This window comes from Aythya marila, assembly GCF_965140915.1.
Source record: "Aythya marila genome assembly, chromosome: 5".
Lineage (NCBI taxonomy): Eukaryota > Metazoa > Chordata > Aves > Anseriformes > Anatidae > Aythya > Aythya marila.
In genome coordinates this window covers 15045103-15189281 of record NC_139046.1, presented here as the reverse complement: position 1 = coordinate 15189281, position 144179 = coordinate 15045103, and the positions used below count along the sequence as shown (strand labels likewise).

Here is a 144179-nt window from a genome sequence, read left to right as displayed (position 1 = left end):
CATCAAAATCTGATGAAAACTGAACGTTACCCAGGGATGACTTTTTGGGTGCTTTCCATTCATAGTTCGAATCAGTGGTTGAAAAGTGAGAGAGAGAAATTTTCTTCACAAAAGCCCCTGATCCCATTAACATATTATCGATGAATTTGATATGCTCCTGATCGTACTCCAAAAAATCATCTTCAAAGTCTGGTTCTTCCTTGGGTAACCTCCACATTAGGTCTTCATCCTCTTCATCATCATCATAATCCTCAAGTTTACCATTGGCCAACAAATTCTCCTTTGTCTGTGAAAGAACACCAAAAATATGGTACTGAGGAGGAAAATGAGAAGCTCTTATTCCAGAAGTGTCATAAGAATATGACTTGAGTAGTATCTGCTAATAATAAGCCTGACTTTTTTTTTTTGGTTAATATTCTTAATGACATTGTCTAATCAGATACACAATACAATACAATCTCAATTAATACTAGCATTCTAAGACTGGAGCAATTGTCTTGGAACACACCATTACAGGTTAAGTTATAAAGGTTTTGTATGTTTTATGTACAACACATGTACTATGTTTCATAGGAACTTATGCTTATACCTATATCCAATGCACACACAACTACTCAAAAACTACTAAACCATGCCTACATGCATGCCAAAGAAAACTAAAGAAAAAATTTTAGTAAATTAACAAGTTTAGAGACTTAAAAAAGGAACAGATTTGGGCATATCCTTCTTTCTGGCTACTACGAAAGGCTACTGCAAATGTTTCAGCAACGTAATTTTGAAGATTCTTTCTACATCCTTCTATGCCAAGTAGAAAGGGGCTCATAGGGTTCACTACAGTCATAATCACCATAATCTCAGTTTGGGGACAAATAAGCTGAAAACACATTCAATGAAACACTGTAAGAACCAACTTGACCCTTGTGCTTCAATAATCATCACCTGAAGTAGCAAAATATATTTATCTATCTCACATACAGTTAGTTGCAAATGATCTGCAGTGTACTCAGCAAGCTAATAGAAAGTAAGATTAGTGAATCAGTGTAGGTGATTTATATATTACAGATCAAAAATAGGAGCCTAATACCAGTTGGCAAGAATTAAATGCTTGTGTGGGAGACTGTCTTGATTGCATGCATCAGGGATTGAGTAAGTGATCTTACTGCTTACAGAACCAAAATACAAGTTAATAATTTATGATTTTAACAAATATGAAATCTCTCCAGTTTGTCATATGTTTTATATTACCAGGATTTCAGCAGAGAACCTCTGGAAAAGCAGATAAATGGCACACGTATACAATATAAGTTTTTGTTTTGTACTGAAATCAACATAAACATTAAATCATGAAGTAAGATTACAATGCAATGTAAAGGCAACAGGCAACTAGTATTAATCCTAACCTTTAAACAACTACTTTTTTTTTTTCAAGGCTATGCTTTCAGCCTTACTTACTTAAAAGAAAAGTTACATTTGTCACCAATTTTTTAATACATAAATTCATATCCACAACAGTAGAAGTACGATATCTCATATCTCTTCCCTCCTCATATGGAGCAAATTGGTATGGACTGAAGTAAATGATAAATTGAACACAGATATGCCCAAGCTATACAATGCTGTACAATTTGCTATGGCCCCAATCCAGGAGAGCACTTAAACATATCAGCTAAATGCACAAGTAGTCTTCCTTACATCAAAAGGACTATTCACAGGCTCAACCCAGCATCATTGATGTCAATGGGAATTCTGCCACTGAATTTGATAGGAGCAAGATCAGATTCAAAGTGCTTTTCTGGATTGGGTCCTGAAAGCCAACACCATTTTGAATCAAGTGAAACAGCCTCTATCTGCCCTCAATCTATGTATGCTATACCAAAATCTCAGCTATCTAATCTTGTGAATCTGTGAACCAGATGGGGACACCTCCCTTTGGGCCAAACACACCATTCCTTAGAGGGGTGGATGGGTAGCAGCCGTAAGGTGCACTAGCAGCACTTGAACCCACACGTTGATCAAATGGATGGTGACCTTCGTCGCTACGGAGCAGGCTGTCAGGTTTAGTAAAGACTGAGAGGAAAAATGTTTCCTGTAGAAATTGATAGTTCAGATACATTTGCCAAAAAATTCTGCTGCTGTAACTACCCGTTTCACACACACAAAGCAGGGATTTCAGTAACTTTAATTGTTCAGTACCAAACTACAAAGTTTGATTCAAGTAGTTATTTTGGACACCAGTAGCAGCAAAACATTCAAGACAAGTTTATTTAACCAGTCCCAACTTGAGCTAGTGCTGAGTTTTTTTCTCTTCTTATTATCCACCACCTGTCCCATCTGTCACTAAAATAAAAATACATTCCCTGAATGAGACGTGCTAATTTGGAAGAATCCACTGACTGTTTTTGCAAAGATTTAAAAATTGATAAATTACTACATTTTCATTCACAAGTTAATTACAATTAATTTTTAAGAAAAGGGACATCTAAGTAACCCACTCTAACATTGTCTGCACATCGTTTCTAGTATTAAAAAGATATGAAAATGAAATGGTGAGAATGCTCAGCAGCTAAACGAGCCTGGAAACAATTCTGAGAGTTGAGTTTTTTCATAATTAAACAGCATTTCAAGTAATAATCCAAAATTAACTCCAGAGGAGATGAGTTTTTCTTAAAGATCATGTTTAATTTTGAAGAAGTTATGTCCACTTGCAAGCTGAAGATAATTACATCATGTGTTTTTTCATGCTTTTTGGAAATGAGGTATTTGATAAAATGAATAGGCCAATCTAGGACAGGGAAGATCTTAATGCTTGATAACACAAAAATACTAACATTTGACTAGGACGCTTTAGTAATAATCTGTTATAATGATAGGATATTTCTAGCTCCAGTCATAGACCACGACTCCATGGATAAAGAATGAAATTTAAATCTGAGGTTGCAACATATCTAGTTGCCACTTGGCACAGAAAAAAAAAACAACAAGCTGTTGCTTAGTTACATCACCAAATTTTGGTCTGAAATTTGCATATTTTATTTACAAATAAACAGTGACTAACTAGCAAAGAGGAAAATGCCACTAAAAGTTACGGAGAAGTGAAAGGTTTTAAAAGTAATGATTAGCGCCTGTCCCACATGTACTATTTTATTTTGAGAAAGGTAGAACAGTAAGTCTCTTTGAAATGAAATCTTGGCACAATACTGAACCACAATAATCAGGTTGTTTTATTCTGCAATAAACATTTATTTGCACAGCACAACTACCTATCAGCCCTCTCATGTGCCCTCTGGTGGTTCTATAATCTGAGCATGGTTTTCGAATGGGAGAAAGGAGCAAATCTCCCCACTTCCCCTAACCTATAAACTATTCTCAAACATTTAAACTTACTCACTGCTGTAATCAGTAATATTTCTTAAACACCCACTTTCAATCTCAGCATACAGAGATTGTAGTAAGAAAATAATTGTCATAGTTCCTGATTAAGATTTGCCATTCCAAAGCTTTTGGTGATGGACAGTAAGGGTGTCTACCTCAGCGTTTTATTTTGGAGAAGTAGCTCTTGATCATCCCTGCTTTCTGGCTAACAGCAACCAATATTTTTTCAAGCCAGCTGCAAACTTTATTCTGCCAAAGCACTACGAAAAATGCCAACTCCTTTCTCCTTTTCATACATTCTGTAAAGGTAAACTCATCATTTATCAAAAAGCAGACAGACATAAAAGGTCTTCTATATAAATAATACAGCAAAAACAATAATGATAATTCAATTTAAAATTTCCAAGAGAAATTACAGACCTGGCAAACTCATGACAGCATGTTACATGGAAAAAAGTTTGTCTTTCCCGCTTTTCTGTTAATATACACATTCGTTATTGGATGACGTTCAACCAATTTCCTGAATTTGGGTTCTAATTGGGATCAGTCCGTTCCTCATTTTCCTTAAGTTATGAAGTTTTTGACAGAAATGAAACAAAGGTACTGATTTTATTTATTTGAAAATGTAGCAAAATATCTGACGGACTGGAAGATGTAGGAGCGAAAGAATATATACCAGTCATTACATTATTCTGATGCATAAAGATGGTTATTTTTCAACATAGTTAAAGAAAGTCTTACCACATCATCTTTCTCCCATTTATCAGTGTTGCTCTTGTCCTGATTCACTATGTAACCAGGAGGAAGCCAATTGACAGGGGGATCAAATATCGACACCACCATACGACTAGGCAGTCCTTTCTTTTTTCCAAGGCGATACAAGTTACAGTTGCTGACCTTCAGGAAAAATATTCTGATAAATCTCTGGACATGCATTTATAAGAGAAAATGATAAAATATAAAAGAAAAACAATTTTACGTGGTCAAGCCAGATTTTATATCATTAGGCACTTCCTCTAGTTCTCTAAAGGGTGTTCAGCTTTCTTAACCAATTTACAGCACAGCAAATATTATTCATTTAAGGACAAATATATTAGGTGCAACTATTTCAGTTAAAGAAATCTGACAGTTTAAATTCTCTTTACTGCTAATTTTAAAATAATAGTAAATATGACACAGACAACTATCATTAATTACCAGTATTAAAAATCAGCATTTAACCTAGATTTGGAATGAAAAATGATTACTATTGTGAATAGATTGACTTAAACCTTGGCAATAGAAAGTGTTAACATGGTTCTGTAAAACAAATCTTATTAAGTCATACTCCAGATGTTATTTTTGAAAGATTCAGATTCTTTTAAATAATATAAATAGAAGGGAAAAAGCCCACTCACATACACAAATATCTTTTCCTTTTGAACTACCAACTTCTGGTCTTCATTTCTCATTTTAAACACACTTTCCATATTTCTTTTTAAAGTCTTGAAATTTGAACATGAATATTCAATCACTTTTATTTGAACTGTGCAAATTATTTAGCCTTCTATACTTTCCAAGACTAAACTACATTTAAACATTTAATCCTCTGTGAAGCCTTTTATTAGTAGACAATCAAATACTTAGCATTTAATTCAAATTATCATGTTACGAGGGAAAAAAAGCATTTTTACAATCTATTATTCCAAAATTCTAAAACAGCAATAGTAGAAGTGAAGACTGCTCACTACTGTTTACATTTACATCAGAATACTGCTATAAGTTTTGATTTAACAGTTCTGTAAGATTTGTTTTTGTTTAATTTTACGTATTCTTGTAAGATTATACAGAAAGCTTTCTTGGAAAGTAACTTAATGAAGAAACAAAGAGAAAAAGGTCAATAAAGCTACAACCAGATGCTCTGTGCTCTTGATCCTTCTTAATTCAAGTACTCCCATTAAGAGTTTCTACTCAAAGCAACTCTAATGTTTGGTCCACCAAATGTGTTCTAACTAACCCAGAACTTTTGGTTTGATTCAGTCCTTTCTTAGGCTGGTAACCAGCTGGTTTAGATTTAGAAATGAACCATAAAAAACAGTTTCAATCAATTACAGCTATGGTAACATTAATTCCTTCATCCTGCATTCATACACACAAATATAGATACACACGCACAGAAACACACACACATATACTTTATATATATATATAAATTTAATATTATATATACTATATATAATATAAATATACATGCCTTCTATGTAATATCATTGGATTGTTACTACTTACTTTTTTGCTTCTCATGTATGACAGCCGTCCCTCATGTGCATCAGGATAAGTGCAAAACAAGTATGTAGTGATGGCATGCTTTAAAAATGAATCACCAAGCATTTCTAGCCGCTCCAGATTAAATCCATCACTAGCATTTGAAAGAGTCAAAGCTTGAAGAATGAGACCAGGATTAGGACCAAGAGTTTTTGAGGAGTACCCACTAGAAGGGTTCTTTTCAGAATCCACTCTGTCTTTTGAAAGATGAAGAGCTGTTGAAGTACTGGTGGTCACTGCCATTTTGGGGCATCCATCTGAGGTAGATCTGTTAGCATTTCCATCAAGGTATTTATTACTCAGTAGAGTACATTCATTGCTGGGCTTGGGCTGGTTCTCACTGCTGTATAAATTCTGAATGGGATATGAGGTAGTTGGTTGTACAGGAATTGCCTGCCTGCAGTAATTCAGCTGATTTCCTTGGCAAAAGTCTCTGTTAACTAAATCACAATTGCCATTGGCAAGGTTTTTATTATAAGAAACACCATTAATTGCTGCAAGTTCTGCCGAGACATCAATTTGGAGTTTACTGGGTGACTCATCGAGCAGTGTTCTGTAATTCACAGACATTTGGTCATGTTTTTCTGCAGAAGAGGTTCTATTAGCACCTTGATGTGCAGCATTTTCAGGGACTACAATTGTGCTGTGCTTACAGTAATTTTCATTCTCTACCAAAGAGGAGCTAGGTATAGAGATGAAGGATTTGCTGTCAATAGACTTTTTCCATCCGAAGTCCAAGTTAGGGTATCTGTAAAAATAACATGCTAGCTTTATTCAGAAAAAAATATTATGACAAGATGACTCTATGCACATTTTTAAGAAAGCAATGTTTTTCTGCAAAAAAGTGCCTGCAGCATTTAACTTCACCATTTGCAACCAAGTCGTTTTTTAACTATCATTTTGACTGAAAAGTGACATGAATAAAACAAAGGGTATCAGTTCTAAATTCTCATAATAACCAAGTTTTCACCTTGTTTTCTGTGAGGTCAAATATTAAACGTATTGAAAAAATACATACCTGAAATCTGCAGGAAGTGATTTAACCCCTACACCAGCATCAGTGGCTGTTTGAGCTCTTAGTTCCTCTGCTGTCAAAAGGCAGTGCAGGCGATAAAGTATGCTGGGGAGGCAAACTGCTTTTCTCCACAGTGATGCTGGAATAGGATGTATAGCACAGAGCTCTGGAACCAGTATCTGGGGAAGCAAGAAGAAAATAATTTTACTTGTAAAATTAGGTATCAAACTACTGTTGAGAGGCAACTTTAATTAAATATTTGTATTTTACCTGCTTATTCTGCAGACTTTCCCATTTTGCTTTCCTCTTCTCAGCACTGCTCAGTGGAAGTGCTTTTCCCTTCTGATTCAAATGGCGAGGAGTCAAAAGATTAAGTCTAAAATACACGTGAAAACAGTTTAATACAAGCATATAATTAATGAATAGAACTTACTAGCCTAAACTTTCCAAAGTGATAACTTATTCAGTATGCACCATTATTGCACTGTGAAGTGACAGCACAGCCACTTCTGGAAAAAAGAGATGGATTCAAGTTACAGTTGGTATAACATAAGCTAGGTACCCCTCAGGAAAAAAAAAAATACTTTGGAAAACACAAGCCCTTAGCAATATCACATGGAGAGGAAAAAAAACGGTACTTTGTTCTCAAACTACAAACATCAAACAGAAATATGGCTGTTGTTACCTTGAAGATGTGTGGTCCACATCCAGCAGCGGCTGGTTGAGATTGGTCAGGTCAAGATTATATTTTGTTTTATAATATTCAGCAAAAGTTTCATATTCAGGGGAAGGGAATTTACTGAGTGGAGTAAGATCAGTGTATACATCAGCTACATAGAATCGATGAGGCTGATCAAAATTTCGATACCTGAAAGAAAAATTCAATACATATTATAGATAAACTATTAAATAACTTACTTGAAAGCCTCCCCACCCCTAAAAAAAAAAAAACAACACCACCACTAGTTTAGCTCAATCGAATATTAAATAAGAAGAATAAATAAAGATATTATAGATTTGCTTTATTCTTAATTTCCTCTGCATAAATGTTTAAATTAAATGAGGGATTTACATCTTCAAAACCCAATATATAGATAACAATCTCAAAAGTAATACTACAAATTGTAATTTCTTAATTCCAAATACCTACTAATTGAACTTGATAATTTGGCTTTTTAAATCTGATCTCCCGTTTGTGCTAAATCAGTAGAAATGGATTTCTACCTCATACAAATATTGTACTACCTCACACCTATACCGGTATTTTAACTAAGTCATCCTCCAACTAAAATTAATATGCAAAAATTCAAATACTTAATATGGTAAATTCACGAGCCTTCCAAGTACAGTGTGGCTCTTTTAACAGAAGTAAGATATTAGAAAACTAAAGCCAGAATTCTGCAACACATTTGTTAGATTTAGTGATGCTATGGATACTATGTGATAAACACATACAAGAAAATAGTAATTAAAGGTTTAAAAAACAGCAAATCTAATTAAATCCTGACATCAGAAATTCAGAGTTTTTAAAGGAGCCTTTACATATCGGGTTTCCTAGGTATCCTCAGAAGGACCTGACTGCAGTTTACTTACTATGCTTACCTACAAATCTATACTGCCTTAAGTCTGTGGATAAAGGCTTCTCTTAACCCTGAGGCTCTGAAGAAATATCACTTTTCTATCCTTTTAAACATGGCTGGGTCAGTTTAAGCTGTTGCTTAAACTAGTAACCCATAACTGTTCTTTTAAAGTACTGGAACAGTCCTAAGTAGAGACTATACAGGGCAGTGCCTAGTTAGTATGTGTAATGATAACAAAATGTCTCTTTAACTTTGTAATTTGTAGACTGGTATAGCACTTGATCTGTGTTCAAGAAGAAATTTTCTCCAAATGAAAATCAGGAAGGGACCAAATAACATAGAACACTTTGAAATAACCGTACAAGATACAGTGTATGTTTAGGTTTGCTTATTAGCTTTTTTTGTGCTTTGATGTACTTCATCTATCACTAAGCTTCTATTCATATACATAGATTGTCATCTCTAATTAAAATTAATATACTGTCAATGAGTCTTTTTTAGCTTTCTTCCAAACAGAAATTCAATAAAACCTTATCCCCAGGCTTTCCGAAATTCTTCAGTGAAGAAAATGCCAGTTAAGGAAGCCTTTAGGAAATCTTTTTTCCTTATCCTATTTACAATCATGCCTATTTGAAGAATGTCCAAATAAGAGAAATACTTAATACTCACCGTGGAATGATAACTGCATCCTGGTAATCTTCTAACTTGAAAATGAAAGGCATTTCTTTTGTATATTGTGTACTGGGAATGCCTGTACGCGCTTCAGACTTTTCAATGTCTTCCATAAACTTAAAGTCAATGTCCAAAGTGCTGGAGTCATCAACTTCAAAAAGGAAAATGCATAATTCAGTTATTCAGGGGAGAGTTTTCCAGGAGGAATTTGTCTGGCAAGTTGTGAATTACACCTTTTTTTCTTACTCTGTACACATATTTGATTATTTTTCATTTTATTTATCTATCCCCAAGAGATTTCAAAGGAGACATATATATGATTTTAGACCCTTACAGAGTCAGCTGAAATCTTCTATAAATTAAGTCACATCATTAAGTTAAAACTAATTTGAATTGTGAAATAATAAAAATTATAACTTAATAAAATTCCATACTACCACATGTGGTATTATTTCTACAGCTAACCCCTGAAATTTAACAAACATTAACAAGTGTGTTAAAGAATTAAAAGTGAATATTAAAAAACACCCACTCAATTCTTACCAACATTAAGAGGTAGAACACAATAGGCTGAATCAGCTTCTGTGGGTTTGAACTCTAGTGCAGGTTTCTCAAGACGAAGAATATGTGAAAAAATGTACTGGTGGAGTCGTGTTATCAGCTCAAGCATTTGCAGAGACAGAGTAAAACCAGATTTCTTAAGCTCAATAGATATTGTAACCTCTCCAGAGCGAGTATACACAGGAAAGTGAGGAATCTAAATATGAAACAAGAAAAAAAACAAAAGACAGAAAAATTCAGAATAGGATTCCTCTACAAAGTACCAGTTCTTTAGTTTAGATAATGGTAATTATGCAAAGAATGGTACTAACATCTTGCTAATAAAAATAATACTGAAATCCATTTAAGTGTTTAAAAAAATAAAGCCTCTCAGCTGTTTGAAACAAGTCATATTTCAAACACTTGTGCTAACTCATGCCCCTTTCAAGGCTGGGGGCAGACTACACACTAAATCAGCTAATGTCCTAGGCTTCTCAAAGAGTAGGAATTTACTCCAGAGGTTCTCTATAAGCTGGCATTCTCCTGCCAGTTTCCTACCTTAACATTTGTGTAAGAAGTAGTACTTGCAACAAACTCACCCTGCTGTAGGAAAAGAAAACACAGAAACCACCAATCAGCAGATTCTACAATGAACTTCTTTCATAGCTGAAACTGATCGCCATTCTCCATATCTGACAAAAACCATGCAGGATCGCTGTATTAGGTAATTTAGACTTGGATGTTGACTAGCCAAGGAAGCCCTCACAGATCTGCTAATCCAGCAGAACTGTGCAAGGCTGGGAGAGTGAAACAAAGTACTTCAGCTATCACATGAACCACCCTGACAGTCTAAATACTTTAAAATACCTCGCAGTTTGGAACCACGTATAACATTATTCTTCAGTCACAACTCAACTGCCAAACAGAAGCAGCAGGGCAAACCTTCAAAGGAACACCATTGCTGAATCTTATTATGAAGTAGCTAGTATAGATCAAACAGCAGGACATCTGACATGACTACATTCCATGACTACTACATGTTTCTGAGGACTGTATGTTTTTCTTTAACATATGCCTCAAAGCAGTTGAAGTAAAGTGAAAGTAGGTGTAAAAGGAAATACTGGAAATCTGTGGTATTTCAAAATAAGCACCCAATGTGAAAAACAATTGTTTTGATATGCTGTTGTTTGTTTGTTTGTTTTAATTTATTTTGTATATGATATCCAGGCAAATGTGCAAAAATCACCTAATTATGCACTGAAGTATGTTGTTTCCATCTCCTTAGGAAGTTTCACACAATGATATCACAGGTCTGTATGAGTCTTTAAGTGAACACTACTTATTTTTGATCAACAGATTAATGATTCTCTGGCTTAAAAAAAAAAAAAAAAAAACACGCACTTTTTACTTCCAAAAAGCCAATTGATATAAAATGTTTTCATTATCTGCCAGAATATGAAAGCTACCAATTCCTTCATCTCAATTTTGATTAAAATATAAATTACAAAGTTACTGTGTGTGTGTGTTAAGTATTATCATATTTCTTAGAATTCAGGTGAAGATGTGATCAGAAGGCACTTTTGATGTGGATTTGTATGATCATGTAGTCCCTCCATGCTGAACATTTTTAGAACTACACTCTTTTTAGGCCTCTTTTCAAAACTTTGCTCCTAGGCTTTCCAATCCATAAGACCAATAGTACTTTTCCTGCAGAACTTTGATGGTAGGAACCGCTAATGGAGCATGCTGGTTTTAGCAGTGATAGTTAAGTAAACTTCAGTACTCACTTCTATTATGTTTCCTTTAAAAGATTCTCGTATTTAATCACAGGAATACCATTCACATGCTTGGATTAAAACCTCTGTAGAAAGGTCTACAACATGGTTTTCCTGTGACTAATCCGCTAGGAGTTTGTTACCCTTGTCACAAAAGATATTTTTAAGCTAAGATGGAAAGTGAGAGTATTCATTTTAGGCAAGGGCACAGTCACTGAATTATTTCATTTGCATTTTCACCACACAATTCCTCCCAGATGTAACTATCATTTAGGGCTTTGTGCCAATTTCTATTAACACAGCCTACTTTTTCTGCTGTAGCAGACTGTGAATGCTGAAAGGACTTGTTATCATAGCTTTCCTCTAGATAAGTTAGTGCTGCAGGCCATCTCTCTAGCTGAAACTCCATTCCTATCATACTTCATACAAAAAAGGAGGAACATTTTGAATTTGCTACTGGAAAATAATAAAAAATAAAATTGTAAAATGAAAGTGGCTGCAATAGAACAGCTTGTTCTATTAATAAAGTGGTGACTGGAGTAGATATATTACTGCTTATTTTCCAGAGGTTGCTTGATACAAGCAGCAGTTATAAAACAGAACAGTTGGAAGGGACCCACACAGATCATCAAGTCTGAGTGCCTAACCACTTTAGGGCTAACCAAAAGTTAAAGCATATTATTAATGGCATTATCCAGATGCCTCTTGCCTCTCATGGTCATTTCCAACTCTTCAGTCTGGAAAATGAGGGGTTGTGAAGCATGTAGTTGAAGGAAAGGAGCTAGATTCATTACCTGAGGTATAGGTTTGGCTGTCAATATGCCAAAACATCTTGTCGTATCCTCAGGAGGATATAGCTTTCGTCTCCTGAAGTTGAGCTCATCAGGCAATGGAGTAGTTAACACCATTCCTATCACATAAAGGTAACAGGGCTGATCGGGTTTGGGATAACTATCTCTCAAACATTCTGGAATCTAAAAATCAAAAAAGAAAACAATATTAACATGATTAAGTTAGGAAAATTCACCTAAACATTATTCTTTGAACAACCTTTGCGCACGTAATTGGAAAAAGTATTGCTAAAAATGAGTAATAAGAAAATTAATTAAGACTTTTGCTTTGTTAAGCAATGACATTTGGTCACCAGATTGACCTGGGAGTCACGAACTCCTGCAGTGTTCCACCAGTTCTTCCTGTTTGGTAAGGCAAATTCTATTACATGCCTAACTTTTCACTGTAACCACCCTGTGTTAGAAACACAAGTCTAATTTTAGAACACAGTCTTAACTTCACTATTAATAAAATTGATGTTTTGATGCCAATTACCATGTTTAGACAGTATCTCCTTATGTTTCGGACACCCTTTATGTCCTAGATCTTTGGACAAATAAAACAAATGAAAAACCCTACACTCCAGTAGTTCAGTTTTTATACAAGCTTGGCTGACTTTACAGTTTTATAACACAGATTATTTTCCCGAGAAAAACAGTTTCAAAATGTCATTTTTCCCCCACTAGGGATAAACACAAACAAAATTATATACATTGCCCCTGTTGCCCAGGCAGGCATTACATTATAAAAGTTTTCCAGTACCAATTCTAGCTTGTAGATTTGAATACTTTCTACAGCCAGAAGCATTTTTAACTCTGCTGTTCATATTTCTCATAGACCCTAAGAAACCATGCTTTATGTTTGGTAGGAGTTCACTACTTTATAGGTCTCAGAAAATGATCCTTCTGTTTATCTAAAAATAAACTGCAATACATGTAGTCGTGAATTTTAAAGTTATACTGCAGCAAAACTACAGCTTTGGCTTAATGGAAAATTACTCATAAGTTTAATAACTATATTAAGCCCAAGAGGACCTTGTAGACCTTAAACATTTGCCAAAGCTTCTTTTCCAGATGTGAAAAGCTGGGACAAAAGCAAGGGAAAATATTCTTGGATTTTGTATTAAAAAATAACCGAGAAAGAATGATGCATCACTTGACAAATCAGCTCCTCCAAACGAATGACAGTATCATGCATTTTACAAGTAGCTCCAATTCAAAAAATGAAGGTAAGAGGACTTGAAAGTGGCACAAGAAGCACCACAAAACACACCACAAAGATCCAAGCTGGTAAGTTTGACGAGTCTTACAAGAAAAAGTTTTTCTCATCTGACTTTCCCTCCATGATACTCTTTATGATGCTGCAGTATCCTTTCCTTGCCCTTCCTAATAACTAATTATTTAAGCTACTAATAAAATTGGAGCATGTGGAGGATGCCAAGAATGGAATTCCTTAAGGGGTATCACCGTAACTGAGGCTGTACATGAACACAGCACTGTACCCTACCACTCTGAGTATACATACAGATATCCCCAGATGTGACCAAAAGCTACAGGCTTCTTCATGAAATGCAAAGATTATCAACAATCTATTCTCAATGTTTTTTTCTGAACAAGTTACAAGTTAATTCAAAGGACCTTAGAAAGAACCCATAACAACTGCAGGGGAAGAAGGAAAGTTCCTGAGCAGTCACAAAACTTCTTTCTTATATTTCCTCTTATTATTACAAAAATAAATAAATAAATCTCCACAAATAACATCTAATAAGTCCAATTTTACAACCTTATATGGCTGAAACTTGTTGTAAAAGATCTAAGGATAAACTACTTAATGAAACAATTTTCAGTTATCTTAGGTAACCCTTTCATTATAATAAGTTTAACATGTAAAGCTTCTGTTTTTTAAATTAAAATATTAGAAGTATATTATTTGACACTCTAAGTTAAACAAAAAATTATCGAATTTCTTGCTCAACCACAAAAGTCACCAAACCAAGCATCTAAAAAAAACACAGTGTGTAAAGGAGCAATTTCTGCATTTAATTAGTGCCTTGCAGATAACTTCGAATGCCTAGCAAATATATTTTGGCCTCCTGGACAACTCCATCCATCTTAAATTATCTTTTCCAGAAAGGCAATAATTATTCCATTGCTCTAACACAGTTACCAAAGAATTTAAATTTTTACAATTTATCAATGCAAGGTAATTCTATAATTTTATCTCCCGGTTATCACTATGCTAGGAAAATACAGTCAACTAACTTTACAGAAAATGTACATTCTTTCAGTTACAGGCATGCTTCCATAGCATACTCTCCCATAAGTTCTTTTGTAATAATAAGGTATTAGTGCAAGTTTCCATACAGTTAAAGCTCCAAAATGTTTCAAGATTAAATTGAATTGTAAAAGATTCCTATCAGGTAAGCATTGTGAGTTAGCAATTTTGTCTTCTTATCAGTACATAACATATTAGATTGGAGATGTGGACAGCACTGAGTGTACTAACAGCTTTAGGGTAGCACTGTCTTCTTTTTGTAGAGCCTGGCCTTCCTGGAACACTGGTTTCTTCTTCATCATGTAAATCAAGCTCTTCCTCATATTTAACCGTTTCTTTCCCAACTGGCATCAAATGATCATCCAGTTCACCTAAGTATTGTGAAAGATTACAAAGAAATAGCATTAAGAACAATCAAGCCTTGGTCTCTTCAAGTACTATGCAAATGTGGTTGCTCAGGAAAACACCTCAACTAAATTTTTTAAATACACTAATGCAAGGCTCCAAAAGTCTATCTCTGGGGAAGGAGTGAAAAATGTTAAATTATTAAGTACTTATTTATAGTAACATTTTATGAATTTAAAATACTTACAGTTATCAGAAATTTTAATTCACATGGAGTTATGCTAAGAAAGAGAGAACATTTATGTTCCTGTATCATTCTAAAAAGGGAAATACTACTGTTGACGGCATGCCCTCAATACTGAGTTTAGCCATCAAAATGTCATTCTTGGACAAATTTATTGCTTTGAATTCAGTGATCAAAAGGTGTAACTCATCAGATGGACAACATCCAAAAGCCAAACTTGTTTAAATGAAATATAAATATTTCTGTATTGCATTCAAAGCACTAATAACATGGAATTCTCTTTGAAACATTCTGTAAGAATATGCTTCATTGCCAGAGACAAGACAACTAAAATAATCCTGCAATGTCTTATTTCTGGACAATGACTTACAATGCAGTAAATACAATAAATTTTGGGCTCTGTATTTTAAATATTTCTTTGTTAAGATTCACTTTAAAAAACATGAAATTATTTTTTGGCCGTGGTATGTAGTTCCTGATCTATAACCAACACCTTCTAGGGAATAAGATTATTTTCCCCTTTACGTTAAGTATATTCAATGTAAAAATTTGTTTGTCTCTTATTAATATTGCATTTGCAATAGAATATGTTAAATAAGAAAATTTCCCTGGAAAATGACTTAGGCTTAAACGGTGTATGCTAAATTATTAACTACATGATGACATCACAAAGCAAGGCAAGAGAAAGAAAGTTACAGTAGATATATACATCAGAAATCCATATATATGCATAAGTCACACCTTCTTCAATCTTTAATTATGAAAAAACTCTTTACCAATGAGACATTGCTTTTCAAATTCTTACCAATTTTGTGCAGTTTTTCACAGCAAATAAGAGCTACAACTCTCTCAGCCAATCTTGCACAACTCATTGGAGGACCCTAGTAACATATAAATATTTCTTAAATACTTCAGTTGATTAGCATGTTATTTATTATATGTTATTTATTATATGTTAGAAACAATTAGTTTAATTTAACATAAAAATATTAGGCAAGCAATACTTAATAAAATATTGCAGCAATGAAAGTTTCATGAAGATACTTACACTCATTTTCCATGGAAACCAAAATTACAAGCTTTCAAACTGAAAACTATTATTGATCAAAAACAATAAAGCACATGTTCCTTTGACCAATATCTAAACATGAAAAAAAAAAAAAAAAAACCACAACATTGGGAAGGATATCTAAGTATTTTTGCCCATGGAAAAAACAGCAACTGCTCGAAAACAGGTAACAGAAATAGACACATTTAAATGCAGTTACAGAGCACAATACAGGAAGAGGGAAATCATGTGATTTTCATTTACAACATTGAATATAATCTGAAAGCGGTGCGCACACACCTACACCAACATATTCGCTTATTTCCATGCTTTTCCTTCCCCAGATACCTACAACAATTGAAGCTCGAAGAGGTGAGTTGATTGGCAGGTAGAGAGTAGAGTAAAATGTATGATCAGGTAGTTCTCGGGTTTTACACTTGGGAGCTAGGTGTGTAAATGGATCGCTTGGTAATCTAGCGCAGTACCTAAATTGACAAGAGATTTTTCAAATAATCAGAACTTGCAAGTTAAAACCTAAAGACATTTCAATGGACTCTTGCCTTACTGCCGTAAACACTACGTAAGATCATTTCATGATATACTGAGCACTGCAAGGGGACATGCACAATTAATGTTCAACTAACTGCCAAATAGGAGACCACCTAGGGTTGGTCTCTAGGGTTTACTGGCGTCCTATTTCTCCAATTTGTCAAGTTTCCCCTCCAAATGGTAGCCCTTCCTCTACAGGTGTCGAAGGCAAACGTGTTGAGGACACACTCTATACTACTAGGTCAATGAATTAAACTGCATCGGATCTGCTAATGGCCCATGAATAATGACACACACAACCAGACACAAGCTAGCCTTTGAGTCATCTACCACTAACTACACTCTGTGAACCTGACTGCTTTGGCACATTTTATTTGCCAGGCCGTCCCACCCAAATGGTCTGCATTTCACAAATATAGCTACTGGTGTGCTACGGCAATTGCACCAAAAGCTTTACTTAAGTGAAGTAAATTACATGTGCTGCTTGTCCCTTGTTCACAGAGTGAAACATTTCAACACACAGAAGACAACAGGGTCAGTTCAAGGGCAAAAACTGCCCTTGATGCCACTGTGGGCCAACCACAAAGGCAAACCACCTTTTCTTTACACATCTAGGAACACATTCTATAAGGACTTGATCCATATGACTATGGGAAAGTTGAGCAGTCTGTACCTCTCTGGCTCGTCGTCTTTGCCTTTTTGGAAGAGGGTCACAACATTCACCTTTTCCTGTCTCTGAGGACCTTCTCTAACTGCCATGACTTTACAAAGATGGAATCAGCTCGTTCCCTTGGAAGCATATTATCCTGTCTTGTGGAATGGTATTATGTTCAGCTTACTATGTTTTTGTTTTTGAATACAACAACAAAAACAACAGCAACACATTGATCTGGCAAATGTGAATATCAGAACTGGAAGATTTTACTACAGTTTTAATGTGCTACTTACCTATTTTTAAATCTAGCTTGGTAAGAGGGGGGAAAAAAGGACCTTACTATCTAGTTTGAAATTAAGTTTTCAGGACAGCCTTAAATTACAGAATGGTTTTAATTACAAAGGAATCTATTATTACATTTATTATATCAGAGCTAGAACCTCTGTATGATAAAGAGACAGAAAGCAAACTATACCTTCAAACCAGCGCAATCACTTTCTCTCGATGAGAAGACCCTGTTCAAGACTCCCACGATGAAATATGCACCATGCCCCAGCCTATGCTCCCATGTTCCAAGACAAACTTACAAGCTTTTTATTCACAAAGTAGAAGGGAACATGCCTCCTACCTATTTATGTGTCCAATTGCAGTGTTAATAGTAACTCTTGGACTGTTCTCATCTGGCCTCAACACATAGGGTGGAAATACATCATCATCATCAACAATGGGTTCAGTTTCGGTTTCACCAGCATCAACAGATTTTGAGCATTTGTTTCTCAGGATCTTAACATTTCAAGAACAGAATATGATGAGAGATGTTTCATTTAAAACATACTATGATAAATTTAACAAAAACAGGCACATTCCTCTGACCACATACCTTCTCAATTGCTTTGTATGTCTTAAGATCTTCTTCAAAACTTTTAATTTTGTCTGTATCTGCTAACATTATGTAATTGGAAATTGGTGCTCTAGCTCTTCCTTTTGACTGAACATAAGAACGGTATTCTGTGGGCAAATCAAAACGCACCACCAAGTTGCATTTTGGTATGTCAACACCCTCTTCTACAATACTAGTAGCAATAAGTAGGTTGGTCTCATGTGCTCGAAATTTTCTAAGAACCTGCAGAAGGAATGAAGATGAATTTGAGAGATTAATCTGACACTTGACTGTGTCACCCACTTCCTCAAAAGCTAGTACAAAGAGAATTGATCAGACATTCAAAAAATTTGTCTAAGTATGCAGATACAAAGCCACCATAAGAAGTATTTTCAGAACCACAGCAAGACCATTTTGTCACAATAGTCAGATTTCTAGGAATCATATCTAATATATATCTGAAATTAAGCAAGTCTAATGAGATACTGCAGACACTAGCAACAGAGAAGAAACCACCTTTTTTTTGGTGTTGTTTTTTTAATTAGAGCATAACAAAATGCTGCTTTCAGGAGAGCATTTTTTTTCAATCAATTATTTCTGAGGTTGAAACATCCACTTCGGAGGCAAAAAAAACACATTCTAGAGTTGTTACTTCTCATATTTACATTGTTTAGTAAACATTAAGGATTTTTGTTTTGAGGTGGAAAAAAGAAGGATCAGAAAAAGCATAAAAAATATTTTCCAGAACACTACCAGTTGTGTTGTTACATTAGAAATTCTAGAAAGGAAACAAATATTTTAAGAAAACTAAAGAGCAAAATATGATTGTACCATGTTAATAAAGATCCCCAAAAATGAAAAGTTTATGTTCTAAATTTGTTATTGAATAGGTGCCAACAATATTCACTGATTTTAAAGTTTTGTACATGTGGCATATGATCAGCTAACCTTCATTAGTGGATTAAACCCATACATTATGACATTTTTAAAGGCTTTATGTTCTGGGTGACAGATGTGTCTTTTTGCACCCCTTTCATGCATGTAGGTTTACTTTTATATATATATGTATGTGTATGCGTGTTTGTTTTTAATCAGATCTATTAGGCATGATTAGCTTCATTACTTATATGACACATTTTTTTCTTTTAAATACATTCACTATTCAACTCCTGATCTACTACACTTCAGGAGTTTTACTACATTAAGTTTGTTTTTTTGTTGTTTTTTTTTTTTCTTTTTTTAAACTGTGCATTTCAGAAGGCTACTAGATGACAGTATCATCACAAAAGCTAGAAAGATGACAAGCCAGCTGGGGTATGAGGGAAGAACGTATTTGTCTTCGAAATATTTCACATGCATGTCAGGACAAAATCATGGAGTTCTACATGTATGTAATTTAGAGATTTACAAAACTCACGTTTAGCAAAAATAAACATAAAAGCAACTTAATAATTGTTAAAAATGCCAGGAACCTTGACTTTCTGTACAGTATTACTGTACCACTATTAACCCAACGGAGAACAATTAGATGACTGATGATCTCACAAGACGGGAGCATAATTTTACATGAAGTTTTAATTTGTTTGTACGATGTGACACAGCAATTTATCTAAACATCTGTTATTTTTATGAAAAACATCTGTATTTCAAATTAGTATGCATATTTGTTACACCATGGGTATTCCCTGAACTTCCAGTGACTGTGCCCAGACTCTGTCTGTTAAAAAAAAAAAAAAAGTTCTGAAGGTACTGCTAGTTTCAATTATTTTTCTTGAAGTTACCTCTTCCTGTTTTCTGAATTCTACTTCCATCTGCTTGTTACGAGGCTGATTCTTGCCAATGCCATGTCCAGTTATAAAATTGCTACTGATGTAAGCCAGTTCTGGATCTTGTTTACCAGCTTCTTTTATCAACCTAAAAATATTACATGTGTTTTTAGAAGTCACAAACCAAAAAATGGAAGACAATCTTTTGTTTACAATAACTATGTTAAAAAATAGAAGTGGAAACATGAAAAGTATGCATCTTGCTAGCACATAAACTAGCCTTAGATTTCTTTAAAAAGACTGATTTCTAGTGAAAACCTCTACAATAATAGTAAGACAGACCACGTACAAAGCATGCGACTGCATGCATCACATACATTTTAGACTTATCATGGTAAAACCTGTTGTTAAAAACTGGTATTTTTAAACCAAGCTACTACGCTAAAGCTTCCTGTTGTTACTAAACCCTATTCATTACATTTTAGTGAATTTCATTCTCTGTAAATGACTAACTGTAGCAGAAAGACCTTTAACTGCTCCCTCAAAAAGTGTGTTTCCTCAACATAAGGTGTTCATTCAGCTTATTCCCCTACATCTTTCTTTAGCTTATAAAAGCAGAAAAAGCTGACTAAGGCAATGCTTTGATTTCACAGACAAGCTAGAAGATTGCTTGTATAAATAAAGTACTGAATCTAGAATGAGGCATTTGTGGATTTAAGAGCATAATTACCTTGTGCAATCAAAGTAATTGCTTATGCTGTAGCATCCTTAGTTGATCTGTTTTCAGCATGGACAGAATCTGGGATTTCTCAACCATAGCAGACTTATGAGCAGCAGAGCCAATAGAATCAAGGGGTCATATACAAAAAATTACACCTCTCGCATGTTTCACTAGAGCCATCCCAGTACCAGTTTTCTCATATCACATCCATCTGTCCATCACCTGGTCCTCCTCACGTGTAAGGACAACCTGCCTTCATACACCTCCAACAGCAATCCAACTTCCTCACACTTACACCTTGAGCAGCTCTCACAGAAGAGGCTGGGTGTTGTGCTAGGCCCCTGCTACATACCTAGCACATGCCCAGCTAGCTGCCATCAAACCAGACAGAAAATAGCAAAGTTCTCCTGTTTTCTCTCTCCCACTGGAATACTGCTCAAGTCACCAATTTTAATGAAGTTTATATGAACATAAAGCATTTTGGAGGCTTCCTTCCTTTGTACTCTGTTCAAACTGGAACGGTCAGGGAGAATAAGCAAGAAAATGGAAAAGCAGCAAATAGTTTGCTATCCTTATAGAAACAGACAGCACAAGGACATGGGTGTATTAGACTGAGTCCAGAGGAAGGCCACAAGGATGAGCAACGGGTTGGAGCATCTCTCCAACAGGCTGAGGGAGTTGGGGTTATTCAGCCTGGAGAAGAGAAGGCTCTGGGGCGACCTTACAGCGTTCTCCTAGTAATGTAGAGCCCCCTTTAGGGGGCTGCAGGAGAGCTGAGGAAGTACTCATTGTCAGGTAGTGCAGTAATAGGACAGGGTAGAATGGCTTTAAACTAAAAGAGGGAAGGTTTAGATTAGCTATTAGGAAGAAATTCTTCACTGAGAAGGTGGTGAGGCAATAGCACAGGTTGCCTAGAGAAGCTGTGGATGCCCCGTCCCTGCAGGTGTTCAAGGCCAGGCTGGATGGGGCATGGGGTACAGCAGGGGATTGGAATGAGATGATCTTTAAGGTCCCTTCCAACCCAAACTATTCTGTGATTCTCTTGTACTAGACTAAATGCTCTTTTAGCTGAACAGATTCCCATTTCTATATGCAGCCTAGGCTCTAGAGAGAGGCATTCTAAGAAATTAAGAGTTATAATGGGAACAAAGCCTTATTTTTGTTTTATTTCTCTATGTGGCATTTCTGCCAATCTGTATAGCTTCAATTTGAGCATCTATCTAGTAAGCATTCCAAACATTCCTACTGTGTCTCACTCATTACAGAAATGGACAAAAATTAAAAGCAACTGAATAAACATGTCACTGTGCACAGCTTTGGAAAGTTCTTGAGAAACATTTAACACTTTAACATTGTGGTCAAAAAGAAAATTAAGTAGTGATAGCTAGTAGGTATTGTTTTCCAAACAGACCCAAATTTCTGCTTTCAGACCCTTCTCTAGGGAAGTTGTGAGCCACTGCAATGAAAACAGACGGACATGGGGCCTCAAAAAATGATTTCAGCTTCCTCTAAGCTCCATTTCAGATCAGGAATGAACTGTATAGACCAAACAAAACAGTAAATGAGCCACTTCATCAGTTGTGTATAGTAATAACCAAAAAAAAAAGTTGTTTGGGGGCAGGACATGGGTTGGTTTTGTTTGCTTTTGTTTTTCCCCTGTCTCTAGTCTGTAGCATTTACAACATGAGCAGTGGCTGCTGCTAAAGATCTCTAAAGAAAGATTAGCCCTAATTACTGTGTCAGAGGAAAATCCTACCCCTTTCTTCCACAAAGTCCAACACAGGCTACAAGTGTTGCCTTTCCCCATTCATCATGAACTATGGACTTTATAAACCAGGATTATAGTCTTGAAGTTTTACTGTAGAGATTTAAAAAAAATAATGATACTACTACTTTAAGTTATTTCTGATCCCCAGTGGATTATTGGAAGCCTGAGTGACTTTAATATACTAATTCAAAAGTTTGTGACTTCCTTATTCAGGAAACAGTATTTCTACCTCTATGTACAGTATCAACATAGCTGCAATAAGCTCAAGGGTGCTGATCTTCCAGGAATTTTTGAGATCAGGTGTACATGAGGTACAGGAGCATTTTGAAGTTATGTTAGCTAACTTTCTGGATAAAACTAACTGGATAAAAAGATGCATACAGTTTGATTTTTTGCTGCCCATAGCCTATATTAAAAGAGGCTTAAAGATGGCAGAAATTGGTTACCTATTGAGTCTAGATAGTCTCTGTTGGTTTCAATAGTAGTTAGCATATAGTATAGTACGTAAGTCACAGTCTACAAGAACAGACAGCACAAAAAAAGTATTTCGACCTCATTCATAATTTAAAAGAAAAATAAAATTTCACATTTCCATTCACTCCCTGTAGGGTAGTGAAATACTCATTCCAACTCAACAAAAAAAGTGATCAGGATCTATTAAAGTTATTTGTTCAAGAGTTAATAACAGAACACTGTCATTTCTCTGAATGGCTTAATTTGCATTATATAGCATATTTACGTAAACGTATTTAAGAGTGCAGAAAAGCAAACAAAAGAGATGAAGTTCACAAAAAACACATAGGCAAGTCTGCAGATCAAAGACTATATTATATAATACAAACTATTCAGTCAGGCAAAAGGTAACAACAGAAGGGTCAGATTCAGAGGTATCCAGAACTTAATAAACAGATTGCACAGGACATTTAGCACACTATTACCGCCCCCCTCCCCACCAAAATCAAGATGCAAATAAATCAGATGTCACTCAGTTTGTGGCAAATGGCATTTAAGAATTTTAAATGTTATGTGTAACTATCATGGATCACATTCAGGAATAAGAACTGATAAGGAACGAGAGTACTGCAAAGTGTATCTTGGCAAATATTCCACGGTTCATATTTTAGTTATTGCATACTGTAAGAAAGTACTTAGTGTTTTACTGAATAGGCGTTTTTATAAACACCAACTGTTAAAGTAGTACTGGTAAATCTTAAGATATATTTGTGTAAGGGCAAATTTGATTTCTGCAGACTGGATCATATAATAATGTGATTTAGTAAGGTAATGGTAAAATTTCCAGAACTATTGCACTCAGTAGGCTAGAGGAATTTCCAGCATCCATTGCAAATACAAATTAGAAGACCTATTAGTGCAAGTCAGTATATGTCTATTTTGCAGTTAAGGTACAGTGTTTCACCTTCTAAACAAATCAAATTACAAACCCAGATCCAAAATGAGCCCTTGGGTATAATTTTCAAAAACATGTGGGCCCTTCCCATCCACCCCATATACACAACCTGTTTTTTTTTTTGTTGTTGTTTTGTTATTCTTTCTTTACATAGATCCAGTATTGTTTCCTAAACCAACTTTAAATGAAGTTCTAAAAATACAAGATATACAATATCCTACATATTCACAATACTAACATCCATGCGCTGGCAGCTGAGTGTGTTTTTTTAATTATTTTTTTTTTTTTTTAAATAAAGAAGATTTACCTATTTAGAACAACTGCTGTGTATCTTCTTTCCACAAAAATAATTCCACATAAAATATTAGTAAAAGGAGATGGGAAATTAGTCTCTGGCTTCTCTTTCTCCTCAATTTCTTCATCCTCATCATCATCTTCAGAATCACTCCAAGACACATAATTATCCTGATTCCTATTGTTATACCATTCAACGCTTTCAAACTGCTGCCGTTCATATGGTTTGTATTTGCGCAAGATTTCAAGCAGCTTTATTACTTTTGGGGTTACAAATTTCAGGTCAAGTGAGGCAGGTGAGAAGTGCTCTTCACAGAGTGCATGTATTTTCCTTAGGAAAGTGTCTGTAAACAATAAAAATTTCCTGTGCAGCTCCTCTTGTTCATGTTTGATATACTTCTGTAGCTCTCTCACCATCATCCCAGCTACCTTATCTGCACACCAGGGTCCCAGAACAACCAACACAGCTCGACAGTCTGACAATATCTACAACAAATGAATTCAAATATCAGTTTAAAGAATACATTCATGAATTATTGATGTAAGACTGGGATCTTGTTTCTCATATAGCACAATCTTTGTAAGGATTATTATACCTATTCTATCACAAAAATATTTAAAATTGGTTTCTGTCATTTAGACAACCTTGGGAACTTTGGTTCTAAGTCACAACTAAACTTTCAAATTCTGACATTTCTGAATCCCAAAAATAGTTTAAATAATATTTTGCAATTTGGTGAAATTGTTATTTGAAATTTACCATAAGATAATTATGTTAAAAAGGAGAATACTTCTTGAGACACCTCAATAAACAAAGCAGAAAGAATTATCCCTTATGTTAAACATTGAACTAATAACAAAGTAAATGTTTTAGTAGGCTTTTTTTTTTTTTTATTTCATTAGTGATACTTCCTAAGCTTTCAAAAGTATCTGAGCAGGAAGTTGCATTAGGTTAATCTTACTAAGTCTCACCTCTCAAAGGAAAAAATTAGGGGTATGTACATGGGGGCCCAATAGGAAAAACAGAGGGAACTCTACACTACTCAGAGAAAAAAGCATGGACTCTTAAGTACCATCAACATCTTATATGATGGCAAGGTTATTCCTCCCACAGAGTCAAGTGATCAAACACTAAACAAGGAAATACAGAAATGAGTTACAAACAATACTAATGATATACACGTCCTGTTACAACAGAAACATCTCAAAATAGTCACGATAGTAGTTTTCAGTTGTTCTTTCTTAATCCCTCTTCCTTAATTCTGTGGAGAAATATAGAGCAAGATTTCTTTACACTATCTTCCCTAACATTTGTTAGCTGTGGGACTTGAAGGCATTTTTTTTTCTAAACAAATTGCAACTGCATACAGAGAGACTTGATTCTCCCCACAACCAAGACAAAAGGACATCACAGGTGAAAAACATTTCTTTTTCTTAATATTGGTGCCTCCATCTTCTTGTAGAGATGCTGGATCAGCAAACAAGCACAGAGGGCTACATGCACCAGAAGCATAGCAGTTAATCCACTCCTCTGGACTACGTAAATCCTTGGGATCACACCCAGCTGCCAGTATTCCTTATGCATTTTACCCCACTGCATTTTAAGTTTAGCACAAAAGTAACCAGGACTTCCTCACACAATTGTGACAGACTGAAAAGTAGAAATATAGACTGTCTTACTTATCATCCTTCTCTCTGGCACAAATAATCTTTTTTAACTGGACACTGACAGAGTGCTGGTTCTCTAGAAATGTTTAAGGAAACTCTCTTCATCCCAAAGTATTTCAGAAATACAATTGTCAACTTCCTCATGGATTGATATAGAAATACAACTCACTTCTAACTTCTTGTCATATAAAGAGACTTAAGTACTTACACAGTTGTACCTCAGGAGGCAATTTCAAAGCCAAAGGAAAAAAAGGGTGCTTCAACCTCAGACCTAAAGTGTGACAAGTCCCTGCTCAACATATGCTCACCATGCCTTCTGTATTCTACTCTGCCATCCTGCATGACCACACATGGGCAAACACGTAGAAAGGTAGGGGCAAGTTTCAGGTTGAAATTCCATTCCACTAATACAACACTGTTCTAAAATAAATTGTGGAAATTGTAGGGCTATGGTTGGAATTTTTGCCTCTACTCTTACTTTATTATCTTGTAATACACACAGCTTTTCCTAATATTCCCTGAGGCATTACTTCCTCTTCTGTACTGAATTATTCAAAGGTTATTGGAGATCATAAAGATGTCAAATTCTTGACTTCAGAAATAGGGGTGCAGAATATTTTTCTGCCTTAAGCTAATTCGCATACAAGGTTCTCAAACTAGATGAAGTTCTGATCTAGGAATTGATGATTGACATTTAAGCCCCAATCATTACCTGCACTGGAATACAAAAATAACAAGTCTTTTTGCTTAGATACGCTAGGCTGACTTAGGAAGTTTCAGTTAGCTTAGAAAGTTTCAGTAACATAACATATACTGCAAAGAAAAACGGTAGTATGATTTCAGTTCCCAGTCTACCACACAAGTTATGTCCTTACCTGTTTTGAAATTAATGTAGAATCTCTTTCCTTTGAATGCACAGATATGTTGCAGTCATTTAGAAAATGAAGCGCTTCATCCAATTCCTTTAATAATCTTCCATACAACCCACTTTTGTCAGTATATGGTCCACAGTCTACAACAATCTCACATGGCTGAGAAGTATATCTTAATTGAGGGCAAAGATCAAGTTATTTCAGCCTGTTAAGGTTACATGGCAAATAGCAAGGGCAATATATAGTATAGTCAAGAGTATACTACAATGACTAGAGTCAATGACTCAATGACTAGAGTTGCACAGTTAAATATATACAAAAGTATAATTATAAAAAGTAAAAAAAACACCACCACAAATACTAAACTACTTTGTTCTGAAATAGCATTCTTTCTCATATACTACTTAAAAAAAAAAAAAAAGGATAATATCACTATCTACACTTCAAATATCTGAAAATTTATGGCAAAGCAAATTGAATCTACTTGATCACCATCTTCACTTCTAGTATTCCAAAGCGTACTCTTTTGATATACCAAACAAATAAAATACACGTAGCATAGATTTAGGTCTGTATGCAGTTACACAAGTAAAGTATTTACTCTTCGTGAATGTCACAAAAACAAGTGAGAAATTCATAAAAGCAAATGGTTCACACCAATTCAGAAAAATACATTCAAGAAAAACAAAGAAGAACACAAAGCAACTGTTCCAGAACATCTTTTTGATATTATCTGAAACTCAGTTCATACGAAACAGTACAGCTGCTGCAAGAAAATGTGTAATTTATTAATTGTTTCACATTAACTTTCCTCCACAGCAAACAATCACATTATCACTACCTTATTTAAAAAAAGAAAATTCACATCATTTTATAGTCTGTAAAAAACACAGTGGAAAACACTCACTTGCTTTACTATTCCAGTAGTGTTTTTACTGTTTTCCTCTTATCTCCCTCTGGCTTTCATTACCATCTAAACCCAGAGTAGTCATTTAAAACAACCAAAAAAATCCACGCAACTTCTCTGGCATCTTGTATTGTGGATGTTGCAACTTTTTTCTCAATGAAATAGCAACATTACAGCATATGCTGAACATAAACCAGCAACTCCAAACATAAGACAGCGAGTTTTACAACGAAAAGTGTTATGGAATGATTTTTTGTCTTTTTTTTTTCCCCAACATAATATGTCGGAACATTAAAGCAAAGCACTCTTCGTACTTAACCTTAAAGAAAGATGTACTTCAAGACTGGTTACTCAAAAAGCCATTTTACATGTTTATCTTCTTGTCCATATCCCATATGGACGTAATGGCACCAGATACACACACCTTTCTTAAGGTTTCAACTAGAAAATAACTCTACTGATTTATTCCTTATTAAATGAAAATGCAGTTGTGAATTAAACAGCTATAATTGTACAGCAACATACCTGTCTAAGACCACCAAATCAGTTGCAGTTTCAGCATTGCTCTTTAGTATTTTCTCCAGTTTCTGGATCTTCTCCTCTAACTCAGCAGGATCACATTTCCCATTTAAAATGGAAGCTGTTAATCCCAGGATTCGAGGACATGATGGGTAATTCTCACAGATCTGTAAATTAAACCAGAATGAAATACCTTTGGACAGTTGTTTCCACCATCCTGCAAGCCTGCTATCAAACTACCAGTCAAGAAGCTTAATAGGAAATTAGTATTTGAATAACGAGTATTGGACAGGGAAACAAACACCCAACAGATATTTTCTACTCTATTGCCTGGAATTTAACCTATAGAACTAAAGAATATTTAACAGCTATCACATTTAAAGATAAATATTTACTTGGTGGAAATATATAGAGAAATAGACTGTTAGCATTGCACAGGATATCCCTGCCACATTTACAACAGACATGCACATCATAATACTTACACACCATGAAAAAACTTAAGTATTATCTAAGAAATAAAGTACACATGGTTTGTGGTCAAACTTGAAGAAAGATCTGGAAAGACATCTGTTATAAAGGTTAACCATATTATATAAACCAAATACCACACAGAGACAGCAATATTCCAAAAAAGCTCTACAAACCTATTCAGAAATCAGTATTTTAAAAATAAACTTATTAGTACAGCCCATTTCCAAACACTCCCCCTCAAATATTTTAACCAATTAATTTAGAAAATGTATTTAATTCCATACTTTTTTTATGTTAATGCCAGGTTTTTCTTTAATCACCGCTATAAAATATCATAAACACACTATTTTTGTCTCATAACATCACTGAAGTGTTAATTCATTACAGTAAATTTACAATTCCACAACATGCTAAAATATGGTTCCATTGATAAAATGGAACCATAAAATATGTTTCCTTCAATAGCAAAAGCTGGCTTAAATGTTTCCCACTTCTCCAACTCTTCCACCACACTCATTCTCCTCAACAAAACATTAGAATGTTCATGCAGGGGAAACCGACCTTCATAATTTCACGGTATGGGTGGTCCTGGATTGCAAGATGGCACTCATCAAACACCAGAAGATTAATATTTGACAGGGATAAATATTCATTTCTCAGAACAGTCAAAGCAACATGACATGTCATAACCAGAACCTACATAAAAGGGGGAAAAAGTTTTAGTAAAAATAAATAAATAAATAAAGTAGTAAAAAAAAAAAAAAAAAAAAAAAAAAGACTCTGAGGTCAAAGTGAAATGGAAAAGCTCTTCTGCAGGTCTTGCTATACAGTATTACCAAATGTGAATGCCATTTATTCATCTACCTATATCCTCTTAGTGCATGGGAGAAGAAAACATTATGTACTTGAGAAAGTAATCTATTTAAAGGTTTTATACACATCTCCAGTCACATGCCTAGAAAGAAACAATTACATTAAATAAATAATATTAACACCAGCAAGACTACACAGAACAAATGTCACTGAATTTAGTGTCCCTAATCTGCCCCATCCTCATGTCGACTTTTCCCTAAACTGATAACCACATGCTCATGCAGCAAAAATTAACAAAATTTCAGGGAAAATGTCACGGAAGTGGTAAAGACTGCTGTGGGATTAATGACAGCAACAGAAGATCTTTAGAAGGCCAACCTTAAATGCAAAATTATCATTCAAAAGTAAATCTAAACACTTTAAAACTTGCATCCTGCCCTCTAGCACGAAGACTACTGTAGAAAGTTAGAAAGATTATTTACAATTTAAAGAGGGCATCATTTAGGCATCACAGTTAAGTAAGTTTTAACAGCACAGAGGGTTCTGTTAGGTCAAAAAACAGAGGCAGGGCTTATATATATGTTGCATACAAATTAAGACTAATTAATCTTTTTTCTCATACTCTGGAGTTCTGAACTCATTATTTGACAATGTCTCTGCCAATACAAGTACTACAATTAGGCCCTAATAACAAATCCTATTATTGAGTACTGGAGTAATTGGTAAGAAAATTTATCAAATGAGCTAACAGAATAATTTTAGCTCTTCTGAAGAACTTCAAGTTTATTTTAGATTTCTTAAAAAAACTCATTTAACTAAAACTGTTGGAGTTAGAAAATAGTAAGAGTTCTTCCAAGTAGTGTAGAAGACTACTGGATAATTCATTGCTGCTACATTTTCATGCTATAATCAGCAAGAACTGTCCAGTAGAGTATCTCAAATTTCTCAGTTTAGGCTTCATGGATTTTATTAGCAGTAAACACATATTAAGACCATCTCTTAGTTTCAAGACTTAGGTTACAGAAATCAGCATACAATTATAGCAAATAATATTTGAGTTTCTTGATAAAATTATGTACTATTTTTATGCTAACATTGAACCACCTACAAAAATATTACTATATTACTACTAAACGTAATGATTTTCCATCTAAAAAGAGAACTATACAGAAACCCAAAAAGAAAGAAGTAAAAAGCATGACAAAAAGATAAATGCTCCAATCCCTGATGACCATTCAATTTTAATATCTTTATTACTTAATATTTATACATATTTTAATGGCATTTAAAGTACAACCTGCACATTAAAAATTTCTTCCGCAATCATCATCGTGAACCACCAGGTAGGGAGACTGGAAACAAAGGATTAAGAGGACAGGTTTTTAAAACAACCTGACTACCTTCTTTATATGTTTTGCCTTAAAATTGATATACAAATCTCACCAACATGTTAAATTTCTTTTAGAATCATTAACGTATAATTGGAAAGAGACCATCAATTCTCATCAAGCCTAACTTATTGTAGACTCTGCTTATATTTGTAGTTTATACTTAATACATTACCTGATGCTTAGAGAATTCCTGACTCCATTTCTCTTTTGTCCATGATTCAGTTACCTCTAAACTTGAATACTCTCCCACTTTAAGATCTGAATGTGTCCTGACAGCTGACACTTGTTGAGCAACTTGATTTGCTTAAAAGAAAGAGACAAAAAACCCTCAGTCACATAAAAATTAATGTATGAAAAAACCTTTAAGATGTTTGCTCTATTACTAGCACCATATTTCATAATGTGATCTTTGTTAGGCCAAACCAGGCTAGCTGCATGGCAACTACCTCCATGTAAAACTACAGTAAGGAAACAAATTGCTAATTAAACTGCACTTCAGATTTTATGCCTTGATTTTAAACCAGAAAACAGGAGATGTAAAAGATAAAGAGTTGGTATCAAGAGTACGATAGGCAACAAGTGGAAGGTATCAATCACATTCTTTAGTCAGCATCCTTACTGCTAAGGACTTCATGAAAAAGTTTCTCCCAACACTGCTTTCACACAGCTTCCCTTAAGGAGTATCCCCTGACAGTAACATTAGCACATTTGGGAACTTTGTATACTTCTCTTCTTACCTGAGTTGACCAAGAACACAGTTCTTCTTCCATTTTTGTTGAAATCTCCCCTGATCTGATAGGACAGCTCTTTAGTGAGTAGTACTGCAATAAAAGTCTTCCCTGAGCCAGTGTTTAAACAGACTATTGTATTATGATCCAAAGCTGCTTCAAGCAGTTCAACCTAGATTAAAAAATAATATTATTTGCAGCAATGCAGTGAAAAGGCTGACAAAAAACAACACAGGTGGTAAATAAACTACAGACAGGCCAATGTTACCTCTTAGAGCCCTTTCTCCCAGTGCCACAGAATTAAGAGTGTCCTCATTAGTGACAAAGCCCTGCTTCTAAAACTAAATTCCTCTAGTATCATTATATATTCATGTTCTAAATATCTTTCTAACTATAGCTTTTTAAGAGATGACTATGTTACTAGATATACTGTCTGAAACAACAAGCTAGTGCTTTTAAATCTAATTATATACATCAATTAAGTCAAATATGCAAGTATGTTAGCTCACTGTGATATAACCTTTTCAGTAATACTAGCCAAATGCTAGCTTTCAGGCACCTCTGCAGGGCACAAAGACAACTGAAATTCCAGAAACCAGAAATAGCTTTCTGTAGCAAACTGAAAATCAGAGTGCCCTGACAGCATTTCTGACGTTACTGAAGTGTTTTGATACATATGTGAATCAAAATCTGTATTTACTATGGAGAAGACAGAAGGAGACATGACTTTATGCATATAATCACAGTGTACAATCTTGTGCATCTTGCAGAGAGCAGAGCAGGAGAATATTCAGCTTAAAAGTCTGGTTTATTAGAGCAAACTGGTAAGAGGGAACAGGATTATTACAAAAGCAGAATGCAGCCAAGGTAAGGAAACAGAGACACAATTAGCTCCCAATAGGTGGAGCTGTAAGAGATGTATGCCTAGGCTGTGTCCAACACTACTTTCTCCAGCTGCTCTAGTTCCTTCTCTATTGAATTGATGGATTTAATTTTACTAATATATTAACGTCAGAAAAAAACAAAGTATTATCACTAGTACCTGATATTTTCTTGGCGTGTAAATGTTATCATGAATTGCTTCTTGTTGCCATGGTAGTCCAAAAAAAGGACCCATTGGGGAGGAAGCAGGGGTCATGAGCTGCAGTCCCGCCATGCTGAGGGATTGCAAAGCAGGGCTTTTCATTCATTCATCCAGTGTTTCTTTCATTGCATTTTTGTTCCAGCACAGCCTACTATGAGAAGAAAGAGAAACAATATTAGATAATGACAATATAAAGCAAAACCAAAACAAAATCTAAAAAATAATATAAAACTTTATTCTTATTTCACTTCCAGTAAGCAGTAAGTCTCGTTATTTTCAGCAGAACATTTCAATTTCAAACTTGGAGACTTTCTTCATTTAAAGATGTGTATTTATCAAAGAAATTCAAAAGGAGCTGCACTTCATGGGTCGAAGTTCATTCTAGTCACTTGGATTTGTACCTTTCTGAATGAAGTTCTATTTGTGTTCTGACAAACCCCCCCTTTTAAAATTTATTGATTAAAAAAGAAATAAAGCTGTTCTAGCTTTGCTTCATGAAAGAAAATAAATAGATTTTCGATACCGTAGGTACTAAGTCAGTCTACCACATTTTCCATTTTTCTTTCTGTGCAAGAAGTCCTATGACCAGTCAAAACTTTACATACACATACATGCACGCAACATGGACTTCATTTTAATCAAAGGAAAATGAACAGAAGCTTCAAAAGAACCTCTGTTTTCAGTTAACCTAACCAGAATCTGTTGAAGAGCTGATGGCAATTTAACAAATGATTGCTGATGATGCTGATAAGAACTTGATAAGAACTAATGGATAATGGGTCCCTTGTCAGGTTAACCATAAGTTTCCAGAAAAATACTCTAATTGATAGACAATCCATTCACAACTACACACCAGAAAATACTACCCCTAGTAAAGGGAAACCCTTCATCACTGAAGGCTTTTAGGAACGTTTGATAAAACTACCCCGGCTTCAAATTTAAGACTTAAAAACATATGAGAAAAAGCTAATTACCACCCTATCGTATAGAAATGTCCTTGCTATTCTGTACAACAGGAAAAATAATTTTTGCAACTGTTGCACTAGGAAAGAATATTTGTAATTCTGAGACAAGTGTGATATGGTATGTAACAGAAAACACTGACCTCTGAAGGTTATGAGAAATAATTACTTTGAAAGACTATAAATAAAGCAGTCCAAGTAAGAAGAAAAGTATTCATTTCTCTTTGTATTAAGACAAAGTTTTCTTTTATTTACAACAGAGTGTAAGCTCTTCATTGTATATTCATATTTCCAAGTTAAATATTACAATTTAGACCATGTCTAGACAGTGACTTGTACATGTATTCTAATGTAACTAACATTAAGTAACTATGAGAAGCTCTGATGAGATCAGACTGATTCAGTCTAGGTTCCATCTCCTGTGTATCTTGTAAGACAAAAGAAGGCATTACATTGAATTGTATGATTATTCCTCTTGGACATTTATGCAGAAGTAATGCCCCTTTACAAAAAATAGTCAGAGACAAAGCTTTGTTTCAATTTATTTTTTTTCCAAAGGGGCAGGAGAAGCCTGAAGGGCAGTGTGGTTAAGTTGAAGTAACACTGCTGCACTCCATTATAAAGAACTATTTCTGTTTTAAAGGCAGCCAGAAAGAAATGCTTAGTGAAAAAGAGGGTGAACTCAACTTTAGTCTTTGGCTCGGGAATCAATGCACTTCCCTCTCTATCAGGAAAGTATTTCTTTACTAAAAGGAGAGTGCTACTATTCCAGGAATCTAGTCTGATATTTTAATTTGAGCTTCACAGAAACTGTCAGGGTTAGAAGATACCAGAAATAAAAGATGAAAAAAATAAAATCAAAGAAAAAAGAAAAAAGAAATCAAGGGCTTAAGGGGAAAAAAAAGTAATGTATTATTTTAAAGGATGTACTAGAATGTCAAGAGCATTCTCTAACTGATTTTTCCAGTTGCTTTTGAATGAATCTCTGAACTCAATCAAATCTTGTGATTACTTCTCATTTACTTTTTCAGTCCCATAACCTAAGTTATGTTTTCAGCCTGGGTCTTTCACATTCTCTAAATGGAAAAGAACAGATCAATACAATATTGCTTTATTTGGTTGCAAATAAAAAACCAACATAGGTTACACACATCATAAATTCAGAAATACATTATTATTCGTTTCAGTTGTAATATAAGAAGAGTCCTGGAGATTTTAAAGTTGTTTTTATAGATTTCAGGCTGTATACGAGAACGTGCAGGTTCAGTTCTAATAACTGGAATAGTCACTTCATACAGTCTGCAAATCCATTAAGACCAAAAGAGTGTTTGGTTCACTCCCTTTGGAGCCAGTGGCTTCATGGATGGCCGCTCCTTCACTGAAGTTTCCACAGTTCTGTGCCATATAAGACAAGTAGCAGGAGATGTGTGTACGTGCTACAATTGCATGTAGTAAAAGATGACCATCCTTGACATTCTGATCTCCGAAGCATTTACACATCAAATGTACTGATGTTAATCAATATGGAATTAATCAGATTACATCAGTCAGGTGACAAGGACTCTTGTGCGATACACAATCTTCCCCAGCTACTGGTAGAAAGCACCTGGAAACTCCGGGCATGGCTAACATAGAAGCAGCTTCTGTATGAAGTAACAGCTAATGCGCATGAGTTGGGGGGGACTAGTGGAAAGTTCTCCCCCTCTCAAGGTAATAAATGAGCTTATCCTTTAATGTATCTGGCTTTTCTTTTTTATATTCAAATGAATAACATGTTATTTGGTAACAGAAAAAAAAATCCTTTGAAGAATGCAGAGGTCTTTCTGATGACAACATTTCATTGAAATGGCCTCAGGCACTTTTCTCTACTTCCACAAAGAAACTCATGTAGAAGCATAATTTCTATTTGCTTTTCAGTTTTAAAACAAGACCTGGTAACAGTCATAATTGTTCAAGGCTGGAATGGACCAGGATTTTTTTTTTTTATTTTTTATTTTTTTAATTTTTTTTTTTTGCTAAGGTGACTTGCCCATCATTTCCATACCTAAGCTCAGCCACTTTGGTCTTATACAGCATTTAGGATCAGCTATGTCTCCTTTTTGTTTGCTATTCCACTTATTTTGTATTTCTTTTCCAAACCATAAATACAACCTCAGGAAAAACAAATTAAATATTAAAAGATTAAAAATTAAATATGTTTGAGAAATCTTTTAGTAAAACAAACTTAGGATCTTTAGGATCTAATATTCACAAAGAAGCTTATCTCCTTTTCAACATACTACTCCATGACAATGATACCAGGATAGCTATCCCACTGCAAGGAGCAGAGATTCATACTTAAATGCAGCTCCAGATTGATCCTACAAATCACTGCCTCGCTCCTGGGAAATATTGTACACTGTAAACTAGTTTTGTTTCCTACATAGCTTCATGAAAGACCTGCCCTAAAATACAATCATCTCATCCAGATAAAAAAGCATTCTCATTAAAAATCATGCAATTTTTTGAAGTGCAAAAGAAGAAGTATGTATGCATTAGTAACTTAAAACAGTGTTTTCTTCTACAGTTAATCATACTATTACTACCCTATAATCTGACCTCCCAAAACGCAGGATTTAGCTATCATGAACTGTGTTATTAATTAGCAAAATAATAGAGTGAAGCTCTCATGAGGCAGAGCACTCTTGAAACAGCTTTGATTCCCACCCACTGTATGGTTACTCAGGTAAGAAGAAAGAAGTCCACCTCCGTAAACCACCAATGCTACTTCCTGGTGTGTTGAACAGTTTCCTAGTTCTGGCCTTCGTTTTTATTATTTGTATTGGAAGTATATAAGATCTGACAAGACCAATGTCAATGTTATTATGGGAATAGGCCATAATAATGAAGTAATTATATCATTATAAGTCTCTATTTCAATAGCAAGGAAAAATATCAAGTTCTTCAATAAAAGAAAAGCAGTGCAAGCCCATCTAGAAATAAGAAGGGGAAAAACAGATCTACTTGAAGAACAGGTTTTAAATTGGAAACAGTTGAGATGTAAGTACATATGTTCAGAATTTGTGGACAGAAGTTAACCGAGCCCTGAAACTAGCTAAAAGGGAAGCAGGAAAATAAAACAGTCCTGCTCTGCCAGTATAAGTAACAAAGATATCTACAAAGATGTTCTATCTTTACCAACTGTGTTATTTGGATATTGATACAGCAAGAAACTAAGAACTTGCTGAAGTCAAATTTAAAGGGAAAAATACAGGAAACAGAAGTTCTGCTTCATGAGGCTCTAGACTAGGCTATAAAAGCTGGACAAAAGCAGCATAGTGTCCAGCCTTATCTGTTCTTAGGAAATAAATACTGAAAAGGTCCAATTTTTTTGGCCACAAGTCTTGGTAGTTTAACAGCAAAACCCACAACTTGATATCCTCACTTTAATGTGTGTTTATGCGAACACACAATGAACTGTAAACTTCAAATAAGATTAGCCCAGTGTTCTACCTTTTAAAGAAATGTATTTCAAAAACGCACAAGGTTGGGAATGAACATTTAATAGCAGCTTCTTCCAGGCTAGGATGATTCTGGAACACAGGTATAGGTTTTTCAGTCACAGGACCATACCTAAGTTGAAGCAGTCCTTTGGTGCATAAGAAAACTTCCAGTTTTACTGCACTAAGGAATACAAGCCAAACCAAGTAGGGCGCTCACCTGAAATAGGACATCCTGGATCTAGCCCTGCTCCAAGGACTGTTTAAAACATTTATAGAATGACACCGAAGTAAACAGGGAAGAGACTGGAGCCACTGGGATTTATCTTTCAAGTTTTTAACCACCAGTTGCATGCCTACTACATGTTAGATTTATAACAACTTAATACAAAACTACACCTCCCTCCTATTCACAAAAAATTATTACTGCCAAATACAACACATTTCCTCTGCCTTCAAGACCTCTAGCCTTGATGTCTGAATTTCTACCTGACACAGTCTTAACGATAAAATAAATATTTCTGATGCCATAGGTTTTCATCTTTGCCTACAAGTTTTTGATTTATTATCTAAAAACACTGTCAGCATTGGAAGAAAAAACAGATTAACCTCTGATAGGAAGAGATGAAATAACACTTACTTGAGAGTAAATAAACCATAATCCATACAAAAAATAGGAACAGAAACTTGCTGCTTGTATATTCTCTCCCATGAGCACCTAAAGAGTCTCAACATCGCACTCTTTCCAACAAATTACACATCTGAGTGCTACATGAAACATGAATGTGTTAAAAGATCTACAGAAAATTCTTTCCTGATAATGGATGAATAAAAAGAAATTCGTAAAATATTAAGAATACAAAATACAGAGTCAAAGATCAATGTAAATGTTAATTTAAAAATATGGAAAATATTCAGTTAACACTAAAAAGTTTGTTATAGTGACTTTTTATACTGTAAGCTCTCTCCAACAAGAATTATTTTGCTCAAGTGAAGGTGTACATACGAGATTCTTCTGTTATCTCGTTTCTAAATCAGGATCAGAAACTTTCCTAAGTTTCTGAAGGACATCACTTGGCCCAGATGATTAAAGTACGGAAACACTGTCAAACAGTATAATTAAAGAGCATTAATCAGAAATCCCTGTTATTGCTTGCTATCTTTAACATATTTCAACACATACAGGGAAGCTGCACAAAACATTCCATATCGATTATCCTTCAGAGACCTTCACCAGATGCACTAACAGTTTTCGTGGTCCTACAATATTTTTTAAAATAAAAATTTAGATCTACTCACTTTCAAGACACACAAACAGAATGCATAAATGCTTACAAAGCTTAAGTATACCTCCAAAAGCCAACTTCCCTGGTTTCCCTAGTACAATCAGTATTCACTGTGAATGTTCATCTTGAACTAGATTTTATTTGTTATATTTTTATGATATAAAATCAGCCTTACACTGCAACCAGAACATTGGTCGTTAACAGCAAGGCAAGGGAGCCCAAGGCTGCTTTTTGTTGTTCAGAAAACTTCAATTGGAGAACCTAGGAAAATTAAAATTACACTGAGGCTCCACATTTGAATGAGCTGCTTCTGAAGCACTTCTACATGCAACACGATATAGTTAGCAGCTGGAATGCCTGCCAGACTCCTCCTAAACTTCTGACAATAGGAGAGAAATGGAGTATAACATGACACTTAACAGATTCAGATAAATGCACAACCCCTGAAGTCCTTCAAGTGTTCAGTCACTGGTACGTGTAAACCTGGATTTGAGGCAAATGTGTAATAAACGCTTTCCGTTGCAATTAGCCCAGCTCTATCAATAAAGCCAACAGGACACAGTTCACACCAACAAACTTATGCTGCTGTACACTGTAACAGACCCTAAAGCAATAGGATTATACCTTGATATATCAGCATAGCATACATGGGCTGCAAGGTATTTGCCAGTACAGAAATAAAATGAGAAAATGAAAACGTATCTGTTTTCTAGCATATTGCTACTGACACAAGTATACAGTTTAAAAAGGAGACAGTTCTCCTGTAACACATACAGACATGCAGCCAGATACTAGGACAAACTATTTCATCTTTTAAAAAGATGCATACAAATCCCAGTGCAACTGGCCTGCCTATGCAGTTCATTAATCAGGGGTGCAGAACTGCTGAGATGCAGATTTCTCCTTTCACCCCCTTAACACAGAGGGCAAGAGATAAAACTTGAAGCACACAGCATTTAAATACAAGGCAAAGGGAGGTGAAGACAGGTGAAATTAGGTACATGTATGCCCTCTCTATGACATCAAACCACGTATCATTTTATTTTTTTATACACAACTTTAATCACAGAGTCTCTCTCCTGTTTTTGCTCAACTACAACCCAAACTGAAGCATACTGTTGAGAGTAAGACCAAAACTAGTTACCTGCCACCTACTTTCCTCAGTAAGTTTTTATCTCCTAAAACATATAAACTTAGTTCTAATTCCAACACTTTGCCTCTTCCCTCTTCCCCTTTATTTCCTCTCTATTTCACCTACACAACCATATTTCAGTGTAAAACCCACAACTGAATGTTAAACAATAACCACTCTAAAAATACATTTCCAATCATATCTGGTTTTACAGAAAATATCAAGGCACGTGTTGCGTAGCAAACACCTTTCTTTATGCCATTGCTTCACCTAACCATCCACAGATAACATAATGTAGGTATTTTCATCATTCTTTCCAAAGTAAGTCAACCTAAGTTTCTATATCCACACGCACAGCAGTCACTTAATAGTCCTGAAGGAGCTTTAAATATAAACCAGGAGAATATACTGAAGCGGTGCACAAAAATCTGTTTCTCCCATACCACAAACTTACCGTTTTAATTTCTGCAGCCTCTGTGCTTATGCTTTCCAAACTGCATTTTGACATCATGATATCAGCTTGTAGGTTAATCACATAATTTGCAAGCTTCGGCTCTTAAAAAGAAGAACAAAAAATCCCTCTGAAGTATAAAAATGATTTGAAAAGGGAACTACAATACCAGGGTTAATTGTGGAAATTCATTTGCTTAGAAATATTATAAATGTGTCAGTGCTATACTAAAATAGTTCATTTCTCTTGGCCAATTAAAGTCCATCTTGTGCATGATTTTATTTTAGTAGTAGAAACACAAAATTATTATTATTATTATAAAATAATTATGATTTAAATGCTAATTTCTGATAGTTTAAATATGCAAGGAAAGCATAATTCCCTAATCCTACTTAACAGGTTACTATGATTAATACTAATAATTGTTTCATATGAAAATATGAAGTATGTTTTCAATTATTTTTTTTTTCAAATGTAATGTTTTTCCATACAAATACTTTCATTTCACTTAAACATAAAAAATGGAATTCAGATTTTTAGTTTCAATTTGAAGCCACAATAAATTAATAAAAAAGCAGCAACAATTTCTAAGCAATTAGAACATGTATATTTAAATAAAAGTAATATTTTGCAATTAATAAATTTCAAATTGTATAAAAACACATTTAGCTATACACGTAAAATCAGCAGTAATTCATGACAACTTCATAGATACATTAGCAACTTCATAAAACTAACTTAAAACACAAAACATAGTATATCTAAACAGATTTACAATATTCTCAAAGCTCTAAAGCACAAAATTTACATGAGATATTCACCTAAAGTATTAGTTTTCCCAGACCTAGAGAGACTCTGAAGTCAAATTTTTTTTAATCAATACTGAAAACTTAAATGCAAAATGAATCTTGATGAAAATTTCTACTCCAATCAGTTCCATAAAGTTAACGAGAAGGACACTCCCAAGATTACTTCAGTATGTTCATTTTTACCTCAAATGCTGATGCTGAGCTTTTCCAGAGTTTCCAAGCCTGTAATTTTGTTTCACCCTAGGTAACCTAAAAGGCAATATAAAAAGAGAGCATTTTAACATGAACTGCCATAAAAATCAATTGTGCCATGTGGTAGTCTGCTTTCTTGCATTTTAATATTTAGCTCTGTAGCAACAGCACATGGTCCTTCAAAATCTAATTATCATATGCCCTTTTTTGGCTAGGGATACAGACAGTCAGCATCTGAAAGCCATAAGTGCTCAGGAGATATTTGCATATATTCTGTTTTATCTGCTAAAGTAATTGCTAGCTGAGTACAACTAGATTTACAATTTTCTTCCCCTGTGCTCCCTCCACAGGAGTTTCACCTAATATTGTGATGAGGTCTTAAAGCAATTTATCAGCTGACAGCTTTGAAAAAGCTTAAAGAATATGCACTCCTTTTGAGAAAGCCAAATAAACAATTTTTGCTTTATTTTACAACAAGAATGTGTAGGGAGTGCAAAGCAGAAAATCTGATGAGTACTGTGTTAATGTATAAAATAGACCGATACAAATCTCACTGCCAGGGATACTTTTCAAGTTCACGTTTGCATCACACACACATCTTTTTCTGCACAAAATACAGAAAATTATTGGTAGGAAGTCGTGAGTAGAATTTAAATTGATTGTAATACGTTCCTGTTATGTCTAGATTATTCATCTATTCACCGCCGCCAAAACATGAACCAGAATACATATTGCACTGAACCAGAAAATAGCCTAACAACAGAAAACTGTCACTTCTGCAAGAAAAATACAGAAATAAACCACAGTTTATATTGTTTCTTCCTGCTTCTCTTGCAACTACAGCATTTAGTTACCCTTCCACATAACAAACACGAAGTCTCAATTATTTGTCAGCAGAGCTAATGCCATGTATTGCTTCACACAGCAAACACACTTTATTCTGTAATCACAGATGGCAAGCAAAAAGCAAACAAATTGGTAGGTAAGATTTGGGAGAACCAAAGAAGTGTGTAATTCTCCACCAAGCCCAACAATTTCCTTTGGCACATCCGAGCTGTAAACCAGAAGACTGCAGCCTTAATCGACTGGCAGGCAGGAATTACAGTAGGCCCTTTTAATGCTGAAGCTAACATACAACCAGACAGGCCACATTCCTGAGATGCAGTCAAGTTCTCCTACAAAACAGCAAACTTCTATGCCATTAGCATCTAAATGGTGCTGGTGCACCCGCCCAGACAAAAGCCTGGTGCAGCAGCCAGCCGGGCCTGCAGGCCCAAGGCCTGTGCAGCTTGCCAGTGATCCCAGCACAACAAGGGACGCAGACAGGGCTTACCCCAGTAAATAACAAAACAGCCAGCTTTGATTGCCTACAAAAAAATCAGAGCCCAATCTGATATAACTTTTTCAACCACAGAATACATGTATACAATATAATTTATATGATTTTACTCTACACTGGCTGTAAGTCTTGTTAAAAAAAAACAGAGGAGAAAAAGGCAAAGTGACTTTTTAAATAACACTGATACCACTAAAAACAGAAGACATTCTAGAAAACTCGAACAGTAACAATTTTTGAGAGCTCAATATTCACGCATTTCATCTAAAGGTAGAAGGTAAGCATTCCAAAACAGCTGGTTATTTTGTCTAATTAGGCACACTGCAAACACACCAAATAATCAAAGTATAAAGCAGCAACATGGAAAAAAATCAGGTCCTATAAAGATGTCAAAAAAAGCATCCAAGAAGTGACACAAGTTACTCCTGCAGATCTCCGATGCCCTGGCAATCTGCAAGCGACAAGTCTCTGCCAAACTCAGCCAAGACCTTCAAGTATGTAGGCTATTTGCTACTCCAGAAAAGACAAGTAAACAAATGTATCATGTAGTACATAGAGGAATATATCAACAGGTTTGGTTTTTGTTTTTTTCATACTGTGGTTTTATAATTCAGTATTTGTAAATTATCTTGATGTGATACCTAACTGTTGCTATTTAAAAAAAATAATTAGAGGATGGAAGAATGGAATATTATAAACAAAAAAACAGGTGACATACAGCAGGCAATGGACTGAATTTGAAACACAGATTATCAGTATTCTCTCTCCATCACCATCTACAGTTTGAAGTTAAACTATTACTTCTGTCCAAATTACGATGTCAATGCTTAATTAAACTATTATTCATGAACTGTTAACAGCTTGAAAATTAGTTTCTTTTCTTGCAGGATCTAAGCAATCAGACTGAAGCTCACAAGAGAGCTATGGGGTGAACCACCTTCATGAAAACACAAACGCATTGTAGCACGATTCAAAACCCTGCAGCATAAGAGGGTAAAAACCACTATTATGGTTAAGAGAAAGCCCTCTGGGCTGGCATCCTCTGTGTGTACATGTTATGAAGTGGAGTCAGTACCAAGTGGGAGTCAGCCTTCTCTGCAATGCATTATCCCAGCAACCTTGTATTTCAAGTATTTTTCTTTTCTTTTTCTTACTGCAAACACAGCTAGTCAGGAACCCCAGTACAAACTGCATACTACCTCAGATTGACTCCAAAACAAAATACTTTTAGCATCTGTGGAACTAAGCCTTCTCCATGGAAGTCTGGGGAAAAAAAAAAAAAAATACTCAGAACACCTCTAAATGCGAAGCCAACTGTAAGAACACTGAAACATTTAATAGATTTCACAATTAAAGTCAAATTACTCCATGTAATACTTGCCTTTTTTTTTCATGCTACTATTTGAAAACTTGCCCATTTAAAAATCACAGTTAACTACATGAAGTAGGATCTATGAACTTCAGTATATTATTACATCAATATCACAAGAAAATATAGTCAAACATATCAATGAATTTATCTATCATGTGGTCCTTTACTTGGGTAGCAAATTATTTACTGGCAATTATTTAATTTAGCTAAAGGTTACATTTAAGCCTCTCAGGCAAGTGTATGTTTTGACAGGAAGGCAATTAAGCAGACCTTAGGGCAGGGATTTCTCTTTTCCCCAGCCCAGGGGCAAGCTGTGAGGCAAGTACAGTTCCAAAGCACCAATTATTCTTGCTTATGGTAAGTAAAAGCAGCAGCTGCCCCCTGAATATAACCCCACGTGGGGATTTCAAGCCTGTTATTTGCGTAAACAAAAACATAAATCCTTCCTCCCCATGTGGCAAAAAGTCAAGCTCCCCAAAACACAGGTGTTTGACAGTTTTCTGTTCTTTCTCTGCCAGAACATCCAAAGTTACTAACAGAGTTCTACAATACAAGAGGTCTCTGAAGTTACTAGCGTCACAATGCAAAAAAAAATCTATGGATATCTGGGTTTTTAAGCCATCTTCTACAATTTTCACTGACAGTCTAAATGAAAGTTCAGATCTCATAGCACTGATTATAATATTAATTCATCTACCACCTGAAATTCAGTATGGAAATAGTAGGCTTAATAATATGCAAATTAATTTGGGGAAATTAATAGTGCAAATTAACTCATCCTAACGAAACACACAAAATATTGAAGTATTACATACTGATTAGTACACTATTTAATTACATTTTGGGCTTTGTGTTTTTTAATCTGTTTTCCTGAAAAAGAAAAGCTGCTCACTGATCACACTACAGGTCTGTATACACTCTTTCCTGGCCAACTACCTGTGGGCACAGTGCTGGAATTTTCTTTTATGTGAAGCTGGGATAGAATCAACATTAAGTTCATAAAAATATAGTATAAAGACAGCCAACTAACACTCCCCAAATTAAGAAACCTTTGATGTCTTTTTGCATTAACGTCTTAATGTTTTCTTGCCTCAAAAACAAAAAACACCCCACCATACCTTCTCAGATGCCAGGGAATCCAATCTCCAGACAGGTATCTTCAGATAGGAGGAAGAAAAGGGGGGACAGGGAGGGTAGGGGAAAGACTTCATTCATTTTAATTCATTTTACTGAAGAAAAACCAGCATAATCTGTAAGACACTTCTATATGCCTGCCAATTTTTACGTATTTATTTTAAACAAACTATATAATAACGTCTAAAGGTGTAGATGAAAACACTCTCTGGAATCTTAAGTGTTTCAAGTGCACTCACATAAAATATGAGGAACAGAATTCCCCACTGCCGAACAAGAATACACGTGCAAAGCTGAATAATATTTTTTTATCTGAATTACTTTATCTGAACAAATTACCAAATGGAAAAGATCTTTAGAAAAGGAAGTAATTTACACATTTGGCTAACCAACTTACTGTGCAAAGCACAAGAAAAATAAAAATTTTTATAAAGCCATTTCGTGCATGAAGAGCTGAGAATCAACAAGGCTAACAATTACCTGGATGATAATCTCAAATCACCAAGTGCAGTGCAAAATCAACACCAAAAAACTTTGCACACCATGAAGCACTTCACATGGATTCCAAATATTTTTAATTTTCTAAGAATTGAAATAACCTTTCATTTAACAGTAGTTATTACTGCTTTCTATTTGAGTCACACTGAAAACATTGCAATCCTTGGGAAAGCAGTGGCTTTTATATCCTACAGAAGGACTGGGTCTCAGCCCTTAAGCAGCTACATACCTGGAATACAATGAACATTGCACTAAAAGCTACTGCATTTTATAGATAATGCTATTCCCTCCGTATAAATATATGCATATAAATCAGAACTTAATAACTTTTACATTATTTACAGTTAAAAAAGTTAAGAATAAGACTTCAGCAAGTTATAATGAATTAGTCATTTTTAGTTATTTTAATGCATTGATCACTTTTCAACGTTGTCCAAAAAGGCACATATATTTGCTTACTGCCTGGCATTCAAAGAAGCCTTTAAAATTACATTTTAACATTATGAAGCTAGAAGTTTTGTACAGTATTTTTGCATCACAGGTTGTTTGTAGTACTGTTGGTTCTCAAAAATAACCAGCAACGAGAAACCAATTTAGATAATTTTTAAAAAATTACTTGATGAAAAGATGGCAATAGGACAGCTGAAGTCCTTAGCAAAGATAAAGTGGCAAAAAATAGCAGCGCAGGACAAGACATGTTTTGTTTTAGTCCTGAATCTGAGGTAAGAAAAACTGCAATGGTTTGTAAATATTATCTTGTGCTCTATAACTTCAGTTTTTCAATGAAAAAGAAAAAAGAAAGACGTCTTTATTCATCACTTGTCTCAAATAGAAATCTCTTAGGAGAGTAAATATTGTCTTACCAGTGACTTTGAAAAATAAAAATATTTAAGATGCACAAAATACAACTGGAACACTTTCTTGTGCACTATGCATGGGATCACAGATGCCTAACAGTAACAAGCTTAAAATTTAAAGCCCCCCTCCTCCTCTAAATACCTTTCACTCTCTCATTAACTACGAAAGACAGAAGAAGGTCAAACAGATATAAAGCCAAACACATCAGTGAAATTTGGAAGTGCCCTGTTCATCGTGAGGGTGCCCTAACTGCAGTGCTGATGTTGCGAAGCAGCAGTAGCACTCGGAGCCCACGCACACAAATCAGAGAACAGACCTGGTCTGGAGTCAGCCATCTGTGAATCTTCCACAGGAAGAGAATGAATACAAGGTGACAAAAAAATTATGCAGATAAAATAGGTATCTGTGAGAGATTTCTTTGTTCGTGTGCAGGTTAGCAAGTATTTTTGCCTAATGCCAAGTCTACATTATAGGGAAGAATCTTTCTAATCCAATGCAGCATTAGTCCAATTTTTCATGTTAGCTTTGTACATCACAAATATAGTAATGTGTACTTACACTATGCAGCTTACCAAAAAAAGTAACTAAGCTGCTCCTCCTTGCTGAATAATAAAAGAGCTTCAAAAACTGAAATAAGCTGTTTTGCTACTACCTACACGAGCCATTAAAAAAATAGGGAAGATAAGCATATATTTACCTTTTACTTCTCAAAACTGGAGTGGAAGCAATCCCTACCGATAAACAAAAGCATTACCCAACTATGAACATAACAGAGAGGTTCCAGATATCAAAGCTATTACTGAATAATGCATCAACTCATTTAGTGATTGAGGCATGTTAGAAAGCAAAATTAAAGGAATTTTGCTAAACGATTCCACTTTTTCTATATTCTTACATAAAGCCATTCAGGGCTGAGAAATAGTGTTTTAAAGCAGCTAAATCCCAGTAAATGGTGCAATTGAGTTTCCAATGTTAGTTTGGGTTCTGGAAGCAATATAACACTGTAGTACTCCAGCTGGCAATTAACCCTTCTGCCCAGGGGAGCTGAGAATTAATATATTCATCGAGTTCTTTCAGTTCCAGATCTAGCCTGAATAACAGATACAATATTGCACTGGAAAGACAGACATACCTACAGGATCTTGGTCCACATTCATCAGTTAAATGGAATTTCTCTCCTCTGTAGCACTAAAGCATAGTCCTACAATTCAGTCAGCTGAGAATTGTATTTTCAGGGCAGAACATAAAGATACAAATTCAGAAGAGTTTTTAAAATATAGATAGCTAGATATAAAATTGTAGATTTTGCTCTATTCTCGGTTCTACCTTGCACTGAATTTGTCAAACGACCTACAATTATGCTTAGTATCATCTGATTGCTAGGGGATAAGCAAGCATTTTACAGGTTGCTTGATTCCAGCACAATTAAGCAGCTAACAGCAGGTAGTCATTAATAAAAAACTTCAGATTTTTTGTGATTTTGTCAGTTCAGAGGTCTTAGAAAAAGAAAGATCCAAATTCTGTGATGTCCACCTGGCAGCTGCATGAGCAGAGCTTGGACTATCTCCCCTTTCCACTGGTGTCCTAAGCTTCTACTCTGTATATATTAGGACCTACCAAAAAAAAAAAAAAAAAAGAGGCAGCTTAGCAGGTATATTCACTACAGAAATCTTGGAAGCATGGGAGGAAAGACAAGAGAAAAGGTAAGGAGTGGAACACATCTCCACCATGTTGACTCTGGAGAAAAAAACAGATTCACACGTGAATCTCTAATTTGCACTTATCACCATATCATTCTTCCTACTTGGGTTGAAAAAAATCAGTGTTTGACATTTATGACTCATTTTAGGGCAGCACATTGTGGAAACATTCCTCGACACCTTTTGTTATCTGACCCTTGGGCAGCTCTACAAATGCTTCAACACTTTCACTTAACAATGAGTACTGGATGAGGAATATTTTCTTGCCCTCGTTTATCCTCCCCATGCCCTGCAGATGACCAATTCCATAGGTCAGACTGAGCACACAACTCTCCAGAGGACAATCCAATCCAGACTAAAGAGATCCATGAAGCAGCATGCAAGGGGGTGGAAGGAGCAGCAGCTGGAACAAACACAACCTTTTAGGCAGTATCAGAAGAAATGCTGCCAGCATTTAAGTGACAAAGAACAATGAAAGCTCAATCTAGGTATGAAGGAATTAAAGGAAAGAAACAAGTTTCCAGAATAAAAGGAGAAAAACATGAATGCAAGCAAAACTTTCAAGAAGAGATATTCCTTCTCAAATTAAAAAAATACTGAAAGCCAAAAGACACCAAATAAAAGACATTTAAAAGCAAGGGAATAATACACATTAAGGCAGAATAATTATTCCACCACAACATCCCAATACAGCAGGTCTGATTAAATCCACAACATTAACACCCCTTAATTCAATATTGACTTTTACTAGGAAACTTTAAATAATCAGTTAAAAACTCATTTAGATTTTGAAGTTTCCTTTGAAAGGATTACTTCTTTATTTGATATTAATTACCTGGGTCTAGAACTGATGAATATGAACCTCCAATAAGTTAGGAGGGTACTGTTAGCACTATTATTAACATTTACTTCATTTACCTTGTTAATTGGTCTATTCCATTATGCAGAACAGCTTGTTTGTCTGCCTATTACATGTATTGTGGTGTATTTAGAAAGAACTTAGAACTCACTTATATACAAATTATTTTAAAGCATTATTAAACACAACTTTATGTAAATATTTACGTATAACTGGCTTTTAATTTCACTGAATAATAATTTGATTTTATCACCTACAGCTAATGAGCTGACTTATTTGAGTGGGCATGAAGAGATGCACCAACATGCTGCAAGAAGAAGAAAACTGAGTGGTATGACTTTCAGAATGATTTACACAAATGTAGTGCCTAACTTTCAGTGGAGATTTGAAATGTTTTCCACTTCTTCCTCTGAATTGCTTTCTTAACTCTAAAGGAGACAAAGCTGAGGAAATGTGACTTCTCTTTAGCAAACAGATTAATTACAATACCTTTCTTGCGTAAGAAAAATCAAAAGTACTGTTATTTAGAACAAATGCAGAGATTAGTTTTACTACTTTAAATACTTAGACCAACATCTGCTGAACGTGGAATACAATTCTGACACTCAAGCTCTTTTTTCTCTAACTACATATAATGTATACAAAAGATGGCCATTTTCAAAATTTACAATTTGAGCTATTTCAGCATCTTCCAAACATACACTAAAACTGAGGAAAAAAACAACCTGTAGATTTCAGCCTTGACTATCTGTAATAAGGAGTTTTGAAATGAAATTGCAAAGTTACAGTCACTAGAACTGTGACACTGCTGGGCAGATAAGACCTTAGAGAAAGTGAGTCTAATCAATCAAGACAATGAAGTTAATTTGGAAAGTATAAGTGAATTAAACCCTTACAGGCAAGCTGTCACTGAGGAGAGTGACCCTACTACTTTTCTTCAATTAGGATTAAACACAGAACATATGCAGGTTTAACACATCTTACTTTCACCAGTGGTATTTCATTTTAGCTCTCAAATACTCTCATGCAAGTCCGTGTCTGGTTGTACAGTCAAAGTTTTCTAGAATACATACAAAGGAAACGTGATATCCCTGGTATGGAAATATGAAGTGTCTCCCGTATTTTTGTCATCACTTCTCTTCCATTTTCACTCAGCAGTGAGACAAAACACTATCCTCTTGTCAGCTTAACACACATTGAATAGGGACTGCCATACATACAAGAACATCCCTCTTGTATTCACTCTTCAACCCACATGCTGCCTCCAACTCTGTCTAATGCCAGCATAACGATTTCCAGGTAATTTGTGACCAGATCTATCAGTAATAAAGTCACACAGAAGAAAGCTGTTTCTTCGATGAAGCAGTTTCCCTAATACACCACACAGCTTCAGAAACGCTTGCACTCAAAGCCTCGTAGCAAGTATCATTAAGACACACACATTTTCTTCCTAGGCAGAAATGGCAAATCAAATGCATATCAAACTACATACAGCCTGGCATACATGAGGAGCCAGTGCACCTCAGATGCTTAACTGGAAAAAGAATTTACTGTTTTGAGTATTACCTCCATGGTCATGCAACACCTAGTTAGAATAAAAAGTATAAAATATTTAATTTTCTTTAAAAGTTAAGTTTTTGTCTTTTTAGTTAACCCTCTAGACAGTATCATAACACCAACTGCAAATACTCCCGTATTAATTATTGTCTACAATTTCAAATGAAAATTATACATAGTGAAATGATATTCTGAGTAGCATGTCTGTTAATTGAAACTGATAGGTACTCTTTACCCCATAAATCTAGTAGGATAGAAAAGTTTAGCACCTACTTTAAGTGTGGAAAACCAAAGAGTGAAAGTCACTCTGTTTTTCTGGACATTCTTGCTCAGAGTTTTGATGCATCTTAATTGTACTATTGCCAGTAAATTTAATGCTTTTTTTTTTTTTTTTTTTTTTAAAAACTGCAGTCAATGTTCACCCCTAAACCAAGAGTAACTCAGAAAAACACAGAAAAACACAGCCTGGATAACTTGTATAGCCTAATCTCTACCTTCCATCTAGTTTTACAGATCATTACTCAAATTGAGGGGAAAAAAGAAAAATCAGAAAGTTTTCCTGGCTTACAAAAGTGACTTGCCTTTTCCAACTACTTCAACCTGTTAATTATGTGAGAAGTTCAGAAGTATTTAAAGATTTATGTTGTAAATAGTGTGGGGTCCTAAAGCTTTGATTTCAGACTAAGGATTACAAATCTCTATCATGCTGGCAGTAAACAGGCTAGATTTTTATATCAATATATATAGATAGAGTCAAGACAATGTTTTGCCCTTCCCTTGCTGAAACCTAACCACTCTGTTTCTAAAAGCTCCTAAGGCTAACCAAAGATTAAAAAAATATATATCAAAGTTTCAGAAGAATGTGAAACAGCGTAAAGGAAAACACTAATCTTCAAGTTATTAGACTTTGATTTGTATTTAATTTTACTACTATCCTGGAATACACAATCACTGTTTGATGAAAACAGGAAGAGATGTTCTAAAACTTAAACCACTTTCTTGAATAGCTCCTGAATTACAGAATCACTCTATACTACCACTAGAGAGAAGTGACAGGTTTTATACAAGCCATAAGTTTGGACCTGAGTTTTCCAAAGCTAATAAGCTACAGCACAGGTGTTCCATCTTGCTACCATTTTCTGGTGGTATTATCTTTGTTTAAAAGCTGCTGAAACCTCATAATATTATTCAGTAAAGAAATGTCATTAAGTGGAGGTTTGAATCCATTAGACTTTCCACACCATAAGCTTTCACACCCCACACTCCCGCCCCCACACTTTGGCTCATATCCTATATTCACCCCAGCTGATTTTCTACACAAAACCCATACAATAGCTGTAATAACGCATCCAATTATAACAGTTAAGAAAAGTGAGAAAGTGGAATGTTGAAAAAAATACGAAACAACTTGTTAATTAACATGTGAGAAATCAATATTCACATAGAATGGAAGTATTCACTGATTCAGTAGGGAAGACAATGAAGTGGAGGGTAGTATTTTGGGATGAGACCTCATGAGACCACCAATCTAATCCCATGGCAACCTAGTGCTAGATGGAAGAACCCTGCTCTTCTCACTGCTCCTTCCCTTCTCTAAACAGCTGTGGCATTTGTCTAACATGGAAAAAATAGTTCAGCTCCCTAACCATGTCATTTTTCTCCTTTACCTAGGCAAGCTTGTGCTTGCTGAACCAGCAGAAATCAAGTGTGTGGGGGTGTCAGATGAGTATTAGAGCTGGCATGAGGAGACAGTTGTCATCCGTTTTGACAGCCATCATATGGTCTATGTGACAGAAAACAAGCAAATTGGGTTCAAGAGGTTTTTGACTGTCACTCAAAAAGAGAGACCAACTTCTTTATTGCCAACTGTTGCTGACCTGTGTTATACTAAATGACAAGAAACCTAAAATTCCAGCAACAAAACTTCTTGCTCTGCAGTCCAAAAACACTTAATTGAATGCAACAAAAGAAAACATCAAGTGGCAGCAGACAGCAGTAACAGAATGACCAGATATAAGAATTCTAACAACTGTTAATAGCTGGCAGTCAATGTATACATTAGTAGCATTATTGGCACATTACTCCAAATGCTTGCCAGAAATCAGCACCTGCTTCATCATTATGCCAGTCACTACATGCCCTGAAATCATCCAGCAGTTTGTTGCACGCCCTCACCCACTGAGATAAAACACTGTTCGTGGACAATTTCACAGATTTTGTTACTGAAAACTCATCTTCTATTCTATGTAAGTAACACAGGCTTAAGAAGACCACTTTCCAGAAAGTTCAGTATTAATCAAGGCAGGTTTCACATCTCAATCTCTACACAGCAGAGCATTAACTAGGCAAAGATTACCATAGGGAAAATTACTCATCTCCTAGAAGTTGATTGTATGTCTTTCAAAGACCCAGGGAGCTCATAAATGTTTTTGGCATTCTCCCAGGCTTTTTTCAATGAATGACTTCAAGGTAAAAATGCAGGCCTAGGTTGTACATTACCTTCATAAAACCTACACCTCCTCCTCCGGAGCTCTGTCTGTGTCAGCTCAAGCTCTTTCCTCTCAAATCCCAGGACAGGAATTCTGTAGCGCACATTCTAGTCACACTTCTTCAGAGAAAGATTTCACTAAATTGTAGTCTTTCTGATTACACAGTAAACAAATCAACTGATGTATTCAGCATATAATCATATGGACTTGAATAGCTGAGTATACATTTCTTAATTATTTATAATCCTTGAAAGCATACAAATATGCAACTTTCTCTTGCAGTGCCAATTACAGCTTTCTATGTTTCTTCAGTGTCAAAATAAGTCAATTCAGGAGGCTCACGTTGACAGAGTTCATTATTATTTAGAGCAATGAAGAAAGGAAAAAATTCATTACAAGTAGTAAAAAATTAAAATGAGGTCCCTGGGATCCTGCTGAATTTTCCCAAGCGAATAGAAAACACAGGCCTTGCTTAGAATAACTGTAGAAATAATGAGAAAGGGAAAAATAACCCCCAGGCTCTTAGTAACATGCTCGTGTCACTGTCGTCTTACAGTCTCTGCCATTCAAGTTGACTCCAGGTTGAAACTATTCATTTCCTCAGGTCAATTCTCTCCTTGTTTAGCACCACAGAAACAAGAAAACATTAGTAGTAAGAACAATAAATAAGTACGAAATACATACAGATCCTCCCAGGGACTCATAGAGCACATGGCAGAAACAAGGGTTCTAATCAAGCTTTGTTTTTCAAGTGGCGTACTTTATCATGCCCATTATCCACCTTCACTATTCAGCTTCTAAGGCCTTGGAGATCATTTTGACAGTACTAAGTCAGACAGCAATAGTAACTAAAAGTGATCTTCAGTAATGGGAGGGGCATGTGCTGTCCACCCCAAGTCTTCCCAAGAGATCATATCACTTCCTGATTAATAACTTCACAGAGCAGATCAGCAATACAGGCATTTAACTTCAGTGCCATGGTGGCAAAAGGTTGTAGGTAACCAGAGGGAAAAAAAGAAAAAGAAAAAAAAAAACACTGAGGCTAAAACTCAGTTGTATTGAATACATTTGCTTTGCTTTCCCTTATGTCCTCTTCCACAAAGAAAAACCTACTAGCTAGTCACCATGAAGATGGCAAGGCAGACAAATTTGGCCACTCAGAAATACAAAACTTAAGCAAGGAACTAAGAGTCTCACTTGAGAATAATTATACTTGGTCATCTTTAACAATAAGGACGTTAGCGCAGAGATGATTGAACTTCTATAAAGCCAGAACAAGTCAGCTTAAATGTATCTAATTCTCCTAATGTAAAAAGAAGGAATACAAACACCTAGTAACTGTCCTTGATTTTGTCCTTGATTTAAGCACTTGAAAAAGTTAAACTCTGAGGATGGGCCAAAAAGAGAGAGATACCTGAATTAACTCTAGACCACTGCAGATCACCTCTAGAAGTTTCTAAGCATCAACTATGAAGCAGACTTATTGTTCACTTCTTCTTGAAGAAAGAACACAGCCAAAAGAGCCATCAACAGTTACAAGAAAGCTGTAAGAAACTTGATCTAGATTAGAGGTGAGGGAGGGAGGCTGTTGCAAATGAAAAAGAAACATGAATTGCAAAGTTAGCCAGCCCACACACGTTTGCATAGTCAAATCAGCTCAATGGAGTCAAACAAGTTAACTTCAGAAAACAACCTGTATTTGCCTCTCTTCCTATTGGGAACAGACATTTATGTTATCAGCAAGTAGGTCTAAAACTCCAGCCAGCTTTCATAAAGATTATTTTTTTAATCGTTAATTCTTGAATTTTCAAGGAGACAATGTTTACTGCTACCCAGTCAGGTTTTAGTATCTCTGCTGAGGAAACTCTACATGGGTTGATATTTTATCAGGAATAAGAGACTCCAAAAGAGAGACAGGCACTGGAAACCAGGTCTTAATTTTTTAACAGTAAGGGTTGGGGATTTTCTTGTGTACGCAAATGGTAAAGAAAAAATAGAAAAGAAACAAAGACACTCAGTGATTCACAAAAATACTCTAAAAACCCACAAGGCCAACTGAAATAGTCCCAACCTGTCCACCTCTATTCCCAGCAGTGATCCCACTGCATCTCAGACACAAACACATACTTATTTGGTGAACTCAGTTAAGGAACTGATCCTTTATGAATGACAAAAAAAGATGCAAAACACGGGCAGGAACTGATTATTACACCTTACATGGCAGCGTTTGCAGTGAGTGCTAAGTGATGGACATAAACAGAAAAAAGCAGAGCAAAGCTTTTCTACAAGACTCTTGAATTTGCAAGGATGAAGAGAATGATTTTGGTTCTATTGCCTTGGTTAGAAGGGACTGACCTGTCCCACTGGCTCAGTCAAAAAAAAAAAAAAAAAAACTGCAGATTTGTGTATATGCAGCTACATAAAAGCCGCAACAACAGGTACAAAAGACCCCAGGCTTCAGTAGTTGCAAGGAAAAAATGCAAGGAAAAGTTGGAGAATATTGCTCTTCCTTCTTTTCCCACCAGAGAAGGCCATTTCAACATCTCCAACATTCCTGCACAAAAGCTGTGTAACTGTGCAAGTAAAATCACTAATGTTAGCTTCAGTTCTCCACTTCACAAGTCCAGACACTGCAGCAATTTGAAGGTAAGAAATATCAGGGAAAAGTTCTTTAACTAACCCAGTCTGCAGTAAAGAGCAGAAATAACAAGAGAGTTTGAGATACACTGTTTAAGTTCAAAGTTAAATATCTGTGACATCAGAAGGTAAGGCATAGAAGAACTACCAAAACCAAGAGTTCACCTCACCTAACAGGGTATCAAAGCATACTTTATTAAAGTTGCATGCTGCTGTGTCCCATAGATTCCATCTGTTAGGTTATTTAATGGCATTCCTACACCTGCCCTTCTCTTCAGATGTTCAGCACAGCTTGAACACCAAAGCTTTGAATTCAAACCAAAGATTGCAGTAACTTCAGCTAAAAAGTGAAGTTTTAGTTTTTACTCTGTATCAGGTTTCTCTTCTGGCTTATCACAATCCACACAGAAGGCATGAAAGGCTGAAGGATGAAGAAAGAAGTCTGGATGGAGTGAAGAAAGCATCATTTTCCTTTACTTATTATTTGCCTTCAAGATAGCATGTTCAAAAAGCACATTGCACACAATTATACAGAGGTCACTGCTCTGTACAGTACTACAATTACCCTTTTACTTAACTTAAAAAAGAGCCACTTCTGAGAGAGGGAAGCTGGGAGTCAGAGGGTGTAAAATAATTTCTGTGCTATCAGTATGAAGAAATTACTACTGAAATACAAAGGTGACGGGACACAGATGGTCAGTAGCTACACAGCGAGCCATTACGACAGTAGGGAAGTGGAGCACAGCAGCCACCTCACTGCTCTGCCAGCAACCTATCAAGCTCCATATCCGCAGTTTGTACCACACCAACTGCACGAAAAAAAAAGAAAACTAGATTTTCTCTCCAGTAATTATGAAATAATGGTATAACCCATGTCCAAGTATGTTTTGATGCTTGATAGATTAGATTAGGCCATAAATAAAAGTAGTCTGTAGTCTTAGTGCTGCAATGCTCATCACTCTATAATGCTCGTCCTTAAGTGTACGATCCTTTCTAAAAATCTTCTTGAACACTTGCTCTCACTCACGTTCCACAGCTTACCCAAAGAGAAAATAAGTCAACTCCACATTCACCATATCCATTTTACTAGGTTGCTCCTTGCTTTACTAAAAAGGATAAAAATGCTTTTTTTTTTCCCAGTAATTTGCATTCAGTTACAGATCAATGCACATACAGAAAGTGTATGTGGGCAAAGCACCAGTACTCAAACTCTGTAATAAGGTGCACCTGAAGCAACTTTGTGTCAAGGAAAAAGGACCTCACAATTTTTTGAAACAGGAAGTGTATAGAATACACAAAAGTGATGTTTTTTGTTTGGTTGGTTTTTTTTTAAACTGTAGATTCTGCTTTTTTTTTCTTCCCCTAATCTACAGGGCATTAAGATAGATCTCAGAAGCAAAGTATAACTCCTATAAAAAGGTTTGTATGGTATGTCAGATAAAGTATCTTTCCAGCTTGTTGGCCTCCCTCTGCCAGTATCCAATGGAGGACATATACAAAGGTGTATAATACTAAGGGAAGCCTTGAATTTACGTAATTTACCTTCACTGACCAGTCACCTTGATGTTTGCTGAGTCTGAGAAGATACTTCTGTGTTTGATTGGTTCTTCCTCTCCCCTACAACTTAACTGTTTCATTTTTCAGGTACACTTTTGGCATTCCTAATATGATGCACCAGGTATTTTAGTTACCCATGACATAAAGCAGTGATCCCTTCCATTTGTTTTAAATCTGTAAACTACAGTAACCTTTCAAAAACTTTTTTTTTTTTTCAAAAGGTTACTGCACAATGCCCCTTACCCCTCCTCTGGGGACTCTTTCCCCAGGTGAAAAGTCCTAGTCAACTTTACCACTACCCTTTTTTTTTTTTTTTTTAGCCTAACATAGCCTTTTTGATGTAGAAGAGAGAGACAGGAAAGATACCCAAACTGCATTTAGCATTAAATATATGGCCAAACAAGGAATTAAGCTGTCATAATGATGCCAGCTTATTTTCTTTTAATTCTTAATTCCAACTTTTTTTTTAATAAACTTTTTGATTGGTGAGTACTGGGCTGCCACTTGCACAGAACTGAAGCATCACCAAGACACTTTCATAAAGAGCAGTAGCTAATTCACAGCTTGGCACTTCTGAATACACAGGTATATTCTGAATACACAGCTTTTTAACCCAATACATTAATAAATAATGACGTAGCAGTCCAATGATTATATACACATAATCACCTTCCAGTTGCAAACATCCAGGAATATCTCCAAACCTTTTGTAGTTATGAAGACTACAATGTATCCTGGAGACACAGACAAGGGGAAGGCTGCTCTTCATTGTAAGATTTAGAAAAATTGTGGCATATTAGAAATCATTCCAGTTTGTGTCTATGTCAACTGGTTACAAAAAAAAAAAAACCCACACACTCAACTTACCAAAGATATACATGCAGCTTGCACTTCAACACAGCACCCAGAATGGTTTGTACAGCAAAACAAAAAGCATAAGGTAAGATAAAGAAAAGAGTGTCTAGAAAGTTATTTCTGGTTTGATTTTCCTTTTTCCCTTGTTCCTTTAAAAGTGGTCATCACCATCAAACCTACAACTTGCAGCGCTTTAGCTCACAGCATAACTTGACGTCCAGTATCTTAATGTAAAGATTGCTGATATCTAATGACCTGAAGTGCCAAACAAGACTGCTGGTATCTCATAACGTAGAGTGCCAAACAACCTCCAGACTCTCAGTATTTGAAGTTTGCTGAACTGGTGATTTAGTTTTTGGAAGTAACGATTTATGAGGGACGATAACACACTAAGAAACCCCCCAGATGTCAGTACCACCGCGCATTTTCTACTCCTTCACCCCTTTTTCCAGTTTTACCCCCGGCACCAGCCAACCCCGGCGCAGAACTACGCCTTTTTCCCCTCCTGGCCTTTCTCAGCCCCGCACCACGCGGCACCAGGCACGCCTTCGCCGCCCTGCCGCTACATTTCCCTTCTACAAGCGGTCGGGGAGGAGAAGAGCGGCGCGGGGCCGTGCTGCGGGCACAGCGCCTCACGCAGCGCCCCGGAGCGGCGCCCCCTGCCCCCCGGCCCCCTCACGCAGACAAAGCCGCGAGGGGCCGGAGCGCGGCCCCCGCCTCACGCACCCGCGGGGCCGGGCCGCGGCCGCCATCTCCTACCTGCCGTGACGGGAGGCGGCCCGGCGCGTCCCCCCGCTACAGGCCGCGTCTCATTGTGCCGCCGCCGCCGCCATTTGCCCGCCGCCGCCGCGCTGCCCCCGGCTGTCAGGTTCCTCCATTCACCTGGGCCCCCGCGCGGCCGCCTCCCCCTGCCTGCCCCCCCCCCTTCCTTACGCCGCCGGCCCTACGCAAACGGAGCACCTCCCCCAGCCCTCCCGCCCATACCAACGAGGGCCGCCCAACGCCCGCGACGCAAGCCCGCTCCGAGAATTCCGCCCTGCGCAGCTCGCACGCTCCCCATCGCCGAGCTGTGAAAGGAGCCGCGCGATTGGCGGCGGGAGGCGGGTAAAAGGTGAAAGGTTCACCGATCGGCCAATCCGCTCGCGGGACACGGCAGCTGCCGGGGAGCCGCCGGGTGGTCCCGGCGCTCACGTGTGTGTGCCCTCCCCTCCCCCCGCCGGAGCGCCGCGAGGCTCTCGGCCCCGGCTGCTCCGCCCCCCCTCCCCGCTCCTACCTTGCGCATGCGCGCGGGCGGGGCTCGCGCGCGCGGGAGGCGGTGGCGCAGCGCTGAGGCGAAGGGCGGCAGCCGCCATTTTGGCGGGGTTGGAGGACGGCGGGGTCGGGCTGTGGTGTTGGGGTTGTAGGGTGGGGAGGTAGTGAGGCCGCCTGCAGGGCACTGCTCTTTCCTTTGGGGCAGGAGTGGTCTTGAAGAGTTGAATGTCACTCAACAGGAGGCAAAAAGCAGTCCTTGATGACTTCGATCAGTCTCAGGGCACAGCAGTGCTTCACCTCCAGTGCTTCTGTGTAGTGAAATTCCACTTACCCATAGACACAGGTGGTCAGAGTGTCCTTTCTGCTCATCAGGGAGCTGGCACCCACAGCCCTTGCTGGTGCTAGGCCAGAATGGAGAAGAAGAAAGGGCCACTGGAGGGTCCATCTGTGCTCCCTCAGCATCATCTCCTTTTGCCATTGCTTGGGACAGCGTTGACTAGCTAGACCATTGGTCTCCAATCTCTTGTCAGTACTCACTTGAGTGACGTTACAAGCTACAACTACATATTTAAAAAAAAATAATAATAATTTTTTTTGGACTAAACAGCTGATCTAGATCTAGGGTAACTATTACCCGCCATCAAAACCCTTCAGCCAGAGGTGAAGAAACTGAAAAATGCTTGGTGCACAGACAGGAATGCAAGTTCTCATGCATCTCATATGCTGCTGTTTTCCAGCTTTTATTTCTTTGTCACAATTGACATCAATAGCTTCAAGTCCTTGGAAAACTGAGAGGGAAATTGCAAGATAATATAAAGCCTTGAATCTACCTAACTTACCTAAACAGGGCTGCAGTGCAACAAGACTGCCAAATATTACCTGATGTAGGGAAATGTTTGGTTATAAGTGTGAGGAACTGGTCAGTAAGGTAGGGCACAGGATTGAAATGTATCGCTTGAGCGGAACTAGCTCATTTGGAGTTTCCTTTCTGTTCATTTTAATTTCAAATTCCATGATTATTTTAATTTCCTAGTGCCCACCTCCCATGGCATCATCTGCAAACGTCATTCTCTTGGTGACTGGTGAGAAGACTGAACCTTCCTCACAGAGATGAAGCTAATAATCAAGCCTCCAAGCTTGATTACGGCATGACTTAGATCCATAGCTGCAGCCCAGGCCAGAGAGATACATAGGACAAATAATCATAGAATCATTAAGGGTGGAAAAGACCTTGAAGATCACCTGGTCCAACCATCAACCTACCACCAATGTCACCCACTAACCCATGTCCCTAAGCACCACGTCCAACCTTTCTTTGAACACCCCCAGGGATGGTGATTCCACCACCCCCCTGAGCAACCTGTTCCAATGCCTGACAACTCTTTCTGAGGAGAAATGTCTCCTCGTTTCCAACCTGAACCTCCCCTGGCGCAACTGGAAGCCATTCCTTCTAGTCCTATCACCAGTTACCTGTGAGAAGAAGCTGACCCCCAGCTCCCCACACCTTCCTTTCAGGTAGCTGTAGAGAGGATAACTCTTGTACATTCAAATGTGGAGTTTGAAAGTTCCTCGGTCTACTGTAAATTGAGGTAGATCAACAGAGAGCTGAAATGCAATAATCACATCCCATTTTTGTTAGATCTTATCCCCACATAAATGGCAGTCATCAGTTACGGTAGGGTTGGAGCACAAAATTGCAGCTTCACTCTTGAACAGCTCTGTCTGGAAGTGACCTTGAAAAAGCTGTATCTGGCTCACTGACAAGCCCCTACCTGCTCAACACGTGCTCACCCTTTGCAGTTCCAGTCAATGTTTTCAGTGTCAACACCAGCTGTTAAGACTGTTCTCGTGCTGTCCATGGATTTAATAGCGCAACTTTTTTACCTTGGTGCCCTCTTCTCAGGGTTCATTTACGTTATCAACAAATGAATTGTCGACCAACAAGAGAGGTTTTGGTGGTTGCTGTTTTTTCTTCTGAGCATGGTAACAAGAACTGTGCCAAAGATGGAAGTAAGCAGTGCAGATCTTTACTGACAACAGCAACAGTTTGATTTGGTCTCATTTTGTGTGCTAAATGCAAAATTCACTTTTCCTGTTTAACTTTTCTTCCCTGTCCTTCACTCACAAGTGTCCAAAAACCCTTAATTTTCCATAGCTTTCCTACTCTTTGTGCAATAAAAAGATGTGTATTTACCATACTTTATCACAGTGATGGGATACACACAAGCTCTGAACAGGCCTACCTACGGTGCTGGTGGTGAGTGGCCAGATCTATAGACTGCCCATACAAATAACCACACCAGTGATGTAAAGATATAGCTGCATCTGGACAATGTGGTCATTTTTGTGGCAGGAAACCTTTAAATAACGTAAATATACACAGCTGGCCCCATTCTGCCTACTCCTGGCACCTCCTTTCCACAGTGGATGGATTTAGTTTCATGCTGTGTTTCACTGATCCTGTCTGCCTTACAAGACACTGCAATGCAGTTACACTTGTGTTAGTCCAGGCAGGAAAGTCAGGACTATGCTAAGATCACACTTCCTGACAGAGGGACTGGAGATAACCCTTGTTGCCTAACGAAGATGGTAAATGGAGTACAAAGCCGCTTCCCCCTTTTTAGTTGGGCTGAATGCAATGGGTATGCAGCAAAGGGTCTGTCACCAGAGATCCAGCTTTCCTCATCCATCTGCACTCTGCCAGGGACTTACCGCTTCCTTAGTATGACTGTTTGTGCCCACTAAATCAGTATGAGGAGATAAAGGTAACCGGAACATGCTGAGGTTCATTTAAACCTCTGTGAAATGATTTCAGATGAAAACTGACAGAAAGGCCTATGGTTTTACCACATTGTTTCCTTTACCTAGCTCAAACCTCGGTTGTTCTTTAGAGCATGTCTTTTGTAATGCCCATATTATTAAATGTCACAATATTAAGCATTTTTATACCATTGATGGGGCACCCTTCTGTTTTTTATGGATGGAAGAATAATTATATCCCATGACAAAACCTTAGGAAGAGGAGCAGCTGTTCAGCCTTATCCAGTGGGAGCTGTCAGAACATATGGGTCTATTTTTCCAATTTTAACTGAAGTACTGAAGGAAATTGGCATTCTTGATTATTTCTAACATAAAATAAAGCAGAAAGAAACCCTCCTTAATCCTCTGCAGGCCATGATTAAATAATGAATTTTATCCAATTCAAGGAGGTTCAAAGAGAAGGCAAGCAGAATACTTAAAACACAGAAAACAAAACACAAATGCCAGGAGAATTCTGGAAGTTATTTTCTTATAAAGAAAAGGGTGTCTTTCTCCATAGCTACTTCCTCCCTGAGCATGCCAGCTGACAGGAGTTTTTGATTTAAAAGCACAGTTAGGATAAAACCTATGCTATCCTTTATTGTTCTATCACTCTATCACTGCTATCCCCTCCTTTGAAGGGATGGATATTTTTTTGCTATATGCATGTGTTATGACAGCTATTCTTCAGAGTTTAAGGCCAAATCAAAAATTAACTTTTACCTTCACAAATTTCTTAAAAAAAAAAAAAAAGAAAAGTCATCCATGTGTTAAAAACCTCTAAGTTATTGGCATTCAAATTTTGAATTAAAAAAAAAAAAAAAAAAAAAAAAAAAGAAAGAAAAAGAAAAAGAAAAAACACATACACATGCAACTATAAAAACAAAGCGGCCATTGGATGAAAGGAATAGAATAGCCCAACTAATTAAAATCCCGAACAGAAAAAGTGATAATGCTCTAAATTACAGCTTTCAAAATATCTTTAGTGCTGGAATTATAGATGGGATAACTCTAAGATATGATAACTCTATGAGATAACTGCTGTAAGACAAAACCAACAACAAGAAGAGACATTTATTTCTCCCTTTTTAAAAGTCATATCACGAAATGATGCTGGTTTTGTTTCTTTTTTTTTTTTTTTCCTTTTTTTTTTTTTTTTTCTGTTGGGTAAGTGTGACAAAATGTGTACAGGTTAGAATGGAGGTAAATTCAATTAAAAGAAAACCCTCACTGTGTGACAAGTAATTGTCTTTTTTTCATGCTACAGAACTTTGAAATTATGCCAGTGGAAACCACGCTTTGTGCTTTTTGGCTCTACACATCTCATCATGTTCCAAAATGGATTCTGAAGAGATTCCTTCCCGCGAGTCAATGGTGACCTCTGTTGTTCCCTGCTGTTGATACCAGCCACGATGCTGTTTTGTCATTGCATCACACACTATTTCAATAATACGCTTCGAAACAAGCTGGCACATATCAAGAAAATATGGGCCAGAGTGTTGCAAGCAAGTTTCTGGCCAGGAAAGGATGTGTCTATTCTGCACCCCACTTGAAAAAAAATAAATTGAGACTTTCCTCTCAAATGGCCCCCAGCCTGGCTACCAGGTTTTTTAGTTCAGAATTGTGAATCACTGCAGAAAAGAGCAGTTACAAACACTTTAAACCACAGCGTTAATAATAACATCTGCAATGTATTATGAGAAAAAGCTGCAGGTATGATTATGGAGGAGGAAGTTGGAAGAAAGAAAGAACCTCTATTCAAGCAGAGACCATTCTTAAAACTTTAAAGGTGTTAGGTTGCACAAGCTTTTGGTTCCCTCCCTAGGATGCTATTTAAAAAAAAAATGTCTCAGCGTGCTTTCACACTTCAGTGCCTCAGAGTTTGTAACTCTAAATAAGGATGTTTCCCCCAGAGCAAGCAAACATTTAATATTTTCAACTGCTTTTGTGTCTTTTCTGGCCTTTTTAAACAGCTGGTTTACTTTTCAAATCCATATTAAATATGGGATATCAACTCATTCACTCTCCCTACGCAAAGTCAGCATTGATGACTATTTCCTAAAAAAAAATATAAATAATAAGTAATAATAATAATAAATGTTCCTATTCCTGAATGTGGAAAGCTATTGCTTAGCAGGAGCATGACTGGGAATTTCCTCTCATCCATCACTGACTTAAAGTTAGTTTAAGCAAACCAGGTAATTTCTGGATTTCACAAGGAGCTTCAGTACAAAAGATCAATCATACCTAACAAGCAAAGGTTCCTAATATGCTTGAAATATACACTTTTTGTGCTCCTTTTTATCTGAGAATCAAGAACTAACACTTTGCAATTTAAAACATGCTTAGCTACTATTTTTATGATGCTTCTCGCGAACATGCAGAAAATATGTATCAGCAAAGTGATCGATCAGTTCCCCAGGGTGCAGATCAGCCATAAAAGTAATGCAAAAATAATCAGTTCAAAGTATTTACAGCAGATGGAGCTATACATTTTGCTTTGATCATACGTTACCTTACATTCCAAGGTAAAGTGTGCAGTTTGGCAAGGACAGAGATCTACCAACAGTACAGTCTAACCAAGGAACAGACCTAGTCACCAGAAGGCATTTCATGAATCATTGTAATGAACTCTCCTGGAAATAATCCTTGTAACATCAATACAAATAGCAACTCAAGAAAAGATTATTGCTGTATACTACCTGGCTATTGGTGTTTTAAGAGAAGGGCTCTCAGATTTTGTTGTATTTGCCCAGCAAGTGGAAGAAATTCATGCTCTTGCTAGGTTTTGTTTCTCTGTCAGGTAAAATAAGCACTGAAGAGAGATCAGAGGTTTCAATATACAGTACCAACCAGAATATATGCCTAATGACCACAGGTTATCCTTAGGAGGTTTGGGTTTTCTTACAACCACAATATGCATACTGGTTCCTTACATGAAATGAACCCTGTGGTAGTTTTATCACTGTCATGATCCAGACAGATTGTTATATTTCCTATGCTGCATTTCCACCTTCTTTAAGCTACAAAAGCTGTGTTTACACAGCAAGGATAAGGGAGACTGGCTTTGTAGTTGCTACCACAATGACTTTTCTCCAGTTCACTGAAAAAAATCAAATCCAACAATTCTTGTTCTCACCGTGCTAGAGTTTGAACAAAAGCTTGGATCCCATACTCTTGTAAAAACTTATTCTTCTCCCACTGGACCCAAATATCCCAAATTCCCAATAGCATTATGAATATTCTCTTACCATCTACAAGCACTAGGTGTGGGGGAGGATGGTCCACAAAATAGGTACCAGCAACCGCAGGGGTGGTGCGAAAAACACTGAAAGTATGTGAGGTGATTTCATTTTGTAGTAAGGAATGGGTGAACACTTCCAAAAAGCCCACCAGCCCTTAAGTTTAGTTAGAGAAGAACTCCTGCGCCATTCCCCATATATTGTTTATCCAGTATAGTTCTGTCTGTCAGGAGGAAGATCATAGGTCTGATTCTGAATTGTGTTGCATCTCTATTGTACTTTATTTCCCTTTGCTCATATACTGCCAAGGGAATTAAGGTGTAGAGGAGAAGAGCATAGTAAATATGAATCAGTTTTGCACCTAGTAATTTACTAAACCATTGGTCTAAACATTTAGACTCTTGCATAGAAACAGGCCAGATAAGCTGAATTGTAAGAAGACTATATAATTCAGCACAGCTGTTTTTGTAAGCTTGCCTTTTTAATACCAATTTCTATGCATTAACAAATTTAGTAATATATAATCACCTTCATAAAAACTTGGAGTTCATTCTGTTTGTTGACTGGGATTATAATTTTGCTTTTTCCTCCAAAATTAAGAGTCACTTGTTGGGTAGATGGGGAAACAATACAGTTTATGAATTTACCCTGTTTACTGAGATCTTCTCTGCTAAAAAGTGAATAGCTTCTGGGCACTAAAATGCATAATAAGAACAAAATGGTGATTTTTACTGAAATCAAGAGGAAAAGGACAAACCCACAGATGACAGATTATATACAGGAAGCCTGTCCATTTATTTCAAAATCAGAGATTTTATAAAATAAAGTATAACTATTCACTAGTAAATACTAATCTTATTACAGAGTAGCAGTTTCTAAAAACGTTCCCTTTGCTATTTTACCAACTATACACAAGAATACATTTCTTCCTCACAAAAATTAGCTTTGAGCAACAAGTGCAAATGTTCAATACATACCACTGATTGAAAGCATTTAGAAGAAATGTATTTGAAATTACACAAAAATTCATCTCCTTCAGTATGTCTTTTGAAGCCACTCAAATCCACCTCGCAGGTTCTCATTTAAATAATCATCATTCCTTACCACTTGCCAAAGAGAAACATGTATTGTACATATTACATCCCTTACTTCTAAATGTTTTCTTGAGCAAAAATGTCCCTTATTAACTCTTTAGCAAACTAGCATTTTACAAATTAAATTTTAAACTAGAGAACTTTAACAATGGTAAAACAGTTTGTTTGTTTGTTTGTTTTTTCTTCAGCTTTTTCACAGAAGAATAAAATAGCATGAAATGGTATGCCAAACTGAAACTTGATTTGTTGAGGAAAAAAGCAGAGATCGATTTTTTTTTTTTTTTATTGTAACAAAAAGGCATATTTGACTTGTGTTATTTGGCATTAAAAAAAAAAAAAAAAAAGCATTATTTCTCTACCCCCCCGCAAAAAAAATCACCAGCACATAATTTGAAAGTTAATTTATTTAAATTGGGCCGTCATTTCTAACTAAACACCAGCGATTATCTGTGTTAGCCTTGTGACAGCTGTGGATCAGGTCAGTGCTCCACGAATGGTTCCTTGGACACAGAGCAAACATACTCCATGAATCAAAGAGATTCCAGGAAGGCCCACTGAAAGCAATGAAGCTACTCTGGGAATAAAATATAACCTGACTTGAACACAACAGCGAAGGCCACGATCTAGCCTTTCTTGGAATGTTATGTTTTACTATTTCTCACTGAGGTAAAATTAATTATTTTTATTGCCCCTTCTAACCTTTTCATGAGGAAAGAATTGTAGTAGTCACCCAGGGGCCAATTTTATGTTCCAGAGACGTAGACTTAGACATTCCCCTCACGGTGAGAAAATAACACGCTTCTCATTTTCCATTATCAGCAGTAGCAGCTGCCTGGAAAGGAGTCATTGAAAGTGCCACTGAGATGGAAGGAAGCTTCCCATGTTTCATATTCAGGGGAAGAAAGAAACGCTCTGATATTCCACAATTTCTATTAAGATAACCTTGAAATAGACATGGCATTTGAGAATAAAAGGTTAATTTTTCACCCTTTATGAGCTCTAGAGTTGTGTGTAAAGAGGTGGACAGTGTAAGCGAGTGATCCCATTCAGAATATGTCTTCTCCAGTGTTCTTTACATGGGCATACAAATCCCAGCCTCTGGCAAGAATAACTTCACCTGCATGGGGTAGGAGCTAGCCCTAGCACAAGTACTGGAATGTGAAATTGTAAGTAAGGCAGCTGTAAATTAGTATCATCAGTAGTATGCAGAGGGGAAGAATTCAATGTTATCTACCTAACAATAAGTCTGCACACCATGAAAATACAGAAATTTAGTATTTTTTCCCTCCTTTCAGATTCACCATCTGTTAGCCCAGTGGAAAATGGGGTGACCAATTGTTGGGGTAGGTACAGGTTTCGTCTGTAGAGGTTTGGGAATTTTCACAGGCGCATTCCAACCAGCAATCGTACCATTGTGTTCCAGCCATTCATCCCCCACTGCTGTTCCCTTAATAAAAAATGGCAGTGCATGGTAACTTCCTAGAAAGAATAGGGTATCGATCCTACAGAATTTATGCGAACAACTGTTACGCGTGCAAAGGGGTCAACTGAAGTCTGTGGCATTGTTTGTGTGCATCAGATTTGAGGGGTTCCAGCCCTAAGGTAATGCATAGGGTTTGTGGCTACTTCCCGTCCTATGTGATTAAAGCTGACTTTAGTCCCCTCAGGGCCAGATCCTGTAGTGTGTGCTTAGCACACAGGTGTGTCACACTGACTTCCACAGAAGTCGAGAAACTGAACACATCACTGGATGCATTCACGTTTGCGCTTGGTAAGAAGGGACTCCAAGTACTTAAAGCTAGCGTAAGTGATAATGCACTATTATACCTATTGTCCCAGTAGATTCCTGAATATGAGAACACATACAATGGCCAAATTCGTCTTCTGAAAGATCTGATTATGTAAGGGTCAGTATAAAAAACCCTTAAAAAGAAATGAAAACCAAAATCACACAACCTGGGTACCCCAGGAAACTCAATGGCACACTACTTGGATAAAGAAGTTAGAGTCATACTGAGCTGGAGCAAAATGACCATCACCAGAAGATGTAGAGGATTTAAGTGTGTTTAGACACCAAATATCAAGATGTTGAAATTTCAGCCTCAGGAAGTGTTTTAATGGAAGAAAGTAGCTTAATCATTCAGTATATTTTGCAACTTTAGCTGAAAGTTAACATCACAAAATAATATATTGCTATGCGGCTTGAAGAATCACACAATTGTACTCAAACCATTTCCCATGTTTTTCAAGTCTGCTGTTCATTAAGAGCTCTTCCTCTCTTTGCAGTTTCCAGTTTTCAAATGGATGATGCAACCTATGCATAGCTCAATGTTCATTCTCATGAGTCATAATCAATAAATAATCATATCACATACACAGAATTTTACAGGTATTCTTAAAATGGTTTTACAGTTCTATTAAATATATAGATAAAATAATCACTGCTATATAAAAAAATCTTTTTAAAACAGCTGAACTCTGAAGCTTTGCATAAAATTCTGTAGACACATTCATTACAATCTAGAAACTCAATAAAAATACATTTTAGAGCTCAATCTATCAAAAATATTCATGGCATTGAAAAGTGATTGTCATTTTTTTACTGCAATCTGTACTTGCCCCATCTTTGCACTGATAATGTCCTACAATTTGGCAAAGGCTCTGTTCATTTCATTTTGTGACTGTTTAACCCATTTCTTCAGCGCTAAGACGCTTGCCCCATAAATGTCTAGCAATGTTCTGTCTTTAATCCTATACCTCTTCTTGCACTTTCTATAAAATTCACTGCAATGAAACACTTTGCAGTGAAGTTACCCAACTACAATAACATTGAACCATCCCCTTATAGCTGTCTCACAGTCCGTAATGGTGCTTTTGTGAACACCACACACCCTTATCCGGTAATCCTCAAACACTTCCCAACACTTGCACTTTCCAATACTCTGCTATCCATACGTTTGCTCAACAAGAACTGGTCTTATCATAGAATCACAGAATCCTTTAGGTTGGCAAAGACCTCCATCATCAAGTCAACTGTTAACCTAGCACTGCCAAGTCCACCACTAAACCCTGACCCCAAGCACCTCATCTACACGTCTTCTGAATACCTCCAAGGATGGTGACTCAGCCTGGGCAGCCTGTTCCAATGCCTCACAACCGTCTCAGTGAAGAAATGTCTCCTAATATCCAACCTAAACCTCCCCTGGTGCAACTTGAGGCCATTTCCTCTTGTCCTATCACTTGTTACTTGGGAGAGAAGACTGACCCTCACCCCACTACAACCTGCTTTGAGGCAGTTGTAGAGCACGATAAGGTCTCCCCTGAGTCTCCTGTTCTCCAGGCTAAACAATCCTGGTTTCCTCAGCTGCTCCTCATAAGACTTGTTCTCTAGACCCTTCACCAACCCTTCTCTGGATACGCTGCAGCCCCTTGATGTCCTTCTTGCAGTGAGGGGCCCAAAGCTGAGCACAGTACTCAAGGTGCGGTCTCACCAGAGCAAAGTACAGAGGGACAATCACTTCCCCCATCCTGCTGGCCACACTATTCCTGATACAAGCCAGGATGCTGTTGGCCTTCTTGGCCACCTGAGCACACTGACATGGACTTAACAGATCAGTACCCATATATGTCTGAATTCTGCTACCAAGCCAACGTATCACATGAGGTCAGTTCAACTTTAGTAGTCTTCAAAACCCCAGGCCTTTCAGGAAAAACTTCCTTATTCAGACAGTGCACAGATCTGTCAGAAAAAATGGATAGATAAAAGATCGTCCACCAGCCTTTAAAAACTCAGATACCTCAAGACGGTCTTCTAGCCAGCTTATTAAAATGGGTTTTGCTGCAGTGAGTGCTTCATGGTCAGACTTTTAGACTGTAAGCTAGACACCGAGTCCAAAAAGGAGCAACAGTTTCAGAACAGGGTACTTGCAGTGAGAGATGGATCTTGCACTGTGGAAGAACGATGCAGGCTCATAACTCTGTTCTGGATCTTCTTACACATGCAATGGCTGACTAAGGTAGACTGCTTCTGTTATATCTATATTATATCATATACAAAGCAGCCAAATACCAAGTATCATGTACTTATTATTTTCATTGATTTTACATGGAAGACACAATCTCCATCTTTTCATGGGCTAGGCTGGCTGGCAAGCACACCTCAGTTTAAACATTGGGTGAAATTATCAAGACAATCACTGCATGCTGTTTCAGCCGTTAATCATCAGTAGGAGGGAAGAAAGAAAACCCTTGTTTTTGTCTTTCTTAAAAGAAAATATTGTGTAATGAAATTGCCAGCATCAGTGCATGCCATTCACTTCTCTATTCGTTATGGATATGAGTGGTTTATATGAGACATCCAAAGATCTTCTCATTAATTTTCTTGGGAGGAGGGAGAGAAGACAGAAGGAAACTTATTTTCCTTGACTGAACTTTGACAGCTGCAAAGTTCAATGAAGAGGCTGTAATCCAACTCCAGATGACCTCTGTTGAAGAATAAGAAGCATGGAAGAAACAAAGGAAGAGATGCAAAAATACAAAGAAAGAGTTGTCATAAACTCAGGGAGCCTCTGAAGACTGGCACATAGTGAAGAGCTCTCTACACAGTTGCTCCAATATACTGTACATTGCTAGTTCCTGCTATTAAATAGGTGCCATGGTATTCAGGACAATAATTTTGTATTAAGATTATTTATTTTTTTTTCAGAGAAAAAGCACTATTCCTAACATTTCAATGTTATATTTTAGAAAACATCTTTAAAAATTCTAAAATAGATTTTATTTTGGAAGAAAGTATTACTGTCTTCATCAACAAAATTAGATGACTCAAAATGTTGAAAATTTTCACTGGAAAGATAGAAGACTTTTTTTTTTTTTTTACTTATGTTGGTTTACACTAAATTAAGTTTCGAAGTTTGGATCTGCTGTTCACCAAGCACAAAGGATCTACTTTTTATGTTCACAGGGTGAATCCAGCTCTAGTCAAGACAGAACAGAAAAGATTTCAATTTTCTATTGAATGAAAGAGATTCTGAATTCCTGTCTGTGTTTAGGATATCCTACCATGCACTATTGCTATCACATGCTAATTTCTCCTCTAAAAAAAAAAGAAAAAGAAAAAAAAAAAAGCTTACAAAGAAGAATGAAGTGTGATGGGCAGTTAGGATTTCACCAGCAGATGACCTGACTACAAGAAGGTTTTTAAATACCTGCAAATAAAGTTTCTTGACTACCTTTTCAAAGATGGCCATCATCAGTAACATACAAAAAGCAAACTTCTTCAGGTATTCTCTAGAGAAATCTCTAGATGAAGACTTCCGTTACATTCCCTCCTAAGCAGCCACTAACCTGTATATTCTTCACACTTCTCCACACCCAATTTTTTCCTGCAAACTAAACATAACAGATGCAGTATAAAAGTAAAATCGTATCCCCCCTCCACAAATAAACCATCCACCTGACTTTGTTGCTCCACTGGCTTGCCATTAGCACTACAGTCAGTTCCTCTGGTGAGTAAGTTCCACCATCTCCAACTCTGCTCTACCTCCATCTCTCCCAAAGAACTCTGTGGAAAATGTGAAAATGCATCTCAAGCATCTCAAGCATCCCTTGCAGGTGGGCCAGATTCATGGGCAAGCCAACAACACATCTTCACAGCTGTTGGGCCCTACCTAAGTGAATGAAGCCAGAAGAATTATTTTTGAAGACTAGAGCTCTGAATTGTTCATATTTCTACTGATAATTATCCATTTTTATTTAGCATCTTATAAAGCAAGGCACAAATGTACAAAATCGCAGCTACTAAATAAGGTCATTTTTATATATATTTACACAGTTGTCGTAATATAAAATGTGCTTTGACACTGTCATAGCACAACAGCAGGGGAACTGAGGAGAACCTGATAGTGAACACAAATACCAGGTCCTACGTTTCTGTTTGTGCTTCACCTGAAGGTACATACTCATATGCAGATACACTAAGCAATCAGGCCACTGTCTTTTATTTTTCCACACCTCACAGAGATCAAACCTTGCTGCTAAGAAGCTGTGGAACGACTAAAAAGCAGTAGATCAGCAACCAGAGGAAAATGATGAAATAGAACATCTCTGACTGATCAACACTTGGAGCCTGGTGAGGAGATGCTGGAGTCTCACTTGCTTCCATGTCTTTTTTATTCCTGAATATAGGAGAGAATTTGATAAGAGACAGGAAAAAGAAGAAAAAACTCCCACTGTTAACATTTTCTCTAAAGATCACACGGTCACTAACAGTCAGCAGTTTAATAAACCACTTCCATCTAATCAGCTGGAGCCCAAGCTAACTGAGATGCATAATGGGTTTTAGCAGTGCATTTCCTTAGGAGTCAAAACATAGGAATTAATCCCCTGAAAACTCTGGACAAGTTCTCAGGTATCTTAAACACATGCCAATGTAGTATATTCCTTTGACATAAGCTGACTTTGAACAGCCAAAAAGATACCTCTTTATTTTCAGAAAGTAAACACAGCTTTGGGCAACACTTATATCACACTTTTATTTATACAATGTAATTTGACTTGATATATTTTCCCCAAATCAGCTACTTTTAGAGTTTCTCATGTCAGATACAAAAAGAATTAAACAGAAGCCCAAGACTTCCAGAAACAAATTAGCAACTGAGGGGTAGGAGAACAAGCCCAGAAGTCCAACTGCAGGTCTTAGCGGCAAAACCTGATGGACTCTGCCAGCACCACTAAGCTCTCACAAAACCAAGAAAAGGTCTTCTTTAAAACGGTTCAAGATGGTAATATCATAAAATTAATTTACATGTATCATGCTCTTGTACACATTTTTTTTTAAGTCTTATTTTCAGGAAAACTTTTTTGGCCTCTTTTAATGAGTCTGTTTTTCTACCTTGGGCATCCTGCTCACTCAGATATGGTACTGGATATATATCTGAGTATTACACAGAAATTTCTCTATATCAGCTATATGAGGGCCTCATGTATGAAGTCCTTTCACCCTTTACCTGGTCTGAAATACCCACCATGTTGAAAAAGAGCTGACAATCCTGCTAAGACAGCTGAACCTTTCCTCTCAAGCAAAAGACATTTTAATGGAGGGGAAGATCTAGCAACAAAGAAGTTTTGTATCTTATACCTATGGGAAATATGGACTCTAAACCAGTATACAAGATGTCCAGCCAGTCTACCATTATAATTTTTTTTTCCTTTGTAACATTATTAGAAGCTATAAATAATTAGAAGTTATAGATTCCTTGCAGAAGATTTTGTCTGAATAAGACTCACCTGATGACTGGTAGATTTTCACTTACATCTGTCATTGTCTGGTTGTTTTCGCCAAAGATTTCCTTAAACAAACAAGTGACCAGTATTGGGACAGAAAAAAAAAAAAAAAAGGGGGAAAAAAAAAAATAGAAAAGAAAAGAGGGGAGGGGAGGGAAGGGGAGAAAAAGTTCAGTGTCTCACAAAGATGGCAGTTTTGTGTGCATTCTATGTAGAACATGTCTAATGTTTACTCAAAATGAAAGTGTGCTTCTAAATTTATTCTGCACCCGTAGATCTACCATTGCAGTCTAGTATAAACACACAAAAAAAGGGAAAAAACTCTCCTCCTTCGTATACCTTTCTTTTACAGCATTGCAAAATCAGAGCACCTGTGTGAAACATCAGTTTCGTTGAATCTTGGTGGCAGAATTTCTTTATAATTCCAAGAAGGTCCAAATTTTATTTTGTGCTGAAAAGAGACATATTCCTATCCTTGCTCAGCATGCCCAGACTGCTGTTGCTATCATTTCTGAGTTAAAAATCCAGAGTTCAGTCATGGAGTATGTTCTCAAGAAATCAATATGAATTACATCTGCCATTAAGGATGCAGTTTCACATTACAAATAAATTTCTTTGACAGTTAGCTGATTCTATTGATATATACATGTGTATATATATATATATATATACACAGTATAAGATAATATAATATAATATACTACAAAGGAGAGGCAAAAGGCTCAATCTGTGGTAAAAAGTGCATTTCAAGAGACACTCAGCATTTTTGTGGGGCTGTGACAAGGATGCCTACGTGTATACAGTGAGTGAACAAACTAGAAGAAATTGAAGCTGCAAGTAAAGGAAGCTTCAAAGAACTGAAACATTTCAACTATAGTTATAACAAAGTAAACGTCAAAATTAGAATATATTTAATTTGAATTTTAAGTAGTTCTTTGTGGTTTGATTAAGGTTCAATAAGGCCCAATTACCTTTATTTTGAAGAGTTCAATAAAGCTTTTAAGTTCTTTATTCCTGGTTTTAGCATTAAAATTCTTCGAAGTCTTAGGGCTTTTGTGTTATCATAGTACATATAGAGAGCAGACTCTTTTACAATCTTCCAACTTTTGGAGTTTAAGAGAAATAGTGAAATAGCAATAGAAAGGTAAATTTCCACTTACCTTCTCAGAAGTATTAGGAAACCTTTGTCGGAGATAAATGTTGGAATCATTGTCACTAGTTCTGAAATGTACATAAAAGCAAAGTGTTTTAATTTATAAAGCTAATTTTTGCTTTGACTTCAAAGGGAGCTACTATAATTGCACATGCTAGTTTTAGGTTACGTGAAACCACAAACACTCATTGTTGCATGTTTTAGAATATGAATTTGAATTTATCAGTAACATTAAACAACAGCTTTGGGAAAATGTTAAAATTTTTGATAAAAAAAAATATCCCAATCCTCAAATTTAAATCTCTTCTGGAAAATAGTATATGATACGTTTTTTGCAGCTTTGACATCATCTAGATTTAAGTGAAACTTATAGCTAAGTGAGGTTCTATGGTTGTGTACTTATAATATAATTGACAGATTGCAGGGAACAGAAAGCCTGAAAAAGGAGATTTTTTTTTTCTAAGCAAATACTTTTAAATGCATTAGCGTGCTATAGTGACAAGCACTGACAAATGACAGTTCATGTCCCACTCAAATGCATTACCTAAGAACTAAATTAGGATGTAAGAGGGAAGAGAAGTGAATGGATTAAAATTAGCAGTGTCTCATTCACTTCTTCAGGCAGAAAAAAGGCCATCTAATATCTATTGGAATGATGCAGTGTTGTGCTCGCACATGGCGTTACAATGCATGTGCGTTATTTCATCTATATTGCTAAACATTCCCTTGGAAAAAAAGTTTACAACACAGCCATGCTCAAAATGCACTGGGATTCTAGTTGGCTTTGTGTAGCTAAGATTGTACAGCAAAGTCAAATCAAGTCCCACGGGCACTAAATCGCTTGATATGTTTAAGAGAAACACAGGAGGAAGCCAATGACCCAATACAATGCTTCTAAAGGAAGTCTAGAAGAAACATCCAGTTTCAACATTGAAACATCAGGGCACACTTTAGAAGCCCAGACATTTATATCAGTTAGATGTATTTAAGACAAAATCAATGTGAAATACCTGTAAAATTCATGACAATTAGCAATTTCTTCCAGTTCATCTTGTAACAGAGTAGTAGTCCCAACTTTTGAGATCTGTAAGTCTTCTGCTTTTATCATATTTTTGTTTTTTTCCTCCCTGTTACTACTTTCTTTCAGTATCTTTCCCATTGTTGCTAAATCATCTAGATGGTTGAAATCTACAGCCTGTTGAAATTAAGAAACATCTTGTGTTAGACAACAAGACTGATTCCCCACCCTTCCAAATATCTTAGTGATACAGCTTACTCAGATGCTAGATTATGTGTCATACAAGATTGAAGGTGTCACTAAAGAGAGAAAAACTTTTTAAAATTATCTTGAAAAGCATTTTGAATACACTGAGCTATAAAGTACCACAAGTTAAACTTACATGCAATTAATTGACAGTTCTTTTTACATAAGAAATCATGGCATGACATGACTCTGAAATAATCTGTTAAAACTTTTTTGTTTTTAATCTATCTCAAAATAGCCTGTTGGAGATAACAGAAATTTGACTTCATTACCCTAATAATTGCCAGGAACAAAACAAGCCTAAACAACAACTAGAGTGACATCCAAACACTTAAATGGGCAACCCTTCCAGAAAAACTCTGCATAAAATTACTATGCTGGAAAATGTGCAAGACAATTCAAAATCAGTGCCTGCAAGGAAAAATACAACACCGCACTTTGCCTAAATCTAAAACACAAATAATTGCCCCAAATCACCTCTCTTCCTCCTTCTGCAGTGTAGATAAATCTTGATTGTATCCACATAACTTAACCTACTCAAATTGGTTTGTTTACATAGACAAACTTATTTAGATTCAGACAAAATATACCTTTACTTGTATACTTTCTATATCAACAATGCTGCTTCCTGTTCTTCTCATTACAAATTATTTAAAATAAAAATACTGTGATAATCTTTTATACTCAGGAGTTTCAAAATATTTTAAAACATCAGTAAAAATAACATTTCTGCAAATTGTGCTTATTCTTTCTTTTGATAATTTCACATCTCAGGAAGCTGCAATTCCATTCATTCCAGTAGAGGGCTGTGGCAAACAGTGTTACGGGACAGGAGACCAAGTACATTTTATGTATTTATCCAAAGAGCATGCAAAATGAAAAGAAATGGCAGCCACTCAGTACAGATACTAGTCCCCCCATATTTTCACAAAGAAATACAGTTAATAAAAAATGAAATACCTCAGAATGTTGTAGAATTGTGGTATCTTCATTGCTGGTGGCCTTTTGGCCATCTTTTTCATTTTCTAATTCTTCTACTACTAATAGTACTTCTTCTTCATAGGAAGAATTCCCATGACCATTAATATCTATTGTTTCCTCCTCTCCATTCTCAGTATACATTTCTGGTGCAGGAACTCCTTGGTTTTTCCCTAAGCCTGGCTCCGGAGCATCTTCCAAGTAGTCCTGTGCTGGTATCGCCTCCTCATGTAAAACATCTGTTACTGTTTCACAAGAGTTTTCATTTTCAGTATCATAACCTTCGAGACAAGGCTCAACATAAGCATCCAGAACTGCTGATATGGGAACGTTATAATGTGGATAATAGAAGAGATCATGGGGTATTACTGATACTTTTGAAGAACTGGGTAGCACTTCCGCTGAAGACTCATCTTCATCATAGCTGTCAAGGTCCTCTGCATTTTTGGGCACATCTGAGAGAGAGTCATCGGATGTTTCTAGCAGTGTAGATAGTTCTTGGCTTTCAAGATTAGAACCATTCACTGAACAGTGGTTAGATTCTGTTGTCTCAAAGACAGGCAATTGCTTTGTATGTTCATTTTCTGGCAGTTTCAGTACTTCCTCATTTAGAAGATGGAGAACATACTTATGTGTATCTTCTTGTTTCGAGCTATCTTCTGGTAAAAGAATTGACATTTGGGGCTTGCTCTCTTCTACTTTATTTATAGATTCATCTGTAAGTATACCTGAAGTCCAGGACAATGGGCTTAAAGAAGAAGTATTGGCTGAAAGGCTCTTAGTTTCATTGTCGTATTCAGTATAGGTTTCTTTAGTTAATTCTTCAGAGTAGTCTTCAAAAGAGTCAACAGAATTTTTCTGGTCTGTCAGAACAGCTGGAGAAAAGTCATCATTCTGTTTCAGTGGGTCATCAGACATGTCCCCTTCACCTGGCATCAATTTATCACTAAGCACTTGCCGGGATGAATTGGATTCAAAACGGATAGATCCTGTAATGTTCAGTGAGGTAGGCCTTTGAGGCTCCTCTTCCGAGGTTTCCTGTGAATCATCTAACACTTGACTCAATTTGCCATTACATTCTTCAGGAGCGGTTTCTGACAGGATTCTCTCAGGGGTGTCATGAATATGAACCTTTGGAGGAGCAGGGTGACTCCTTTCATGATTAACAGTATACATGTTTTCTTCACTTTCACTTAAAATCAAGATTTTGCTTTCCTTTTCTGAAGGTGTGTCTTTGATGTGAACATATGTGGACTCAATTGGAAGCTCCTTGTCAGGATCTGCAAAGTCTTCCTATAAGTGATGATTTAAGTGATGATTTTGTTCATTAAAGAACAAATCATACCTCACATATCATTTTACTTCTCCCAAATGCTACAGTAACTAGCCCATCACCCACCCCATTACCTTTTGAATGGCCAATTAATGACTCGTTTATTTTGAAAGTAGGGAAACAAATTTGGCAAGCCAAGTGAGTTGAACAAAGCTCAACATGAAGAAGCCACTTGTACAGGAAGATTAGAACGCAGACAAGCCTACTCCTCAGTTGTTAACATATTCATCTTTCCCTGCTGCACCTGTGGAGACAACTGACTTGGCTTTTTTGGGACACAATCCCAAAATCAACTACATCTACTGTGAAATATATTCATCTACTAGATTATTCGGTTCCAATAGACTGTACTGAAAATAAATAAATAAATAAATAAATAAATAAATAAATAAATAGGCTTTTTCTTTCTCCATTATAATGTCCGTAAGTCTTAATGCCAACCAATCTTCATGCTCATCTAATGTAATAATCATGGTCATATTATTTTAATAATTTTAATTCCAGTGACTTTAGTAATGTCCACCAATTCTATAAGCTCTGAAATACATACTAAGTGAAACCTTCAGTCAATAAACGTGAGGAAATACCTTTAATATAGGAACCATGATTTATGTACATGTACTCAAGCACAAAAGAATAAATAAATACTTAAGGGACACTGGGTCTCCTGGGGACCCTTTCATAACAAAAAGACTATGCTGAACTAGGTTTGCGTAGAAGTACGAGCAGCCTCCATTTCAGTTTTTCAACGTATGCAGATCTTTTCTCAAGTTCCCGGGACTTCTAATTTTTCCTCCAGTTTTCTGTGTCCTATTCTTTAATTACTCTTTAAGTTGATCTTCTGTTTCTCAAAAAGCCATTTGTCAGGCCTTGTTGAGGCCTGCTCCTCAAACCTTAATTTTTGATAAATCTGCCTTAAGGCCCTGGTCCTTGAAGCTGTAAATTATTTCATGCTTACAATGAGTGCTTTTGACTGCTGTATTGATGAGATGCAGTCTCTAGTACCTTGTGTCTGATACAATATCTGCTAAATTCAGGTTGATTGTGGCCCTCAGACTTGAGATGACTGAAGACAAAAGCAAATTTAAAGTCTAACAAATCATCATAGATGAAGGGATAAACTTCAGCCTTATTCTGAAACTAATATACCAAAGTAGCAGAGCCTATGTAACCATTTCTATCCTCTGAAAGCTATACTTAGATGTAAAGGTTTAAAAGCAGAGTTCTTCCTGAATCTGTTTATCAATCTGCAATGAAAGCCCACCTGACTGGATTTAACAGAAAATGTGAACAATTAAAACTGAGCTTGTGGTTTATTTTAAATAGCTCAGAAAGAAACCTAGAAGATAAATGCAATATCTGACTTTATTAAGAACACCCAAGCAAATAGAAGTGACATGACGTAAGACTAAACACTTACGCCTTCCAGCTCAGGGAAGTGTTCCAGAAATTGCGCCACATAGGTCACAATAGAGTGCTCATCGGGGGATTCCACCATTATATCTGTGGAGACAGATGCAAGGTACATCAGCACGCTTGGCCTTAAAGCCTTCTTGCAGAGGAAAAGACCAACAGACATTAGTCTGCCTTTATGATGAGAGGAACAGCAGCTACAGACACTATTCTTTTGCTGACAGATCAGAGCAGGTAGTTTTCTTTTCACTGTTGACTGTACTCTTTAGAGTTCTCACCGTCTTATTCACATTTTTTTTTCCTGTTTCCAAGCACACACTGAACCCAGAACAGGGTCGTTTTTCATCTACTTGGATAATGTCATTTACAGTCTGTATGTCACTATCACTAGACAGTCATCTTGCTGATTGACAGAATAGAGACTTGTTTGTAGCAGAACCCATTCTTCTGAAAGGTGACCCAAGAAAGCACAAATAACCAAACTGTGCTTTCAGTTATAAAGTCAAGGCCTAACACCAGTGTAGCAGTGTTCAATAAAAAACAGTGCAAGAAGCTGCTCCACTTATATACATAAACTTATTTGCACACATATATGCTTATGTACACATATTTATATATGCAAGTACATATATGAATTGTAGAAAAGTAACTGGGAAATGCAAATACATCTGAATAGGTATCTACCCATTTTCCTAGTGTGGCAGCTCACACGCTTTGTCCTGGAGTGACATTTAGTCTTTGTAAACTGTAGGCATTATGAAATGCTGCTACTGCACTGAGACACCTCTCAGCTCAGCAGGCTAGCGATTAATGCCCATTAGTAATACCAATGTCACGCAGCATCTAATCATTAACCAGGATCAGTGTACGTAGCTAAAACTACGGTAAGATCTCTGCCCCCATGAGCTTACAAGTATGAGTGGAAGCATAGGACTACTAGCAAGGGACCACTTCATTTTTCTTATCATTCAGCCCCACACAATGATCACATCAACAATCTAATCACTGGGAGGTTTTAATAGGTGTGATAATGCAATATTCATTAATTCATTATTGCTTGAATGTTACCCAACAACATTGATGTAAACATTTTACCTTCCGGCTCTAGGAGCCTAGGAACACCCAGCTTATTTTGTGCAATGCTGAAAGCATCCTCCAAGTTTTCTCGAGCTGATTTCTCCAGTGCTTGCTTCATATCTACCAAAGTGGAGTCTATGGCTTTTATGACAGCCAGGAAAGCCAGGCCACTCCTCCAACTGCTGGCAAAGTCCTGAACTGCAACACCATACCTAAACAGAAGTACATACAGTTTACATGGCAGCCATGTTACAAAATCCAACATAAAGGCATCATCATTTTGAAAGGTAAAAGTAAGGTTGTTGAGTCACACTAGTCATGTTCGAGGTCTTTTGGATTTCAAAACACACAAAATACTTTCATAAAACACAAGGATTCATAGGCTGGATCACTGTGGCCAACAACTGACATCAACCTGCTTGTAGGAAGCAGCTGGTGAAAACAAAACCCTCAAGTACTCAGCAACCACATTTAACATTCACAAAAACAAATGCCTGTGTGATTCCTGTTTCTGTTGTGTTCCAGCATTTTAATGCCATAGCTTGGGATGACTGCCAACACTTAAGTACTTAAAAAACATAAGCATAAATCATTTGCTTTCCTGCGTCCTTGGCCTTCTGTAGCAGAAAATCATGCTTTGCCAGGTGCAAAGAGTGCCAGTATATGTACAGATCACAAGTACATTAGATGTCCAAAGTTTTGCAGGAAAATACAATCACTGAACTTGTAATGAAGTCACTACAGGCTCAGAATAAAATTCTGCACAGGTCATTGGTTAAGGTGGTTATAATGATGCAATTATGTTTTAATAACCCAGTTGCAAGAACAATTTTCTCCTATTAAATGCTTTGATTTGTACACCTTGACTAGAATGAAGACTATGGCCTTTATTTCTCTCATTCTAACTCTTCTTGTGCCACCTCCCTGTTAATTACCAGCACTATTTTTGGAGTAAAACTGCACTTCCTCCATGGTCTACATTGGCAGCAATTAACTGTGGTTATCAATAGGACAAGTTTATCTGCACAACAAGCACCATTAGCTTCACTGGAGATAAGCAAGGGATGTGGCCCACAGGACCGAGTATATAGGAAGTAAATTTGTATCTTCAGCACTATACACAGAACGTCTGTGTTCACAGGCAGATCTGGACATATAAATCTATCAACAGACAAAAATGGCAAATATACAGCTATTGAATCTGCATAAGCTTGTCCCATGCCCTCTATAAAAATCTTTGGCAGTCACCCCTTCAAGATAATAATACATGTAAAATACATGCCAAGCATTTATGCGTGCATTAGACATCTTACACTAAAGTATTTTAACTCAGCAGTACTGCATGACATTACTAAACAAAACACTTTGGTGAAAGAACTTTTTTCTTTTTGTTGTTAAAGATGAGAGAGATGTGCTGATCAATGAAAATGGACCCAAAATATAATACATTCACAAGAAACAATCTAAGATTTGACCCCTTCTCCTCCTTAATTTTGAAGAAATGAAGCTTCTAATACAAACTCTATCCTTCAAGGCAACTCTGCAGAGAAAATCCCTCAGGGTTGCTGCTTAATTTAAAAGGCTGTTGTTAAAGTCTTTCAACATGTGGTTGTTGTTTTATTTCTTCATTTAATAAAAGGTACCTAGCAGACTACACAGAAGTTGGGGGAGGAGAGGGAAGAGGGAATCATCCTGTTTTAAATGGTGCCAAGCAGATTAGTGCAAGTTAACATTTAACACTCAAGTCACGAAGCCAGCAACAGAATGCTTCAAGGTCAGATGGTTGCTTTAGACACAGGTATGCAGTGATACACTCAGCTGCAGATCCCTCATGCCTGCAGACTTCAAAAGCAGAAGATCCCTGGGCCGTGATAATACACACATTAGGCAAGGGATGAGATCTGGCTACAACAAGACAGGTGGATGCAGTTTTCTAGGGCACTTCGCTCACTTACTTTCTGGTTTTCCTCTGGACCCAGATTAAAAGGGCTCTGATGGCTTTCCGCTGGTCTTTCACCGTGACAGACATGTTCCTCTCCACGTTGGGAGTGCTAGGGTGAGATGTGTCTGACTCTGGCCCGCTGGGCCCGGACGAGAGGCTGGATGAGGAGGAGTTCCTGTTGAGGTTACCTGTCAGCTCCTTAATCTGTAACAAAAAGTGAAATGCACGGTGCTCCGATTTAATGTCAGGCGAATGGGAAAACGAATGTTTGTTTTCAGGCAAATTCACATGCTTCTAAGATAACGGGGCCATAACTGAATTTTAAGAGGTAATTATAGGCCTGTCCATTACAACTCGCAACGTGACAGCAGCAGCAGCCCAGCTGGCAACCCCAGGAAACAGAAAGGGCATGGGATCAGTTAAGACTGAACTGAAAATATTCATAGCAAACAAAAAGCACAGAAACGTGTCCTTTCAGTTAGTTTAACTGAAATCATTCTTTCTATCTGCAGGACTCACTCGAGTGAAACAATTTTAGTCAAGAAATGGTGACCGGCAACAGACTCCCATCCTTGGTCTGCACTGATAGTTGAGTCCAGGTTTTTCACCATGCTGCTTTCAGGTTCCCTGTGCTTCTCTTGCCAAGTCCGCCTGGCCAAACTGCTGTTGTACAGCATTGCTCAGCTTGAAGTGCTCAGCCACAGAGAGAAACCTCAGTACCACTTCAAGACAGGGCTTATTTTTTAAACCCACAGCCACTTTAGAAATGAGCCCAAGAGAATGAAAGAACATTTGCGCCTCACAGTCTTACAAAAGTTGCAGAGACCCTCCCTCCATCTCTCTCTTTTCATTAACATTTGGTACTGTTCAGAAGGTTATCAAAATAGATGTAGGTTAGTAAGCAGTTTTAATCTGACTAAACCTGTGACTAGATCAAATTTCATGTTTAGATCAGTTCTATCAGTTCCAAAACTTCAGGCCCTTCAGCATCTTTCATTTGGCCCTCTACATCAGTTGTGAAGTTTGGCCGTGGTAAGTAGGTCTCCAGGGATCAGTGATTCTGCATGGAATTTGCCACCACGCTGGACGAGTTCCAGATAAGGTTATTGAAAATAAACTGTGACCTGAAACCAAATCTGAGACATTGGTGCAGATCCAGGGAACCTGGAGCAGAATCCTGAGAAGGCACAGCAGAGAAGGGAAAGGAGTAATCTGAAGCTCTAATTCTGGTCCAAGTCAAACCAGGGCTTAAACTGCCTCCTATTCACACCAAAATAGGTCTAATGAAATAAAATGAAAACAGCTGCAGGTATTAAATTTACCTATATCATGAGGAAAAAAGCTCAGGTTTAGCATGCTTAATTATGTTTTTTAGGATTAAAAATCAATTTAAAAAATTGATTGTTCACTTATGATTAATGTATTCAAGTTTTATTACCTGAAAAAACAAGATTATGTTCCATATTAGTCCAAGTACCAGAGAGGAATTTCCATCTGCTATTTCTGCTGCATCAATGCTAACAAGTTTTACCTGTAGAAGAGATCATAAACTCACAGACAAATTAAAAAAAAAAAAAAAAAAACAAAAAAAAAAAAAAAAAAAAAAAAAACGAAATGTAAATGCAAAAAAACACACTGGCTTGAAATGAGACTGCTGGATATGTCCAGAACACCTCTGTCACTGACCAGCCAGTCAAAATGCAAGACTGAAATTTTGTATTAACAATAATTTGCCCTGATCACATCCACCATGCTCCCTGAAGTCTTATCTCAAGCCTCTCAAGCCTGTAGCATAGTCTGCAGCACAGGGGTGAGCCCAGTTGTACATCTTAAGACCACAAATGCATTTCCTCCACACAACCATGGAACAAGAATGGTGTCCCCTCTAGTGGATCCTATTCTTAAAAAGCAGAGGGCAGGTACATGTATGTACCTCCTGTCTTCCTCTGGCTAGGTTTCAACAGATTGGCTGGAATGCACATAAACCCCAGGAAAGAGGGCAGGATTGAAGCCACTTCCCATAATAAAAAAATAAATAACTTAAAATTGTAGTAGGATCTGCCCCCTTCTGTTTCGCCAATCTCTTTGCTTATCTCACCTTACACTGCTTGTCACAGAGCTCTGAGGAAATCAGTTAGCAAAGGATAAGTTTGCCTAATCCAAGCAAACTCTAAGGTTTCCCACATTGAAGTCTCTTCCACATGATAACACCAGAACGTTATTCTCTTAGACAACACAGACTTGTTTTTGGCAAAGGTCACCGAGAAGGGAGGAAGCAAGGAAGTTGTCAGCACTGCACATGACACTCAGAGTGAGTTAAAGCCCAGCATACAGCCCATTTATCATTTATTTATAAATTCTGTACATGATGAATCACTTAGCAGAGCTTTACCCTGCTGCCCCAGTTCCACAGAAGCGTTTGCTGATGGGTTCCACCCATTGTGGTTTAATATCTAACCTCGAAGCTCTTGGCAGCCAAGGCATGTTGCCAGCACTTTCATCACTACCCTTCACTAACTGGCTTGGTTAAACTGAAAAACAGAGAGCAGAATAACTCTTTATCTAGTGGTTTGCACAACAGTTTTCAGTCCTAGTGAGAAGACACCTCTAAGCTGTCACACTTCAAGGCTCAGATTTTCTTACTAGCTCCAAAATATTTGGCATGGGAAAACCTTTACGGCCTAGTGTGTTTTAATAGCAGTTTGTCCAAAATGGGTTGTAAGTGGCATTTATCATGTTCTCAGTGTCAGCTTTGCCCTCTTACTGCTGCTTATGTTTGTCACCTGTCCCAGCAGAGCTACCTGCAATAAGATACCAGCTGCTTATTCTCAAGAAAACAAGAAATCCATGGAAAAGTAGTTGTTTTGGCACAAGTAATTAAGAGGCTGCCTGTGTCTAAGGCTCCTCCTGCCTGGCCTTCCTCAGTGAATTTCCTGACTGTCACCTGGCAAGGTCATGGCAACCAGACATGCTTCAGCAGCAACTCCACAATGTTGACATCAACAGAGAGAAAAAATCTCATCTGCCAACTGGCTTTGCGGGGAAAGCATGGTCTGAGAAACTGTTAAGAAAGCTAAGAACTTGTAAGGTATTTATTAGCAGTTCTAGGTCAGGCCAGGTAGACCTATACATTTAGGGCCACATCAGCCCCTGACTGCATCACTCGGAAGACAGTGCACAAATTCTTGGCTTTTCACATCCTCTTCTGGGGAACACAATGAAGAAAGTTAAACCTCCCAAATCTATTGGGTCATAAGAGATCCACTAATGCCTCACATCGTGCTCATTCCTGCACTGGGGTTCTCGCGACTGTAACTAGCACTTCTGCAGGATCTCTGAAGCAAAGCCTAAGCTCATTAAAAGAAACCAGCAAAGTGACAGTAGTCACAGTAGATACGGAATCCCCTGCTAGGCGTGGCTTTGCTCCTGCACACACACACACACACACACACACACACACAAGATCTTTCTTTACCTATAAAGCTTAATCCGCTAGAGTATTCATGCCCTGGAGTTAATAGGATCATGAGTTATGTTTTATCCTAAACACTATCATGGAGAAGCTGTAAAAGTTTATTTCAGATAAAAAGATCTTCCAGTACAGCAAGAATGCTGTAATCCTTTGTAGGGCATAGTCCACTGCTTGCTTTCTCATTCTGAAAGATCTGGGCATACCATGTAAATAAGTTGTCATGGGGCTGGGGAACTTCTCTTGACACCATAACTTTTCATCACTTTTCAAGAGCAGAGAGCTCTCAACACACAGACCACATCAATATTGCTTTGTAAGAAAGCTTAAATGGGAGAAATCAAAAAGGATTGAATTATTTCAAGCTACAGGGCTGATCTTGCTGGGTCACTTACAGCTGTGTCAGTTTTTAGGAAGTGATGTTGCAGTGGTGCCACACTGACTATGAGGAACATTATATCCTTATAAGGTTTTGATTCCTGGAATTATGCATTTATGTCATGTTCCCAGATTTAATTTTCTCTTGCCTTTGACTCATGATCAGCTGCTGCAGCAGTTTACCAGATAAATACATGATCTGTAATACCAAAAGTATTTCTGATGAAAGAAAGCCATCTACCTTCAAAGTAACTGAAGTAATGCCACTAATACCCAGTTCATAAAGATTACTTGCATTTCTTTTTATTTTCTTTTAATATTGGGTTCCTGATCCTTTAATCCTATTGAAATTTTACATTATAAAATGAACAAATAATCCTTGTTTTAGACTCTGTAGGTGTTCCCTTTGTGGATTTTTATGTGGCTTTTCAGCCTTGCTGTTAAGGTAAGTCACGATGCCTAAGCAGTATATTCCTCATATATATGCCCTGCATCAGACTAGTTATAATCACAACTATTACAATTTGCAACATAAATCAAGAGAAGAGATTAAGACCAGCCTTTGAAAATACTCACATTACTGTCCTCCAAGAACTTAAGTGCTTTGGCTATGTTGTTCAAACGAAAAATGCGATGGGTTGAAGACTTATACTCGTGCATCTAGAAAAAATAAGAGACAGATCAGTTTAAAAATGCAAACGCTGGAATTACTTGCCCTTTCACACAAAGCTTAAGAAAACCCTACAAAATAAAGATAAGGAAATCAATCTATATAAAAGTATTAGCATTTCTTCTGATCAGTAAAGAGTTTCAACTACTGGATCAGCCCAAGCTGTAGCAACACAGAGTTAGCAACCAGTTTTCCTGCTCTCCAGATATTACCTCTCTCCTGGACCTTCCAGGTTGATTATTTATATAATCAATCCCCAACAACATTCAGTCACAGGAACAAATTTACCTGAAAATTCATATTTTATTTTATTTATTTATTTATTTTTTTGTCTTGAATTAAATGATCTTAATTGGGAAGCATGAGCAGTTTTGCTATCAGGCTACCAGGCACAGGCAGGTGGGAAGCAGCAACCTTCGCTTTGGCAGAGATGAAACAGATTTGTTGCATGCCCATCTCCCAGCAATTCCGCTTCAGCACACCGTTTGTACCACCTGTGTGCAGGAATGCCTAACTGCCAGCTGAACTCATCTCCTTCAATGCCCTCCTCCCTGACGTCCCAGTGCACAGCCTGGGGCTTGCTGTTATGTGTTTCCCCCTTCAATTCCTTTCCAGCCTGGCTCTGCTAGCTGTGTGAATACTGACAGAAACACTGCTGCTTCTGCTACAGCCCAAACTGCATGATTATTAGAAAATAGGTTGTTCTGAATCTGTGCCCACAGTGAGCACTCATGTTGTAGGATGCATATGGCTCGGTCACTATGGAGCATCACCATTCAATCACAAGCTCAGCTGCAGCAGTGAGATGGCTGAAGAGCAAATCTCTCCTCATATCTAAAAGCAAGTGTGGTACCCACACAGAAAAGAGTACTTGCTGACAAGGCTGAAGTAGAAAGAAAATACTAAAGCCAACCGATGAAGCACTGGTGATTTCCATTTCTGGTATGTGGAACTTTATACAGGTCTTACAGAAAAAAGAGAGAAAGAGATGCTGGTAAGTGAAACTTTGCCAATCTGATTTAGATCCTACCAGTAAGACTGAAGGAATCGGAGCCAAGATACCAGAGCTCAACTCACAACTACACCACATCAAAGCATCCAGCATCGGCAGGCCTATTAAGTATCATAATGTCTTAAGACAAAATAAAAACTGAATTTATGGATTAAAAAAATAATACTATTGTCCCCATAAATGTATATTTCCTTGATAACGTGACTTGTGTGAGCTCCAAATGAAGTAGGTGAGTATTAATATATTCAAGTATTAAAAACATGTGGGGAGGAACATCTACACTAATCACAAACCTTTCATACCTTATGGTTAGATATTTCCTCAAGATCTAAGTTACAGCTCAGGACGCCAGCCAGAACACATGAGAAAATCACAGCAAAGCTGCTGAAATGCCTCTCACTGTACCCAAGACATGGGACCAAATTCTCCCTTACTGCTTGACTACATTGAGTACATTGATACTTGGAACATGCAGAGCTCCACAGCGAGGCAGGTTCCCTCCCCTTGTACACCTACCAGCTTTTGTCCTGACAGGACTTCCAGCAGCGCCATCAAGATTTTGCCATCTTGTATATCCATAAACAAATCTTTCACTTTCAGAGGCGGCTTGCACTGTGGAGTAAAGAAAGCAGGCAGATTTTAAAACAGATTTTTGCTTGGTGAGTCACCATTATTGCAGAGAACAGGAAGGAGAGTTTTACAAGACAGAGATACTAGAAATAAATCTCAGCCTGCAGGAAGAAAGGACCAACTTTTCTTCACATCAGTGGCAATTCTGCCCTGGGGATGTCTAAGCTAAAACTGAGATATAGTGATCATGTAGCTGAGATTTGAAAGGATTTATTCCAGATCTCCCATACCAGAATCTCATCCTAAAGCTTCTGCCTGGGAAACAAGCACCCAAGGGCTGATGCTGATCCCTCCAACTAAGACAGCTCCAGCAGAAGTGAATCCCACTTCATACTGCATTAAACAAGCCTCAGATCTAGCCAACCACAATGTCCTGTCTCCTCTGTAATGTTTCTGGTGGTGCCATTCAGTTTCCCAGTATTTTCTCAGTACTTTAACTATCAACGTATTATATTTTGTCTCTTTCTTCTCACCAAACTCCTCCAAGGGGAGCCACCTCCCCACTTCACAGAGGTGTCTGATGCTGTGAGCCCTGTGAGGCACACGCCAAGGCAGCACAGCCCTTAGGGGTAGTCTTAGCTGCAGCAATTAGGCTCCATTCAGGTGTCACTCACGCATGTGTCCCTAAGGAGCCAGGCCTTTTTATCTTTGGTTCAGCAATGCACTGCTGTTTGGTTAAGTACAGCTTCTGGCAAGCCAGAACTGTACATTTTTGTTCCTAGTCTTTAATCTATCCGAGACTACTAAACAATGCTCTGTATTGAAAGGAAGAAAAGCACTGTTCATTTCAAGATTAAATAAGCTACCTGAAAGCCACAAATCCAAAGCTTTTTCATTCTCTCCTAACAAGATAAGAACCACCAGAAGTCACAGAAATGTGGACTGCCCCCAACCATCCCATGACCATCAGAGATATCTCCTCTCAAAAGGTGATCCACATGGGATGGTCTGCTCCAAAATGGGACACATCACACCACAAGTTTCCCGAAAAAGTACAGGAGGGAGACTTCACTGCTGCCTTTATAAGAAGCCCCTCCACAAGAAATGCTTCTCTGAGGATAAAAGCAGAAGCCACCTCCCTCAGTGGGTGTCTTTGGGAAATCACCTGTAATTAGAGAGCTTTAGCAATGCTCTCATTATTTACAGGGATGTGTTTGTTACGCCACTTCCAGGAAACAAATAAAAAATGAAATTAATGTAGCAGTAGACTTTCTCCCTTTCTTCAGAAAAGCATTTTTCTTTACTGAATCAGAGAGGGAAAATAAATTGTATGCACTCCAGAGAAAGCAGTTCACCTGCCCAAAAAGTTTCTAAGACTTCATATGTTTGGCACAGCAGAATTAACAGCACCCTACAACCTTTTTCATGATCCAATTCCTTTTGTAAATTAAAGACCTTTTCCACAGTCAAATATTCAACAAACCTTCTTGACAACCTTCAAATTGTGTTAGTTTAAAGCTCTAGAGCCTGATTCACGAAAGAGTCGCATAACACCATCTTCAATCTGAGAAACCTTTGGGAGCAATTGATAGTTAAAACATTACCAGCTGGCCTTATTCTGATTTTCCAATGAGATTTAAGAGGGTCAATTTATTCCTTCAGGAACATTCACTGCAGAGTAGTGGACTTAAGCAACTATATATGTGATGCCTTTCTTCTTAAATCCATTTGTTTTACCTTGTCAGAAATGCAGCCCCTTTCCAAGAGCTACACGAGCGAGTCTGGAGATGACTTGTAGCCCAGACTTAGTCCTGGTCTGCACTTCATGTAATTTAACCACAGACACTACCAGCACTGTGAACCCAAGCTCCAGTCCAAGTTAGGACAGTTGGTCCAGGTCAGGAAGCTGCACTAAGCATTGCTGCTGTCTCAGTAATACAAAGTTTTTGTTTGTTTGTTTGTTTGTTTGTTTTTGTTTTTGTTTTCTCATCCTCAACAACAGGAAAATCCTCCTCTGGATGGCAAACTGCTCATGAGAGTTACTACTTATCTATTATCAACAGGAACAATAAGATAGCTTTAATAGCCATATTATGGTGTGTTTAAGAAACAACTGTATTTTAAAAATATGATGGGATGTCCAAAAATTAGTTCCCTAACATAAGTGGATATATAAAGATCCCATTATACAGGCCCTCTGAAAATGAATGACAAATAATTAATGTTTCCCATTTGGAAATCTGTGATGAAGCCAGGTTCTGAAGAACCATCTGACTTTGGCTGTGGTATCTCAGATACTTGAACTTCCAGTCCAGGGAAGCACACAGTTATCATCCCTACAGAGCAACCTCAACCACAATTTGATTTTATGTGGGTATGTAGCATTCTGTGGGAAAATTCTAGCCTTGCAGTAGCAGTTAGCAGCATTAAAGACAGAAAGGTACCCGAGATTACTTAAAGCCAGCAAAGCGTTAATTGCACCTGAAAAGCAATATTCATTTACCTAGAAATGTACTTCCAGCTTCCACTCACTCTCCTACAAACCTTCTCATACACACAGAAGTTATCCTTGATTCCAAATTCTAACTATTTTTAAAGGAAATAACATAGTCTGTCTACTGTTGTGTTCTTGTACTTCAATATCAAGTCTTACCTTTCCCAAATGCAGATTTATCCATCTGGTAAAGGTCCTCTTCTGTACATTTTCCCGTTCCACTAGAAATATCAGAAACAAAACATAGTACTTAAGTTTCCAGAAGAGGAAATGTTTATAGGAAATCTCAAAATCTTATGCACAAAAAGGTCAAAATTCATGAGGGGCCTGTGAATAAAACAATTATATTCCAAATCAGGAGACATAAGGTTGAGCTATGGTATTTTGTTCCATTTCTTCGCCCAGACATGAGCTATGTGCTTGTAGATGCATTCTACATTACGCAGGAAAAAGTCTCTGTTGGCTTTGCCATCTTCAATGTAGCTTTTGAGAGATTAACTTTTACATGTTGTGCACAGCTCTCCAGTGGTGTTAGACTCTGAGCAGGCAGCTTGACACTTCTGCATCAATTTATAGGATTCCTGTCCTGACACCGTCACGCAAATTGGGCTGCTGTGGATTCCAATGTACTTACTTGCATGCACAAGGAAACAGGATCACATTAGTCAACATAATTTTGTCTTCATTCTCATGAATGGAAAAACTTCCTCAAATCTCATCTTCCCAATCTCCCAACCAGTGCATTTCAAATCAAAATTCCAAGTCTCTACATTGATGAATCATTTTATTTATATTGCAGTAAGACGAGAAGCACTTGTTCCTTGCCAGAAGTGCTGTATGCTAGGAGCTGTACAAATAGCTCCTGTGCCAGCTGAAGAGTTTTTAATCACATATGCCATTTCCTGAATCCATTTCCATAGTGAACTACAGAAAAAGTGTAAGGGGAATCATATTTCTGACCAACTTTAATTTAGCTTCTTATATAAAAGAGAAAAGTTTATATTTAAAATAAATGAAGTAGACTGACAAAGTAATATTTCATTTTAGAGACAATTATTCTCAAGTGGTTCTCCAATTTCACTTGAATTAAGGAAATCCGGCAATTTATGAACAAAAAACATTAAAACTAGTTATATGATGTATTTCAACCTACTCATAGAGCATATCAAATATATTTTAAGACCATTTTGTGTTTCCTTAGCCCTGCACAAATAGCTAAACTATCTACTGGGAAATCGCATTCTGTAAAAGTCTGGTTTGTTTTTATTGGTCAGGCTAATTATAGGCTAAGTAGTAGCTTCTGTAAATCAAATTTTAATATTGTTCTTTTTGATCATTTTAAGTGAAGGGTCAGCAGCCTCTAATCATATATTCTAATCATATATATAATTGCTTTCCGTATTTTGATGTATTGGAATAGAGCTTTCAGCATGAATTACGTCTGTCACTGACAGCCATTCAGGCCTTCTCAGTCCTCTTATTCCTCTAAAACATGATTTTATGTAAGATCGGTTAAAAAAGTCATTACCCCTTAAGAGTTTCACAAAATATGTAAAATGCCAAACTAATTATTGCTGTTGTCTTTTCTTTTAAAATATCCTAGAAGAACCCACACAGATTTGAAACAGCTCTCTACATATGAAATTGTAGATTATATTAGGGTCTAGAATATCTGTAAAAAAAAATGCAGCATTTACTTCGTACAGATCTCAAAGTACCATAAGCTACAAGATGTGTTACATCTTTCTTGGGCTTCTCTTCCTTCAGCACCTCAACCCCAGAATTGGCTCTTGATGCACTCGCACATCCACATCTGTGCAGCACTCAGAGGCAGGTGAATAACTTCAACAACTGATCTCTTGAAATTCACTTTGGAGGGCTGGTGGACATTAATGTTAAGCCAGATCTGTTCCCAGGTACACGGCTTTTTGTTTAAATGCATAGGTTGGTGCAAAGGGGGAGGCAGAACAGCAGGAAATGGGGCCACCTCTTTCTCAAGCTGGTCTGAAATGCTCAGGAGCGCTGGAGTGGGCAGTGCCAAGTCTCAGGGAGTATAGGAGGCCTTCCAAATGGGCTGGCTAGGTGGGCTTCCAATGGCCACCAAAATCAAGACACACAGAAGGGTGCACAGAAGTGAAATTTATGTTTTCTAATTTCATCACAGGCTTGGTTTCGGTCAGGTCCTATTTTTCACCAATCAATTTGGCATTCTTCATTTTCAGGGTAAATAAGGATGCAAAAGGGAGCTATGTTTATGTACAGTTCACCCGTATTACTGAGCTCACTGTGGTCCTATTTTACTGTCAAAATTCTGCCATCAATGTAAATTAGAGTTACATATATGACTGAAAAGATGGGCGAGCCCAGCTGGTATTACTGCTTCAGGAAGCTCACATACCAGGAAAAAAAAAAAAAAAAAAAAAGCAGGCACACATAGGAGAGCACTTGCAGATAGAGAGAAATTCCTGACACTACTCAGTGAACTTTTCTACATCAGACTCCTTGCAGTAAGAGCAATGACCCCAGAACAGACAGTCTGATTCTGTACTGGTCTAAAGCAAGAGTAACTGGATGGGGAGGAGGAAAGGGGAGGAAATGTATTTATAAAATCCCTGAGGCAGACAAACCCCTAATGCAGGCCATATGCTTGCCTGTAGAGCTAATAGGAAAAGTTCAGCCCAGGTATCTACTGATGTGTGCATTTAATGGCTATTTTTCTCTAGCTCTGTAGACCTCCCAGTTTTGGTACAGCCCCTCCTCTCCATGGCCTTTTCATTTGCAAGGATTGTAGAAACTCTATAAACTTTATACAGTTTCTATAAATTAAATGGAATCTTTTTTTCTCCTTCACACCTACTATTGTATAAAAGTGAAGAAAATCATTCAAGTCTAAAGTTCATATGCTGATGTATACAGTTTACTGAAACTGCACTGGGTTTACTGGGCAGCTAGAGAGCAATAACACCATTATAAAATAATAATTACACACACCATATGGCTGGCCTGCACACAAATCCAATGCATTATACTGGGAAAGGAGGATGCCTGCTGTGAGGGTTGAATTCGAAGATGTAATGCTGCAAGGCAGTAAAAAGTTAAGAACTGCTGTTTTGGTTAAGCTCAGCTCAGGCCTTGATATAAGAGACAAAAATATAAAGAGGAATTTTGGCCACCCCACATGAGCCAGGTCCTCCATGCTCTTCCAATAAGTTCAAATGCAGCAGACTCACAGACATGTCTACAGTTTTGCAGAGGCACAGTATTTATAGCAAAGCACACAGGCTCTGATACAGACTCAATAACTTGCCAGGCAAATCATCCCACATTCATCAGTAGGCAATGGCCACCACAGAATCAGCTCATGTCCTTTATGGCTCTGGAGGCATCAGAGTAGCAGTACAGTATGTACACCCCAGTCATATTGTCAATAAATATTCACAGAGATATGTATTTTGGTTTGTCAGATCTAATGGCAAAGGCAACTCATTTGTCACAGAATAAAACCAAGCTAATTCAAAGACCGCTCGGGCAAATTCAAGGCTAAGTTGATACGAACAAGAAAGTTCACCTGGCTCCCTTGTTGCACCATTTCCGTCCCCACCAGCCTAGAAATTCCTCAGGCATGTGCTGCTAATGCCATTTCTTCCTGCTTCACGTCTCTTCAAAGGCCACTGCTGTTGCAATGCATACAAGAAGCCAATCCCCAGCCTCTACTTTCAACAGCAAATTGGAGATAGCAAATATTGATTTGCTTTTAAATACTATTTATTCTGTTGTTGTAGAACCAGTTATGAATAATCCTCTGAGGTACACCACCATGGGGCTGGGCACATGAAGGAAGTACGATACGTGGAAACTGATTTGAGTGGAACACTTGGCAGTGTGTAATTACACAGCTTCAGAAAATTGCTTGATTTGCATGTACGGATACTACTCCCAAAGCAAAGCAAAAGGCCACTTAAATTTGTTTCTAAAGCTATTAGCATTTCACCCAGGATATCATCAGCAGATGACATTAAAACCTCACAACAGGCCAAGCTGGCTTTTAGATTCGCTTGTTACTTACCTTCAAGACATCTCGTTAACTACTAGTGTTATACCATGCACAAAAGCCAGCTTCCTCATTTCTACCAGAGGTCATAACCTCTATAGATACAAGATCTACGCAAGTTATTAATGACAGGCAAGTTTTCAAGAGGGAAATGGTGGTGTTGGCCACCTAACTGTTTAGGGGGGGTGCTTTGACCGCCCTTGGCTTCAGATGCAATAACTTGCCAATGGCCCACAGAGCCAGCTCTTATCCTTTCTGGCTCTGAAGGAATCAGAGTATCTGCCAAAGCCTACCCAGTGTGATGTCTGGCTGAGATCTGCCTCAGTAAATTTCTGTATGCAGAGCATCTGGGACACATGAGTCCTTCCATGCCATTCCACCTTTCTTGCTTATATAGATGTGAGTAATTGCGTATGTCATGCTAGCAAATAAGGGCCATGACATTAGTTACAATATGCAGCCAGACATTGATACAGGACGTTGATGTTGGATACAGGATGTTGACAGAACTGGAGAGAGCACAGCTCCTTGTCCAGGAGAGCTTTTACTGTTTGAAGACGATGTGGGACAAAGCTCAGGCAGAAAGAGAGAAGGAGGAAGGCAGACAAAAGACAGTGCACTTGCAAGAAGCAACAAATACTGCATGGAAAGGGTGATTGGAAGTGAGCTGTAACAAAAATAATAAAATAAAATAAAATAAAATAAAATAAAATAAAATAAAATAAAATAAAATAAAATAAAATAAAATAAAATAAAATAAAGAGGGGGGTGAGAAAGGGCAGCTGCTGGGGGACAGCAACTGACAGCAAAACAAATGGAAAGTTGAAAACGAAATGTGTAAAGTAGGGCAGGGAAAAGTGTAATTAAATTTTCTAGAGTTGGCTGGTTCATCCAAACACAGAGGTACTTTAAACACATTGAACTATAAACTTTCTGAGACTCAATCTCCATTATATATTTTTACAACAGGCTGAAAAAATAGCTTACAAGACAATGTAAGACAACATGTAGGAAACACACTCCTCTCAAGTTTGTATAGTACAGCACAGCTACACTACCCAGTACATACTCGTTACTTACATGAAAATCTCCATATTTGTAAGAGTGTGAATTTTAATGGCATAATCAAAGTATAAGGAATAATTTTATCCAAATTGCCCACAAAATTCATTTTATAAGCTTCTGAATTCCTGGGAATTGTATATTTTCCTTGTGCTTAAGGACCCCCCAAAAAGCTTAGAGAATTAATATAATTTTTCTTTTTGATCTATATACGGGATGAAGGCTCTGTTGTGTACCATATGCCAATTTGATGTAATTTGGAGCACATGAAATATTAAATCCTAAAAACTCTGGTTTTCTAAAGGAAACATTAACTACACTATATAACATGAGACTGCTCTCAAGTTACCTCCTATGAAATAGGGCCTCTAAGCCTTCCAGATGAAGTTGTTAAGTTAATTGTTTGTTGAAACTGACCCATTTATTAGGGTCCTTATTAAATTTCTATGGCAGGTGTTGAAAGCTTGAAGCTTTTTCATTCCATCAAAGTTGCAAAGTCTTAGTCTTACTGGCTCAAAATTCCTTAAAACTCAGGTTGGTAGTGCAGAATACAAACCTGGCAAGATCACAGGCATGACATTTTCATTAGCTGCAGTTAAACAGGTTTCTCTTGGAGTTCAATTTCTGGCTACAGCAAAATATTTAGTGCTGCAATTGGTGTATTAGGATTACATACACCAAACAAATATTGTGGGATGAATAGGAGATTTCTAAAAAACTCTTAGTATTTCAATCCTCCCAATGTCTGAGACAGATGTTCCTCTTACCAAAGCATTAGACAGATGAATTTACTTGTAAATTCTACTAGGCTCTGGGAGAGAAATCCTACATAAAATATTACTATTAGAGCTGATCAAAATAGCTTCCAATGAGAGGGATTTATATTTCCCCCTTGAAAAGTAATTTGGTAGTGGCAGATGGTAAAGATTCCTCTCCCCGTACCCTTGGCTACAAAGTAAATATCTCTGTTTTAATGACTTTTTATATGCATTGAAAATGTTATTGAACAGATTAACATTTTTCATTTACATATTAGAAATGTTCTTATAAAAAAATATATAATTTTTCAAAAAAAGAGATACAATTATTTTCTGAGCACTCTGAAAGAAACAAACGTCAGTGTTTACTGGGAATGTTAGTGGACTATAAGGTTAAATATAAGGTAATAAGATTAAATTCAACGGCTTTGGAATTGATCTAACAAGTGATTCAAGCATTGATCCAGTGGGGCATATTCAGACTGTGTGCACCACCTCTTCCGGTATATTATATGCTGTACAAGGAGCTTAATACCTCCTGCTGTACATGAAAATAAACAGGATTTGCTATTACCAGCAGTAACCAGTAGGAGCAATTCACATTTACAACATCTTGATTCAAGAGTTTCTCCTGGCCTGGGGTTCACTGTGTTCCAATGCTTTTTGCAATAGTAGTACCAGTTTCTGAAAACGGTTCACCTCCTGAGGCTCCTGAGGCTCCTGATGCTTCTTAGGGGTATTTAGGGGTATTTTGAGGTATTTTTTACCTCTTCTCACCAGCATGGTTCTGCCATCACTGGCACTGGCTTCCCTCCCACTGACACAGAGAAGGATGCCCAGTACCAATACCAACACCTGCACCAACAATATTAATATCTATATAACACTCCTAATTGAAGGTCTCATTGATCATCCCATAGCACCTGAGAAGAAAACAACAGCAGCTTCCAGAAGCCATCCTACCTCAACCAAGTAAGGGCAAGTCACAAAGTCCATACATCTCCACTGCTCTCCATTTACCCTTATTTGTTGTGGCAAACCTAGAAAGTCTAAACCATGAAACATTCCTTATTACTTATGTTTGTTTGTTTGTTTTTTTCCTTCCAGAGAGAAAATATATCCTTTTGGCTGGTTAATTTTGTTGAGACATCAAAAGCTGAAATGCAACAAGACACTCTGCTTTACATCAGTTCTGACAGCAAAGAAGCCCAACAAAACCCACATGGTGTGTCAGAGTTACTTGTTGACACTCAGAGCTGGAGATATGCTGGAGTGTGCTCAGATTCCCACAGCTTCCCGTGCTCAGCAGGTAATGGTAATGGGTTGGTGATTAACTGTGCTTGTATGCACCTGAAAACATTGTAACTGCATCTGTGAGTAGCAGGAAGAAAATTCCGGCACAGGAGATCATCAATACATCTGCTTTCAAGCAAACATCCAGGACAGCTTCCTGAGGCCACAGTCAGTCTTTAACACAAAATCTGAACACTGGCAATTAATGGCCTGGGTCTTCAAAGAGCTATGAGATGGAACAGGAGGCCTGAGGAGACAGCTGCCAGAGACATGTAATCCTGTCTGGAATTTGCCTGTAACTGTGGGAAATCAGTACTTAGAAGACAGTGGTTTCATTTTCTAAAATCAGGTAAGGAAAGGCAACCATAAACATCGTGTGTCATGGAACTATTTCACAGATGCCTTGAAATCACAAAGAAATGCCTGCTGGGATGTCTGTGACTTCTGGATTTCTCCTTTCTCCTTCCCCCATTGCTCTCAAACAAGTTGGGGACATCACCCTGCCAGCAAATAATCCAAACCAAGAAATGCTTCTGATGCCTTCTGAACAGGACACCACAGCACCAGAAATTTAGAAGTAAAACTTAATCATACTTGTGAAGTACTGCAAGAACACTATCAAGAGCCAGAAGAAGTAACCCACTGTATGGACCACCAAAACAGTGTACGCTCAGGAAAAGAAGGGGCCTCACACAGGTCTCCCTAGCAAAAAAGGTAACTACTGTAACACTGCATCCTGCCTTCCTTCCACTTTTTTAGCCCACCGATGTCTGTTACCAAAGCCACTAAGCAGCACTGCAGAAATAGAGTGAGGAACATGGTGGTCAGATGAATATTGGAAACATGCAGAAGTAATGCAACTCTGAGATCAAAAGCTTGAAGAGATTTACAGAGATTAATATTAACTAGCACAAAATCCTGTGGCTTTAGAGGAATAAGCAGATGCTTTGTCCATTGTGGGGCAGACACATGATCTAAAGGAGAGGGTATGGGACCGTCCTTGGAGACATGGAGAGTAAAACAAAAACAGAAACAAAAACACACAGTAAGAGATTGGAGCTACACTGGAATGAGCTGTTCCGCAGAGCAAGGCAACTACCATTTAAAAATGGATGAAGGCAGAGTGTAAGCTGCTAAAATTAGATGAAAATGACTAAGGAGATGAACTACAGCAGAGGTCCTTTTTGAGATTCATTGTAAAATGCAAGGGCCTAGCAGGGACAAGTAGATACTCCAGAGGAGTTGTCATTTGTCTTACATGACCTGCTAGGAGGAACATTTCAAGAGTGGTACACCTGCTTTTCTAAGACAAGGGTTGCTGCTGCAGAACTTGTAGGCAGATCAAAGCTGGCAAACTTCTGAGCGTTCAGCTGTGTTGACCACGTAGCCTTCCCCATGAGACCCCGACCCTAACTCTGGCCCCTCTCCAACCCTGACATGGGCAGCACAGCAGAAAGCCTGTGTCCCTTTGCACGTTGGTGAGCATTGCTTTAGGCAGCACAGGGAACCACGAGTTGGGAATCCTGGGCATTACTCTGGGTAATGCTATCCAGTTGCCAGCAGGTACCACAAAAACTATTCTTCCCTATAAAGAAAACAAAATGAAGTACAAGTGCCTTCTGCTCCCTGACTGCAAGAGATTGTGAAGAAAATTTCAAACTGAAGTCAGTAGCAGTCTTCCTTTTGTTCCAGCAGGCTTTGAAAGCTGAAATAACCAGAAATAATACCAGCACAGTTTACCAATTAATAGAAACCAGAAGGTGTCAGACAAAGCCCTGGACTCGGACTTGGATTGAGGCCTGTGTAGCACTCACAATCCCAGCCTTCCCAGTCCCCCAAAATGTGACAATGAACCCCTCAAGTGACTGAAGGTCTTTAAGGAATTACACATTTTTAGCTGCATGCCAGAAGCCAGGTTTCAGCAAAATCATCAATGAAAACCCAAGGAAAATAAAAGTGTATACAGGTTCTCTTGTTCTGAGGATCCAGCATAAAAATAGGGCCATTTCTGGCATTAAGCCAATTTCTCCAAAAGACCAGAATGAGCTGTAGACATTTCACATGTCTTCCACACTGACACTGTCATACCTCCTGATTCCTTCATTAAATAGTTCATGATGATTTTTTAATTTTATTTTTTGTAAATGTTTTCCAAAATTGAAATGAGGACACTACAGAAACCATGAAAACACACACCTGTTCCTTCATGCCCCACAGGAAACATCCACAAAGAAAAAAAAAAAAAAAGCAAACAAAAAGACTTTAGACTTAATTTCCAAGTGTATGTTTATGTTATGTATGGACACTTCCAGATGTTTCCAGATGTAGAATTTAGCAGACAGGCATTCCAGACGTGCAGTATCACTCACTTCAAGACAGTCTTGTTTCAAGCAAAAACCTGTCCCTATATTCTGTTTGCACAGTATTTTCAATCTAATGAGCACTGTGATCCCCCTTATCAGTGTTTCATGTCACTGGTGACAAGACACAGCTTTATCTTCCATTACAGAAGAGAAAATGGGAGAACCAGGAAGTCTGGAAACAAGCATTTTCTCTCTAAGAAAAAATGTGAGCAACCCCCAAACGGCTGGCCCTGTGTGCAGGTCTGATATGATTTCACCATGCCGAACACTGAAAGGCACAGGTTCACAAAGGGCTGTGATGGGACAGGAGCAGGGACAACAGAGGAGTACCAACTGCTTATCCTGCAAGCATCAAGCCCTTCCTTTAATACACCTAGCATTGCTCACATGGCATCACATCTTTCCAAGAGGCAACATTAAAAAAAAAAAAAAAAAAAAAAAAAAAAAGAAGAAGCTTGTGGAAAAAACACGTGTTGTTTTTTTTTTTGCTTTGAACTCTGTTCAACGTGCTAACACTCCCTCCTGAGACGGATTTAGGAGATATACTTCAAAATGTGAAGTAGGCCATCTTATTTGCTCAGAAGAGCAGTGATCAGACATTCCAAAGCAAGGCAGACCTTCAAATACATGCCACACGACACAGCACAGGAGGAACAAAGACACCTTGAAAAGAGAGGGAGTTTCTCATCAGAGGGTCTACAGAGTTTCTGCAGCCCTTTGAATCACTTTTCCACTTTCATTTTTCCTTTAATGCCAATTGAAATGACTTATCAGCAGCTTCCTGGTGCTCTCGGCCACTCCCCGAGACTATCAGAGCAGGAGAAGGAGCGGTGCTTGGTGGCCCTGCAGCCACAGCTGTGCAGAAGCAGGGTTTCACATACCCTTTAACCCAGTGTAGATCAGCACTGCCACTAAGGAGCTTAGCAAACATTTCAGTCGGCACAAGGGAGGGCATCAAGCAGCTTCTTGGCAGCAGGGCTGGCCTGCTGTGTACATGAACCCTTGGCTTGAGAGCACTTGTACATCTACACAGCAGCTGCAGATGAGCTCGCTCGCTCCCCTGACACTGCTTTTGCACTGCCTTGCACATATTGCCTCCAGCCAGAATTACAGGATTCTGGTGGCTGTGTGCTCCTCGCACTTTTTATCCATGCGCCACATCAAACCATAAAGGTTGTGCAATGGGAATAACGCAGAGCATGAAGACTGACAGCATTCCTACTTCTGTAGGAGTCAGAAAAGCCCTAATCAGCCTGCTCCTGTCCTGCCTCTTCTTCTCACTGTGACAGGCACACCTGCCTATTTCAGCACAGAGGATGGCTGGTATGTGCTGGATAGGGTTAATTTATAATATATCCACCTCTTTTCGGCCTGCAGATATTGACAGAGCTGGAAAAATCACTATTCAGCCTCCATTTTTCTTTTCTTCATCCATGGGATGGGATCTCTGGGATGAGCCTAGAAGGACAGCAAGGATGCTGCTGCTTTCAGTTTTACATCCTTGAGTTCCTCAAGGAAAAGCCAACTTAGGTGGACAACCCAGTAAAATATGAAAAGATGCTAAAAGCTGCCCTGCATGCAGCCTCTGGCAGAAGTGGGCAAGTCAGCAGCACCTTCTTATCAACCCTGAGGTCAGCTGAGCTAATACAGGCATGGACATTGGGTTTTGGGTGACAGAGGATGATGAGACGTTCTCTTCTCTAAGGCCATGTCTATGCTTAGACCTACAGACTTCAAGGGTGTTTAATTACTATGACCTATCTACCTGTACACTATTCTTACTCAAAATATACGTATGTATATATATTTCTGAATCTCACAGTGCTGTATTAGAGCCACACCAGAGTAATTCTGTCTTCATGTGGTGCTTTAAGTTGAGAAGTTTTTGCAAGTGGTAAAGGTTCCAGCATCACAGTCAGTGCCCTGCCTTGCTCACACCACTCAGCAACTGCTTAGTTTGGAGAGCCAGGTTTTATGGAGTGGAGCTTAACTCGTAGGAACACTGTCTACTCTTCACAGCTGTATGAAATGACCTACGGCAAACCAAACATTTCAGGAATCTGAGACCTGACTCATGGGTTTAGAAAGCCTGAGTCTGTATATTCCCAGTGTCTGTCATTCCAGGGTCTTGGAAAAGACATCATTAAGTGCTTCAAGGACTCTGCAGGCCTGAAGTGTGCATAGCAATGAGCTTCATCAAAGTACTCACGGCACACAAGGTACAGGTGAAGTCAGACCAGAGAACCGAGTAATCATGACTAAAACATGATCACACAGTCATACACTTCCCCTCGGGATTAGAAACACAATGAAATCTTCATTGAGAAAGAAAAAAAAATAAATATCAGGAACCTGACTACCTGATTGCAGCCTCTTGCATGGCAAGAGGGAAACACGAAGTCTTTAAGCATAAGAAGCTACCTTGAAACAGAGGTATCATTAAAAGAAAGAAAGGAGTCTCAAGGCCAAACAGTATTTAGACTCTACTATGACATATAGCTGGGAAGGTCATACATATCACAGTGTGAGCTCAGGAAATTATATGTGGAACACAGAGAGAAGAAGAGAAGTCAAACAAAGTCTTAAGCTCAAAGTCTTAAATGGACGAATGACTTCCTTTCAGACCTTGGGCAAATTTCCATGTTCTCTGTGCTTGTCATCTTTAACAGGGGAATCATTCATGCTTCAAAAAGATCTTGAAATTAAACCCACACACACCGACTGCAAAGGCATTCAGACACTTCAGCAACAACTACGCAGCCAGGCCCTGGTGTTCAGAAAATAACCCGTTCCTCGGGTGATTTTTGTGGTGCATCCATCCAACACTATCACAACTGCTGTTCAATAAGATCATTTACCTCGCCAAGAAAAGACTGTCAACAGGACTTGATAAAACCGTGTGCCACTCCCATCCTGGATTTTGTTGCAGTTGTATAAAATTAAATCCCAATGCAGTAAAATTGTAAAGACAGAAACACCTTTTACCTGCTAGCCCTATGATACTGGAAGTAACTGAGGGGGAAAAACCATGGCTGAACTCCATCACAGCAGCCCACTCTTCCTCTGCTCACAAGCATTACTTTTACAAGCCAGTCTTCGGAAGAGTCAGGATGGGATTTTTGTTCCATGTAACTGCACTCGGAAGAAGAGACTGAAACTTTCCACGATTATATTTTATTTTATTTTTTCCTTACTAATAATGGCTGCAATTTAGCTGTAAGAACGGCTTTGAAAATACACCACCTCTGTTTCAATTTATTTCTACAGCTGCAGAATTACATTGTTTAACTTTTCTCTCTTAAGTGGATTTCCTTCAGCTTTGGCTCCTATTTAATAAAGTGACGAGTTTACTGAAAACAGCCTTTGCAGTTTCAATGGATTAGTACGGCAAAGCCTAACTTGATTGAAAAATAACTTCACTCCATGTTGTTTTACTGCCACTCAGCTCAGGCTATTGACTACAGCTGTGCCTGGCCGCCAGACCAGTTGTTTCACTTTTTGGTTGTTTTCAAAGGGTCAGCAATAGCAATCTCAATAACACGGACGCTTTTCATTTTCTTGGTGTGTGCAGAGAAGGTAGAGACCATTTGCCTGGAGACAGGTTGTCAGAAAATGGCTTTTTCTGTTTATCTGGAGGTCAGTGAGCAGCACTGGTGATATAGGAAAAGCAAAGAAAGCAACTCTGGACCACAGAAAGCCCTGTAATTATTCACAAGGAGATATGCCAGATGAAACACGGGGGTGGAATTTAAGTAGGAAAAGCTTGTCAGAAATCCCTAAGCACGTAGTTTAATCGGGATTTGATGCTATGACACCACAACATGCTGCACACCTCTCCTGGAGAGCCTTCATTGCCCACTCACCTCGCATCCCTCAGTGCCTCGGGCACTGCTGGGTCCCGCAGGGACTCCTTGTGTCAGTAGCAGAGCGAGAGATAGGCACCAGGATTTAGCTTTTATTTGTCTGCTAAAACAAACAGACTTAATCTATAGGCAGCTTTATTACAACATAAATAATAGTTACTCCGTTCTTTTGACACTCGGAAGGTTTAAAGGTTTAAATTTAAGGCTGTTTTATGGACATCCACATTAAACTGCACACATGTAAGCAAACAAAGACTCAAACATTAGCAGAGAAGAAGCAAGGAACCTGGGCCTTTCAAATTCACAAGACAAACTTTATTTGCTGCTGACTTTCACAAATACCAGTATTGGCCCATATGTCTCTACTGGAAAAATAACCAGTTTATTTACTTTGGTGTGCACTGAACATAGAATATTAAAGCTTAATGATGTAATTTCTTCCATTTATATACTTTCAGACCACTCTTTCCATTAAAAAATAAAATAAAATGATAAAATCTATTATAGAAGTACATGGGACATACTTCTGTCACTGACAATGTGCAAAGAAGAAAAAAAACCACTGAGTTTCTGAATAAATTAATTACAATTTACAAAATAGTGAAAGAAATGCAAGCACACAGTCTCTGATTTTGACAAACCTCTCTGGTAAAGAACACAAACTCTGCTCACTGCCTGAGAGTGAACAGTTGTCAGGAGAATTTGTCTTGTAAGGAAGGTATCAGCTGGTTAAGAGATGAAACTTTGCCTGGTTTCAGGAGGAAGAACTACTCAAAGGAAACACTTCTGGCCAGTACAAACTGGCCCTCTTGATCCGGATTTCTAAAAGCTTTAATAATTGATCCTTGCAATTCTAGGAACAAAGGTAGGGAATTATCATTATACAGATTTTACAATACACTGTAGTTAATTGACTTGCCTGATGTCACGCACAAAGCTGAGCTGCATCTTGAGCCTTGCTCTTTAGGTCCCATTTTATGGGATGTGCTTAGCAAGTGCACATTTGGCTGCAGTTGCTATGCAAGAGGCAGATATTTAAGCTGCAGCCTGCGTGGGCCCTTTTCTCAATGAAATCCACTGAGATACTGGACTCCACGGTTAAAATAGGTTTTACCACACAGGTCTGAAACAGATAAATCTGGAGCAGAATGTACTTGCTATAAAAAGTAGAGGGGGAAATTTCTTCAAACTCACATTTGTCCCAAGAGTCACATAAAATTTCATGTCTCAGGGTTGTCTTCCAGAGAAACTAATGTTTCCCTGGAAACACGTTTCTAAATACAGTTGCTCTACTCATCTCTCATACTAACAGTTTGTTCTTCAAGTACAGAGACAGGCTAACCACTACTGAGTTTGTGTCCCTGAAACTTGCTTGCTGTGGTCAAATCTCATAATTTCTCAGGACCCGTCTATTTTTAAGAACTGAGACAGCAACGGAAGTAACCCATGGTCCAATATACTCCCAAATGTTAATGAATGCAAGTCCCTAGTGCATGAGGAGGAGCCCTAATGCATTTTTTCTCCTCTGGAATGGGAAAGCAGATGCCCTGCACTTAAACACTGCTCAATCAGAGCCAGCTGGTGCTTCAGCAGGCACTGATGGCACTCCAGGAAAGAGTCTGTATCCTGACTTTGTACCATGCCTGGCACACTGCAGCACTAATAACTTATAAAAGAAGGATCCAGAACTTCCAGCTGAGATGAGCTCTTGGGAGCAAATGTGTAAAATCACCATGGTACTTGGGTTCTGGAGATGGGTTCTCTTCTTGCTCTGGCACTAGCATAAGCATTTGTCTCTCTTGGTTTCTTCAAGAAAAAAAAAAAAAAAAAAAAAAGCATAAATGCTGATGAATACTTCACTATGAGAGCACAAGAAGAAGGAGCTGCATATTTCCAGCACCCTTTTTGATTAGCCTGCATTGAACTTCTTGCCAATATCCACCTACAGCCACACGGCAATGCTGGTCCTGGCATGCTTCCTAATATGATCTCCAAGTTGCAGTGGGTTTGGCAGAGTGTTTGTATTTCATGTCTCTGCCTAGGAAGAGTCGGCTCTAGAGAAAAGTGGGTGGATGATACCAGTCTTTGCCTTGTCTTTATGCTTTACCAGAACAGAGGTGCTAGAAGGCATCATGCTGATCTCTGTGACTACCTACCTGGCAGATGTTTTTTTTTTCAGTGATAAACAATTCTTTTTTCTCTTTGATACAAGAAGAAATGGCAAGTGTGGCACTGAGTGAGTGGCACTGATAAAGACTAATTGGTTGTTGTCTCTTCCAGCAGAAGATCTATGGGACATCAAATGAAAACTTCAGGAGGCAAGTTTAAAAACAAAATTAAGGGAAGTCCCTCCTCACACACAGTATAGTCAGTTTGTGGAAGACCTCACAGCCAGACACTGTGGTCTTAACACACTTAGTGAGGGCCTAGGTGGAGACAGGTTCACAGAAGAGAAACCTACCCTTGTTTACCAAGTGCAATGAACCCTGTTCTGGCTCTGGAATTCCCTGGACTGCAAATGGCTGCAGACTAGCTGAGGAATTTGTGAAAACTCTTGCCCAGTTCTTTTGACCACTACAAGAAAGAGACACTTGGCTAGATGGACCTTTGGTGTGACATATAGCCTCCAGCACATTCTTCCATCATGTGTTGTAGTGGATGGCTCTCAGCAGTGGGACAGGCCAGAGAGAGGCTGGCTTCGAGGCATTGTATTATATCCCTAGGCTGAAGTAAGAGATTACTTTGGGTAAAAGGTGCTGGGAGACAGAAAAGAAATTAAAAACTTTTCTGGTTCCATCCCATGTTCATCCAGCAACCCGTGTGCTCATGGGAAAATGAGAGGTTTGAGCTTGGTTTTCTTTTGGACCACTGCCCGCTCTGTCCAACCTAGAGTAGGACTTCCACCACTGCAGACGAGGAGATGACTGCTACCATATACTGACAGCAATTTACAGCTGATTTTGAATAATCTTGGACAGTCTGACCCTTATAAAGATAGAAACATTTTAAAAGGGTAGAAGGGAGGAAGGGGGGACCTGGATGAGACAATCCCCTTGGGTACCTACTCCAAGAGCTTTTCACTCACTTTTGCAGGTAGAAAGTAACAACCCCTGTTAAAGGTAACTGCTTTAAAACATTACTTTATTAATTTAAAGTGTATTTCCCTATTTATAAAACAGACAGTCTTGTTAAACCAGCTGTCTGTTAACAAAACAGCCACGAAAACTTTCTGCAGTGTATATCTTACAGGGTGTAGCTATCACGGAGCCCATGGGTGGTATAGAAGCATTGGCATCCAGAGCTAGACACACAGCAGAGAAAACCCTGCAGCAAGCATAAGAACTAAAGCAAGCAAACAGGCCTGCTGTCACACCCTGAAGGTTGCCACCACCCAGCACTTGCCAGGGAAAGCACATCCAGGGCCCTTCCTTGCCGAAAAGGACTGCCACAATTACTCCCAGCAACAAGCCTTACCCATCAGACTGCAGATCTCTACAGGAAAGCAAAACCCAGAAATAAAGACAGGAAAGTGATACAAAATTGTTCTCAGATAGGTCACCATGGAGAATATTTTTAGACTAGAAACAGTCTGCTTGGTGTGGACTGAAGTGAAAAGAGTGGTTCCTTTCTCCTACCCACAGAGCGGGTGCTTTTCACTGATGCCAACATCCTCGAGAGATTTATTTCCCCATTCCCTTGAAGATCTTTTTATATTTCACCCTGCTCCCCCTACTTGCACGTCAGATATCAGAAAATGCTGTATTTTCCTATTTTAGGTCTCTGTTTTGCCTTGGGCTGAACAGAGGATATGTACACCCTTGTTTTTCCTGGTCCTTTATTGGGAGAGATTCCTGTACTATGGTGTAGGTTTGCTGAACACCCAGAGGTATGGACTATGCTTCCATTAGTTTCCTAACAATGTATTTCATCCACAGGTAAGGCCACCATTATATTTACTTGTTTTAAAAAGGAAATATTATGATATCATCTGAGTGTATTTATAGGAACCTACAGCTTCCAGGAATGTTGGCACTTAGTGTCCCGCATACTTGCCTTTGGCAAATAACAGCATCCTAGGACTTTGTACTCTGAGGTGAGAATTTATCAGTCAAATGCCAAAACAAGAATTCAATTCTGATAAATTCTGTCAGTGTGGTGCTATATGAGAATGCTCTTTTAATTCAGGGCATCTCACTACTACCTGTGTTCTTCTCTGAAAAACAAAACCAAAAACAAACAAACAAACAAAACTATTTCTTAAGTGGTAGTTTTTCAAGAATTGCACCTGGAGCAAAAGAGAAGAACCCCCAAGTTCCTGAAAAGGATCTGGGTTCTTACTGAGTGAGCAATTCAGTCCAGGTGCTGGAGCTACCATCCTCATGACATACACCCAAGGTGCAGATCCCAGCATTTTGTTAACAAAGCCACCTGTGCTGCAGTTCCAAGGACACCTACCCTTTAGTGTATCTGCCACCACCTGCAGTTTGTGGGCAGGAACCTCTCACGCCATAGTCTTTAAATGTCACATGATTTGCATCTGTCTGAGAACATGCTCATCAGCAGTTTCCTAGGGCTTTGAGACTCCTTTTCCACTTCAGTCACAGAGGTGAGGCAGCAGAATTGTTCCACACCAAGGAACATAGTCAGCAACCCATATATTTTGGAGAAGACATTTTTTTAATAGCTTATCATTTTTCAGATTGTAACATGGATAAGTCAGAGTCAATGGCTAGTATGGCACACCTGAATTTCACTGTCAGTTTGGCAGCATTCAGCAAAGGGCTTCACTCCAGATGCTTGGTCATGGGCTGCCCTCCTCAAAGGGAGGGAGGCACTAGCTTTCTCTTCACTTCCTGGTGCTTGCTTCAAATTGTACCAAATATCCATGAAAACGTGTTAATGTCTGCAGCTTTCTATACTAGGAGGTTTGCATGTGATATCTGGCGGTTCAGCCAGCTCTGCAAACCACACACATGGTCCTGGTTTAAACTAGCAGAACCCTCTGTCCTGAGTAGAGTTGGCATTATGAGTAATATCAGCCCATAATAATGGACAATTTCTGTCCTCTACTTAGTAGTTTCAGGTGGAAAAAGAAGTTTCATCACAATGTTACAGATCCAGTGAGGCCTAATTCAAACATCCACTTGTCCCCTGCATGCCCATTCGTAGATGTGTGACCTTGCGCTCCATTTTCCTTCCGTCAGTGTCCCAGATCACTGTCCCAGATTTGCACCCTCTTGCCAATTCTCCTCAAAACTGCAGCCAAACTCATTCCTGACCCAGGCCTGCTGAGATGATCCTTGCTTGCTGGGCCACCTGCACAGCCACAGGAGGTCCAACATGGACAGCAGGACAGCAGTGCATATCACCAAGAGCAGGGGCACTGTGCATGGGCCCAGCTGCAGGCACCCACTGCTGCCCCATTGGGGGTTTCTGCGAGCCTGGGACCTGCATGGTGCTGTCCTCCTGCCCTCCCGTGCTCCCTTGCCACAGCATGCAAGGAGGAATTTTACTTTAAAACCTGTGTGTCACTGTCTAAAATATGCACTGTGGATAAGATGCTACATTTTCTCTTTGCTAATCTCTTTGAGCTCCTTTAATTGCAGCCTGGAAGCTTCTTCCACACTAGTAACTGGTATTATTTTACCCTTTCTCTTAAGAGTTCAGCTGGCTTTGCTATTTACAGGCATTTCGCAAGGATTGAATCTGTTCCTCAATTTTTCATGGGATACAAAGTCACATGTACCACAGATTATCCCACCATCCATCCCTCTTCTGCTCTTTGAGTCAAGTCAGAAAAGAAAAAAACAACCTGCATACTTTTCCCTCAGAAGTACAGCCTATTAAAAATTAATAGAACAAATACTTTAAATAGAAGAAAGAAATACTTTAGATTCACCATCTTGTCACCTCCACCATTCTACCAGTGGACAGCACAATTGAATAAGGCTTTTAATTAATTAATTAATTTATTTATTTTTCCCATATGGTCCCCTCTGCACTCAGGATCCATTCTTGATTCCACATGCTCACAAGTATCTGTTGACAGGAAAACCATTTTTCCAGCTAGTTTATGCTGGATGTATACTCTTCTAAGTATTGCTACTTTTCGTTCCCTTTCTATTCTTTATTTGCTAGATTGCATACCAAGTACTGGAAAATACCAAGTTTCAGAAAAGATGAGTAAAGGCCACTTTCAGAAAGATCCAGGCTAATTCCAAGACCAGAGTGAGGAAGCACTGCAAGTATTTCTTCTATCTTACCAGGGGCACACAGTCTGTCTCAGTCATACTCCACCAAATTCCTCCCCTCTGTAACTTGGGTTTCTTCCTTGAAATTGAATGCAAGTTGCCCCAACTTGCTTTTCAGCAGTTCTCGTGCTTCTGCATAAACATGGCACTTCTCAGGCTTTCTCCAGAATTGGTAATCTGACTTCCACTAGGAATGTCCCTTGACAATATTGTAACAAAAAAAAATCATCTCCTTTTATTCAAGGAAAATGTAAATGCAAATCACAAGCATTTTATACTTCATTTTTTTTTCTGCATACATATGAAAACTGGATAAAAAAGCAAGCACGGCAGACCAGCACTGTAAATACTTCAGTGGCATGAGCAGCTTCCCTACAGAAGCAGCATTACATTTTAAACTTTAAAATATTTCAACAATTAGCAAACAGCTCTATCTGCCACTTCATTTAAAAAGCTGTCAACTGTGCATTAGTCAATTAAGTGCTTTTTATTGAGATTTCCAAGAGGAATTACGACTCCTGCTATATAATTTGGATACATCTCCTTATAGGATTAGTCAACAGCTCAGAGCTTCTGCCCCAAAATAAGTAAAACAGAACACATCAGAAAGGGCCAAGCAATTGCTAAGTGACAGAACGTAACACTTTTCCATGCCAAGAGGATTCTGGATGGGAAGGAAAAAGAGAGAGAGAAGGAAGGATTTATGTGCATTATTAAAATGTATCAGTCTACAGATTTTCTCTTCTTATCAGTGTCAACATCTCATGTATTTTTGTAGCTCCAAAAAAAAAAAAAATACAATCCAACTGCACTTTACTGAAATATTAAGTTTCTGTATGTTTTGGTTAAATTTATACTATGCTTCAGAACTATTTTCAAAAATGTGGAGTATACTGAGTTTTACTGAATTATAAGGAATGAAGAAATCTGTTGAATCTTTAACTATTTTATTCTACCTATCAGAAAGATCTTTTTAAATTAAAAAACAAACAACAAAAACTAATCCTGCTAGTAGCAAAATATCTTTAAACTGTGAATGGGATAAAAGCCCTGCAGCCATGTTTGCAGATGGAGCCCTCAGACTCTCCTCTCCCAGCACACAAACAGGAAGGGAAGGAGGTAAGAGGCTGCCACAGGGAGAGCTGTAGTGCTCGTGGGACAGGGCACATACCTGCTGCACTTCCTGGGCCCCAAGCGGTATTTGGAGATTCCAGATCACCTGGATGTTAGGAGCCCAAACAATATACCTCTTCTTTAACAAACTGTTGAGATGTCTTACTGGGTATTTCTTTAGTAATCTGCCAGAGTTTTCTGGCAGATTTTTTAATATGATTATTTCCATCATCTTTTATCCCCTTGCCAGCTAAAACAGACACTCTGAAACAGCTGAAGTATTTGATTAATGTTTTCAAGAAAAAACACACCCCTACACTTATCAAAATTGTGCTATGTATTTTAACAATTATCGATGTTTCCAAGACACAAGACAAGAAAAGCACGGCATCGCTAGTAGGTCAAGGGAGGTGATTGTCCCGCTCTACTCTGTGCTGGTGCGGCCTCACCTCGAGTACTGTGTGCAGTTCTGGGCACCACAGTATAAAAAGGACATGAAACTGTTGGAGAGTGTCCAGAGGAGGGCTACGAAGATGGTGAAAGGCCTGGAGGGGAAGACGTACGAAGAACGGCTGAGGTCACTGGGCCTGTTCAGCCTGGAGAAGAGGAGGCTGAGGGGAGACCTCATCACAGTCTACAACTTCCTCGTAAGGGGGTGTTGAGAGGCAGGAGACCTTTTCTCCATTAACACTAGTGACAGGACCCGCGGGAACGGGGTTAAGCTGAGGCAGGGGAAATTTAGGCTTGACATCAGGAGGGGGTTCTTCACAGAGAGGGTGGTTGCACACTGGAACAGGCTCCCCAGGGAAGTGGTCACTGCACCGAGACTGTCTGAATTTAAGAAGAGATTGGACTGTGCACTTAGTCACATGGTCTGAACTTTTGGGTAGACCTGTGCGGTGTCAAGAGTTGGACTTGATGATCCTTAAGGGTCCCTTCCAACTCAGGATATTCTATGATTCTATGAAAAGAAATTATGAACAGTGTGTTTTTTCCCCCATATGCATTCAATTTCTGCATTTCCCACAATAATTTGGGGCCAAGATGTAGGTTTTATTATTTTTTTCCTGAAAATACCTAAGAATAAATGTGTTTTATTCAAATACTTATTCTACGTAAGGGTTGAGGCTGTCTTCCGTAGACAAGAGTCTGCCTCCTAAAAGCTTTGCAAAGGAAAATCGATTTTTAGTTCATTTTCATTATCTTCAGAGATAAACACAGTAACTTAATAGCATAAGCAGCAAAGAACAACGCTGTAGTTCAACAGTACAGTAAATCCATCCTAAAGCTTGAAGAACCAGATTTTTTTAAAAAGCCACATCATACAAAATGCTAAACTAATACAAACCTATCCTACCTGCTTTATTATTTAAAACAAGCTGCAAGTTAACTTTGTACAACCAAGTTTTAGACCACATCAGTTATTTTCTGGTCTCTAGCAGCTGGCATATAAGGATAAAACCACCAAACTATTCGTTTGCACATTCTGGTGAATTCATCAGAGCAGGAATAGTGAGCACACGTGTGATATGGCTCACCTCTGTGTTGCTTTATTGTACAGTAACAACACACATTCAGTATTAACAGTGATGAGCTGGGTAGGTAGAGAGAAAAACCTAACACGAAGTTTGCTCTTGGTTCATCTTGTATTTTAGCACAAGCAGCTTCTATCCAACCCAGGACAGCCTCAGACTTGCTGTCAGAGCCACCGCAGGTATCAGAAAGAGGAACAAGAAAATCAGATTCTGTCCCACTTTGCCCATTGAAAAAGGTCTGGAAGCAAAGCTAAAGCCTTATGTCTGTACATATCTTGGCTGGGGAGAGTCTGGATCAGAGCTTATTCTCAAGGAAAGTAATATTCTCAGGAAAGGTAGCAAGAGAGAGTCTTTAAAAGCAAATAGGTTGGATCTACTACTTTTAATATGAATATCATATTTGAATAGGTTTATAACTCAATTACAAGTCATCCAGTATTACCTGGTCTTGTAAACAGCAGACAGTAACTAAAGCATTTAACCATCACTATGACTTAGAAGTGTTAATGTGGATAGATTCAAATCTTCATCCTGGGAAGTAATCAAAAGTAGAAACATAAATGGAGAACTAACTGCCTACACCGGGCTTCATCCGTCACATAACATTTATTTCACTCACAACTGCAAGTCTGCAAGAGCAATCAGTATCTCTTGAGGAAGAAGAGCCCTAGCAGAACAGCAGCTTGCTTTCTATTTTGTCCTTTAGTACTACACGACTGAACTCGATGTGTAGTGCCACATCTGTTTTTTCCTACCTTTATCACAGATTCACAGTTTACATACCCCATGAGGGCATGCAAATAGTCCTTTCACAAAGATTTGCTTAATGTTCTCCAGCAGTTCACAAACCCAAACAGCCTAAGCAAAGTGGGAGATAGGGAAGAGCGGACTAAACCTGTCTGTGACTCCATGGGAAACCAGATGCAGGATTTGATCCCAGCTAAAATTAACCTGGTGGACAAAAGGGTTTATTTTAACTCGGTCACTCGATCCAATTCACTGCACAGTCACACAAACACTTGTGCCTGTATGAGCCAAGGGGGAAAAGGGTGTGTTAGAGCTCTGCCTCTCTTGGCAGCAGCACTGGTTTATTTCTATTTAAACTGTATGTAAAACTATGTCTTAATAGCCCTTGAGCCATTTTATTTAGTCTCCTGAGTCACACATACATCACACAGATTTTTGCTGCTGTCCAGACTGGAGACACTCAATAAACAAAGCATGAGTCTTCACCCAGGACTGAAAACTATGATATGTTTAATTAAATACTCAGCGATCCTGTGGATGTCTCTAATAGCTGCATTTTTGGAAATATTTGTAGTTTGGTAGTTAGAGCAGAGGGTTGCCAAGATATCCTGCCAACAGGAGAGAAGCAAACAAGTTAATTAGTCTTTGTGCCCCACTGCCGCTACCTTTCAGAAGCACTTTGCAAGATCGCAGCATGAAAGCTAATATTTTGATTGCATGCCTGTGAAAGAACAACTGACAAAAACTTAAGATTCTTGAGACTATTAAAAACATCTAAACATGTAACAGACAGCTGTGATATGAACCTAAGAAGTTCAATGGATGTGACTGTCCATTCTCTCCTGTGTATTCACAGAGCTGCTAAGAGACACTGTGCCTGCATTACGAGAAGTCCTCATTTCAAGAGTTTATTTTCTCTCTCCATTCTGTCCCTAATCCTTTTCCTCTGCCTATTCTGTGGTTAGCTACAGAATATAGTGTAGACACTGTTGGTTTATAACAGTTAAATTACACATTTTGTTGGTGGCTCATCCCAATTCTACCCCCAAAGATGTAAGAACTTGTTTTTCACAAGTGGCTGGATACGTAAGGATCGAGAGCCACCTTCCTCCTTGCCTTCTTTGCATTTATCTTCCCTCCACTGTTTTCCTAATGCTTATTTCCCCATCCAGGCTTTGATCTTGCCTGTAATCTGGGTACACAGTTATCTGTACCTCTTCCTTTCCCTGTTCTTCCTCTCCTTCTCACAGGAGATAAACCATCACAGATCTGTAGAGGTAGTTCCCTTACCAGACAACAAGCTAGAGAGGCAGGACTATGCATAGCACATCTGTGATGCTGCTCTGAGATAGCAGTGCTTAGCGGAGCGTTGCACTTATCCAGTCACGCCAGCTATAATATTTCAGGTCAGGACAAAATGAACAAAATGCCCCTCAGGCATCCAGGCATTACACTGCCCAAAGGCAGCTGATGCACCATCTCAGGAGGCCTGATAGCAGGATTTATCCCCGCTCATGCATTAAATATTAGTATCACAAGGGGCTGCTGCCTTTTAAATCCAGCTAACCATAAAAGGATCCTCTATATTGGTTATTTCAAATCTGAGGGAATGAATAATTTAGAGGCACTACGCACTCTGTGCAAGAATTAAATCTTTAGTTAGGAGCAGGAAAACATCTAACAGGTCAAGATTTTCACATACAAAAAATAGAAGAGCAAAAGATCAATCACCCAGACATATGCAGAGCAGGCTGGCACTGGGGTTCTGATGTGCAAAACGCACACCCACTGATCCCAAATCACCCCAGCTCCAAGCTGGGAAACACATGCAGCGTGCAGGCACGTCCCTGCCTTGCACAGCTGGTCTCACAGCTGTCCTCACACCACGCCGGTGGCACGGCACGGGCAGAGGAGGATTCCCTCTCTCTCAGACTGATTTCGCAAGCAGCTCCAGGATGAAACACGCCACACACAGCCAAACAAGAGCAGCGCACAGGCTGTGGGATTTGACTTTCATTAGCTGCAAGATGCCACACCAGTGGAAAATAAACAATAAACTTATCTTGTTCCAGTGACTTAATGCTGCACAAACAGAAGCTGGCTAAATATAGACTGTGCCTGCAAAATCTGCCTCCACAGGTGAAGCCAACTAAAAACCCTGCTTGTGCCAAAGCATGAGCAAGTTTGCTGCTGGTGGTGGTCCTGGGCAAGGGGGCTCACTGCTGCCAGCCCAGCCCACCACTGCTGGGTTCACTGAGACCAGATGGGCACATACCTACCAGGCAGGATGGCAGGTGGAACAAATGCACCTTTGCTCCAGAAATCTGTTTCACAGCCCAGTGATGAAGAGGAGCTCTGCTGCCCACACACGTGTGGAGTCTGTAGCAGAGCGGGCAACTTTCATGTGCCAGTGGCACAATCAGAAGTCCTCTTAACCTTAGGAGTGGGAAGAAAAGGTCTACGAATATACCTCAGAATAAGAGGTGGATCTATAATTTGAGGCGAGGACCTGAAAAAATTAGAGAAGAGCTTCTGAAGACAAAGCCTTTTTGAATGCTCAGTTCAGTACGCTGAACTACAACACCTGAAGACACCACGGAGGAGTCTCTGCCTCCACATACCAATGAGTCCTCGCTGCCGTAGGATGCAGCATTTCAGCATCAGTCACAACCAATACTCTCTGAGGTGAACCTCCAAGGTCCCATCGCAGTTGGGATTTGCCAGGTATAGGAACACCAGCCCAAAGGTCAGTGTGTGGTGAGGACATGGTGCTCAGGCGCAGTTCCTCGTCTTCGGGACAAAATCCTGAGCACTTGAGGCACTGCATTTCTCCAGAGCAGGGTGGGCAGAGCTGTCACAGCAGTAAATTAGGTGGCATAAAAATCACTTGCATTTCCTCCCTTAGTTCTTTTAAAAAGCTGGGCTATTTTAGACAAAGAAAAGCAATTGTTTTAACAAGTGGTAATTGCCCATTAACATTTTTTCTGCATTAGCACATCAATATTTTTTCAGGTCTCCTTTGGAACTGTGAGCAGGCAGAGTTCAAGAGGAACACTGTGAAAACACAGGCCAAACGCACGTTGCATCACTCCTCACGCAGCCACAGGTATGCCAGATGGAAGGGACCTCTGGAAGTCTCTCTCCCAACCTCCTGCTCAGAGCAGGACTATTCCCAACATGAGATTACAGCTTGCCAAGCCTTCAAAACCTCCAGAGATGGAGATCACGTGGCCTCCAGCCTCCCAGTGAGGAAGCTTCTTCCAATGCCCAACCAAGCAACCAAGTGAGGCTACTGCCCCTCGTTGCACTGTCTGGCACCACTAGGAAGAGTCTGGCTTCCTGTAACTGCCCTTCAGATAGTAACTGGATTCCTCCAGTAGCTAAATTCCTCCCTTAGCCTGCATTTCTCCAGACTAAACAAGCTTATATCCCATAACGTATTTTCCTGGGATGTGCCCTGGTCACCTTACCATCTTTGCAGTCTTTCACTGGACCTTCTCCACATCCCTTTTGACCTCGGGGGCCCACAGTCAGTCACAGCATTCCTCACCAGTATCAAGCAAGCACAATATGTTACTGAGCAATGCAGCCCAGTCGAGGGTTCCTGTTATTTGCAGTCAGGGTGCACTGCTGGGTTGTTTCCTGATACCTTCTGGCATCTACTGTAATAGCCACATCCTTATCAGCAGGGCTACAAGTCATCCAGCCACTTCCCAGCCTCTACCAATGCAAGGTTTTATCCTGCCCCAGGTGCAAAACATTATATCTTTTCTTACTGAGCTCTGTGAGCTTCATGTTGGCCTACTCCCCAGGTTTATTCCTCTGGACTTGGGCTCTCCCACCTGGCAAGTCAGTTGCTCCCCCCTAATTAAGTGTCATCAACAGGTTTGTGGAAGGCACACTGTGACTTCAACAGCTTGATGATGGAAATGTGAAGCACTGTGGCTCCCCACACTGAGCCACAAAAACTGCTTACTACCTGGTGCCAGCTGGATGTCAACCCTTTGATCTCTTGCACTCCAGCCAAAGGTGGTCCTGGCAGTTTTCAGCCCACCTAACCATCTGTTCATCCAGGCTGTGTCTGCAGTATCGGAAAGGCCATTCTCCACTGGCAGAATTTGGCAGCTTTGAATCTTTCCTAGACTGGCAAGGCTGAAAACACACAGTTGGGATAAGAAGCCATAATATCTCTGAATTAAATTTTTTAAGTCCCAAACAATCTGAGACTACAGAGTGCAGAGGCCAGTGTTGAACAGTACCATCAATTTATCAACTGAAGAACAGTGGTCTGTATGTTCTTTAGCTTACTGAAGACTGATGGTAGTGTTCACAGAAGAAATCAATGTCCAACAGAACTTCAGGTGCCTATCTAAGTGCATTTTCCAAGAATTAAGTTGAGCTATTTTCAAAGTCAATAGCTGCCATTAAAGTCTTACTTCTAAAACCAAAGAAGATTTTCTCTGTACTGTGACCTTGTTAGCAGTTAACAAGGTCACGCTTTCAAGACAATCACAGCACTTGGAGGAAAAGATTTAGTAGCTTTTAAAGAAGCCACTAAAAGAGTAACTAGCATGGGATCTAAACCTGAAATAAAAAAATGATGGCAAAAGCACACTGACTGACGTCAGTGAGAACTGGGTATTCTGATAAAGAGATTACCAATTTGGGTGTACGTCCACAAATTAGCAATTAGGAAAAATTGCTTTCAGCTGCATTTTGCTGTTTTAAAAAATTAATGACATGTAATTAACACTAATTTAAGGACAGATGAAAGCCCTTGTTGGTGCTGAGAGGAGACACGCCTGACACAAAACAGCTACCTCAAACACAGCTCTGGTGGTGTCAGCTAGAATATTTCCACCGTGTTCCCAAACCAAAATTACAACAGCTTTAATCTCTCTGCCTTCTCAGGCACTTCCTGCCCATTAATCTTTCCTTTTGCCCATGGTCTGATCTTCAACAAAGGTACAAGAGGAGAAGAAATTCATTGTGCTTCTTATTACTGTACAGACTGCCAGCCATCAGCCAGCCGCTGCTCCTCGGTACCCGCACACACCCTCACGTAATGGCACAGATCTGCTGCCCTGATATTTGTTAGACACCTGAACTCAGAGCACGAGCCTGTGAAACACCACCCCACAACGCATACATGGCTACGGCTACATGAAAACAGATAAAGGTATCCAGGCTCACCAGTAAAATGAGTTCGCTGGAAGATTTCCTGGCAATTTCACATAATCTACCCTGACAACACTTCCTGCCTTGAAATAAGAGCCGCTCGGCTCTGTGCAGAACTGTTGTGCCCGTTCCCTTGCAAGGCTAACCCCTGTGCAGGATGCACCACAGGCAGGGTATATGATTGCTGTCTATGTGAATCTCCAGTTGTAACAAGCAGACAAACCAGTGAAGTACCAGGGTGATGCAAGGAAAAAGCTATTTGGCATTACGGAAGTGTGACTTCATGTTTATCATGGGGTCATGGAGGAGGTGCACAGGGTAAGCCCCCTGCCTGATCAGCACCTCAGCCAAAGGCAACTCCTCTCACAAGCACCCTTCCCACAAATTCCAGCTCACACCACAGTGCACTTTGAAGTGATATCGTCAAAGTTAACCTCTTCCAATACCCCACCCTATAAAAGCACGTGCCTGTTACAGGCTTAAACGCATCAGGCTTGCAGACTTATTCTAAAGAAATTTGCCCCCAGCATTTGGCCAACTAAACTGTAAAACCCTCATGCAGTGTGGTTTAACCATGAATTTTTCTGGACAGTGATCAGGCTGGATCTGACCTAAGTGTTGGTCAGACCTAGCACCTCATTTGTAACAGTGGCCAATAGCACATATTAGTCAATACACACAACAAAGGACAACAGGGACTGGTTCTCAGCTGAGTTTCAGATTGCCAAACACCTGGCATGTCAAAATCCAAACCAGGTGTCAGTGGTGCATCCCTTCTGCATGGCCAAGGCATGCCCATTTCTGTTAACCATATCCCCTCCTGTTGAACATTTCTCAAGTTCTTCAACCCCACTTCATTGAACAGGCACTGAGGTTCCCCACTGAGGTTGCAGCCGAGACTCGGGTTAATTGCCCAGTTACTGCACGAAGCCAGCACACCTCTGGGTTCACCACACATCACTTTTACTAGTGGGGCTTAGCAGGTACTAGACCCTGTAGTATAACTGTTTGTGTATAGCTCATGTGGCATCCTTAAAGAAAACTCTTTGTAAATCTAACAACTACTCTGGAGCCCCTACCAGGCATCCCCATTCTTCAGGTAGGGGAGAAGCTCAGGGATCTCATTTGATTTCTATTTCCTCCAACTCTTATCTCTACAGTCTCAAGTTCATTGATCTTTTATTAATAGAAGGTTAATTCTTATAGTCACTCTGAGAAGCTCAAACAGACTGAAACCAGAATTCAGTCATTTTATCACCAGCAGAACTTCACAGCAGAAGTTTTACTGCAGACAGGACTTGCACCCCCTTACCTGTTACACGCAGTGTATGGCCACTCTGAACAAAGCTCCCTTTTTGTGCTTCCTCACCCTCCCCCACGACATTTGGAAAAATATTGAAAAGCTTTAACCCTTCTCTGACTTGTCTGCAGCAGTTCCCCCCGTACCAGGACCTGGAGAAAGCAGAGAAGGCATCATCTGCAGCAGCTGAGCAGAGGTGCAGGGAAACAGGAATTTCCCTTTAGGGACAGGCTGCAGAGAATTACCTGGTTGCTTAGAAACACACGATTAAAACCAGCTCAGTTTTCCCCTTCCTTCACACATGCACTTAGGGAGAGGCCATAAATTGGCTGCTTGGGAGACTCAGGACAGACCATCTGTGAGGTGAGACCCGGGGTCACTGCTCCAGTCAAACAGCAGGCAGGGAGGCAAGAAGACTCTGTGCTCCCCCTTCCCCATCTGTGTTAGCTGCCTTTGATTTCCAGCGAGAAGTTTCTCCTCGCTGAGTTTTATCCATCAGAATGAGACTCAGTCGTGCAGCTCAGCAGCCGAGTCTTGTGTGCCAGGATTTTGGCTCCTATGGCAATCAGTTGAGGGAATGCAGTCAGGGCAAGGGAATCAAGATTGAGCAGCTGATATTTACAGCAGATTATATTTAAAGCACAAATTACATTAAATTCTGCACCTCTTACTAATGTTTCCTACATGAGCTGCCAAAGCATCAGTGATCGGCGGCAGTACACAGCCTTGCTGCCTGCTTGTGTGTTACATACCTCAAGAAGTCTGGCAGAAAGACTGATTAAAAACATAGAAATACAACTGCTGCTTTGCCTACTCACCTTCACATAGCATGGAAGTGAGAAAAGCCATCTAGATAAAACAGATCTGGACTTAATCTCACACAGTTTATGGTCAAACCAGTTTAACATGAAAAAGCACCATCACTAATGCAAACATTAGAGCAGAGCCCGCAATGTGTGCTCAAGAGCTTTAATGAAGTCTCTGCAAGAAGAAAGTTCTTCAGGGCTGGTGTAACAGATCAAAATACAGATGAACTGAGATCTGCCTATAAAGTAACAGAATTTGGAAAAAGATACTGGAAAGTGCCCAGATTTAGATGCTTTAACATTCATTCACATCTGCAGACATCAGCTCTCAGATTTAAGTGGACAAGATCTGCCGTGTAGTACCTAGTAACCTTATGGACAAGAGCCAGTGGTGTGGTTATCATTATGCTGGATAGTTATTACTAGCCGAGGGTTAATTATTAGCAGAGCTGAAAATCAGAAAGAGCTTGATCCAGACTGCATAGCTATGTACACACACACAAAGCCGCTACCCTGAAGCACTTCCAGTCTACTTCCAGACAAGTTCAACACAGTTGAGACATGTACTAGGTGGCACGTCATGTTAGGGTAGAAGTGACAGAGAGACCACAGCCAGGCTGCTCTTGGAAAGAGTTAACACCTTCATGAGTAGGAGTTGTCGGGGATTTCCACTGTTTTTTTTGAATACCACTTCAATGGTTGTTTAAAAACAGTTAATATCATTAGAACAAAGTTACATTTTGAGCATTATTAAAGTAGTGCATAAGTAAAATATCCCTTTGACATGAGAAGGATTTTTTTCAGAGTAAGGACTAGGAGCTGGCTCCTGCTCCATGCTGAGTGCTTTGCTATGAAAGCAACAAGCTCTGCAGGGACAGGTTTACAACCACCATATCTCTGATTTTGTCAGACGTTATTTAATGATTCTTGCTGGTGGGATGGGGAATAGGAAAAGAATGGAACAATGTAAGAAAATGGGGAAAAAAAAAACACAAACACACACCAAAAACTGAAATCACCTGACAACTTATTTTGAAATCAACAGAAACTCAGATTTGGTAGACCCGTTTGTTCTTTTCCACAGCAAAATGCTTTCTGGGCTTTCTACACAAAGCATTAATGGATCTCATCCAAAGAAACCAGAGAATCTTGTCCTGTCCCAAGAATGAACATCCTGACCATATCCAGGATTTTTTTCACTCAATTGTCCTATTTCCCCTAGAGAGAAATTCAGCATTAACCCAAATGACTTAATTTTAATAAGTATAATTTTAACTGTTGATAAGCACTAGCTATTCAATCTGCATTAGGAAAGAAAACAAGGAACTCAAATCTGGGCAGGCAGAGACGGCTGAATTCAGAATACAGTGGCAGGTGGGAATTGGTGCTCCGAGTGCAGATGAGTAAATCTGGAGGTTTCCAAGGCAGATGCAGTGAGCAAGGAATGCAGGTGATTAATGGGACCACAATCTTCTGTAAACACCATGGGAGAAAAATGAAAGGAGTTTATGCTGGCAAAATGAAATAAAAACAAATAGCCAAGCCGCCTAAACAAGGCAGCATTTATACATGATGAAGGAGGCTCTGCGGAGAACACTGCCCTTTCACATGCTCTGGTAGCGTGCGCGGTGCATAAGGGCAGTCTGACAGGACCATGGGCTCCTCGTGAGCAGGGCAGCTCTTGTTTGCCAGAAAAGGATGAGTGTTTGCAGAAAAGGATTAGTGTTTCCAAAAGGAAATCGGGGTGACCTCTGCATTCGCCCCATCCCTGAGATTCAAGGAAATGAAAATGGGAATGGGGAAATTCTCCTCGTTGTGTGCAAGTCAATTTGAAAAAAAATGGAGGGCTCTGTTTTACAGTCAGCCTGCAGGCCGGATGGGCTCCATGTGACCCAGCATGACAAGGAGAAACTTCCAGGTAGCTGGGTGAACAGCCAGCCACGGCAAGGGAGGACAAACACTCCTGTTATCTCCTACCCCCACTGAAAACAGTGACTCCCTCATGGCCTATATTGGTCCATTTCTAAAGGACTTGTGCTTGGTACCACGGCCAGGATAGTAGCAATTCATGTGTTTAAAATATGGATTTTACATATCTGCACAACTATTTTGTCAATAACTGCAGACAATGAAAAATCACAGCTCCAGAGGAAATCTATGTGCTTAGCCTAGGACATCCAACTCACAGACAGCTTGGGACTGAGAGGGAGAAATGCCAAAATGGTAAAGAGAGCCCTGGGGGCCTCATCAGCCAGGATGGCTAGGTGTAGAAATCGCACCCAGTCACTGGAAACCACCACAGCTCAAGGTGTTTGCCATTAAAATTTGCAGCGATGAAAAAGACAACTTGAGCGGGGATGAAGGCAACACAAGGGACTTCCCAGGCATGTCATACAAGCAGTTACGGTGACAGCAGACATGAGTAGACTGAATTTTTATCAAGGCAACACTTGCCAACATGGTTTCCCAGTGAGCCTTCCAAACAACCCCCCTGCTATTTACACCGAAGATCTCCCAAATGTGACTCTCGTTAGTAAATTGCATCTTGCTCCAGTAAACACATTTCCACTTTGACTGCTCTCCTGGCCTCGGCAGGAGCAGGAAAGGTGAATTCAGTCCCACGGCTGCTCCTGTAACTAGGCCGGCAGCCTGGAGAGGCCTTGGTAGGCCCTCACTTGTATCCTCCTGGAGTGCTCTCCAGGTATTTGCCCTGCATGAGTAAACCCAGGTAAGCTGAACTTCAAATAGGCCTCGCCCTACAGAGTCAAAAGAGCAAGGGAAAATGTTTGTGTGATTTGTAGTATTTACATTGCGAGCAATGGAACCTCTTGTTTTGACATATTATACATGCCTGAATCGCTAACAAGGCTACAGACTGCACAGGCATATTATACACATTGTTTTTTGTCATGAAACAGTTCTGCGGGACTCTGCTCAGGGACCAGCAGACTCGGGTTATGGTAGCATAACTAGACAACGCCATCCTGCCTACGGTTCAATTTAATCCATCCATCTGCTACCTACCAAAGCCAAAATTTCACTTTTTGCAGCAACATTGGCTTTAGTAGTCAGACCAGGCCTTGTCTGTGATTTTTGCTAAATTTTTATTCTCAGTCAGTCACGGCTGTAATCTTACTTATGTGTAGTCATGCTACCAAAGCCATGATATATTTTCAAGAGTATATAAATGAAAGACCTTTTTTTTCCCCTCTTCAATAGTAACAAATTAAAGAACAACATATGCAAGGCAACAAATAATCTGGATTTATTCAAACTAACCTTGAATTTGTTTGTTTGTTTCATAGTTTGCGGTCAGCAAGGCACAGGGCTAATTTCATTGATTTCTATTACAAAGATAAGTGTGCCACAACAAAGAAGACTGAGGTGAGGTAGTAGCTTTTATTAGGCCAACAAACAGGAGCTGGAAAAACAACAGAGCAACTTATCAGCCAGCCTAATAAAAGACATTACCTCTCCCTGCAAACCTTACATAGCTTATACCATGGCAGCAACTTTACTGCTCAAATATTTATCATCCTAACAATTAAATTCTGCATTGACTGGGAGTTACAGAGCAGCCTCAGTTTATAATTTACTTTTGCAGCTAAACAAGGTTCTCAGTGCAGAAGGACAAAAAAAAAAAAACAGAGGAGCACCAGTACTGGAAACACAGATGATAGCATTTTGCTGGCGTGGGCATTGGATCTGCAAGTTCCTCCACCCACACACTGCAAAGCCAGCATCTGCAGAGAACCCCCAGCAGCAAAGCCACGGGCTCTGGGACCAAATTACCACCAAGATGACGCTGTTTAGAATTACTGTCACCAGCGTAGGCGGGCCTGTGCCCCACATAACTGATCTGTGAAGTGAGCTGCTCCCCGGTGGGCACGCAGGGCACCTTGGGGACCCCTGCGAGGCAGCAACAAGCTCCTTGGGCACTGAAAGCGATTTATCATTCCACATTCGCTGGCATGATATTGAATTAGGACAGCATTTTCTGAGAGGTTGGAGAAATAATTATATGGCATGGATTACCAGGCAAACAGGTAAGGTGTAGCCATGGGGTGGTGTAGGGATACCCAGCAGAGTTTAGGGAAGAGGAGGTTTCCCTGGAGCATCCCCAAGTCCGGAAAAAGATTAATAAGCTGTTTTGAGGGAACTAGCACATTAAGGTATATCACTCTGCCTTGTCAACTGCACAGTAAACATACCCCTACACACAGATGTGGCCCTTGGTAAGCATCCTTGTCATTAAAAGCTCAGGCATCCCTCAGTGACTTTCTTGTTGAGGCAGAAATGCATGGAAATGCTCTGGAATTTCTTTCCTAGCCTGTTTGTGTTTAGAGGAGCCACATAGCAACTCCTCCTCACTGCCCCAAGGCAATGACAAAAGCAAGAGACAGAATTACACGCGCATTAGCGTCACTTCTACCACCAGGGCAGGACAGGGCTCTCTGCTCAGCCTTCCCAGCCAAACCTCTCCTCTGCCAGTGCCTCTGGGCACAGCCTCCAGCCACTGTCTCTGGGACTCACCACAGCTCCAAAGGCATTCATCCTGCTGCAAAGCACACACTTGGCCCATTCCAGGTCCCTGCCACTGTCCCCCACTTCCCTCAGCCCCTCTCTGGCTGGTGACATGTCCCTTGGTGTGCTGCTGGCCTCCAGGCAGGTGGGCATCACAGCTTGCCTGGCATCCACCTCCTCTGCCACGGACTTTGGTTGGCTTCAAGTGGGCAGTGCTAGCAGCTGGGACCTCATCTCAAGGAAAACACCTACAGAGGTAATCTGCACCTAGAAAAAGCATCCGTAATTCATTTTACATTCAGCCATGAAAAGTTAAAGTAGAGCCACCTTAGTTCTGCAGAGGAATGTCATGCTGACATCTAGAGTGGTTTAGTTGTTCAACTTTCATGAAAGTTAATTTAGATTCACTTTGGAGTGTACTCATGTAAGACACATGCTTTGTTACTCCTTAACTACATCATATCACAGTGGCTGTAGCCAGGCTCACTGCTCTGTGGCACAGTAAATAAATGCTAAATCTGTGTTTTAATAGCATCAGGAAGGCAGCAGCTGTTACTGCTGAATGCCCAGCAGATTGCTATTGCTCTCAGGATTCTCATCAGTGAAGGTACTGAATAGCCTTAAGATATTATGGTCTGGAAACAAATGTTTCTTTCATAACCAGCACCTTAAAAAAAAAAAAAAAAAAAAAAAAAAGTATGTTGTTAAGAGACGACTAAAAGACTTTCCTATTCCCCTGCTATGGGCGCTAGGCTGTTGAATTTTTATCTAAAGAGGAAAATAAGACATTACGCAATTTTCTGAAAAAACATGTTATAGTAATGGGAGACAGGATACAGAATTAAATGTTTAATTCATGGCTTGTCAGAGCCTTGAGGCAAGACCTTTTGGACTTGTTAATTGCTCTTCTGAGTAGTCCAGAAGCTATAATAATGTCTCCTACAACTAGGCAAATACACAAAGCTGTAGTAACATCCACTTAGGGGCTTCCACATCACTCCTGCTGCACAGATGTGCTGCTGCCCACCTGACCATATGCCAACCAAGGCCCAGTATACGGGCTCATCTACGTATCTGGATCTTGTTCTGGTATGTATTTCTGTATATTCAGGTTTTTGGGCTGCAGACAGATATATAAACTGGCTGTAGCTGTATTGTGGCCCATGGAGGAGTCCCACTGTATGCCCTGCACCTTCGCATGTAACCGTTTTGTATGTAACCACTGTGCACTTGAGACCAGCAGAAATGAGTGGCTCCGCAGCTGCAGCAGCCTGATTTAGCCCAACTGAGCTCAATGGCAAAAAATTCAGTGGGTGCAAGATCAGATCCCAGTTGCAGGCAAGGATATTAATATGACGAAAAGGGAGGATGAAGGCATAACAGTTTCTATATATATGTTACAGGGGTTTGCATATGTACATTAATTTGGCAGATCTAAGCCATCAAAAATATTCATCAAAGTATTTTTTATTTTCCTATGCCATAACCAACTCTTTTTCCCTGTCCCCGTTGAAAAAGCTAGGATTTCTCATCCCAGCAGGCAAAATCATAGGCTTTTATCTAGCTACTCGTTCAAGTTTCTTCTATTCCCATACTCTAGTGCAGAATATGCTACTCTAGCCAATTCTCTGATAATAGTCTGGCAAGCACTCCTAGCCACTACTGCTTCTACTTTGTTAGACCCCACCAGAAGTTAACTTCAAGGACTTTAGAAAGGCTTCTCTATTGCTGTTTCCAATTTGTTATATTATCCAGCTAGAGTCATTCACTGAGTCGTCAGAGAGATGAACTTGCCTCTAAAGCAGAGGGATCAGTTGCCTTCCTGTTCTTTCAGCCTTTCCTGCTCCAGCCCTTTAGGAAACTCTGAAACTATCTTCTTCTTGTCCTGTTTTAATCGTCTTCTCCTGCAGCTCCCTTAGAAGTCTTGACTGATAACTTTGTGTCACTTTTTACATCACATCAGAAAGAATCTCTTTTTTTAAGCCCTTTCCTTCCCCTTTAGTATTATTTACAGATACATCAAAATTACCTTAAAAACTCATTAATAAAAGTGTAGATCAATATCTTTCATAAAGCAGCTCTTCTCCAAAGGCTGAGGTTTACTTCTGTAAAGCTAGTGGAAGAGCAAGAAAACAGATTTGTCCCTTAATTGTACTGTTCTAAGTTATACTCTGTTCATGAAGTTATTGAAGCAGATTGAATTTTTACTGCTAATGTTCTTTCTTAAAGATAATCCATTTATTTTTCAGGGTCAAGAATATGAAAAAGCAGAAGGACTCAGGAGATGTGAATAAAAAACAAGATGGTTAAAGATCCCTGGTTTAGACATGCTTTGTCTGGAAACCATCAGTATTGTCTCATGAAACTCGGTAGTATAAATGAAGCTATCAGTTACATGATAGTGGAATAAAGTTTCACAGCAAGTGAAACATCCTTTGAGTATTTCAAATCACATTACAGTGAAGAGACAAACTGTTTTGCAACATCATCTGTATAAAAATATCAACTATTAATTAAATATAACAGGCCTCCCATTGAGGGCAGTTCAAGACACTAGAAAAATGAAATGAAACTGAGGACCCCCAGACTTAGCCCAGACTCAAAATGCTAATTCCTTGTTCATAAAATAAATAATCTCTTAGCTACTTTAGAATTGAGAAAGAACATGACTCAAACCAAGATGTAAACCATTCAATGTGCAGCTCCCACCTCTGACATTTTAATTCTAGCAATGTTACTGTCCTTTACAAACTTGTGAATTTAGGTTTTGACATCTACAAGGGGCATACACAGAATTCACAGTTTCCCCAAGACCCAGGGTTTACAGCCCAAGTAAGCAAATTAAAGGCAAAGCATGAGAAATGGAAAGTGTGATCAACAGTAAAATGTCACTTAATCTTGTGAGTTCCACTTTTAATAAATTTTAACAGCTCTCCCATTGGAAGTAAGGTAAATAACCATTAGCAATAAGTACTGTTTGGTGTAGTTTTTTCTTCTGTGACCTACTCATTTGGTCCAAGAGAGACAAGTCCTTAAGAACAGAATGGGTCCACTGCAATTGCAACACAAAGGGCAGTCTTTAACTTCATGCAAATAATACTAGCACAGATGGTGAATCAACATTTTGCAGGAAAATCCATGTACTTCCACATTAATGAGACATGGGTTGCAAGAACACAGTATTATACGTTGTCGTCACTATGTCACAAGCAATTTGCTGTCCAAGCCTAGGTATCCAGATGGTATCAAAAATACTCCAAACTTTTTATATGCACAAAGCTTTCATTATAATTAAAAATGGTTTCAGAAAACATACTGTTTTTTCCAAGTATTCCCAGTTCACTTTTAATTGCTGAACACGTCCTGTATTTTGCTTGCAGTGGATTAATAGGGAGCATGTACACGTATTAGAAAACCTCAAAGGCAGCATTGGGAAGAGCTATCACAGGAGAGAGGAACTGTGCAGAACCATCACATTCCCAAAATGCAGAGGAGAAGGAACTGGGAAGCAAAGAGCTGCATGGTGCTTCCCTGGTGGGTACACCAGCAGGGACTTCAGAGAAAATCTGGAAACCATGTCCATAGACCTGCATGTGGGATGGCACCAAAGCAGAACTTGGGAACTACACGATCCCCATTCACACAGATAAAAATAGCTCAAACTAGAAGCAGTGGCTGTTTCTGCTTCAGATCATGTTTAACCTCCTTCTCCACCCATGACAAGGTTTATCCGTTTTGGAGCCAAAGCAACTGGACTTGATGCCAGTTAACTAAGTGCAGTTATTAGCACACTTTCCTTTCTGACTGGAGCCTCAGAAATCTTTATAAAAAGGTCCCAGTGAAATAATTGCTTTCTTTTCACTTCACCCTAGCAGACTCCCACAGGTTTGACTATTATCTCTCTTTTAAATAAATTGTGCAGCCTCTCTTAAAAAGCTCACTTTTTAAAAAAGCAGCCTTGAAAATACCAGTCTAAATTTGACATATCCTTTCCTATGTTTCAAAGCCAGAGAAGGGTTTTTCTAGAAGATGACACCTTTTCTACTCAAGTAGATTGAAAATCTGCTACAGGAAAAAAGAAAAAGAAAAAAAAAAAAAAGAGAGAGAGAGAGAGAGAGAAAGGAATTAACTGCTGGGAGAGTATGTGGGTGGCAGGATTTGGTCTTTAATCTGAAAGATGAAGATGTATGTCAGCACTTCTCCACAGACATACCTATAGGAGATCTAGTTGTTTTCCTCTTTGCATTGCTATAGGCTTGTATTGTTTTCTGATGATACCCCTTATTTTTAGGTTAGCTTCCTGCTGGTCTGTTTGCATTATGTCCAAAACACTAAGAGGTTAACAGAGCAAGAAAAGCTTCAGTCCTTTTTCATCAATGCATTTACCTTTCTAATTGCCTCAAACAAATTCCTCTTGAAATTAAAAATCGTTTTGTCAACCATGCAACAGACCACGTGGCTAAGAGACTTACACACTGGTAACCAGGGAGCAGGCAGAGGAGGCGGCTGCTCAGCTGATGGATATAAATAGCAAAATCCTAGTCAACAGGATATTATTGTTCTTTGGGGTTCCCAAAGAAGCCTTAAGCAATGGATCAGCCCCTACGCGCATGCTGATCGCAAGTCAGCACTGGGGTGCAGTGGGAAGGCAGCACAGGAGCAGCCCTGCCCTGGGAAGACTCCGGGCTACTTCAGAAGTGGCCAGGTGTTGGTACTGCTCACACTCACGTGGGAAGAACAATTGAAAAACCAGGTGGTAAAAGGCTCAGCAAACCACCAATGTTAATCCCTTTACATATTAATAACTCATCTTTAATAGTCATGAGACTAGAGAGCAGTGCTTTCCCCTGTTCATGTCATGAAGCCGAACCTAGATGGACATCATTAGATACATTCCAAAGAGCTTGAGAAACTGGGAAAAGAAAACAAAGAAGTCTTTCCAGAAAAGAGCAGAACGGCTTATTTATCAAGTTGCAACTCCACAAGACACCAGCTTCAAACGGCTCCGAGTCAGGGCAGCTTACACTCTCAGGTGTCACAGAGCTTCCATTATAATCCATATTGCAAGGTGAGGCAATTCATTGCTTCACCCCTTTATGATGTGATTTGGTTTTGAGCAATTTGATTGTTCTCCTACTTCTAATTTTCGGTTAACTCTCTCACTTCCTTCTCTTGCAGAACATACCCTTATAATATTCCAGGGCAGACAGACATCTTTAGACAGATCTCTCTCTACATTCCAGCAGGATTAATACCTCATGCATGCCCTAAGCAAGCTCTCTGTTGGTCTTTCTCTCTACTCACACCTGAGCTCTTCCAGACCCACAAACAAAGGAGACATGGTTTCATGACACTAAACACAGCACTGCTCTGTGTTAAATTAACATTTGGGTGATTCTGAGAACCAAACTTGAGAGTACAATTTGACAGCTTGGGATAAATTTGATCTGATTCATTTACACATGCAAACGGAAAGCTTTTAGTATACATTCCCCAAGAAAAAGAAATCACAGTTCCTGGAGATGTTCATGATGAAGGATATTCTTCTGGCTCCTAGTAGGAAGTTTACTTCCTTCCCCAGCTCCACTTTATCTTCTTTCTAGCAACACAGACTCAAAGCAAAGCAAACAGAACTCCTGGAATAAACTCAGGGAACTGAAAGTACAGTAAGAAGAGGCCAAGAAAGCACAGCTGACTTGGCTCTTGCCTGAGATAATTCCAAAGCATTTGGAGGAAAATAAGTTTTACCTGAAGATGATAAAATAGCAACTCATAAAGATGGTCAACATAAGATTCAGAAAATACATCTTCCCAGGCAGGATGAAATAGAATAAAGGAAGTTGTCTGCATTCCATAAACATTTGGTCCTACTTGTACCATAAAAACCTAAGCCAAGCCAAAATGAAGTATGCTTTGACCAAGTGTGCTTGCACTCCGTTAGTCTTGACCTACCAACTTGTCTGTATTGCAGAGAACACCAACAAATGTGAGTAAATCCAGAAGGAAACCGCCCGCAGCCAAACAAGGGAACAGCACACGCTGGGACGACAGGTGAGTTGATAGCATCATGTGAGTTAGCAACTTGTAAAAGTTTATTATAGAAGATATACGTATTGCAGTGCATGTAAATTGTTAGGTGACATTAGGTATTTCTGTCAGGTGGCAAAGGAAAGAAAAAGAACGTGTCAAAGGAGGAAAGTGGTCATGTAGCTAGAGTGGTCACACTGGAAAGAGAAGACCGAGGTTCAAGGCCTGCTCCACCAAAACTTTCCGTGTTCACACACACAAGAGTATGTCATTAGGCTACCTGGATAAGTTTGAAATAATTCCTCTGGCTTTCATGTGCCTTTGTTCCCCAACCCTGAAACAGGGATGCATCTAGACAAATACATTAAAACTGTGAGACACTCAAATACTAGGAAAGAAAAATAGTTCCCTGTTAGTTAGTATGTATTAAGGACATACTTCAGTTTTCATCAAGACAAATGAAAAGCTATGGGAAAAAAAATCCTGCAGGCATCAGTATTACCTGAGTACCAGAAGACAAGCTGGGACCCTCTCTGTAAAACCACAATTGCTAAATGCCACTTCCATGTCCCTAACAGCCCCATCCTTCTCTAAGAATGCAGTGTGCAAGAAAGCACATGTGTAACAGGACTGCCAAGCCCAAATGAAGTGGGCAGCCTCTGTGAACCTTTCTGTCACATGGACCTCACGTTAGCACATTATGCTGTTTTCCATGCAACTCCTGTGAGGCAGCCTGTGTTTAGGCTCCAAAGCTGATCATTAGTGTGATAAATGAAATGAGTGGAAACTCCTGCTCATAGAAACCAAACTGCAGCAGCTCTCCCATCAGTCACTGCTCTAAGTTTTGTTTCATTAGTGAAACAAGAGTATGAGAGGTCAAGTGAGTGTTCGGCTCATAATTAAGTGCCTGAATGACAAAGCTGCCTACTGGTTTGAGTGACGCAACATTGGTGTCTCAGATCTGAGCTTGCTGTAGGCATCCAGACCACCTCTGCAAATGGCTTTCATCAGTATCAGCAGAAAAGTGACGGACTAAATGATGAATGAAAAAAAAATTGCTCTAGAGCTAGTTGTGGGATAAGCAAAGAAGCAATGTTTAGACACCCCACCAAATTAAAGGAAGTCAAGGACTTGAAAGGTACCCAAGATCTCAGTGGGCTGAAACTAAATCTGAATATAACTGGCTGTGTCAATTAGTTTCAAATCAGTCTTGAGAAACACGTGGGTATCAGTTTTCCAGACCTCAGCAGCTACACGGGGATCTCTCAGCACCTGAGGACAGCCCCCCTTGGTCACATCCAGGACCAGAAAGGAAGCACGCCTGCCCTTCTTCTGACAACACAGGCTACCACCTCCAGGGTCATGGCCACTTCCTGACTTCAGAGCAGTCACATTGGTGTGACCTCCAAGTTCTTAAATAAACTCACAATGAGTGATACTGTCAACTGCAGCATTAAAGGCAAAGGGGTTTATGGCATTCTTTAACCGCGTTAGCAACCAAAACATGGTGCTTCCTTTTGATACACATGGTTTCTGAAGACAATTAAATCTCCTGTCCTTTCTGATTCTTCTGATAAACATGCAACGTTTTAAAGTTTTGAAAGACCGACATTGAATAGATCAAAAAGACCTTCTACCTTCAAAAGAAATGCAGCTTAGCCAGCAAAAATTCATGCTCTGTCTTCTTTCAGCCAAGGTCAATAATTATATTAACTTCTGAAAGACAGCCGAGCACAAGTTCTTTTTAACCAGCATTACAGCCCCTTTAAAACTGTTTCTTTATAATGGGCAGAAATGAAAGAATTGATGCAAGAGTCCCTGTAACTTTAAATCATGCCTTGTCCTGTCTCCAGGGAGATCTTTAGAAGAAACAAAAAAAAAAAAAAAGAGAGAGAGAGCAACGGGAATTGAATGTCGTTCAGTTGCATTAATCATCAGGGATGGGAAGTCCCCAACCCAACCCAGTGTGGAATCTGGGAACAAGGATGGGGACCAAATGCTTCCCCAGTGACTCTAAGTGATAATGGCCAAAGTCACTCATAATTTATGACAGATATAGGCCTACTGAGTACTTGTCAGAAATGTAGATGGGGCAAAACATATCTCAACACATTGTTATCAGTTTTACCTATCATGTGCAGGTGCTGACCGCAGTCCCTCCCGTGCTGTCATTAGGCCTCCTGAGGACCACAATGCTGGGCCCAGGTGCTCCCCCTCCCTGTAGCTCTTCCCCATCTGCCCATTTTTGTTTGCTTTCTTACTCCCCCTGGGCAAAAAGCCCAGACAGACTTATGTTTCATTCCTGACATATACCCCAGACAATACTTCTAAAGTGGACATTTCATATGCTATTTCTAAATGCTATGTCTTTATTAACTTATGACTGCAGCTCATGTTTACAATGACCATCAGTAAGAGCCAGAAAGCTTTAGCCATGTGTCCAGATGCAGTCATACACAGGATGAGTTTTTAACAAAGTAATTTTCATTGCCATTGCTTTCATGTGTCACGGTGCCAGGGGCCTCTCACCTTTCCCATTTCTCACTGAGCTGAGAAGCACAATCAGCCGTTAGTGGTGAACTACACTGGCTGCATCTGTAAACACCTATTGACATACATTAGTTGGTGGTTTCTTTGCAAAGACTAAAACAAAATGGCAAAACATTTCTACCTGACCGCTAGAGTACAAGAGAGGCTGTGCAGGTAAGCAGGGCCCATGGTCTGGCAGGAGCGCAGGACTTTGGCTTGAGCCCCCTGTGATGGGCAGCCCTGGCTGAGACAGGGGCTCTCACAACATGTGAGTAACGCATGGAGGACAATCCATGGAGGTGTTTGTTGTACTGTTATTTGGGTTTCTTGAAAAAAACAGAGAAAAACATGATGGGAGATTAAAAATGTAGCTTGTACTAAGCACTAGAGTTACGAGACAATAGCAAAATTAGCTCACATTGGGTTTCAGAGGGTTTAATAAGTGAATTATTCTGAGGGACAGGGCCAAGACAGTAGGACCTGCCATTTCACCATTACCAGTGATGGTAAGCTGGGTGGGGAGGGAAAAAATGCACGTAGACAGTTTATTTGAAGTGCATTTTCTTTCGTGTAAATACTTTCTTCCTGGTGCAGCGTATTAAATGTTTTCTTTTAAGGGCTCTTTGTTAACCCAGAGACTGCAGCTGGCGTGCCGCGATGAACAACAGCCACCTGAGCCACTTCAGTCCCTCTGGGGGAGAATCCTGGGTGTGAGACCTAAACCTGAGCTTCGGTGTAAGTGGCTAAAATGTGGTCACCCACCCTGGGGGTCCTGCTATAAGAACCGGAGCACCATGGCACCCACCATGATGGAGGTTAATTAGACACCTGAGACTTGTTTCACAACCACTACAAGAAAACTGAAAAGTCCGGTTGCCCAGAAAAAACAAAATTCCAGTCCAGATGAGTATGATTTATTGCCAGCAGGCGAGATTCGCCCTTAACTTGTCTTTGCACTTAAAATACCTGTGCACATGGAGGCCCTGGTGCTGCAATTTGATCTAGCTGGACCATCTCCTGGTAGAACATCCCTGACTTCAGCAGGGCTCTGGGTGGACTCAGGAGTATAGGGCGTTACCAGAGAACGAGGCAGCACCACAGCCTGTGGGATCTGCATGGCAAGATTGGAGTCTGGCCGGTGTGTAAATCTGACCCACGGGGCACCAACTGTGTTCCCTGGTAATGGGCACTGCCCAAGAGCAGAGACTTCTTTGCCTGATTTGGGACTTAAACAAAATGCACTCAGCCCCGATGTTAATTAGGGGAGGGTGAAGATCCAACGGGATACATGAATTGAAGAAAACAAGGGCTACAATATAAATATTTCTATTTGAAATTAATCCTGTGGTGCATATTTAGTGAGCATGTACTTTATAAACAACCGGAATTATACTTCCAAAACAGAAAAACATGAAAATAATTTGCTATAATAAAGTAAATCAACTACACTGATCAAGAAAGATCTCATTTCTGACTAAAAACAGTAAAAGATGATAACATAAAAGTTACAAGAAGCAAGGCAAATCCTTGTTCACAGACTCACTGGGTCTGAATTATACTGATGTACACCAGGAGTATCTTCCAAGATGCTGCAATACAAAATATGTTTTTTTCACATTTAAGTTAGTGGAAAATTGTTAACAGAATCCCTCTGAGTAATTCATTATTTTAACTATTGTACCTTGAATCATGCCATGAGATTGAGTAATTGGTATAGAGATTAGAGTTAGCTTTTTAGTGTCTTTGATAACATATTTTCAGATTCAATGGGATTTCTGGATTTAGAAAAAAATCCTTCCTGTTGCAGGTTACATGTCCGCAGGCACTCATTCTGCAGACATGCAGGCTGTTGCTCTTATGATCCTCCTTAGAAGATGCAGATTTAAACTGTGTTTGTGGTTATGAAGCTTCAAACTACAGCTAAAACACCGCTCAGCTATTTGCACAGAAGTATGCAGCAATTATAATGAAGTAAAATCCATCCTGCAATCCTCCACCTACAGTCCCTGCACTTAACTGGGTGGGGAGAGATAAAAATAGAGTAGTAGGTAAAGAGACACGCAGGGAAAGACTGTTATTTCTTTAAAAGTGCTATGATGCCCTTCACCACACCAGTATTGACACAGATATGACTGTGTCAATATCTGGTGATTTCTTCTCGTGAATAGATAATTTTGAGGTTTTTTTTTGACTTCTACATAGACAGATAAAATTTGGCTCGTGCACTTTAGACATACGCCCTTAAGTATTCTGCAACAACACTAAGTTTAAACAACACAGTGCATAACCAAATAGTGCATAAATGGACAATGACAAGACGAAATGCCCAAGGTTGCTTCTAGTCCAATAGAAAGCTGTCTTTAAAACAGAAGAAGGAAACAAAGTCATTGCTTTGTAATATTTTCAAAGTAAATGCTACAAATACTTCAGGATGCAAGTGACATAACCTTGAAATTGGCTTGGAGAAAGAAAATTGTTTGAATTTCTGTCCAAGCTTTGTGGACAAACCAAAAAAGAAGCAGGAGGAACTATGAGAAGTACATAATATTTTTTAACTGGCTTTAGTTTTAATAAAGCGTTTTGAAGTCTGTCATTTTTAAACTAATGCCATTCAACCTCAGGCAAGCAATACCTTCTGAGATGTCACCAGCTCTCAGGAGCAATGCTGAGACTGGGCCCTGCCTGAGCAGGAGCTCCCCAAGGAAAGAAAGAGAAGGTGATGCTGGTGAGTGACAGCATGTCTCCAGCCAGGTCCATGCGTGGAGGCCAAACAAGAAAAGTGTCTCTTATGATGAAGTGCTAATACACGGGTGTTAAAGTTCATTTGACTGTGGAGCTACTGGGCATGATTTCAATTTGGTGTAATTTCATCCTTGCAATGGGACAGAGAACCCAGACTTCTAATTTGTTAGAGAAATTAGGCATTGACCTTGTTAAAACTGCATGCTGAAACATGCAATCTGTACTTTCTCTTACCTCTCACGGCTCCTTCATTTCACTGCCAGTGTTTCCTGCATTCGGAACAGGTAAGTCTTCCTGTCATTGCTGATAAACACTGTAAGCCATCCCCACCAGTAAAATTATCTTTACAGCATCATCTTTAGTTTCTTATACTTGGATTTGAATCTGTATTTTGGGGTTTTGCATTTAGAATTCCTATTTAACTTGTATATGGAATAACTTGTATATAGAATAATATCTCTTTTTTGTGGTTCTACCTTCATCTAAGGCTCTCCAGGCAGTTTAATCTTTCCAAATGTCACCTTAATCCACAAGGAGCTCCACTGAAATTAGCATGCCTATGGGCAGAATGAAATGCCACTGAATATAGGGACAAGCTATGGAAGAGTTGAAGTAACAAACTGTTACAACACCTTACTTTTGTCAGAATGAATGGCTACATTAAAAAGGTTTCCTTCCATTTATAACATTTCCATGTGTTTCAAAAGCATGTCAAACTACAGCAACCCGGTCAAATGCTGATGTATCTTGTAATTATAAAATAAAAATAAAAATCACTCTCTACAGTTAAGTGCAACAGTTGTAGTCATTATGCTTTATGCATAAATAGATAAACAAAATACAGAGAGAGAAACATTTTCAAGAGTTCCTGACTGTCTATGAACACCGGCCTTTGGATGTCCATTAGAGATGCACAAGCCCCCAGATGTAAAGAGATGTAGACAGGCTCACTGAAAAAGAGTTAACTATCATGAGGTAAGCACCTGTATTGCCTCTGAAGACATGGGCTTTGGGACATCGTATCTCAAAGGAAGCTGGGGTTCATGGGGTTCATACCATTAACAACCACAGTTATTGCTTACAACAAAAGCTTATAAAGCTATATTAAAAAAAAAAAAAAAAAAAAAAAAAAAAAGCTAAAAAGCTTATAACATTCTAGATCTAGAAGGCAACCAAAATCAGGGAGCATTGAGTTTATTACGAAGTGATGAAGCAACATTACAGACCAGGGCAAGGATGGAGAGCCTATGGAGCTGGTATGGCACATACTTCTTTCAGCCTGTGATCACTAGTTTGGAATTATTTCTGACAACACTACAATATGCTTCTGTCTAGCACTCAAAATGTGCTTGAAGACCATGCAACCTTCAGCAGAGAAAGCCTGAGACACAGGAAAATATTTAAATACAATGGAATCAAGGAATATACACCCATGGATTTCTGTTGGATCTAGATCAAACCCTGAGTAAACAGCAAAATGACAAGTAGCAGGACTTTGGGCTCCTTGTCTTGTCCTGATAGAAGAATAGCAGACTTCTACCATCCCAAACCATGTACACTATTATAAATACAAGAAATGAACATTTATATCATAGTTATTTTTAAATGGTTGTAATAGCACTCGTTTTCCAGAGATGGAAAAAACTTCTGGCTATACAAGAATTCACCTCTATATATTCCATTCCAAGGAATATAAGGAAAGGAACACTGTATTGAATATACATTTGGACTCTTGCAAAGTACTGAATTCAGGACAAAATATCATCTAAAAGAGAGTAATTCCTGCTGCTGAGGATGCTGCCTCATTCTAGCGAGTGCAATTCACCACGTAAGGAAGTATATTTTTGATGATCCTAAATCAAGCTTCCAGTAAGGAAGATTTTAAAATATTCTTATGTTGTAACAAAATGTTCCCGCTGGTGGTATAATGAAAGAAAGAAAAAAAAATCTCCTGGCAGGAAATTAATTATTGAGCATTCCACTGCTTGATGATGTGCTCCTACGTTCTGTGCAGGCTTTCCATTTTTCTCTCTCAGTATGTGCAGAAATTCACTATGGAGAACATACAAATAGAACAAAGACCAAAAGAATATTAGTTTATTAAACGCATTTAGAGACCAAAGAGAACTGGAGTGAGGAACTTGGTTTGCATGTCACCACACCTGGTGCTCACTCCCTCTTACGTTTACCTCTTCTCCTCTCCATCAGATTGCCACTTTTGATTCTGTTCCCTGAAAATACCTCTGTTGAAAATGGAAGAGATACTCCTGGATTTAGCATTGCTCACTTAAAACAGGTTAGAACCACTACTTCCTTCATTAAATTAAATAAATAAATAAATAAATAATAATAAAGAATTGAAAATCTCAGTTCTTGATGCTAATTGGTAATAAAAGCTAATGAACATAAGCCCATATCTAAATAATCAGCTGTAACTCCATTTTCAAAAGCATCTGTTTGTTTTTTTCCTCTATGTCCAGTCACTTTAGAAGATTTCACTACTGTCAATTTGGGTCTTCCTGAGAAACATCTGAAAAAAGTATGCTTATTATAATTTCACCAATTTGTTTTATACCAAAATATATAGGTTCTGGGGCTACTTCTGCACCCAGCACATGTACCTCGAACAGTACCTGACCTGAGTGGGATCGCACTACTGCAAAAGCACCCCCACGAGAGCAGGCATTTCCCAGTAACTGGCATCCTGGATCCTTCAGCGGTGTTTTATGGAGCTACCACATGGAGAAGGAACATGCGACAGACTGAAACCACATATGCCTTCTTCAAATAGCATTTTAAGCCAGCAGTGCACTACAGCTTAGCTAAGAAATGCTGAAGAACTTTTCAAGATAAATTAATACTTTCAGCTTTTAAAAAAGGAGGCAGAGTATGGAAAGCTGCTACAGCAGATGGTTGCATGATGCCAGCAGGAGCTTGAATACCAGGTAGGCTTCTGAGGAGCTGGTGATACCCTTCCTCATGGTCATCACCACTGTCTCCTTGGGCTCTTCCATCAGCTGCTGGACAGGATGGCTCGGACACAGCAGGACAGTAATGCCTCCATCTGCCTTCCAGACCTGACAGGGCTCCCGTTTGACTAGCTGCCTGCATCAGCAGAAGACAGTCAGTCTCCACCTCTACATGCAGGAATGTCAGTGTTTTCATGTGTTGTTCATAATTGCAAATACCTAGCTGGTGCCTACTGAACTCTCTTTACAACATACTCTCTGTGCACCGCAGATACCTCTCGGGTCCATATTCATACCACAGGGTCCCCAGAGACTAGGATATACTTTCACATGTTCAACATTCTCCATTGAAGGGATGCATTTTGGAATAAGACACACCACTGACTTTCTAACACCTACTCTGGTCTTGCAAGGGCGAGTGCAGTGCTGCAGGAGCAGGAGCTGTGGCAGCAGATAGGGACCCGACCACCTGAGCTCCTTCATGTGGCCCAGAGCAGCAGGGCCCTGCAGCGGCTCTGCCAGGACTGCTGGAAACTGCATCAGCCCCAGCTACTTCTCATCCTAGAGTCCTGACTTTCTGGCACATCAAACCTGTTATTGATTCTGCAACTGATAGACAATGATACCAGAGATGATTCAGATCGCATTCTTTTGGGAGGATGCATTTTGAGTTATAAAGCAGGAGCAAGTTTAATTACTATGTATGAACATAAAGCATATGCTGCCATTTTGCAAGAAAGCATACTGAAGAAAAGCATCATGCTTTGCCACTGAGCTCCTGCGTGACAAAAATCACACTCTCCCAAGTATCAGACTTACCATCTGTAAAATGCTTTCCATTTCTAGAAGATAACGTGAGGGCTCTGTGTTACAAATCATATATGCTGTAAGTGGAAGATATTATCACTTGTTTTGGAGCAGCACCTTAGAACAATTGCCTTTTCTCTCCCGTTAGAGCCCACACCAAGCATAAAACTTCTTAAAATCTTACTTAGTAGCGCAAGCAAGGTGACAACTGCTAGATCTCTAAAAACTCCTCTTGTATGGCAAGGAGACAGGAGTTCTTTTCATGAACATAATGTTATTCAAAGGAATTCGCCCTGTAGGATGACATTCTCCTACAGGACTATAGGAATTTTAGAGAAGGCCGTGTGCGTCCATAAAAATGTATTTTAAGTTCCAGAGAGGGAAAGGAGTTTAACTTCTTATATAAACAATTGAGAGGGAAAGTGAAAAACATGTTGTTGTTATTGTTTAAGAAAATATTTATTTTCTATTCCTTCTCATAAAAGGACATGAATTAAGGATTAAACCTATTTTAATCAGTAGGGCTTTGAGCAACAAGAGTTCAGATGCAGGCCATCCATGCTAAGACACAGAAACAAAAGAGACAGGGACGAGTCAGAAACGTAGAATTATATTGCAATGAAAGACTGGCAAAACCCACGGGGAGTTCAACCTGGAATTGCCTGCCCTGGCCAATCAGAATCTGGATTTCAGAGGTTATAAAGATGCAAGTCAAAATGTTGAAGAATGACCCCATCCACTGTTAAATAATGAGTTGAAAGAATGGCTAATTTGGGTCTCCTTTCTGATAAATTATACATGTTCTACCATCAAACCCAACCAAAAACTAATTTCCAGCAACTGCACGGTCTCTGTCAGCAGAACAAGCTTTAACACCATTATGCAGAAACAGAGAGATAATGACCTATAATTCAAGTCTATTATTTTTATGGGACGTGAAGATGCATCGCAGTATATTGCAAGCCGTTGATTAAGATTGGTATGCAGCATTAAACAAATTGCTCTGCCTTGCCTATAAACCAAGGATGCTTTTGATTCTTTCATCCGCTCGTGCTGCCCTTGCCCATCACGAAGAGTTTGCTGGCGAGGGGCAGTGATAACTTGGAGGAACTAAAGCACGGGCACCCAGCTGCACTCAAACCTGGAGATTTGCATCCCGCCCGCCGGCACAGCCCGTGGCAGAGCCTCCCGTGGATGATTTCCCCCAAATCCCTGCCCGTGTTTACTCAACAGCAGCCGCTCGGGAGGTGCGCTGGGTGGGCGCTGGGCTGGCCAGCAGCCTCCCAGCCTCCCTCCCTCCCTCCCCGCTGCTCGGCACCGCGAGCTGAGCATCTCCAGCCTGCGACATCCCCGCATCCCGCCCGCTCCGAGCTGCGGGGGCGAGAGGCCGGAGCCCCTGTACGGGGCGAGCCCGGCACCTCCCCGACGGCAGCTCCGACGGGGCCGGGCTCGGGAAGCACCCCCGGACCCCCTGCGCTGGGCTCCGGGGAAACTTTGCCCCCCTGCTGGCCCCGGGGGAGAAGAAAGGGAGAGGAAAGGAGAAACAGGGGAAGGGGAGAGAGGAGGCGTGGGAGGGGTTTTGGGAGGGGGGGGTGTTTACCTTGGAGGTTCTGCACTCGGATGTCGCTGATGTGCCCGATCAGCTCCTCGCGCTGGAACCAGTCCCACTCCTGCCCGGCCATGGGGCCGCGGGGGCGGCCCGCTCCGTGCCGCTCCGTGCCGTGCCGTGCCGGGAGGGGGGTGTGCCGGGACCCGGCGGCACGGCCACCGCCACCGCCACCGCCACCGCCAGCGGCACCGTCGGCGGGCGCGGAGCGGAGCGCGGAGCGGAGGGGGGGGGAGGCGGCCGCTCTCCGCTCCCCGCCCCGCCCCGCGGCCCTCCCTCCCCCTGCCCTGCCTCCCTGCCTCCCTCCCGGCCTCCCTCCTGGCCTCCCTCCCTGCCTCCCGCCTCCACCGGCCGGGCGGAGCGGGGCAGGGTGCGGAGCCGTGCCTGCCGCCCCCGTCCTGCGCCCCCTCACCGGGAGCCGCCCCCGGCCCGTCCCGTTCCTCGGTGCCCTCGCAGCCCCTGCCCCGTGTGGGCGCCCCAAAGCGATCCGCCTCTCCCCACAGCCGCTGGTGGGGCTGAATGAAACGCCGCTGTAAACGGAGAGCCCTTCCAGGCTGTCTTCGTGCTCCCTTAGCCTGCTTTCAGCTGCCTACGCGGGCTGTCGGATTTCCTTTGAGGCTATTCGCCCATCGGATGCTTCCCTTCACACCGCCCTTCACCTCAGCCGCACGGTGCTTGTTAGCATCGCCACGGCCTGCCCCCCGCCAGCCTGTCCCTAACACTCAGGGCACTTTGTTACAGCCATTGTAGGTCGGTGCGGGTTTTGTTTGCTTCTCCAGCCGTGAGGGCTGTATAATGTAAACAGAGAGAAATTGACACAATCCAGTCAGACTCGTCCAGTATCACTAGTTAGACTACCAAAACACTCCACCTGAGATCTGCAGAGTTAACTATAAACAAACGAGGAGCCGGAGATTGTGGCTCTTTCAAGTGGGGAGCGTTTGTGCGATCCCAAGGGAACGCCTGCACCTCACAACCCGCTGTGGCACTCAGCAGTGCGCTTCCCACAGCCTGCTCAGGTGATTTTCTCTGCTACACGTCAAACAAAATAAGGTGGAGATGGTGGAAACGTGACATCATCTGTAGAGTATCTAATACATGAACTATTTATTGTCGCTCCAACAAGCATCGGTCGATTATCCTACAGCCCAGCCCACAGGAGACCGGGGCTGCCCTCAGCTTTATGACCAGTTTCATCTCAAGGCTGCAGAGTTTTGCCCAGAAGTAAAGGCAGGTGAATTCCATGCCATAGTACTTATAAGCCTGGATGTGCGGAACAGAACAAACAGTTGTGAAAAGAAAAACACATCTGAACTCCAGCAGACTTGCCCAAGTGGCAGTGCCAGGCTCTGACTTCATCTAGCACTGGGAAGTCCTGTTTTTTCCCAGGCTGCTGCTGTTGACAGCCACCAACACCAGACGGGGACGGTGGAGGCTTCATCTCACCATGTGTGGGCACCCTGCAGGAGCTGGTGTTCCCCGAGCTCACCAGACAACTGCTCTCAGTCTCCGCTAGCCCTCATGAGACCTCTGCTTGCTCAGGGCAGTATGGGCAGCTGCAGAAACACAGTT

General features: G+C 39.2%; 2 protein-coding genes across 6 annotated transcripts in view; both read right to left on the bottom strand.

Annotated features, from left to right (window-relative positions):
- Positions 1-58737, bottom strand: part of DICER1 (dicer 1, ribonuclease III) — a 69232-nt gene extending 10495 nt beyond the window's left edge. Inside the window, exons 1-26 of one of the 5 annotated variants that reach the window (XM_082762315.1) lie at positions 44635-44757; positions 43344-43407; positions 40800-40865; positions 39811-39911; positions 32456-32648; positions 31423-31585; positions 30858-30988; positions 29043-29177; positions 28014-28174; positions 26585-26753; positions 24055-24527; positions 19866-19998; positions 18085-18327; positions 17833-17987; positions 16353-16485; positions 15758-15833; positions 14595-14734; positions 12053-12232; positions 9487-9700; positions 8941-9094; positions 7377-7559; positions 6962-7067; positions 6695-6870; positions 5641-6424; positions 4114-4269; positions 1-286 (exon numbers count right to left, since the gene is read on the bottom strand). The exon at positions 1-286 is cut by the window's left edge and continues 597 nt beyond it. In XM_082762315.1, coding sequence (XP_082618441.1) covers positions 1-286; positions 4114-4269; positions 5641-6424; positions 6695-6870; positions 6962-7067; positions 7377-7559; positions 8941-9094; positions 9487-9700; positions 12053-12232; positions 14595-14734; positions 15758-15833; positions 16353-16485; positions 17833-17987; positions 18085-18327; positions 19866-19998; positions 24055-24527; positions 26585-26753; positions 28014-28174; positions 29043-29177; positions 30858-30988; positions 31423-31585; positions 32456-32599 — 4495 coding nt within the window. In that variant the 5' untranslated portion in view covers positions 32600-32648; positions 39811-39911; positions 40800-40865; positions 43344-43407; positions 44635-44757. Of the gene's footprint in view, positions 287-4113; positions 4270-5640; positions 6425-6694; positions 6871-6961; positions 7068-7376; positions 7560-8940; positions 9095-9486; positions 9701-12052; positions 12233-14594; positions 14735-15757; positions 15834-16352; positions 16486-17832; positions 17988-18084; positions 18328-19865; positions 19999-24054; positions 24528-26584; positions 26754-28013; positions 28175-29042; positions 29178-30857; positions 30989-31422; positions 31586-32455; positions 32649-39810; positions 39912-40799; positions 40866-43343; positions 43408-44634; positions 44758-58419; positions 58555-58644 lie in introns of those variants that run through there. The other 4 variants (XM_082762314.1, XM_082762313.1, XM_082762317.1 and 1 more) reach the window with 4 other exon arrangements.
- Positions 58738-68134: 9397 nt separating this feature from the next.
- On the bottom strand, positions 68135-142827 carry CLMN (calmin). The gene is made up of 13 exons (XM_082761790.1): positions 142602-142827; positions 91243-91304; positions 88536-88631; positions 86914-86997; positions 83929-84021; positions 82504-82694; positions 80567-80760; positions 79479-79561; positions 76708-78018; positions 75494-75678; positions 74491-74551; positions 73334-73395; positions 68135-72222 (listed from the first exon to the last, which is right to left on the bottom strand). The coding sequence occupies exons 1-13, from the start codon at positions 142681-142683 to the stop codon at positions 72069-72071; spliced, it is 2658 nt and encodes an 885-aa protein (XP_082617916.1). The 5' UTR covers positions 142684-142827; the 3' UTR covers positions 68135-72068.
- Between the last annotated feature and the right edge of the window lie 1352 nt (positions 142828-144179).

Excerpts from the sequence above, each read along its gene's own strand:
- CLMN (XM_082761790.1), bottom strand. The coding sequence starts at position 142,683 with ATGGCCGGGCAGGAGTGGGACTGGTTCCAGCGCGAGGAGCTGATCGGG. Across the intron at positions 88,632-91,242 it reads TAAATCTGCATTTGGGAAAG|TGCAAGCCGCCTCTGAAAGT; the intron begins GTAAGACTTGAT and ends TTTACTCCACAG. Across the intron at positions 73,396-74,490 it reads TTCCTAATACTTCTGAGAAG|GAAATCTTTGGCGAAAACAA; the intron begins GTAAGTGGAAAT and ends TGTTTGTTTAAG.